The sequence below is a fragment of the Atheta coriaria genome, unplaced genomic scaffold, assembly GCF_025399875.1.
Source record: "Atheta coriaria isolate IRGN ID8LTWV9N9 unplaced genomic scaffold, Caltech_Dcor_3.1 hic_scaffold_9_pilon, whole genome shotgun sequence".
Classification (NCBI taxonomy): domain Eukaryota; kingdom Metazoa; phylum Arthropoda; class Insecta; order Coleoptera; family Staphylinidae; genus Dalotia; species Dalotia coriaria.
The window spans coordinates 1,244,665-1,356,552 of record NW_027045451.1 but is presented as its reverse complement, the minus strand read 5'-3'; the positions used below and the strand labels follow the sequence as shown (position 1 = coordinate 1,356,552).

General features: G+C 39.1%; 24 protein-coding genes, 1 long non-coding RNA gene and 2 other non-coding genes across 59 annotated transcripts; 11 read left to right on the top strand and 16 right to left on the bottom strand.

The window, feature by feature from the left end:
- Nucleotides 1–8,677: 8,677 nt before the first annotated feature.
- tou (bromodomain adjacent to zinc finger domain 2B toutatis) lies at nucleotides 8,678–42,848 on the bottom strand. 19 transcript variants are annotated; one of them, XM_065310581.1, is made up of 24 exons: nucleotides 42,718–42,848; nucleotides 37,913–37,961; nucleotides 28,296–28,372; nucleotides 21,738–21,802; nucleotides 20,324–20,449; nucleotides 20,001–20,249; nucleotides 18,779–19,358; nucleotides 18,591–18,611; nucleotides 18,217–18,427; nucleotides 17,856–18,135; nucleotides 17,427–17,711; nucleotides 16,789–17,362; nucleotides 16,533–16,731; nucleotides 16,120–16,365; nucleotides 15,389–15,454; nucleotides 15,279–15,323; nucleotides 14,855–14,908; nucleotides 11,873–14,452; nucleotides 11,636–11,814; nucleotides 11,312–11,579; nucleotides 10,688–10,809; nucleotides 10,345–10,611; nucleotides 9,802–10,248; nucleotides 8,678–9,735 (listed from the first exon to the last, which is right to left on the bottom strand). In XM_065310581.1, exons 5-24 carry the CDS (start codon nucleotides 20,427–20,429, stop codon nucleotides 9,573–9,575), a joined length of 6,942 nt encoding a protein of 2,313 aa, XP_065166653.1. In that variant the 5' UTR covers nucleotides 20,430–20,449; nucleotides 21,738–21,802; nucleotides 28,296–28,372; nucleotides 37,913–37,961; nucleotides 42,718–42,848; the 3' UTR covers nucleotides 8,678–9,572. The 19 variants fall into 19 exon arrangements, with proteins under 19 accessions (XP_065166653.1, XP_065166662.1, XP_065166660.1 ...); XM_065310590.1 differs by having other exon boundaries at nucleotides 11,372–11,579; XM_065310588.1 differs by having other exon boundaries at nucleotides 16,789–17,338.
- On the top strand, nucleotides 33,788–42,591 carry LOC135797962 (WD repeat, SAM and U-box domain-containing protein 1-like). 3 transcript variants are annotated; one of them, XM_065310601.1, is made up of 12 exons: nucleotides 33,788–34,255; nucleotides 37,740–37,867; nucleotides 38,988–39,218; nucleotides 39,311–39,618; nucleotides 39,682–40,011; nucleotides 40,180–40,414; nucleotides 40,470–40,641; nucleotides 40,701–40,843; nucleotides 40,893–41,172; nucleotides 41,232–41,525; nucleotides 41,585–41,780; nucleotides 41,836–42,591. In XM_065310601.1, exons 1-12 carry the CDS (start codon nucleotides 34,205–34,207, stop codon nucleotides 42,153–42,155), a joined length of 2,688 nt encoding a protein of 895 aa, XP_065166673.1. In that variant the 5' UTR covers nucleotides 33,788–34,204; the 3' UTR covers nucleotides 42,156–42,591. The 3 variants fall into 3 exon arrangements, with proteins under 3 accessions (XP_065166673.1, XP_065166674.1, XP_065166675.1); XM_065310602.1 differs by having other exon boundaries at nucleotides 33,789–34,255; nucleotides 40,189–40,414; XM_065310603.1 differs by lacking the exon at nucleotides 33,788–34,255 and adding an exon at nucleotides 35,465–35,657.
- Nucleotides 42,849–43,042: 194 nt separating the features above from the next.
- Nucleotides 43,043–46,524, bottom strand: LOC135799530 (uncharacterized). 3 transcript variants are annotated; one of them, XM_065312658.1, is made up of 9 exons: nucleotides 46,259–46,524; nucleotides 46,059–46,190; nucleotides 45,902–46,005; nucleotides 45,606–45,848; nucleotides 45,064–45,549; nucleotides 44,860–45,012; nucleotides 44,590–44,800; nucleotides 43,448–44,528; nucleotides 43,043–43,393 (listed from the first exon to the last, which is right to left on the bottom strand). In XM_065312658.1, exons 1-9 carry the CDS (start codon nucleotides 46,298–46,300, stop codon nucleotides 43,275–43,277), a joined length of 2,571 nt encoding a protein of 856 aa, XP_065168730.1. In that variant the 5' UTR covers nucleotides 46,301–46,524; the 3' UTR covers nucleotides 43,043–43,274. The 3 variants fall into 3 exon arrangements, with proteins under 3 accessions (XP_065168730.1, XP_065168732.1, XP_065168731.1); XM_065312660.1 differs by having other exon boundaries at nucleotides 46,059–46,128; XM_065312659.1 differs by lacking the exon at nucleotides 46,259–46,524 and having other exon boundaries at nucleotides 46,059–46,250.
- A 153-nt stretch (nucleotides 46,525–46,677) lies between these two features.
- Nucleotides 46,678–47,358, top strand: LOC135799547 (uncharacterized). The gene is made up of 2 exons (XM_065312676.1): nucleotides 46,678–47,037; nucleotides 47,113–47,358. Exons 1-2 carry the CDS (start codon nucleotides 46,830–46,832, stop codon nucleotides 47,283–47,285), a joined length of 381 nt encoding a protein of 126 aa, XP_065168748.1. The 5' UTR covers nucleotides 46,678–46,829; the 3' UTR covers nucleotides 47,286–47,358.
- Nucleotides 47,049–49,422, bottom strand: sav (scaffold protein salvador). Its single transcript, XM_065312665.1, has 6 exons — nucleotides 49,281–49,422; nucleotides 48,758–49,133; nucleotides 48,141–48,704; nucleotides 47,803–47,984; nucleotides 47,603–47,735; nucleotides 47,049–47,543 (listed from the first exon to the last, which is right to left on the bottom strand). The coding sequence occupies exons 1-6, from the start codon at nucleotides 49,366–49,368 to the stop codon at nucleotides 47,468–47,470; spliced, it is 1,419 nt and encodes a 472-aa protein (XP_065168737.1). The 5' UTR covers nucleotides 49,369–49,422; the 3' UTR covers nucleotides 47,049–47,467.
- On the top strand, nucleotides 49,335–50,735 carry LOC135799541 (solute carrier family 25 member 45-like). Its single transcript, XM_065312671.1, has 3 exons — nucleotides 49,335–49,475; nucleotides 49,803–50,081; nucleotides 50,143–50,735. The coding sequence occupies exons 1-3, from the start codon at nucleotides 49,433–49,435 to the stop codon at nucleotides 50,706–50,708; spliced, it is 888 nt and encodes a 295-aa protein (XP_065168743.1). The 5' UTR covers nucleotides 49,335–49,432; the 3' UTR covers nucleotides 50,709–50,735.
- On the bottom strand, nucleotides 50,405–52,564 carry LOC135799538 (uncharacterized). Its single transcript, XM_065312667.1, has 3 exons — nucleotides 52,412–52,564; nucleotides 51,178–52,353; nucleotides 50,405–51,113 (listed from the first exon to the last, which is right to left on the bottom strand). The coding sequence occupies exons 2-3, from the start codon at nucleotides 52,330–52,332 to the stop codon at nucleotides 50,886–50,888; spliced, it is 1,383 nt and encodes a 460-aa protein (XP_065168739.1). The 5' UTR covers nucleotides 52,333–52,353; nucleotides 52,412–52,564; the 3' UTR covers nucleotides 50,405–50,885.
- Nucleotides 52,565–52,594: 30 nt separating this feature from the next.
- On the top strand, nucleotides 52,595–53,702 carry MED8 (mediator complex subunit 8). Its single transcript, XM_065312674.1, has 3 exons — nucleotides 52,595–52,877; nucleotides 52,935–53,351; nucleotides 53,420–53,702. Exons 1-3 carry the CDS (start codon nucleotides 52,710–52,712, stop codon nucleotides 53,585–53,587), a joined length of 753 nt encoding a protein of 250 aa, XP_065168746.1. The 5' UTR covers nucleotides 52,595–52,709; the 3' UTR covers nucleotides 53,588–53,702.
- LOC135799534 (CTD small phosphatase-like protein 2) lies at nucleotides 53,628–57,909 on the bottom strand. Its single transcript, XM_065312664.1, has 4 exons — nucleotides 57,762–57,909; nucleotides 55,690–56,992; nucleotides 55,539–55,634; nucleotides 53,628–55,355 (listed from the first exon to the last, which is right to left on the bottom strand). Exons 2-4 carry the CDS (start codon nucleotides 56,971–56,973, stop codon nucleotides 55,290–55,292), a joined length of 1,446 nt encoding a protein of 481 aa, XP_065168736.1. The 5' UTR covers nucleotides 56,974–56,992; nucleotides 57,762–57,909; the 3' UTR covers nucleotides 53,628–55,289.
- A 65-nt stretch (nucleotides 57,910–57,974) lies between these two features.
- On the bottom strand, nucleotides 57,975–60,190 carry AMPKalpha (AMP-activated protein kinase alpha subunit). Its single transcript, XM_065312663.1, has 3 exons — nucleotides 59,377–60,190; nucleotides 58,491–59,321; nucleotides 57,975–58,428 (listed from the first exon to the last, which is right to left on the bottom strand). Exons 1-3 carry the CDS (start codon nucleotides 59,929–59,931, stop codon nucleotides 58,225–58,227), a joined length of 1,590 nt encoding a protein of 529 aa, XP_065168735.1. The 5' UTR covers nucleotides 59,932–60,190; the 3' UTR covers nucleotides 57,975–58,224.
- A 51-nt stretch (nucleotides 60,191–60,241) lies between these two features.
- On the top strand, nucleotides 60,242–61,423 carry LOC135799543 (non-structural maintenance of chromosomes element 1 homolog). The gene is made up of 3 exons (XM_065312673.1): nucleotides 60,242–60,590; nucleotides 60,643–61,094; nucleotides 61,145–61,423. Exons 1-3 carry the CDS (start codon nucleotides 60,452–60,454, stop codon nucleotides 61,385–61,387), a joined length of 834 nt encoding a protein of 277 aa, XP_065168745.1. The 5' UTR covers nucleotides 60,242–60,451; the 3' UTR covers nucleotides 61,388–61,423.
- A 683-nt stretch (nucleotides 61,424–62,106) lies between these two features.
- On the bottom strand, nucleotides 62,107–75,299 carry wdb (serine/threonine-protein phosphatase regulatory subunit widerborst). 2 transcript variants are annotated; one of them, XR_010550018.1, is made up of 7 exons: nucleotides 74,160–75,299; nucleotides 67,340–67,536; nucleotides 66,786–67,280; nucleotides 66,480–66,704; nucleotides 66,184–66,413; nucleotides 65,934–66,104; nucleotides 62,107–62,639 (listed from the first exon to the last, which is right to left on the bottom strand). XR_010550018.1 is itself a non-coding variant. In XM_065312666.1 (6 exons), exons 1-6 carry the CDS (start codon nucleotides 74,293–74,295, stop codon nucleotides 65,990–65,992), a joined length of 1,398 nt encoding a protein of 465 aa, XP_065168738.1. In that variant the 5' UTR covers nucleotides 74,296–75,299; the 3' UTR covers nucleotides 63,818–65,989. The 2 variants fall into 2 exon arrangements, 1 of the variants encoding a protein (XP_065168738.1); XM_065312666.1 differs by lacking the exon at nucleotides 62,107–62,639 and having other exon boundaries at nucleotides 63,818–66,104.
- Nucleotides 75,300–75,525: 226 nt separating this feature from the next.
- On the top strand, nucleotides 75,526–77,218 carry LOC135799540 (JNK1/MAPK8-associated membrane protein). Its single transcript, XM_065312670.1, has 4 exons — nucleotides 75,526–76,017; nucleotides 76,075–76,287; nucleotides 76,340–76,509; nucleotides 76,568–77,218. The coding sequence occupies exons 1-4, from the start codon at nucleotides 75,794–75,796 to the stop codon at nucleotides 76,858–76,860; spliced, it is 900 nt and encodes a 299-aa protein (XP_065168742.1). The 5' UTR covers nucleotides 75,526–75,793; the 3' UTR covers nucleotides 76,861–77,218.
- Nucleotides 76,879–78,345, bottom strand: Wdr92 (WD repeat domain 92). Its single transcript, XM_065312669.1, has 5 exons — nucleotides 78,011–78,345; nucleotides 77,825–77,955; nucleotides 77,550–77,767; nucleotides 77,258–77,490; nucleotides 76,879–77,188 (listed from the first exon to the last, which is right to left on the bottom strand). The coding sequence occupies exons 1-5, from the start codon at nucleotides 78,292–78,294 to the stop codon at nucleotides 76,981–76,983; spliced, it is 1,074 nt and encodes a 357-aa protein (XP_065168741.1). The 5' UTR covers nucleotides 78,295–78,345; the 3' UTR covers nucleotides 76,879–76,980.
- A 115-nt stretch (nucleotides 78,346–78,460) lies between these two features.
- elm (calcineurin like EF-hand protein 1 elm) lies at nucleotides 78,461–79,749 on the bottom strand. The gene is made up of 3 exons (XM_065312675.1): nucleotides 79,456–79,749; nucleotides 79,096–79,359; nucleotides 78,461–78,977 (listed from the first exon to the last, which is right to left on the bottom strand). Exons 1-3 carry the CDS (start codon nucleotides 79,520–79,522, stop codon nucleotides 78,739–78,741), a joined length of 570 nt encoding a protein of 189 aa, XP_065168747.1. The 5' UTR covers nucleotides 79,523–79,749; the 3' UTR covers nucleotides 78,461–78,738.
- A 9-nt stretch (nucleotides 79,750–79,758) lies between these two features.
- On the top strand, nucleotides 79,759–80,496 carry RpL29 (ribosomal protein L29). Its single transcript, XM_065312677.1, has 4 exons — nucleotides 79,759–79,866; nucleotides 80,077–80,130; nucleotides 80,191–80,255; nucleotides 80,328–80,496. Exons 2-4 carry the CDS (start codon nucleotides 80,094–80,096, stop codon nucleotides 80,445–80,447), a joined length of 222 nt encoding a protein of 73 aa, XP_065168749.1. The 5' UTR covers nucleotides 79,759–79,866; nucleotides 80,077–80,093; the 3' UTR covers nucleotides 80,448–80,496.
- A 106-nt stretch (nucleotides 80,497–80,602) lies between these two features.
- Nucleotides 80,603–81,844, bottom strand: LOC135799696 (uncharacterized). The gene is made up of 5 exons (XM_065312889.1): nucleotides 81,833–81,844; nucleotides 81,556–81,764; nucleotides 81,231–81,491; nucleotides 80,911–81,172; nucleotides 80,603–80,851 (listed from the first exon to the last, which is right to left on the bottom strand). The coding sequence occupies exons 1-5, from the start codon at nucleotides 81,842–81,844 to the stop codon at nucleotides 80,603–80,605; spliced, it is 993 nt and encodes a 330-aa protein (XP_065168961.1).
- On the bottom strand, nucleotides 81,831–88,066 carry LOC135799532 (regulation of nuclear pre-mRNA domain-containing protein 2). 2 transcript variants are annotated; one of them, XM_065312662.1, is made up of 7 exons: nucleotides 87,372–88,066; nucleotides 87,184–87,313; nucleotides 86,878–87,053; nucleotides 85,975–86,824; nucleotides 85,816–85,916; nucleotides 85,369–85,753; nucleotides 81,831–81,949 (listed from the first exon to the last, which is right to left on the bottom strand). In XM_065312662.1, the coding sequence occupies exons 1-7, from the start codon at nucleotides 87,804–87,806 to the stop codon at nucleotides 81,942–81,944; spliced, it is 2,085 nt and encodes a 694-aa protein (XP_065168734.1). In that variant the 5' UTR covers nucleotides 87,807–88,066; the 3' UTR covers nucleotides 81,831–81,941. The 2 variants fall into 2 exon arrangements, with proteins under 2 accessions (XP_065168734.1, XP_065168733.1); XM_065312661.1 differs by lacking the exon at nucleotides 81,831–81,949 and having other exon boundaries at nucleotides 82,813–85,753.
- Nucleotides 82,623–82,694, top strand: TRNAQ-CUG (transfer RNA glutamine (anticodon CUG)). The gene has a single exon. It is a non-coding gene; the product is annotated as a tRNA-Gln (tRNA).
- TRNAF-GAA (transfer RNA phenylalanine (anticodon GAA)) lies at nucleotides 82,928–83,000 on the bottom strand. The gene has a single exon. It is a non-coding gene; the product is annotated as a tRNA-Phe (tRNA).
- LOC135799542 (uncharacterized) lies at nucleotides 83,440–84,411 on the top strand. The gene is made up of 2 exons (XM_065312672.1): nucleotides 83,440–83,659; nucleotides 83,711–84,411. Exons 1-2 carry the CDS (start codon nucleotides 83,440–83,442, stop codon nucleotides 84,331–84,333), a joined length of 843 nt encoding a protein of 280 aa, XP_065168744.1. The 3' UTR covers nucleotides 84,334–84,411.
- Nucleotides 88,067–88,297: 231 nt separating the features above from the next.
- On the bottom strand, nucleotides 88,298–100,070 carry gem (transcription factor CP2 like gemini). Of its 3 annotated transcripts, none has more exons than XM_065310988.1 (10): nucleotides 99,776–100,070; nucleotides 93,961–94,078; nucleotides 93,631–93,848; nucleotides 93,370–93,569; nucleotides 93,096–93,308; nucleotides 92,774–93,037; nucleotides 92,650–92,708; nucleotides 89,953–90,058; nucleotides 89,689–89,888; nucleotides 88,298–89,606 (listed from the first exon to the last, which is right to left on the bottom strand). In XM_065310988.1, the coding sequence occupies exons 1-10, from the start codon at nucleotides 100,068–100,070 to the stop codon at nucleotides 89,309–89,311; spliced, it is 1,971 nt and encodes a 656-aa protein (XP_065167060.1). In that variant the 3' UTR covers nucleotides 88,298–89,308. The 3 variants fall into 3 exon arrangements, with proteins under 3 accessions (XP_065167060.1, XP_065167061.1, XP_065167063.1); XM_065310989.1 differs by lacking the exon at nucleotides 99,776–100,070 and adding an exon at nucleotides 95,532–95,565; XM_065310991.1 differs by lacking the exon at nucleotides 99,776–100,070 and adding an exon at nucleotides 94,145–94,259.
- Nucleotides 100,071–100,211: 141 nt separating this feature from the next.
- On the bottom strand, nucleotides 100,212–102,121 carry LOC135798223 (uncharacterized). The gene is made up of 2 exons (XM_065310992.1): nucleotides 101,657–102,121; nucleotides 100,212–101,002 (listed from the first exon to the last, which is right to left on the bottom strand). The coding sequence occupies exon 2, from the start codon at nucleotides 100,347–100,349 to the stop codon at nucleotides 100,212–100,214; it is 138 nt and encodes a 45-aa protein (XP_065167064.1). The 5' UTR covers nucleotides 100,350–101,002; nucleotides 101,657–102,121.
- Nucleotides 102,122–104,588: 2,467 nt separating this feature from the next.
- On the bottom strand, nucleotides 104,589–106,484 carry LOC135798552 (probable inactive tRNA-specific adenosine deaminase-like protein 3). The gene is made up of 2 exons (XM_065311417.1): nucleotides 106,255–106,484; nucleotides 104,589–105,620 (listed from the first exon to the last, which is right to left on the bottom strand). Exon 2 carries the CDS (start codon nucleotides 105,604–105,606, stop codon nucleotides 104,623–104,625), a length of 984 nt encoding a protein of 327 aa, XP_065167489.1. The 5' UTR covers nucleotides 105,607–105,620; nucleotides 106,255–106,484; the 3' UTR covers nucleotides 104,589–104,622.
- A 144-nt stretch (nucleotides 106,485–106,628) lies between these two features.
- Nucleotides 106,629–107,550, bottom strand: LOC135798891 (uncharacterized). Its single transcript, XM_065311874.1, has 3 exons — nucleotides 107,345–107,550; nucleotides 106,907–107,279; nucleotides 106,629–106,839 (listed from the first exon to the last, which is right to left on the bottom strand). Exons 1-3 carry the CDS (start codon nucleotides 107,495–107,497, stop codon nucleotides 106,745–106,747), a joined length of 621 nt encoding a protein of 206 aa, XP_065167946.1. The 5' UTR covers nucleotides 107,498–107,550; the 3' UTR covers nucleotides 106,629–106,744.
- Nucleotides 107,551–108,026: 476 nt separating this feature from the next.
- On the top strand, nucleotides 108,027–108,897 carry LOC135798425 (uncharacterized). Its single transcript, XM_065311275.1, has 3 exons — nucleotides 108,027–108,237; nucleotides 108,290–108,662; nucleotides 108,720–108,897. Exons 1-3 carry the CDS (start codon nucleotides 108,082–108,084, stop codon nucleotides 108,812–108,814), a joined length of 624 nt encoding a protein of 207 aa, XP_065167347.1. The 5' UTR covers nucleotides 108,027–108,081; the 3' UTR covers nucleotides 108,815–108,897.
- A 723-nt stretch (nucleotides 108,898–109,620) lies between these two features.
- On the top strand, nucleotides 109,621–111,241 carry LOC135799153 (uncharacterized). 7 transcript variants are annotated; one of them, XR_010549904.1, is made up of 6 exons: nucleotides 109,621–109,820; nucleotides 109,873–109,999; nucleotides 110,056–110,175; nucleotides 110,225–110,352; nucleotides 110,409–110,529; nucleotides 110,586–111,241. It is a non-coding gene; the product is annotated as an uncharacterized lncRNA (long non-coding RNA). The 7 variants fall into 7 exon arrangements; XR_010549903.1 differs by having other exon boundaries at nucleotides 109,873–110,352; nucleotides 110,586–110,706; nucleotides 110,756–110,812; nucleotides 110,868–111,241; XR_010549902.1 differs by having other exon boundaries at nucleotides 110,056–110,352.
- The last annotated feature ends 647 nt before the right edge of the window (nucleotides 111,242–111,888 follow it).

Here is a 111,888-nt window from a genome sequence, read left to right as displayed (position 1 = left end):
GGAGACGTGCACCTGCTGGCATGCTGGCAGACACGGATCGAATCTCAGGTACAGAAGGCATTTTTCTCAAATATAAAAATGTCAGGTGTAATTTGGGTTGCATATATGAATTGCAACGAAATATAAGAGAAATTGAAATACAAGTGAAGGCAATAAGAGAAGTAAGAAAGTAAGTGGAGAAACGAGAACAGAGAAAATAGAAGTAGGAGTAGTAAAGAATAAGAGAAGATAGAAGGAAGAGAACAGAGAGTAGAGTAGAGAAGAGGAGGAGATAGAAGAAAGAGATATAGGGGTGACAGAATTTTTAAATTTTTTGGCACGTGTCGTTATAAGACAGTCTACGGTCGATCTCCCAGAGCGCCTCCGGCGCTCTGGTCGATCGCCCACTGCTTCGATCCGTCTATTGCTCCCGGCCCATCCTACAGCTACGATGTCTCTGCGCTTCATCCCCGGAATTATCAGACATATCAACAATTTTTATGGTGGGGGATCACCCCCAGGGAGAGGGAACTCCTTATAAGGACATCCTTATAAGGTCTTGTAAAAATATTTCTAAGTTTTAAGTCGCCTCAGGAGAGGTGACACTTAAAAATATTCTTACAAGTTCTGACCTGTTGCTGAAATGAAAGAAGGAGTACACAAATCATACAGGTTACCTTAACAATTTTTATAGAGGGGATCATCCCCTGAGAGAGGGAACTCTCTTAGAGACCTGTTCCTGAAATGATAGAAGGCGACACACAAATCAAAGAAGTCAATATATCTTACTATTTCTTTATATTTCTTTATATTTCTTTAATACAAGTTTATATTTTACAAATCAACAAAATTCATGTCGCCATATTGAAGCAGGACTTACGACCTGCATAGTCGCGCACATGCAAACAAGTACTACTTTGTAAAGTTCTACCGGGATAATGAAATCAACAAATAGCCTATTTTCTATGTGATTGAAAATGAAAGCAAATATACAGGGCGTTACAAAAAGAAAATTTACAATGCAAACAAAAAACTATCACTATCACTACAAACGTCGCTCCTTTTCTCTAGACGATCGGGGAAACTAATATACAGGGTGTTTCAGAAAGAAAATTCAAAGTGCAAAATGGAAAATCCTAAAAACAACAGTTGAAGCAAAATTTTCACGGACACAAAAGAAAACTAATATACAGGGTGTACCAGAAAGAAAATCCCAAGTTCAAAATAATGAACATTCAAAACTCACAAATAAAGACAATCTTCTACGTGCGGTTAGGAAAACTAATATACAGGGTGTACCAGAAAGAAAATCCCAAGTTCAAAACAATGAACATTCAAAACTCACAAATAAAGACAATCTTTTACGTGCGGTTAGGAAAACTAATATACAGGGTTTTACAAAAAGAAAATTTTCGAAACTACAAAGATAATCAATATTCACATCATGACACGGGGAATTTATATGGAAACAACATTATTTTAATATAAATTAAAAGATTTCACCCGAAAATGATCGGGAAATTAAGCAAAAAAGTGCTAGAAAAAAAAAACAATTACATTTTAATATATTGTGAATATATATTTATTAATTAATTAAACCGACGGGTAAAGCATCATCATAAATTGATAGAATATCCGGTGGAAAACATCTAAATCAACAGACGGCAAGCAACGGCGCGTGGCATTACTGTCTTTAAATACGATAAAAATAACTAGGTAATTCTTTGTAAATATTAAGATATACGGAGACTATAAAAACGAAGAACTATTCACCGTACAAGATTTTATTACGTCAACAAGAGACTTCTTAATTTAATGATGCTAACAAGTGCAATTCGATTAAAAACGTTCACGTGTTCCGCGAAAGGATGACCGAGCCGACGGCCGACGGCAAACTGAGCGCGATCGACCACATGAATATTGTTATTTTAATAATCTACAGATTATTTTTAAAACCGTCATGGTAATAATTAAATCATGCATGTTATTTTCGGAAACGGGACTAATAATTCTGATAGGAATAGAACCACGTGTTTGTAATTTGCAAGGTAATACAAGCAAAATTAATATCCCTCAAATGGAATAATCAATTTTAAATACACCGCCTTAAGTTTCCGTGAAAAAAATTTATTACACACGTACCTTTGCATTGATGAGGAAATTCTATATCCTGTAATATATTCTACCAACTAAAAACTCGTGTATGGATTGACAAACACTTATTTCTTAATTAAGAAGATCTTACCGCGACAAATCATTAAACAAAACAGCCGCACATGCCCGTCCCGAATATTTTGATGATGGCCGAAAGAATACACGTCGATTAATCTAATTAAAACCTCAAAACGCGTGGCGATTAGAGGGACACGACTGCGGACCACGCGGTGTAACGACTGCCGTGTGCGCTGCGCGTTGCCAGGTACAAGGCAGGTACGTCGCGATAATACGCATCAGTCAAACAAAAAAAGTTGTTTATAACAAACGTAGTGGTAAACCCGTAGTTGAGAAGACCAAACTAAAATTTCACAATGTTGAAATAACCGACATACACGAGTACAAGTGTACGAGTACGAGTACACAAGTGCGTATACACACAACTATCATTATAACTCGCGTTACGGAATTTTCTCGCAATAAATTTCGATACAGGGAAATAAAGAATTAAATTCCGCATCTGGAAAATTATTCCGAACTAAGTTTGAGACCGCGTTCGCGAGTTATAACAAGAAAACTACAATTCCTAGCGCAACGAGTACCAGTACAAGTGCGTATACACACAACTATCATTATAACTCGCGTTACGGAATTTTCTCGCAATAAATTTTGATACAGGGAAATAAAGAATTAAATTCCGCATCTCGGAAAATTATTCTAAACTAAGTTTGAGACCGCGTTCGCGAGTTATAACCAGAAAACTACAATTCCTAGCGCAACGAGTACCAGTACAAGTGCGTATACACACAACTATCATTATAACTCGCGTTACGGAATTTTCTCGCAATAAATTTCGATACAGGGAAATAAAGAATTAAATTCCGCATCTGGAAAAATTATTCCGCACTAATTTTGAGACCGCGTTCGCGAGTTATAACAAGAAAACTACAATTCCTAGCCCAACGAGTACAAGTGCGTATACACACAACTATCATTATAACTCGCGTTACGGAATTTTCCCGCAATAAATTTCGATACAGGGAAATAAAGAATTAAAATCTGCATCGGTAAAAATTATTCCGAACTAATTTTGAGACCGCGTTCGCGAGTTATAACAAGAAAACAACAATTCCTAGCGCAACGAGTAGAAGTGCGTATACACACAACTATCATCATAACTCGCGTTCTGGAATTTTCTTACAATAAATTTCAATACAAGAAGATACAAAATTAAATTCTGCATCTGTAAAAATTATTCCGAACTTATTGTGACACCGCGTTCGCATGTTACACTAAAAAATCTACAATTTCTAGCGCAACGAGTACTACAGCGCACACACACAACTTTCAATATAACTCGCGTTAGGAATTTTCTGGCAAACTTCTAAATCAACAGACGGCAAGCGACGGCGCGTAGAAACACAGTGGTTAAAGATGATAAAAATAACTATTTCTTTGTAAATATTAAGATATAGTGAGACTGCGAAAATGAAAAACTATTCACCGTTCAAGATTTTATTTCAACAAGAAATTAATTAAAAAAAATTAATGATGCAATTCGATTAAAAATGTTTACGTGATCCTCGAAAACATGACCAAACCGACGGCCGACGGCAAAGTAAGCGTGGTCGACCATATGAATATTGTCATTTTAATAATCCTCAGATAATTTTAAAAACCTTATTAAATAAGCATGTTATTTTCGGAAACTCGACTTAGAAGAATTCTGATACAAATGCCACCACATGTTTGTAATCTACAAAATTAATATCCCTCAAATTGAATAAGTTAAACCGCCTTAACTTTCCGCGAAAAATTTTAATTATCCACCTACCTGTGCATTGATGAGGAGATTTTCTATCCTGTAATATATTATATCAACTGAAAACTCGCGTAGGGATTAACGGACACTTATTTCTCACTTAAGAAGACTCTAACCGCCATAAATCATTAAACAAAACAGGCACACATGCACAATTCAAATAATTTGCCGATGGCCGAAAGAATACACGACGATTAATCCAATTAAAACCTCAAAACGCGTGGCGATTAGAGAGACACGCTCCCGCACCACGCGGTGAAACAACTGCCGTGTGCGCTGCGCGTAGCCGGGTACAAGGTGGGTATGCAGCGATAACACGCGTCAGGCGAACAAAAAAAAGTTGTTTATACACAAACGTACTGATAAACACGTAGTTGGGAAGACGAAACTAAAAATTCAGCATGTTGTAATACACATACACGAAATTTACTTTTACTTTCAATATTTCTCGGCATACGAAAAGAATAAGTAAGTTCAGCTAAGTAAAGTTAAGTAAACACTTACTGTACGCTATACCCTCATAATATCGCCAAAACGATATTTTTACTAAACCATTGCAAGTCAATGCAAGTATTTGTCAAGCCTGATGTGGATAGCTATTTCGACCATTAGAGGTCTCATCAGCACACCTACTGGCTTGACAAATACTGCATGGTCGAAATAGCTATCCACATCAGGCTTGACAAATACTTGCATTGACTTGCAATGGTTTAGTAAAAATATCGTTTTGGCGATATTGTGAGGGTATAGGGTACAGTAAGTGTTTACTTAACTTTACTTAGCTTATACTCACCCTCTCGTACTACCTACCATTGTATTTCAATAAGTAAGTTCAATTGGAAATTTAAGAGATGAAATTTTAATTCTTAAGAAAAAATTGTCAAGTACCCTGCATAATTTTTATCTTAAACTAAAAGAGATAGCAACCTACAAATTGCTGATTATGAAAGACTGGAAAATTCTCTATCAGATAAAAATATAAAATAATTATATTTCCTACAGTAAAAGGTAGAAAAGCGTGACTAAAAGTGCTAAAAAGTGACAGTTATCAATTTTTGCCCATTTTATTCAATCGCGAATATCTCGTAAACTAAAAGAGATAAATAAGATCTGATCGCAGCGTCTTAATCTACGGACTATTTTCTATCAGATAGGATAGTTAAAAGGGAAATATGAGAGACAAAATTTTAAGTCTTAAGAAAAAAATTGCCAAGGGGGTGCTTGATACTTTTTTTCGACGATTTTTGATAATTAATATCCCTTAAACTAAAAGAGATAGCAACCCACGAATTGTTGATTATGAAAGATTGGAAAATTGTCTATCAGATAAAAATATAAAATAATTATATTTCTCACAGTAAAAGGTCGAAAAACGCGACTAAAAGTGCTAAAAAGTGACATTTCTCAATTTTTGCCCATTTTATTCAATCGCAAATATCTCGTAAACTAAAAGAGATAAATAAGATCTGATCTCAGCGTCTTAATCTACGGACTATTCTCTATCAGATAGGATAGTTAAAACGGAAATCTGTGAGACAAAATTTTAATTCTTAAGAAAAAAATTGCCAAGGGGGGGGTGTTGATACTTTTTTTCGACGATTTTCAAAAATTAATATCCCTTAAACTAAAAGAGATAGCAACCCACAATTGTTGATTATGAAAGATTGGAAAATTGTCTATCAGATAAAAATATAAAATAATTATATTTCTCACAGTAAAAGGTCGAAAAACGCGACTAAAAGTGCTAAAAAGTGACATTTCTCAATTTTTGCCCATTTTATTCAATCGCAAATATCTCGTAAACTAAAAGAGATAAATAAGATCTGATCGCAGCGTCTTAATCTACGAACTATTCTCTATCAGATAGGATAGTTAAAACGGAAATCTGAGAGATAAAATTTTAATTCTTAAGAAAAAAATTGCCAAGGGGGGGGTGTTGATACTTTTTTTCGACGATTTTCAAAAATTAATATCTCTTAAACTAAAAGAGATAGCTACCAACGAATTGTTGATTATGAAAGATTGGAAAATTCTCTATCAGATAAAAATATAAAATAATTATATTTCTCACAGTAAAAGGTCGAAAAACGCGACTAAAAGTGCTAAAAAGTGACATTTCTCAATTTTTGCCCATTTTATTCAATCGCAAATATCTCGTAAACTAAAAGAGATAAATAAGATCTGATCTCAGCGTCTTAATCTACGGACTATTCTCTATCAGATAGGATAGTTAAAACGGAAATCTGTGAGACAAAATTTTAATTCTTAAGAAAAAAATTGCCAAGGGGGGGGTGTTGATACTTTTTTTCGACGATTTTCAAAAATTAATATCTCTTAAACTAAAAGAGATAGCTACCAACGAATTGTTGATTATGAAAGATTGGAAAATTCTCTATCAGATAAAAATATAAAATAATTATATTTCTCACAGTAAAAGGTCGAAAAACGCGACTAAAAGTGCTAAAAAGTGACATTTCTCAATTTATTCAATCCATTTTATTCAATCGCAAATATCTCGTAAACTAAAAGAGATAAATAAGATCTGATCTCAGCGTTTTAATCTACGGACTATTCTCTATCAGGTAGGATAGTTAAAACGGAAATCTGTGAGACAAAATTTTAATTCTTAAGAAAAAAATTACCAAGGGGGGGGTGTTGATACTTTTTTTCGACGATTTTCAAAAATTAATATCTCTTAAACTAAAAGAGATAGCTACCAACGAATTGTTGATTATAAAAGATTGGAAAATTCTCTATCAGATAAAAATATAAAATAATTATATTTCCTACAGTAAAAGGTCGAAAAACGCGACTAAAAGTGCTAAAAAGTGACATTTATCAATTTTTGCCCATTTTATTCAATCGCGAATATCTCGTAAACTAAAAGAGATAAATAAGATCTGATCGCAGCGTCTTAATCTACGGACTATTCTCTATCAGATAGGATAGTTAAAACGGAAATCTCAGAGATGAAAATTTTCATTCATAAGAAAAAATTGCCAAGGGGGGGTGCTTGATACTTTTTTTCGACGATTTTCAAAAATTAATATCTCTTAAACTAAAAGAGATAGCTACCAACGAATTGTTGATTATGAAAGATTGGAAAATTCTCTATCAGATAAAAATATAAAATAATTATATTTCCTACAGTAAAAGGTCGAAAAACGCGACTAAAAGTGCTAAAAAGTGACATTTCTCAATTTTTGCCCATTTTATTCAATCGCAAATATCTCGTAAACTAAAAGAGATAAATAAGATCTGATCTCAGCGTTTTAATCTACGGACTATTCTCTATCAGGTAGGATAGTTAAAACGGAAATCTGTGAGACAAAATTTTAATTCTTAAGAAAAAAATTACCAAGGGGGGGGTGTTGATACTTTTTTTCGACGATTTTCAAAAATTAATATCTCTTAAACTAAAAGAGATAGCTACCAACGAATTGTTGATTATGAAAGATTGGAAAATTGTCTATCAGATAAAAATATAAAATAATTATATTTCTCACAGTAAAAGGTCGAAAAACGCGACTAAAAGTGCTAAAAAGTGACATTTCTCAATTTTTGCCCATTTTATTCAATCGCAAATATCTCGTAAACTAAAAGAGATAAATAAGATCTGATCTCAGCGTCTTAATCTACGGACTATTCTCTATCAGATAGGATAGTTAAAACGGAAATCTGTGAGACAAAATTTTAATTCTTAAGAAAAAAATTGCCAAGGGGGGGGTGTTGATACTTTTTTTCGACGATTTTCAAAAATTAATATCTCTTAAACTAAAAGAGATAGCTACCAACGAATAGTTGATTATGAAAGATTGGAAAATTCTTGACAGTTATCAATTTTTGCCTATTTTATTCAATCGCGAATATCTCGTAAACTAAAAGAGATATATAAGATCTGATCGCAGCGTCTTATCATTTATATCGACGATTTTAGATAATTAATATCTCTGAAAATAAAACAGCAACCAATAAATGGCTGATTATAAAAGACTGGAAAAGTCTCTATCAGATAAAAATATAAAATAATTATATTTCCAACAGTAAAATATACTGAAATATACCTACTTCAAGTTAGAAACATGTACGAATATTAAAATACGAGTATACGCGCGAGTGGTAAACACCTCAAAGAGACATCTAAATAGTGCAAGAGTTGAATGCGACAAAAACAGTTGTTTACAAACTAACACTGATAAAAGCGGTGAGAAGATTACGGTGACACATCGGGGTACCCGAGGTAAGGAAGCATTAAATAAAATGCCACTAAAAGCTTATACAATACCGCGGACGTTACAAAGATTGAATGTTAAAATACAAATATAAATTCAATTATTTACTTACAAGTGAAAATCTATAGCGAAGATGAAATGATATTCCACAGGATCCGTAGCAGCTACACGCGGTCGTTGAAGGATCGAATAATAATAAACCCAGAGCCAAACGCCACGTTTGATTAAAATGTTTCGATTATTATTACACTACCACGATTAACCGAATCAAACTAATATGATATAAGATGGCGGATCGCGAGGAACGCGTGCGGAGAAACTCGCGACTTCGGGCAACGCGGCTCAACTAAAGTCGCGTGCGCCGAAAGTACCTGTGCCGTGCGCGGAGCGTGCGCATGGACTGTAATACTATCACAAGGCCAATAGAACCACAGCGCAACCACCCGGCATTTATTTACAACGCATATACCTCATTTTAAAATTCACTCAATTATTAATATTTACATTTATATTTAAATAATATAAATATCTTACACTCGATTACACAACTACATTTCTAGCCAATCGCGAAGTCGGCCACGATCAGAACTAGTGCTACAAAAACACATTCATATCGTCAAATACAATTTGAAGTCAGAACTATGTTCAGCAAAGTGGAACCAAAATTGAGAGAATTTTTAATTAAATATTAGGGGCGTAGACTTCTTTTAAGTCGTCAATAATATACAATTTATACAAGTCTTTATCAGCCTGATAGAGAACTTAAATGCAAACCTGCAAATACATTGTAAAAGATGCGCGCCTTTGTCGATCGCCAGCATCGGTGTCCACCTTGGAATGATTACGTTCATTCTTGTTGTAAATTTAAAACTTAAGCACATTGGACGTTGTACATAACTAATTAATAAATAAGATTTAAGCCGAACGAGCTCTATAAATAAGCCGAGAAAGCTAAGATTATTACAATAAATTATTCCGAAGCATATAAAAAATACAAATATCAAAAATATAAACACAAGTCATGACGCAAAAACGTTTGTTCTTCCATTTGTCAGAAAACATTTGTTCGATTTTTATCAGCTATGTATACAATTTTCTTTTTGTTTCATTCATTTTTTTGTTATAAAATTGTAGTTTTTCTCCTCAGTTTCAGTGTTATTAAGTCATGCACGTTAAGTTTCGATGCAACATATGAGTCAACTTTTAGTCTCCAATAGTATCTCAAAGCTTAGTATACATTTAATTAAGTTCTTTGATTATCACACACTTCAAAATACTTGTCGTCGAAGAAATCACTTCCGGTGCTCGTCTACACAATCGCCTATGGCAAACCCATCAGGCGGGCGCGCCCTGCGCACATATGGGCGCTTGGGCAAAAGCAAACCTCAACTGTGCGGATGCGACAGGCACAACTCGTTCCAACGCGCCTCAAAGAACTGGCGCATGCAATGGCCCGCCTTCCCTACGGGAGAATCGTCCTCGTTGAACGTCTCGCAATTGTTGAAGATTTGACGAACGTCGATGCAAAACTCTTCCTTGGACTTGTATCTGCAAATCCGAAATGTTGCGTTATTTAATTAATTAACAATCCTAAAGAATAAAAAGGGTACTTACGTTAAGTCAAGTAAGCGCTTCCTGATCGTGCTCAGATCCATAGGACTTTTGATAATCTTCTTGTAGGTGGGAAATTGTTTAGTGTTGACAGGAAGAAGGAAAGGCCAGGCATCGTCGTGTACCTCAAGATCATCCAAGATGGCCTTACAAGGCGCCAGCTCCTTGGCCAGCTTCCTGGCGAGCTTTTCTTTGCGCGCGGCGCTGGTGCTCTGCGCCGCTGGCGGCGTCGTCGGCATCGCCGCGTGCACGTGCGGCGGCGGCGGCGATTGCGGCGCCGAGTCGCACGCACTCGTCGCTGCGGGCGCGGCCTGCGTCGGCATCGGAGGCGCCGCGACGACGGCTGCACTCGCGGCCGGTGCGTGGTTGACCGCCGCTAGCGCATGATTAGCCGCCGCAAGCGCACCTATCTCTTCGTTGGTTGTTGCCGAGCTGTGCGATGCTGCTGGACTAAGAAAAGAGGACTTATATATTGCGCAGTCGGGGGGCGATTTGTGTGTGGCGAGAGACAGAGAGATGGCATTTGTTTGGTGTGTCGGCTAATACCTTAGAGGGGGATGCTCGGAGGATTCACTATCCCGATTAGGCTTCGGTTTCTTTACGGCCTTTTTCTGGGGTTTCTTTGAAATGCAATTGGCGCAATACCATTTGCCGCGCGGCGCCTTGCTCATCGGCGGGTTCATGCAGTCGATGTGGTAGCCGCGCGGGCATACTTCGCACGTGATCAGGCGCGTGTTGGTCGCCGACTGCTTTTTACCGCACACGATGCAATTTTTCTCGCCCGTTGCCTTATTCATGCATTCATGACAATACCTGGAACCAACCCAATAACACAATGTATCCAATAGCAAACGCAGCACTGAAAGTTTGAAGTTAAAATGAAACTTACCAGTCTCCGTCCGGAATCGTATCCAACTTTGGCCTGAAGCAGTACGTATGATAGCCTTTATCGCAACTATCACAAAGCAGCAGTTTATCTTCATTGTCGCCGCTGTTGCAGAACTGACAATTCTGCAAAACAAAGCAAAAACATAAAACCTTCCACCGCCAACAATCGCTCCTAATTAATAACTGTTAATAAGTGCACAATATTAAACTATCTAGAACCTTGCAATGCAACATACTGATGTATAAAGGAAACGAGTTAAACAAAAAGTACAACATTGAACAATAAGCATGCTTCGTTCGCAAACGCCCTTTTTGTAAGTGTGGGTTTGTGAAAGAAAGACAGAGCGTCTAAAACCTGTATGACCTTAATAAATCAGCTAGTGATTGCAATATGACCGTCAAAAATTAGTAATTAAATTCAAACGTGTTCAAAACCCAAATGTCATCGAAAAAGAGTGAAATATCGTGCAAATAATAAGTTAATGAAATGCAATGAGACGCAGCGCGCGGTGTTAGACTGATATATCCGTGTAATTGGCGATAGGTTAATTATGGTATGCGAACAAATGATGCGTCGCGACGCCCCATTGCAGTGTTAAACTAAAAAAGAAGCACAAGCACCCACACTCAGCTTGCTGTTATATTTTCGGGCTCTCTGTTTATTAAAGACAGGAGAGGGGCTCACAGCTTTCATGATACTCTTGTCCCAAGCGATGGACGCCTCCAACGTGTACAGGCACATCGCCAGCTGCGCAGATGTCCCCGATCGGTTCACCGCCTCGCGCCACACGGCCAGACCTTTTGGAATCTCGTCGGGTGCCGGGATTGGTTGTGCGGGTAATGCTGCCCCTCCTGCTTCCTGAGCAATTGCTGCCAGATTTGGATCACCAGTACTATAAAAAATTTAAATTTAATAACTCAAATATTTATGAATAAGTAGCAAACATACTTGACACCTAACGGCGGTTTCAAGTAGCGTCTTTCGATTGCCGCCTCCAAACTCGCCAATCTCTCCTTGGCCATTGCAACAGATTGCCACGCATCCGCATCTGTACACTCCCTGACTGGTACCTTCCAACCTTTCTGCTGCATACTCGCATTTGCCACTTTGTCTTCAAGCGCTTCCACCTAGATTAAATTGAATTAAATTAAAATATACTTCACAATTTCTTTAAATATAAAATACCTGCTCAAGCAAAGCGATGTCAACTCTTTGCGCAACAACTTCATTCCATTCTCCCCGCTCATCTGGCCGCGGTGCTCCGGATTCCCCAAAGTCAACCTCTTCGTAATCATCATCCAGAATCAGTTCAGTCGCATCAGTATTTCCCTCTTCAATAAACATTTTCCCTGGCTGTTCGTATAAAGTTTGCATTGTTGTAAGCAATGTCCGCTTAAACTCTTTTTCGCGTGCACCGCGCGCATGCAGACTATCGACAACCGCATACAACTGCTCCACATCCGTAATCCTCCACCAGCCATATCTTTTATCCTCGCTAACAATTTTTCTTTCGCACGGCTTTGGCAAACCATGTTTCTTAATATATTCCAGCTGAGCGCTCTCCTCTGGAGTAATCTGTAGAGGCGCTGGACTGTCGCAACTATTGCTACAGTAGGAAGCGTTCGAGTTAGGCGGGGGGAAGACGGGAATCTTCAGTTCGGTGATGTTGTCGCGAGTGCATGCACCAACACCATTATCCCAGCGATTGCCTGAAGTCATGTGAATGCCTTCACAACTACTGCCGTCCTTGGCCAAAATGCTAAACCACTTCTGCTCGCTTTCGATCAAAGGCTTCTCCTCGTCATTTTCAGTCTTTATTTCGCGAGCTGGAACCGGAACCTCGGCAACTGCATCGGTAGCAACTTCGGTTTTAAGCTCGTTGAGAATTTCCTGCTTCAGCTCCTCTTTGACTTCCTGTTTGACGCTCACATCGTTAGTGTGCTCGCGTTCCATGCACTCGCCGAGTTTTTCAAAAAGATTAAACTTTTTATCGGTGTCAGGTTCCAGCTTGATGGTCGGTGTGATGCAGTTTTCCGTCTTGTTGACTTCGATCTCCTTGTTTTCCTTATTGTTGTCTTTGGCATCAACCTGATCGGTTTTCTCAATGTCGTTCACCATCTTGTCTACGCTCTTCTTGAGCTCGTCCAAGTTGTGTTCGACTTTGTCGTAAACCTCGCCGTTCTCCATATGTTTAGGCGGCTTCAGCGGCTCGTTAGCATTGTTATCTATTTGTTTATCAACGTCCACGTCTTCGATGATTTCATTGGCAGTATCTTCCTTGTCGACCGTTTCATCTTGTTTGGATACAATTTCACTAACTTCCATATCAGCTTCAGTATTATCCTCCTCCTCGTCGTCCACATCCTTCATCACATTCTTGAGATCCTCAATATTTCTGAGACCCATTTCGGCGTAGCGCTTATCAGCCGCGATAATGTCCTCCAACGCTTCCGGTTCGGCAGCTTCCATAGCCTCCACAAAGATGCCACCCGCTGTCGGCAAAGTCCAATAACGGCGAAAGAATCGATCTTGACCAAAACACGTCGCTCTCAACTGATGCGACGCATTGTTGATCAACTGCAGCTGCGCCTCTGAGTGCTTCAATACTTTCTCTAACTTTTTACCCAATTCCTCGCCTGATAATTTCGAGTCTTCTTCCTCCTCAGGTTGTGTACAGAGACTCTCATTTTCGCTCATTTCGTTGTCCTCCTCGTCCAAACCAAGCTCGTCTTTGCTATTCAAGGCAGGAGAATCCATTACACCTGATTCATTTGCACCAGCTTCACCCTCAGGTTTCAATCCGCATCGAACTTCCTTTTCAATCGCTTCCGTACGCACTTTACGATTGTGCAACATGCGCAACTTCCGCACCTTGGCGTCAATCACCCATTTATCTTTTCTGCCCTGCGCCACAGTCTCCATGGACGTTTCAATTTGGCGAATCACAGCCTTGTTCTGCAGCAGTTCATTGCAAATGAACGCAAGAATTGCAGCCTTGTCAGTAGGCGACAGCGCCAGGAAAGGTTTATCCTTTAGCATGTCAGACATCTTCCACGTAGGATTATCGTGCAGCTGCTCGTAGTAATGCGAATTTTTCCCCGCCACAGTTTGCTGCATCTCGCAAACATTCTGATGATGATCCGCCACGCGCTTCTCACGATCACGCTCGAACGCAACCCCGGTCAATGCCTTCACTTCACCTGTTGCATTAGCATACAGGTAAATCCTGAGAATCTCCGACAGGTTTGCGTGAGTAATGTCGGCTTGCCTGAGACTCTGCCCCAATATAGTAGTATGCCTGGCAGGATTAGGAATACCTGGATCTTCAATCGCGCAAATAATAAGATGTGACATCACCGAAAGCATCTCTTCCTCGGCATCCTGTGACCCTTCACCGCTAAGAAGCGCGGTTTGGAGCGAATCCAACGTCGGCAGCGACTCCATATCAAACCCAAGCGTCTCGCCGAAATTGTGTAGGAATTCAAACACCATCAGTGCATCACCAAACGCTTTACCACACAGTTTAAGTCCTGTAATGCGCGGAAACTCCGGCATCGGCACCTGATCAACAAGTTCCAAATCCTCGCATGGCTTACGCAATTCTGCAAGAATCTCTAGTTCAATGCGACGCTGTTCCATTTTCTTCTCCTTGTTGGCTTGCTTCTCAGCTAACGCTTGCTGCTTCTTTCGTTCGCGCTCCTCCAACTTCCTGCGACTTTCCAAACTCTTGATCAGGGTCATGTGCTGCCTTCTGCGTTCGCGCTCCTATAAAGAAATCCACATTTCAGACACATGCAGAGATCGCGCAACAGCGACGCACAATGAAAAAAGCATTAATAGATAAATTGCAACATGCTCCCTTAGGTAAATCGGTAAATTAATGAAGTATGTGGTGTATGTGTGCGTGTATCGCAAAAAACTGGCAGGTAAAAATCGTTTTAGCCCAGCACCATTAGTGTTTTGGTTAGAGAATATATCACGAAACTAAAACGCATAGCAGCAGAAGTTGATTAATATAATTGATTAATATATCAATTTTGAAAAATTGGCATGGTAGGCAGGTAATGAATCAATATATATGAAAAAAATAGCACAGATGCATATATGTGGTACATATCTGTAGCGTGCAAATTAACGATTGTTCTCATTAAAATGTGTGAGCCATACCAGTTCGACAGTGTAGAGCAACTCTCGCTGTTTACTGATTTCCTGTATGTACATCTATGGGAGAAAAACAGTATAACAGTATGTACACAAGCATGACACAACATTTGTTACGTTCTCGAGTCGTCTCACACACCTAATTCGTAACTGAACATTAATCCAAAAGAAACAATTCAAAAAATAACTGAATGTGTGACTAAGTATTCGTCAATTAAATTTCTAGACAATTTTGTGCGTTTATAAATTTTGCCATCGTCGAAATTAGAAAATCGTGAACAAAACAGTACGAAAAAATATGGCCAATCCAATTATAGATGCGAATTAAAAACGAATGATCAAGCACTATGATGTGATGAATATATAGAGATCAACTACCATCAAAATCAAACGCATGTGTGAGCCATAACTCAACCAACAATTCCATTACCTGTTCTTTCAGCAGCGCGGCCTGTTGTCGCTTCAATTCTCGCTCCTGAAAGGTTTGCAATCATTTAACTTAAATGTGTATAACAAAATGGCGGAAATGGCGGTAATTACCTGTTGCTTGCGCTGTTGTTCTTCCTGTTTCATCTTCTCCTGCTCCTCCTGGCGCTTTCGCTTTGCCTGTACACATCCAGAAATTTTAACACAACGCACAGAATGAATGCTTCGAATTAGTCAGCCTACGATCATCCACACTCGACTCGAACGTGTGGACGCAACAATTAAATTGATTAAATCATGCGCGCAAAGCGTTATTCCTCACATTTAATAATAATCGCAGCGTACGCAAGTCAACAAAACAAAAAGGGTAACGCATGCACAACTTTTACTCATGGCGACAATGTGTGATGATTATGATCGCAAAAATATTTCAGCTTCTCTGTGTTAATCAGTACGACAAAGTATACGCTAATGCATGATGGGAGGAGACATAATCTACAAACAACAACAACGCAGCGGTCTAGGGTGAATAAAGGTGTGGAGACAGGAGCGATACTAATCAACATGAATGAGTGTGCGGCTGGCATTTCTCTGGGCTGCTGATGTTTGGCGTAAAAGCGTTGGTTTTGCGTTAGTAGGTTTTAAAAAACCTGACACCCCATCCAAATCGGTTTTAGGCACAAGTACAAGAATACTCATCAACAACCAGACGCTGTTGTCTGGCAGAGACGCATACTCTTATAACTTATAACCCGGGTTATATTCGTTTTAAGAACAAAAAACAACAAAATGATAGATTAATGTGAGAAAGTAAAAAAATGCTTGCGGTAAAAATGGCTGCCTACCGGGTGAACGCAATCAGACATCGTGAGGTCCGCCTTTGCAAATTTGTCAAAATAATTGGGGCTGTCACGGCCGAAATATTCGGTACCGTACGCGCTGATAATATTGTCGCGGTTCTTCCAAATCGTGGCGACCGTTGAGCTCGCCAAGCCGAGCTCTCGAGAGACGTCTGATTTCGACTTGCCGCCCTCAATTTCAGATATTATCTGTACCTTCTGCTCTAAAGTGAACGCTAGTCGCTTGCGGCCCTAGCACAAACACACGATGTGAGCGCCAACAAGCACACGCAACATCAACAACAACATGGACAACAACGACAACATCAAGATTCACACAAATAACTTCATGATTAGACAAATAATAATAAAAACAACGACAATAATACGAGAATGATGGACAGCTAATGAGGACTTACCTCCAATAGTTGTTGCGTTCGGGCTTCCTTGTCTCTTCTGGCAGCTTCCTGTCGCTCAGAGCGTTCAATTTCTCTTTGGATTCGCGCTTGTTCGCGGTCCATTCGTGCGGCCGCACGGGCAGCTTGTTGTCTACGTGCTACTTCAATTCTTTGTTCGACTGGTAGGCTTGTTCGCATCGCGGCTTTCAATTCCTCTAATCTAAAAGTAACAAACAATAATAAAACATAAGCCCAATGAATTTTATCATATTATTACCTCTTTGAAACATCCTCCTCGGACATTCGAATAAACTCCCCATCACCTCCAAACTCCGGAGGCATCGCTTGCAAATAATCGCCGAGGATAACACGACAACTAAACGTAAAGTTTTCCTTGGTGAGATCAGTGGCCTTCTGATATTCGAGATACTGCGTGACGTCCGACATCTGTTTGAACTTATTGCTCGATTCGGGCGCAACATACGTCACATCACCCTTGATTCCACCGCTCTTTGTGATACCTCTGATGATCGTCTCACGTTTCCAGCCCTTCTCCAGCGGAATCTTCAGCATGCGTTCGTCATACTGCTTCTGCCGCTTTGTAATAAAGTCCGCTTCCATTTCAGAGTCGGTCTGATTCGAGTCGGTGAGATTATCGGAATCAGACGCCTCCACTGTACTGGAGTCGCTCAGCGCACCGCGAAACTTCTCCTGGAGGAATTTGTTGAGCGTCTTTTCGTCCCCGCCCACCTCGGCAATGTATTGCTGGGCGGCGAGAATGTTCGACTTGAGAAGCGACATTTGTTGCGACATGGATGCGTTCGGATCTAAAATTGGCATTGGTTTAATTCCTAAAACAAGTGAACAAGTCGATTAATATCAACTCAAACACATTTCTCAGGATTGCTTGCTTACCCAATGCGCGACTTTGTGCCAACAACGAAGCGACCGTGTTCTTCTTGGGTTTGCTGACACCACGACCGAGATTCCTCGGCCGCGCGTCTTTATGATTCACCGGCGCAGGTAACGCACTGATTGTAGTGCCGCCAGTTGTCGTCAGCGGTGTATCAGCGTCGGAGCGACTAGAGGGTCGCGGCACGTCGGCGCTCGCAAAGAGCTGCACCAGGGACGCGCTAGGTGCGCCCGGAGGCAGTGATGGCTGTAGGACTTTACGCGGCTTAGGTCCTGGCTTTCTACGCGCTAAAAACAAATCCATCCACAATATAAGACAAACTACGCAACAATAACACCAAAAAACAAACAAAAATCAAGGAATATAAACAGATTGAATTAGGGGTGAAGTGAGAAAGTGTAAAATAAAAAACATCTAAAAACATGACATACATATACGATCCAGGCCGATATTTGCAGACATGTTGCTTAGCGAATTAAGAGAGGAGGACGTACTGCTATTGTGGTTGCTCGTCGTCGGCTTGAGCGAGAGATTCAGCGGCGCTTCACCACCACCGCCGCCGCCGCCCCCGTCGTAGCTGTGATTGTACGCACCGCCGCCACTACCCGCCGTCGATGGACTGCCGTTGGTCGCCGGCAGCTTTATCACTTCTACCCTGTCGTTGATTCCCGAATTCGACGTCGTACTATTGTGATCTGATCCGGAAGAATCCTAAACACACACACACGCGCGCAAAAGAAAATTGATCGTTCAGTCAATTCAACTTATCGCATAAATCTTAAATGCACAAACCAGTCTTTGTCTTTTTGCGCTCCGCTCGATCAACATGCCGGTGCTGGAGTGCGTGGGATGAACGCTGACGTGCGGCGGGTCCAACGAGATCGTCTTCTTGCGACCCCTGTTCGTCGTGCCCGGAATTTTCGGTCCAACGATCGACGACGTGTATTTAATTATTTCAGTATCGGGTGGAAGACGCACACCACCGAGAATAGAATTAGGATCACTATAAAATACAGAATTCCAAGAAACAAATGTAAATTAAAATATTTAAGAACGTAAACCCCGGAAAGGAACGGAACGAGCAGAAAAGTGCGCTTGCAATGATGCAATGGTTGTTTTTATTCTTATTTTTTTTGTGGCTAGTGCTGCAAGGTGACGAAACTTACCCGTTGCCCTCTAATGCAGCACTAATGTGTGAACAAATAATAAGTGTGTTAGTAATTAATAATTAATTCAACGTTCAAACAATTATAAATCAAATAAATGAAGAACGCAAATAAATTCAAATTATTTTGCTGGTTAATTTTGGATTAATCACAATTAGTTGATTTGTTGGATTGTTGTTGGTACAAACCTGAGAATACTGGGCGGTAGGCTGGGGGTGGTGGCGCTGAGGCTTTGCGTCGTCGACGTGCTGGACGAGTTGGTGCTGTTGTGTCGGTCGGCCTCCGAAACGGCGGCGCTGGCCAGACTGAGCGGACTAGTGAAAATACTGGAGGTGGCCGTGCGCGGCGGCACCAAACTCTTCAGACTATTGGCGCTATTATTACTCTTGTGCGAGTTGTTGCGGCGCTTCTCGTGCGAACCGCCCACGTTGTTCGCCATCATCGTCGACGCGCTCGACGTGGGGTGGATGGTGAGGCCGGAGGCGGTCGAGTACTTCGCGTTGCTCGCCTTGCTATTCGAGTTGTTCTTGGCGGCGTCGTGCTTTGAGTTCGAGTTGGAGTGCGACGAGTTCTTATCCTTTGAATTCTTCGGCAGTGATTTCGACTTCGACGACTTGTGATGCCCACCAGCGCCGGGGAGCGACGGTAAACCGAGCGCCGCGTACGGGTCGGCAGGATTGAGGCCGGGGAAGTTCAGGCCGGAGGCCTGTAGCCTCGCGAGGTAGTCCTGCGCCGCCAACTGTGACGCCATCGACCACCAAGCAGCACCTACAAAATAAAAACATCAATTACTCCCCGAAATAACGCATGATACAGACAATACCGATAAAATCAGAACAGACAGAGAATCTGCCGCCCCCGCGCGCGCAAACAAATTTCCAGGTTAGGATCGCATGCGGTCCGAAAAACAAAGCGAATACTTTCGAACTAATTGACGAATCCGTCCACGTGGAAACCGCTGGTAACGCATGCACGCGCAAGTAAGAGTGGCAAGTGCGATCGCGTCCCTCCCCCCGCTGGCCGCGCAATTAATATTAATCGCATAATGATGGCGCGCGTTTTCCGCGCGCTCTCGAGTCGTCAGGCGGCGGTGGCGCGTTCTTTGTGCCCGCGTGCCCCTTCTGCCTGGATGTTCGCGGCGTTCGGCCGGCCGCCGCGCGGCCCAGCAAAGGAGGGAGGAAACTAGATCAATAAATGAATTACATTTACCGTAGTAATACTTGGGCTCCTCGCGCGCTTCTCGCACATCCCAGATGAGCCGGCTGCCATTACGCGCGGCAATAAATCATAATGCATAAATGGCAGCCGAGCAGACAGCCGGATGGATTTAGGGGGAGGGTGGCGGATGAGAGAAAGAAACCCGGCGCATTCACACATGATATTATTTTTTTTGTGGAACAAATCACTTACTTGCAGCAGGTATGCCTAAACTGGCTGCCTGGCTGGCGGCCACCGAGAGCGTATTCGTGTAGGCGTTGTTGTAGGCGGCCGCGGCACTGGACGCCACCGACGCCGGGGGATAGGCGGGCACACCGCCGCGTCCCGATGTCGGGGGCAGCATCGAAAACGGCATGCCGCCATGCGGGCCCAAACCGTACCCGCCGGCCGCCGCCGCCGCGAAAAGATTTGCCGTGTTTGCATCTCCTCGGGGCCAATAAGCTATAAACAACAATCAAAAAACAAACAATTAATCCCAAACTCAATAGTTCAACATTGGAATTTCGAAAACTTACCGCCAAATAAACTCGCCGCGTCCAAAAGTGCTGCTGGATCTGCTGGATTGGATAGTTTGCTGGAACCGGAACTACCTTCGCTGCCCTTCCCATTTTCCTTATCCATTGCACCGCACTCTCAATGCACTGCAACAACCGAGAATGAGGGAATTGGAATTGTTACACATACCGGCGATTTCGAATTGCGGTTGGCGAACACAGCGCAATGCAAAGCAACCACCCCACAACATTCTATGCGAATGTCTGATTTCGAAACTTTGCATTCGCTATCAGAGGTAAACCTGCACCACTACCTAATTGCCTTCGTAAGCTCACACACAGCCGGCGAATTCCGGGACGAAATGCGATGACAAAAAAATATTTACTGTCAAAAACCAGAACAAAATGCGCGTGTCGAATTGAGGTTGCTGATGAAAATTTGAAATAAATTTATTTCCGTGTGAAAAGTTTCAAATTTAGTTCAAAAACGCAATTTTTACATCCGAAAAAAAACAGTTGGCGATGAAGACATCACCATAGAGATAAAATATAACCATGAAAATCTCATTATAGATTATTAAAATATAAGAATAATAAATAAAATCATCCGCAGCGCAAAATTTAATCTCTCGCGTTGGGTTTTCGACTGGAATCGAAGCGAAAAGCAAGCCATGGCCGTGTCTAGAGCTCTCTTTAATTTACGAGCACAATATAAGCGACGACGCAACGTCGAACTCATGGAGGGCACACGCCCTGATTATTACCGCTCGCGTTCATCCCGATCTTTCGCACCACGGCCAACAAATTAAAGAATGAAAACGCGACATGTAGCAATTTCCAACGCACCAGCAGCGGCGTTGTCCTGCGTTTTGTGTATACGTAATGCGGTGCTGCTAGTAGCGCGCCCCGCTTGCTGTGCTGCCGGCCCCGTCGTCGTCCTCGTCGTCGTTGTGGGTGTGCGACACGAAATTTTGTTTTGTAATAAATGTATCGATCGCTAGGCAGCAGAGCAACACGCGCCAGGCAGGCAGCCATCGCCGTGCGATTCGCGGTGCGGCGAGCCGAAAGGCATTGTGTGCTGCTCGCTGTGTGTGCGTCGCCCTCTCGGCGAAAAGCGAGCCGCGCGCGCGGATACATCGTGCATCGCGCTCGAGTTGGAAAACGTTGTCGGACAGCGATACGGAATTGCGGAGCGATTGCAAAATGAAGAACGAACGTACACACCAGCAGCGACGAGCGCGCGCGGACGTCAGCGTAACTGGCAACGAGAACGGTTCGTGCGCTAGTAACTGCTGCTACATGCAGCTAAACGATTGCCGCGACAAAGAGAAAAATTCTACATTCGCAAACGAGTATTTTCAATAACATTAAGAGTATCACCATTATACACGCGATAATCAATTCAAAACATATAGATATTTAATTAAATTCTTACCAGATTTAGCTGTATGCTTTCTTTGTGAAAACATTCCACGAATTCAACCCATCATGTGGCACGACCTGTAAAATAACAAAAGAAAAACATAATTACTTAAGAGTCGAAAGTTTCACATTTAAAATTTCACTACAAACAAAATTTCTTTCACCTGAAGAAGTTAATTTTTATTTTGTTTTAGTTTTATTTGCGTTAATCTAAAATCGTCTACTTTTCGCAAACACACAATAAAAACCCATCCAAGAGCAGCGCACAGCACATTGATTACCTAATCGACGCATAACAAGCAATAAATATAACGCGCGCGTCGGATAAAATCAATAAACGTCATCCAGCGCAACACGCGGACCGCGAGGCGAAATTTAATTCGCGCCAACGAATGAATGAATGAACAAATTTACTTTTTACGACTGGACTGCAGCATGCATTAATAATATCGATATTACGACACGTATTTATACAATAATAAATAGTAATCTATATTTTACATTGTAAATATAGTTTTTAATATTTATACACAAAGTAATTAATTAATTAATTAATGTAGTGTAAAGTGATACGAATGCAATTCGCTTAATTACTTAAATGAAGCGCATTAAGCGCCGCATGAATCGCGTGTTTAATTTCGAATGGCGGCGTTAATCTTATCGGTAATCACGTACTTAATTAAATAGTAAATTCGTACATTTGTTAGAAAATGTTTAGATCGAAATTTTTATATTTATAAACAACATGTGAGTTCATTAAGTTGCGAGATGTAGAATGCAAAAAATTGCGGCTCGAAGAGACGCGAGCAAAATAAGCTGTGAAACAAGATAAAAATAAAACCAAAACGTAAAGATGCAGCAAAAAGCAAGAATGAAACAACACAAAGCGACTTTTAACGATCAAGGTGATTCAATCCAGTTCTCACTCATTCTGGGTATCATTTTAACGCTTTGCTTGTTTTATCCATGCGAGTTAAGTGGGTAGAAAACTCAAAAGTAAAAACGATTTAATGAATTAACGCAAATTATTTGCTGATAGAAAAACCTGCAAACTTCCGGTCAATTAATACATCTTTCCGGTAAAATAAACACTTTTAATTTTAATTAAATAAACTAACGAAAAAGTAAAAATTAAATATTTTCAAACAAAAATGAAAAAAATGCAATTTAACAAACATTAATCAAATTATTAGTAAGATTAATAGGATTATGTGTCAGAGAAATTTATGAAGCATCCGTATATCGTGTTTATCTTAATGAGGTGCGATACGAAACAATTTAACATCTATTAGCATCCGCTCGGCGATAAGACGCCGCACACTTACAGATATCTCAACGCGCCGCAAATAACGCATGAAATTTTTATTTCCTTGTGTTTACTGTTTAAATTTACCCAACACACACACACACGCACTGATAAACATGTCACGCATCATAAATATTAATATTTATTTAATATCGGCGCGAAAATAATTTGTAACCCGACACCGCACCAATAAATCTATGATAAATACGATAATGCATAATTATAATCCCATTATCCAGACAATTAAGCACGTTTTACAACATAATCACGTCGTATAAAAATAAAATTCCACTTTTTCTTTCATTCAATGTTTACCATAATTATATTAATAAAAAAATAATCAATTTTATACCGTAACGAAAGCGAAAGCGGCAGTGGCGCGCACTATTTATTCAAATTAAGCTCACTTTAAACTTGAGGCCGTATGGTGTGTGTGGTATCAAGGTCAAGGCCGAACGATGCGTTGGGATAGTGCGATGCGATTGTCCTCCACCTCCGCACACCACCCCCCACGCCGAACCCCTCGGCTGGTTCACCGCCGCCCGATATACAGCGCGATGCAGAAATTGAGAGAGAGAAATAATATCACGAGTGGGAAGTGTGAGAGAGACGCAGCGTTCAGCACCGGTTCGACACACCGGCGCGAACTTGACCTAGAGACGCGAACGAGTTAGACGACCCGCAATGCACCACATACACAAATACACACATTTACACACACTGTATGTACATAAGTATATATTTATAGTGTGTGTTGGTGTGCGCGTGTATCGGGAAGCAAACATTTTTAGTTGTGTGTCGTTGTAGAGTAGGAGAATGTGTGTAAATTGTAAATAAACGCCCACGCATACGAGTAATCTGAAAATTTATCAATGACTGGGATCTTTTAAGCGATTCTGTGAAAGTTTATGCATGTGATTTTAAATTTTATAGAGTTTCTTGAACTTATTTGTAGGAAGTGTGTTAGTGTTGGTGCTGCACTTGACCCAAATAAGTTCAGGAAAGTTTTTATGGGAAAAATTAATTTGTCTCCGCTCTGTTCGTGTTAAATATTAATTATTTTACTTTGTTTTCACTTTCGAAGATAATTAAATATTAAAATTCACAAATCACCACTAGAAATTTTGAAAATTCAATAAAATAATTATTTTAAAAGAGAAAAAATGTGTACAACTATTTTTACCGGTATTTTTACAAAAGCAATTGAGTTTATAACCAGCTTACAATGGATTAAACAGACGACGATCAGCATAAAATCCCAATACTTGGTAATTTTTTGTTCCTCGATGTAAAATTTCGTCAAATAAACTTTTAAAAGGCAAAATATGAACTTATATCAATGAAATCACCTCAAGACAACGCAACAAACCTAAAAATGACCAAAAACTACCATAATACACGAAAAAAACAATAAAAAATAATTTCTTCCACAAATCCACGTGTAATTCCCATTCTTACGCCTACAAAACATTAAAACCATCCACCTATTGACAAATTCCAACTCAATTCCACCTGAAAGCTCACATATTCATCTGTTCCTGCCAACGCCGCTTAACAGCAACCGAAAACGAAGAAGACACACGCACCAAACTCTCCTCTCTGCGCCACCATCGCACCGGGCGCACCAAATGGTAATCGCACTCGCATTTACCTGCGCAACGGCCTCGTCGTCATCGTCGCCGGTTGCGCTGCTGCTCGCTCGCTTTTATTCCCAATTCCGTCCATCAGCACATACATACACACACACACTTCTCTACTCTTACAACCGGCTGGCTCCCCGGCTCTTTACTGCGCGTTCCGCCATCGTCGTGTCGTCCATCGACCGGTTGCTACGAACGCGCCGCGCCATTTGTACACATGTAAAGCGAGCGCTGTGCGCTGCCACAACGAGCCGAAAGAAGTAAAAGCGTTAATTGAGTAACGCGACCCAACAATAACTACCTACAACGTACAAACTCAATATGCATGTGTGAGTATAATACCCAACAATCAAAGCAAAATAAAAACACTTGGAGAAATATTCGGCGGCGCTGCACATTGGGAAATGTAGCACACAATATGTACGCGCATGCAAATTACGAGCAATTATTTATACACATTATGTGTATTGGTGTGTGAGGATATGATTGGCGATGCTTTCGCATTCGGCAAACCGACGTCGTCGTCGTTGTTGGAAAGAAAGCGCCTGCACAATGGCGCACAATGTGCCATCTTGCATGCCGACGTGAAATAATGGCACTCGGCGTGCGCGCGCGAGCGGCAATAACACAATAACGTGTAACGAACGAGAGACGCGCGGAATGGCGAACGAGGAAAATGAAGAATTTATTCCGTGAACTCTGTGCGCGCCGCGCGGAGAGTACATGCGTGTTTACTCGCAGGCGGCCTGGCCTGGGCTGCGGTCGAGTTCGTCGTTTCGTTATATTCGTTATTCCAGCGGCGTACACACAACTGCCCGGCCCGAACGAGTGCGGTTATTGCAAATCGCTTCGGTTATTGTTCTACAGATTGCAATACCGACTACTGTCTGCGGGCGAATCACAGACAAGAACTGCCCGAGAATACAACAAAACACTACACATAACAACACAGTAACAAGTATTATATTCTATACCTGTGTTTAGTTTAAATCCGAGCGTGTTAATCCAATAATAATAACATTCGCACAACACACAAAATTTCGATGCTGCTCGAGCAACAAATCGCGTGACACGGCGCGCGTCGTCGAAGACGTTACCTTTGCGACTGTGGTCGGCAAAGCGGCTGACTCTCGCAGAGTCTCTTCTCGTACGCCCCGCGCCCGTGTTATGAATATGCTCGACTGTCTCGGACCGCGGAGCGCGGCATTTGTTCACATGTTGTGCACAACGCGCAGCGCTAACGAACGCGGATGCTGGGCTGCTCCGCCGCCAGCCGAGTGAAGAAAGAAGAGAAATAAACGCAATGCGAAAGGTGCAGAGGCGCAGCGCACGTTGCACACGGAGCGGAAGGCGAATAATACACTCGATGGGAGGGCGAGAAATTGACAATTCTGGTCAACCAGGTAGTCAAATACCTGAAAAACATCCCAGCCGACGCAAAGCAGCGCGTGTAAATCTCGAAAATGTCGAAGCATCTTGATATCTAGATCACCCTCGGCTCTAATAGTTCATCATCCCGTGAATACGCGCGCCCGAGCTTAACCGGATTCGGGGCCTCTGAAAGTAATGATTATTATCGACTGAAGTTCCTCCCACGGCTTTCATTAGACTTTCCTCGCGGCGAAAGACACGAAACTAATCCCCGCGCCCAACACACGAACGCACAAAATCATTACTCGCACTTGGAGAGAGAGTGTCGGAGTCGGGTCTATTCCCGTCCACCGGGTGTCATATTCGGCGGACAAAAATAAACAGGTTTACCACACATTTACTAGCGCGGGCGCGACAACGACGCCGACAAAATTGCAATTCATAACAACCCAACTTTTTGTGTATTGCGGTCTCCACACGCGCGCTAAAAATACGCGCAACGCGTGATAAATGATTAATTTCCTTCGGTTCGGGGTGTGCGCGGCGACAAAGTCGTAATAATATGTACACGTAATACGCATTGTTTCCCCTCGCATGAAAAACGTAATCAAGAACACAAAACAGCATGAAATATGTGCGCACATTCAACGCAGAGGAGTTGATTCACGCTCATAAACTCACATCTCGCATTGCTGTTGCATTGAAGTTTCTCCAGTATAACACACACAGAGAACAGAAAACAAGGCGCTCGAGTGGCGCGCGCGGATGAATTTCGTACGAGGCGACACACCGATCGAACCGGCCGACCGAGCCGGAGGGTTTTTGTGCGGCGTCACTCACCCCTAATTTCGAAGCGACGCGCGAGATCCGGAACACCCGCCCGGTAGCAGCAGCAGCTAGGCGAGAAAGCATACGGAACACACAAACACACACACACGACACATTTATGTATTTACATATCGAACTGTAGCGCGCGCGGTGGTGCGCTCGATATGCGCGCGAATGCGCGGATACACTTCGATAAACATTCGAAGGGAGACATCCTGCCCACACCTGAGGAAATGGAAAATGATTCATCAGCGCCGGCCGCCACACGCAATTACAATCAAAATACAGATAAATAAAGTGGAATTAATTTTTATTCCATCCAAAGATCAAAGAGCTAAAATTTTATCGTGGAATAAATCCACCTATAAACAAAAATATATAAAACATATCTCATTACCATTTCAATTGAATCACATACACATGTAGGAGAAGAGCGAGGCACACAGCTGTTCGCCGCCCCTCTACTTCACAAACCGGCATGTAATCGGATTTTCCTTCCATCTCGACAATGCCTCCATTTCCTACTAAAAATTAATGACTTATTGTGGCGCTCTGCACTTTCATGCGCGCAATTCGAAAACTTGACTCCTCCGCGCCAAAGTTTCAGCACAAATTTTTCCTACCGCGGCTGCAAATCGATTACGGCGGTGGCGTTTTTCCCGTACAAAGTTTTTAGTCATCGACAGAAGGCGCGCACAAAAACGAGCCGCGGCGCGCTTGGGTCGTGTGCAGCAACGACCGACGACTTCAACGACGCCCGGCGTTGTGTATTGTACAGATAGAAAATCAATAGGAAATATACGAACGCAGAGGAGGATGTGATGTGCGGATTGTCGACCGGGGCACCACATCGAGAGAGTGTAGTTGGTGTATTCAAAGCGTTTCGTAATGGACGAACGAAACACACGCATAAAATGCGAAATGCACACACGACTATTGTTCCTGTTCCTGCTAGAGCCAGCGGACTCGCGGCTCTCGCTCGGGTGATGACTGTAATGGCCGAGAGGCGCAGCGCCATGTCTCATCTCTCGCTAATAATAATGCCCGCCTTTTATGTGCGACGCGCGCGATGGCGTCGCTTGCGAAGAATCTCTCCGCTCGCCCGGGACGCTCGGTTCGTTCGTGTGGGTCTTTTTTGCGCGGTCTAGCGTGTGTGCATTCAAGCAAAGCATCCAAAGTGAGAAATAGACATGACAAACGCAAAACTCACAAGATTCAAATTTGCCAAAGTAGAATTTTTGGAGAAAAATGCGATTTTCAAAGGTTTCTAGGCTTCGAAAAATTATTTTAAAATTCTGGGACACTTTTTGAAGTGTCTACTATATGTACCAACAGTTTCCAAAGTCAAAAGTTTGAAACTTTTGTTAATAAACATTAAAAACAGTCAAAAAGTTAAAAAAATGTTTTTCTTCAAAGATCCACTTACATTACATTAACGATAGTATCCGTAACTGCAGCACTGCTCCTATTGTTATCACAGGTAGTGTATGTTGACCAAAAACACTAAAACAAAACAAAAATCATCATTAAAATACACTGCTAAGGTCAATTACCTAAAAATTACACATAATTCAACGATAACCATAAAAAAATCAACAAAAATCACCAAAGATTATTTTGTTTTAAACACCTTACGCCTCCTAATCACAAATTATTCAATACCACTCATGCTTATCACAATAATCACAATTTCTCGAACGCATGTATATTGATTATGATAAAATATCTCAATCGGTATTACGTATTACAATTGCTCACATTACAACCAACTATTATGAAAACAAAGCCTCCTGTTATTAAACTAGCGCCGCAGGCGCTATAACCCCATACAAAGTAATGTGGTAAAGGAAGTCGAATTGCTCGCGTCGATAACAATCTCGAATACTTCACTAATAAATACGCGACTATAGTAAGCCAAATAAAAAAAATCGTGTGTACGTGCGTGCGGCGCGCATTCCCGTTCGATAATTGGCTCGAATGTTTGACATTCCAAGCATTTGCATGTTTTATTGAGGTGCACACCGCAGACAAATGAATATGAGCCATCATAATCTGATACGAGATTATATTACACAAACGTCGATGAAAAAAAGATCACATCTGCTTGGTAAATATTATCATCTACGTAAGCGTTTGCCAAAAATCTATTTTCGGCTTGAAATGTTAAAATAAACACACGCAAGAGAAAAAAAAGCGCCGTACGAAAACGAAAGTAGCAACACTCGATGAGATGATATCGATGATAGTCATCTTCGAAATCCCTCCCGATTCATTGGATTCCAAATAAATACGAAAATAAGATGGATACATATTAAAATAACAAGAAACCGAAGCGATGGGATGAGAATGATGAGAGAGGAAGAGGAAATGAGAAGCGCAGCGAAATGTCAGAGTAAAACGGGAAAGAATCGCAATAACACGTTTTACTTTCGCTGCACACACACACACACACACACCGGTTTTTCCTTTCCTTTTCTTTCGGGTTGCTTGTGTTTTCATTTTTATTTCGGCATCTCCCCATCGCGCCTCTTTCTCTAGTTAATACTTTATAAGAATATTGAATTCGTCCCTTTGCCCTTTTTATTATATTCTCTCGGTCCATTCGCTCCGGTTACGTGGCTGTGTTTGCTTTATGTCCAGCATGCAGCTTGCCAAACAGACAAAAATAAAAAGTGAACAACTATAATCAGATTAAAATAAAAAATGTCGATTTTACATTTAAAAAAAAATGAATTGTCCCCAATTGAATGCACAAATTTTAATGGTGACGATGAACGCCACACATACATCAAATTAGCATTCATCGCGAAAGCCTAGCTGCAATGGCATACCGTTAATTGTTTATAAAACAGAAAGTCCGCAACGCCCAAACAGCAAACACACAAACACAAACGCATAACACACGAGCTGCTGAAACTATCGCATTCAAGTCGTGCCGCATTAACAATACATATCGCCAACAATTACGAGTTATGAGTTGGATTGTTAAACAAACCATTGACCGTACTCACGAGACGGCGAGAAGCAATATCATTTATTGTATAACAAGCTAAAACTGTGCACGTGGGCGGCGCAAAAATGCGAAATATATTTCAATACACACAAAACAAACGAAACTAAACACAATTAAATCAATTTGGTTGTGATTTAAGCATAGTATAACACAACCGTCTTATAATTATGATTTTTATTTTTTTAGCTTACCATAGACACTTAAAATTTTATTATATTCCTAGTACAACGGCGTCATTTTCTAATGGCGGACTTGTGGTGGCATCACCGCGAACGCACGAACTGGAATCGAAACATCTGCCTGCCGAGCAGCGAGCACGAGTAGCGAACACCGACTAAACATAGTCAATCAACATCCCGTGCCATACAACGCCGACACAACACTACTCATGACTAACATAATGCGCGCGTACGTGTACGTACCGCATACGGAGGAAAGGACCCAACTGGAACAGGGTTCGGGTTCATATCGCATCATATGTTGTGCTGCGTTTGTGCGCGCGTATGCAACGCGCTCCTCCAGCAATAAAAAATATTGTATTGTACACGGTCTCGCATACGGTCGATAAGTTGCAACGCACACCGCGGCACGAATCTGATGGATCACGAGAACCCAAGAGATGAAAACGAGGAGAGGTTTTAAATTCAATATGGTGGTTGCAAGAGGAGGAAACGTTTAGAGAGGGATGACTAATAACTTTACAAGCCCTCAAATCGGGAAAAATGATGAAGAATTGACTGTAAATTCACAATTTTTAGAGAAAAAAGTAAAAAAAGTTTTATTTTACTTTAAAAGACTTTTCTAAGTAAATAACTCATTGTTTTCTACTGATAGACCTTAATTATTAATGAAAACTAATAACAAAGCTGTTTTACAAGACCTAAAATAATTTTTCTTTTAGAAAAATCATAAATTATAAATAAATTCACGATTTTCTCAAAGAAAAAAGTAAAAAAAAAAGTTTTATTTTACTTCTGTAAGCTAACAACTTGTTGTTTTCTACTGTTCGACATTAATTATTTATTAAATAGAGTCCTACTTGTTGTGTATAATCAATAAACAGATAGTAATCAATTTCCTCAACTATCTACTTGTCACTATTTGCCTACTAATTTCGATAATACGTACACATAATTTTGATGTAATATTCTCGCGTTGTGATTCCGCTGACATTTATATTTTACGATGTTCTAAACATATTAAGACGCGTTAATTAATGCACAACAAATTCGCTAAACAACAAAGCTTTATGCGCGCATTCTCACCAAATAAAAGTTTGTGGTGCGTCGAACGGCAATAACGGGATTACCACCGAGCAAAGTCGTCGTAGTCGTTGTTATAATCTGCGTCTTCACCGGCGTGTATTACGGTAAACTGCGATTGTTCACTCCATACGGTTTCGTTTCTAATTATTTTCCAAATGTCAGAAAAGAAAGAAAAACTCATTATTGAATTAAAATCGAATGCACACGCCGGTGTAAGGCCGGCATTGGGGTGCGCGCGGCGCGCACAGAAGCAACAAGAAGAGTCGCGTAATAAATTTAAGCGTCCTCTCCTCAAATAAAGAATCGATACAAATGGTCGGCGGGCGCGCACCGACACGGGCACCGCTACGCGCGCCGCACCGCGCCGCTTTTTCTTCCTTTTCGCCCCGACCGACGCCATCGCCGCTTCCAAATCCACATCATCCACGCAAGCAGCAACCCACTGCAGGCGCAGGGTCGCCTGCAGCACTAATATACTAATACTAATGCAAGCAAAAGCAGAAGCAGCAGAAAGCAGCGCATCGGGGCACATTCAGGATTTAGCTCGTTACGGCCGCCGCGCGCTGCGACGACGACTCGAAGCGGTCGCGGGCGACGCGTTTGCCTTGCACAAAGCGTAAAGCGATCGGGAGGAACGAGAGGAAGCACACACTCGCATCGCGCGGACGCCATTGAGACCAGCAACAACGAGAGACAGCCGAGATACATCAACATCATCACAAACCAAACGCGAATTAAAAAAACACCTAAATCTCAGCGCTTTTCAGCAGGGAAAACTGACCTGCTTTTTAATATAATTGACACAGATTAAAGTTTAAATCGCGTTGAAAAGTCCATAGCTGTACAATCGTACAAGTCGGTGAGCAAAGCGCGACACAAAGCGAGGGAGCACCACTTCTTGTACACGCCGAGGCGATTGAACTCTGTGCGCGGCGACAAAAGGAAAAATAATTTTAACCAAATTACTACAGCGGATACATCGAGGGGAGCAACACCTTCAAACCCTTTTACTTTGAACCAAATTCAGCGCCAACAAAGAAATTTGTCTATTTCTTCGTTTACGTGTGCAATCGCCTTGCAGGAAACTCATTACATAACTGTAATCGTTAATTACTTACGAGCACACACACATATACATACAAAAAACCCAGCAGCGTGGTTTGCGCGACCAACAATCGCTTTGCCCTGACATATTATGCACGGCAAGCAAGCAGCAAGCAACTCGAGTGTAATTGCTATTCGTGCGGCGCGCGGTTTTTCCTTCTTCGCCATGCCATGCGCGGCCGAATATCGACGTGTTTTTGTCGCAAGTCACCACAGCGCGCACCGACACGCAAGCGGCGGTGATAATAAAACGCAAAATGTTTGATGATTAATTAACGCCGCGGAATTTCAATGCGAAATTGTAATAATGGCCGCAGTACTCACATACATATAGATACTCATCATCATCATCTCGTACTGCAAGAGTAGGAAGGCGCGCTCGCTGGTTTCTCGAGTGAAATATTTTTAGGACGTGCGGCTGTATGCATGCGAACGTTGAATTACGAGCGGCAGCGCGGAGGAATAATGTGCGTCAACGACAGATGTTTTTCTACCGGAGGAGAGCGCCGCGCGCGCCGGCGAGCAACTTTTTCTCTACCGCGCGCGTCCGTCCGCTCCAAGCCCCCGAGACGCGTCGCACAGCCAGCAAGAGAGGCAAAGCGCGCCCGCTTTATTAACAATGCCTGCATATTTATGAATCGAAAACGGATCAATGATACACACACCCACACATTTATACCCAGGCGATGTATACTTACAATTCACTCAGAAACAACATGAAATTGAAACGTTTGATTGCTGTGACAGTGACAGTTTGTGAAAAACTTACTGAAATGATTAAATCCGGCGAGCAGACCGCTCGAAATCCGCGCGCAGCGATCATTTATTGCGGCATGATCTGGACGACTTGGACTTATTCGCCGCGACCACCGCACTAATGGCTCGTATATCACTCAACTTGAACCGGACACTGCTGGGGCTGGCCGTGCTTCGTTTTCTTCTCCTCCGCTGCTCGCGCGCGTCGTTTCGCAGGTAAGAGTGCTGCGCGGATGGAACTAATAATAAACACAACGCGATCGCAGCCGAAGGGTATCCACAGAGAGCACAGACAGAGCACAAGTGCAGGTAGTACCTACTACACCGGGCGCAAGAAGAAAGAACTCAACGCACACACACACTCGGTTCTCTTGTTGGATATATTGCTGGAACTCACTTGGCTTGCATTTATTTGTTTATTTGTTTCGTCATTGATGACTAATGCGGTGTGGCTATGTATGCGATCACTGGAGAGTCGATTTCCGCACGTGATTTTCGATGATTGATGTAAGAAAAGGTCCACAAAGCGCGTCCGCGTCCGTCTCGTCAGACAGAGGTGGTTGGTCGCGAGCGGCGACAACGCTCGCTCGCTAATTAGCGGAGGGTGGCGAGATCGGAAGGGCGAGACGACGCGAGAGATGGACGTCGCGCGGCGTTCCACGGACAACAGCGGTGCGAGCGTCTCGCCGCGCACAAAATGGCTGAACGAGTGCGCTCTCGCCTCCCACCCGCCCCGCGCCGAGTACGAACGATGAAGGTAGGCGACCAGCGACGGCGACACGCACGGCGCACTTTATTCGCCGATACAAAGCGTTCGTCGTGCCCGGTGTGAGTGTGAGGAAAATATCGCGCTGAACGTCGCCGTCGTCGTGTGCCCTCTTCGGCGCGCGCGGGCACCCCGCCGCCGATGGCCGATTTCAACTTCGGTTTGTGAATGTGCTGCGCGGCGCGGTTTGTGTTGTATTTTCGCGTTACTGCCCGCGCGCCGACATATTTTTCGCACCATGCGTGCCAAGTGCCAGCGCCCTGCGCGCTTTTGCCAAATAAACGATAATAATATTTACCGCACATTCAATTCGAAACTCATTTACATACAAGCAATATTTTTATTGCATCAACTTTGAACTTGAAAACAAAAAAAAAACACAAAAAGTGAACGTGAATGAACGCAAAACATAAAAAATCAAATATATAATAATGGAAAGCGAGAAAGTAACTGCGTCGATGATGCTGCTGCGAGTGTCGCAAGTAATTGCCTGTTGTTTAACATTTAAATATTTAATGCTCGTATTTAATTAGTTCCCGTTGCATTCCATCGCGCCATTCCGCTTACATTTACATAACATTATCATATATTCATAACTAAACACAACTATGTGTTGAGCAAACTTGTATAACCAATGAAAACAAACAAAAAACTCTTTGCATGTGTGTGTGTGTGTGTGTGTGTGTGTGGGTTTATCACTCAATTATTTTAAATACTCCTGCAAATCAGGAGATGCCTGAATCGGGGGGATGTTCCGGTGTGGTGGTTGCGAATGAATCGAGAGTCCTTCCGCTCGCATCACACGACGAACGACGAGCGGAAACGACATTTCGGCCGAGGCCGCGGCCGGACGAGCGAACACACATCTAATCGATACCTTTAACCTGCTTTAACAGTTTTAGCAAAGCACGAGAGCGCAATTTCGCGCTGCCGGGGGGTGAACGGGGCCGTCAACCGCCGCCACCTCCACCATGCAAGCGCGGGAGACACATTAAAACCGGGGCCGGTGAAAAACTGCCAGCGGGATTTACAATAGAAAACGCCGGAATCACAACGCGATGAAAAATGAGTGATATTCGCGAAGATAAACGGGAAATATATGAATTTTACGAGATGACAAACAGGAAAATACATTAAGAAGATTATAAAAACAACCACGGCAGTCTAGACTAATTTATTATCTGTCTAATGAAAGGGTAGAATTAAAAGTGACGGAAAATAAATCAAAGAAACGCAAAAGTGGAGTCTTACGGTAGACTACCATGCGTACACCTTAGCGCTATGTATTGCCTACCTTAATTGTCATACAGCAACCGATAATGCGATACAAACAAACTGTTTTCAAATGTTTTCAATCAGCGATTATATTTAATGAAATGTGTATTATATTAACATTGTTCTGCTTCCAAAAATATATAAATGTATCCAAAGTGAATTTTTGTGTAATTTTTTGTTAGAAACATCCGAATATTATATTTTTATCCCGAATAAATTAATAATTATTAATATTTTATAAATAAAATATCAATAATAAAATTTTAATATTTTTTATCATCTAAGTTTATATACTAAATAAAATATTACAATGTCGTGTTGGTAATGATATTCTCGCACGTTGACATTGTTCTAGTCCTAGCCGCCGGTGGGGGGCGGCGGACAATCGTAAGTAAAGCGTACGCGCCGGCCGCGATTGAGTTAGTTGTGCGGCAAAGCTCAACTCGTCAGCAGTCAGTCAATTTCTACCGGAAACAAATCCACAGAAATAAATATGTTGTGCATTATTGTTAAAGTGCCTTAACGAGTTTTAAATATCGCACAGTTCAAAACAACATCAAACTAATCTAGTGCGGTGTGGAAAATTCCAGACAAAAACTTACTAAAAGCGTATGTACTTGCTTCATAACAACAATATTTTAGCTTTAGTTACTTACTTAAAGAAAATCAATGAAACGGAAAATAATAATAAAGCGATTAACGCGCACTTGGCTTTTTTTCGTCGATTGAATACGAATTGCGAATTGACATCTACACGCGCCTGTCATTTGCATTTCGGTGCATGATTTATTTGCGTTCGCGGAAATTTTCAATCGCAAAATATGCAGAATCGATGAGAAAATGCCGGATGTTCTTTCGAGGGGGCGGCGGATGGAGAATATTCGCACGCCAACCTGTTGCACCACACTAAACTACCCCTTTCGCAAAAAATTAAATTTTGGGAATATCAATAAGTAAAAATTAATTAAATCTTCAATTGATTTTTCATTAAGTATTTCAAGCAGTGAAATTTCGTAAATAATTGATTTACTGACGAAAATGAATTAAAAACTCATTATTTCCTTGTAAATACTAAATTTCCCACCCATTTATCTGTGTTTATTCTATAATTACACCTTTATCTTAATGAAAATCACCACTTTAGGGTAAATAAATTATTTCCTATTACCACAGAAGTGTACCGCGACTATAGATATATAAAATATATCATATTGCGACGAAACAAGCAGGAATGTAGTTAAATGAAACAATAACGACGCCATTATCCTGCGTGATGCATTCAGGCAATTGTTTCACTCAACCATTCTGACATTTAACAAACTAATCAGTAATCACGAACGATATCCCGCCGCCCGGTAATAACTCCAATATCAATTTTTGTCTTCTAAAAATACCTTAAATAACGATCTGTATTTATTTTTCAATGCATTTGTGATCAAAGCAATAAACGTCCGGATTTGTAGCGTGCGTTTTGTTGCTGTTGTTGATGATGAAAGGTAATTTCATTTTCCAATAATGTGGCTAAACAAAGGGCCGGCGCGTTTTTTTGTGTTTATTCGATCGATTTACGCTTTTATTTGACGTCATCGAACACGTGAAATATGGAGGAAAATGCGTGAAAGCATTAAAAGCGAAAATCCTCACACATTAAACCAGAAACAACAGACGTAAAAATTACACATTTTACGCACAAAAATTGAATATTTTTTGTTTTGTATATAGAAAATACATTTACCGCGTAATTTATTAGCATTTTACGAGTTTTCACGACTTTTCTTTTATTTTCTATCTTAATCTTCAATTTTCATCACATTTTTATGCATGCGTCAGCGCCATCTACCTTTTTCGTTGCATAAACATAAAAACTATTTTGCACACTCTTCAAGTTAAATTTTAGCGACAAAAAGTAGTCTATGTTCTTATCCTAGGTCCAAACTATCCCTACACCAAAATTTATCAATATTAATTCAGTGGGTTTTGCGTAAAAGCGTAACAAACAAACATAAAAATACCGTTACACTCGCGTTTATACCATTAGTTAAAGATTATTGACAATGCGCATAAGAAATGCCTGATTATAGCTTACGCTTATTTAAAAACATAAAATAATAATAATAAAAAAGCTACGTTGATTAATCGATTGGCTTCGTCGCTTTTGCAAATTACAATAACGCACACGTGCGCCGCAACTTGTATCATTCATTATTGAATCTGTAATAATAGTAATGCCACAATCACCAGCCGCCATCAATTTATTATTGAACGCCGACTGGAATCGACTAACCATTACAGATAGCCATAACTACAAAAAAAAATCATTTAAAGATTCAATAATAACTCAAAAAAACCAAATGGAAGAAAAATGATACGGTTAATTTTTAAATAATTAATAACCTGATAATTATTGTTCATTACTACTTCCTTAACTTCTCCGATTGTCCTACTTATAATCCCACAAAATCTAATTAAGTAATTATTCATATTAAACCGTATAAAGTCACAAAAAAAATTAAAAACTCAATGATAACGAAATTGACACAAAACTTTGTCGGGTAGAATTGGAAGCAAGGCCAAGGACAATAAGTACATTAAAACAGCCTGTAGTGGTTTATTATGCATGAAGCACGGCTTTTAATTGAACGTTAAACCGATGCCGAGCGTTAATATGTAATGCGCTTTCTTTTGGGGCAGTTTCAGACCGACGCCGATATGAGCATCACCAGAGAGACCGCCGAGCGTCTCCAGACCCTCACCGGGCACACGAGTGACGTCACATCTTGTGACTTTGCACCCAACTTTAATTTAATAACCGCATCCAGGTATAAATATAAATAATTTTTCACTTTGCGTGTGGGTAAACTCACCGTGTTGGCGACAAACATTAGAAAAGACTGGGGGAAAGTCCGAACAACCCTGAAACAAACACGTATGAATTAAAATCGATAAAAATATTCTCCATAAATTATTTAATGACTATAAATTATTCTGACAAAATTGAGAAATACACGTGTTATTATTCTATTTGTACGCATGCGTTTTTTTTTTTCACGTATTTTGTTATTTGTTCACTTTTGTGATATTGTTTTATATTTCTGACATGCAATGTTTAGCCATATTATATCAAAAGTTATTTTACTGTCGGTGAAAGCGAATAAACCCGGAAAAAGAATAACAGCAGACGATAAAACAAAAGCACTTTAGTAATCGAAGTAATTTTAGTCACATTGTTGAACTTTTATCGCCCCGGAGCTTTAACGAAGGTTGTTTCTTTTTTATTTATAGCAACAAAGGGAAAATAAAAATAATTGAACTAGTACACAAACACGTCGAAAATCCAGTTATTATTTAATTTATGCAGACTGGTAATGCGTAAATAATTTATCGAACTGTGCACACGTGTAAAAGTGTTTCGTTTCGGTGTTAATAAAACAAAACAACAATTATTCCAAGAAAAAATAGCGCGATATAATTACGGTAATTGCAAATAATTGTGTAACGTGTGACAAAAACAGGCGCAATATTTATGCAGACACCTGACGGCGCCTCCACCATTGCCACGCTTGCATAAATGTACACAACATGCAAACGAACAATGTTTTCATTACGAATCGATTAGAATTTAAACTGCAGTTGTGTTTACCTGCCATGGTTCGATATATAGGCATATACAGAATGTTACGTAATTGCAGATATGACGTCAAAAGCAACTAATATCTATTATAATATATTTTTAAACTGACGGAGACTAAAAATATAAAAATTGAATGACTCAAGTCTCAAAGCAAATAAAACCATGTCAAAGAATTCAGAGTTGATAAAAAGTGGAGGGGGGTATTTCTATGTGAGTCTACAGCGACAGCAACGGCTAGAAAAGAAAAAAACCCGCGGAAAAGGAAGTGAAACTCAACATAAAAAGGTAATTTTCTATGTTTTTGTTAGTGATAAAACCATCAGAATATGGGAATGGATCCCAGGCACTGGTTTCACCGAAACCTCAAACTCGCCCCTGCGCGGACACAAATATGGCGTGACCTGCGTGCGTGTATCACCCCAGGGTTCAATGTTTGCCAGCGCGTCCATCGATGGCACCGCAGTGTTATGGAACCTGCAGGCCGCTACCAAAATATACACAATGGTGCAAGTAAATGGGGACGCAATACGCGTGTGCAGGTACCAACATTAACCATAAACTACCAACTAAATTTAACTAGATTTACCTAAATTAAACAATTTTTATCACCTTTATACTAATTTTTCGGTAGATTTGCACCGGATAGTTCAGTTTTGATCACAGAGGGCGACAACGGCGCAATATGCATATGGGATCTAGTCCATCGGAATCTAATCCGGACGATATTCGTCCATGAGGGTACCACCCAAGGCCTGGCTTTTACACCAGACTCGCAATATTTTGTCAGTGGATGTTCACTGGAGATTATCATCGTTTGGCATCTACAGGATTGTTTGGATACTACTAATGATGGTCCTGTTTCACCTGCATGTGAAGTGGACAATGCGCATGATTTAGGGATACTTGGAATGGACATATCGAATAATTTTAGAATTGATGGTTAGTAATCTACTTATTAAAAAAATTGCTCCCAAATTGCTATGAAATTTAAATTTAATTTAGACGAGGACCCGTTTACGAAATACTACACCCTAGCAGTTTGTGGTAATAGCGACGAGATCAGCATTTGGACAATCAAGGCAACCACAGTTCCCAAACACAGAAACTCCGAGAATTTCGTATCTATTGAACCTACCGGGACGTTTTCCGGTCACACTTCAGCTGTAACCTGTGTTAAATTCAGCGGAAGTGGATTAAACCTTCTTTCCTGCAGTTTGGACAAACTAATCAAAGTATGGGATATGAATGGGGCAACACTTTTTACTCTACAGGGTCATCAACGTTATGTAAACTGTGTAGCATTCTCGCGTGATATGTCCCTAATTATTTCAGGTAAGCAATAAAATAATCGCGTGCTTATTAGATTTTTCAAGATGTCGGTAAATGTAAATGTCTCTAGATACAATTTAGAATGTGTTTAGGGCCTAGTTGTCTCCATAGAGAGCGTTTGAGAGACACCCACCACGAATTCCACCTTTAATCAAGCGTGATAATTTGAAGGTTCCACAGGTTCCAATGATAAGAGCGTCATCATTTGGGACATGACCAGCGCGTTAACCCTAGAATCCGAATTGAAGACCCATGCGATGGCTAGGGCCGAAGGAGTGCAAGAAGAAATGGTTATGAATGCTGATGCGCAGGATACTGTTGAACTCGTGGAGAAAATTGAAGATCTTTTTGAAGGAGCCATCAACTCCTGTAGTATATTTAATACTCTGGTAGCAACTGGTTCCAGGTAACAAAATTAAAAGAAGTTTAGAAGAAAACAGAAGAAAAGTTATTTTTTATAGTGATAAAATGATAAGGCTGTTCAACATATCAGAAGACAACACCTTGGAAGAATCTACACTCTCCCCAATTGAAGGACATTCATATTCCGTGAACCATGTAGAGTTTAATTCTGAAGGGACCATGTTAGCTACTTGCTCGCTTGATGGTTGGACTAATATTTGGAACCCTTCAGTAAATACAACCCTCGGATTAATAATTATTGAAGTTTTAACTAATTTTTGATTTTCTAGAATGGTGATAAGATAAATTGTATCCCAGAAAACAAATTAAGCGTAAAAGTGTGCAGTTTCTCGCCGGATGGTAAATACCTCATCACAGCTGGTGATGATGAAGTAGCAAACATCTGGGAAGTTGAAACAATGGAACTAATTTGGTTAGTAATAAAATTTTTGAAGATTTAGCATCTAAATAATCATTTCTAGTAATTTGGAAGGACATTCCGATGCAATAACCTCAGCCCGTTTTTCTCCCGATAACGCCATCATAGTAACAATCTGTGCAAACTCAGATTTCCGCTTGTGGGTAATGGACAATAACTTTTTCATTCGTGATGATGCACATGACTTGGGTATTTTGGACTGTGATTTCTCACCTAATTTGGAACCAATTCCCAATTCGCATTTAATTGAAGTGCAGAATTATTTATTGGTTACAAGTGGGAATGATGGGTTTGTCAAATTATGGACAATTACACTACCAAAAGTTAGTGATTCAAAAAATCCAAAAACATGGAAAACAAAAACTTTAAAAAATATTTTCAGGGTGAAGATGATGAAGTCCTATTTGAACACGTAGAAGTAAAACTATGGAGGAACCTTCAAGGACACGGTGGTAACGTATATTGCGTGCGATTCTCCCCTGGAGCTGGAGAACTTGTCTGTTCAACATCAACTGATAGACAAGCACGTATCTGGTCAGTGTACAGCGCAAGCTGCCTCCACGTTTTAGACCATGATAGCATCGTCACAAGCTGCGCATTCAGTCAAAACTGCGAGATATTAATCACAGGGTGTTTGGATAAAACACTATGGGTGTGGAAATTACCTCAACAATTAGTAAGAACTTGAAAAACCTCATAAAAACAAAATAATTAATTTTAAAATATTTTTGAAAGGTTTTTCAGACTGTAGTTGCAGCAAAATTAAAATCCCGAGTTAAAATCCTTGCAGATTGGTCTGTCCACGAAGTCCTCAAGTGGATAACCGACGTGGGCCTTACAGAAATCCGCGAAAACGTCCTCAATACTTGCTTAGACGGCGAGAAAATTATAAGATACAGTGAAGAAGAACTTGCATCCGGATTAGAAATTGGTAATAAATAAAAATAAATCAAAATTATCAAACCTAATCATTTTATGTTATGTAGAAGATGAAGAACTCCTAGAAAAAGTCCTCAATGAACTCCGCTGGTTGAAACAAGACGAACACTACTTCAACTCAACCTATTGGACAAAAGTGGAAGAAATACCCGATGAATACATCTGTCCAATCACCCAAGAGATCATGCGTGAACCGGTCACCATTAGCGACGGTTTCACTTATGAGAAACAAGCAATCACCGAATGGTTCATGTCCGGAAAGTACACCAGCCCGATGACTAACCTCACGCTAGAAAACACCGACTACCAACTCAACAGAGACCTCCGCGACGAGATACACAAGTATTTATACAATACAGATGAATAGGATTGCAATGATTAGCATTACGAGTATTTGCGCACGCCATAGAACACCAAATCAAGTAAAAATAACTATAACTACGTAACTAACAAAGACTGTACAATGCCTTTCAAACAAGCGACAAACTTGTGACTTAATCCGTAATTCAGCAATTATTACAAACTCAAATAATCAATTAATAATATATGGAAATGTTGTTTTCGAGCGAGATTTTGATAATTACACCAAATCAAAAGCGTAATGTGATGTAAAACCCTAAGTTTGTACGCACCTATTAGATATTTATTCGATTATTCTAGAAAAACTGTTAATGTTGACGTTATTTTCGGTCTGAAGTTGTTTGAAATCAAAAACATGCACTTATGTATCGATATTGTGATATATTTACTATGTATTTCGCGTTTACAAACAATAAAAACCAACTATCAAATCTGATAAACAAGATTGCGACCGGTGCGAAAAGATAAGACGCGCATAGTTTACAACACAAATCAAGCGAAAAACACAGCATTAACCCCACAATACAGCGATTTTCATGCAAAATACGAATTTTAAACGGTCGACTCACCATTATTTCGATGCGGAGCATCCTAATCCCTCGACATGGCACACTTTCCCAATGAATCACATACTGGACACACAATTATCACCGATTAAAAATCAAGCCGCGTACATAAAGAACCGGCACGGCCAACCGACGCACATGTAATGGCCTCCAGCGTCTATGCGTGCATCAACTGTGCGGCGAAATTCTTACAATCGTACATGCAGCGCCCTCTGCATTTGAGCGCACGAACTAAATTATTAAATTGAATTTCTGTCAAACCAGCTTTACCTTGAATATTGAGTTATTTTTTTAACGTTTTATGTCAAAATAAACAGCGTGGAAAAAATTATATTTCAAATTAAAAGTTATATTTCAAATCTCGCGTATAAAAATATGTCAGATAATCCTAAATCATGCTTGAGATAAAATTTTTCTTGCTAACTTAACACACATTTAAAGTCAGATCTATGAAACTTAATACTTATACAAATCAATGCTCACAATAACATTGAACTAACTTCTGTAGGGAAACAAAATGGCATCACTTACTTTAATAGAACAAAATAATATGTTTTGGCTTAGTCTTCATCAACCGCACGTATCAACCGAATCAAATAACAATCCTCTTGCTTATTTTGAATAATTGCTTTGAAAATGGTATACTCAAGATCTTCATACTCCCCATAATGCAAAGAATCTACACATAAATATGATTAAAAACAATTTCTTACAGTTATTCATAATTCCTTACCTTGCGTTAATTTGCCTCTTAACACCAACGGCGGAGAATTCATCATTTCATCTGGTATCGCCTTAATCTGATTCACATTGAAAGTGGTGACCTTTCCAGCATCAATAAAACGCACCTTCGCTTTATTGCCATTCACCTCAAGTGCCTCCACACGAGTCCATTCATCTTCATACCATACAATACCCAACTGTCCGGGAACTAAATCCTCTAAGTCCTGCACATGTTTGATCTCCGCACATATTTCCAACAACGCTACAGAATCATTCATAGTGCTTGGGCAGAAATAAATGTCTCCATCATCAGCGACATGAAACACCACCATGGAAAACTCCTCGTTTAATTTAGCAGTCATCTTCGGCAAATCTTGAATAGTTTTTATCTTTACAGCGTCTAAATCCAGCAATACTTCAGAGAGGCATCCTGAATTGGTTTGCAAATCAACAACGTCATCCTGTACATAAACCACGTCGAATTTCTTCGTGATGCAATTAGTAATATATTGCAACGCGTTCGGTGAGTAATCTTTGTCTTCAAAGTATCTCAAACGTGCTTTGATCAATGTAGGGCCAAAAATGGCCACCGGTGAGAAATTAAACAAAAGATTTAATGAATTTGTTGGAATTAGAGTAGTCATACCAAAATAGTCTACATGTTCGATGGAAAATCCGTGCGGAGAAACTTTTTTGACAATGGAACGACGATATTCTTTGTCTACTTTATGAAAAACATACTGTCCGACAATAGGAGGCTTCTCTAAAGCATCAACGCCGGTCTGTGCTAATTTCTCGTTCATTTTTGTAATCAACATGTGTAAATCTCTGCTACGAAGGTAGAGAATCCCCGCATTGAAAGCAACAAATAATATCTTAGAGTTGATTTGTACAGATGGCATTGTTGTAGGCAGAGGAACTGTGTAGATCTTTTGCGGGACTTTTTCAATAACTTCAATTTGTTCTGATTTAGATGAAGCTGTAGATAATGGTAACCAGCGTGTGCATTTGATGAGAGTTTTGCTATCATTATCAATAAGCAAGTTCTTGCCGCTGACAGTTTGAATAAGACCATCATCAACGGAAATATTCTGTAAAATTTCCAGAAATATAAAAAAACCCACAAAAAATGAATAAATATTGATAACTAACCGCGACAAATGTGGCCGGCGCTTCACAAACACATAAAAATTCGTCATATCCAAGCAATTCATCAGGAACTTCAAAAACTGCATCCACATCAACGACTTGCCCATATTCTAGAGCTGCAACTTTGAATTTACCTTCGTCTAACAGTTCTAGGATATAAGCACGGCTTATTTTCTCATCGTCAAGTTTTACAATCACCAATTCTCCAATAGATCTAAAAATATACATTTTATCAAGAAAAACATCACTCAATACAAAAATTAAAACACTTACGGCGTTAACAATTCATGTTTTAATTTTGCTTGAGTAAGTAGTTCATCAAATGTTACATTTATCATTATGTACCCAATATAAGTTGTTTCCGAAGTTTTCCGAAGCACTTGCACCAATATTTCATCATTGACATTCATTTTATCAACATAAACACTAAAAAATCATGTTTTGATCAACAATATTGTGTATTATTAGTTTACTTACACTCCTTTTGGATAATCAATCAATTTTTTTGTTTTCATGGGAGTAGACTTGCGTGGAATACATTTTGGTGAAACAGTTTCAGGTGTGGTGGTGTTTTGAATTGGTTTAGAATCACCATTCGGCTTCTTATTCAATTTTAGAAGTAATTGACGCGGTGTCAATGGATTTTTAATACCTTGTTTCTTATTGGTTGTATTGCCATTCATAATAGGGTTAGTTTTTGACTTGGCAGAAGTCACTTTATCAGAAGATGAATTATTAAACTTTACTGGTGTATTATTATTCATGTTATTGCCATTGTGAGAATTCTTACTGTTGGACACACTTTTAATCGATCCAGCAGGAGAAGGCGATGTTAAAGATTTCATGTTAGCAAATTTTACGTCGATGCACACATTATTTTGTATCTTTTGATCAACATTTCGGATTTTCATATAGATAGCAGCGTGTACTTTTAGAAAGTCGCGCAATTCATCAAGTAACGCACTAGAAGTTATATATTTAAATAGTGGTAATATTTATATATCAATAAGAGGTCTTACGTTTGTGATTCTTCCGCAGAATATAAAATGGCGCCGCATCGCTGTGCATCTGAAACTGATATAAACATTTCTGAAGAATTGTTCTTCAAGAGACCAACTGGTTTTCCATTAACGTCAGTCATTACTTCGGTAATGACTGTATTGAAGCCTGCAGGCGTCTTCAAGTCAGAAGGCATAATTTCATCAAATTTTATGGAATAGATATTGTTCCTTTTGACTTTATCAATTAATAATTTAACAGCCCTACAAATTATCATGTTATATTGGGGTTATCAATGTATTCCGTGTTTTCTTACTCAATGTCTTTATAGTAAATTTTGCCAAAAGATTCAAGATAATTGAGATATAATTTTGTACACTTTACTTGCATTAAACTCTGAAAGTACTGATGGAACTCTTGCTACAAATAAATTATGTGTTGTTAGATGCCCAAGAAGTAAATGAATAACTTACGTATGCTGTCCGATCATCAAATGTGGGTATTTTGGGTGAATAGAACTTCACATAACAAGAATTGTCAGGACTGTGGAAAGTGAAACATGTGCAGGTTACAATTTTAAAAATGGACGATAACTGGTATAGGACCTGTCCACAACACATACACACATTCAACATGCAAATTGTTCGAATGAAATAAAAATGTGTTTGTATACCTGGCCATTGCAATGGATTTCTTTGTGCTGCACAAATAACATAAACAAACAAAAAACGTGATGCGTGCCTCAAGGAAGGCAGACGGCAACTGAACACGCACAACTGCACAGATCAACCAAACCTAATTTCTAACCTTACAAAACAATATTTTTACCCGAAAGTTTAAATTGTTTTCTTTAGATTATAAACCGCGTTATCACCGAAAATGTAGTATGCTATGGCTGGTGAAGATAAAAACTCGTGTGAAAAAAGATTCAAAGCACAAAACCCAGATCAAATTACAAGCATGCGCAGCAAACGTTTGGTTTCTGTTATTGTAATGTGTTAAACTGTTGTTTTGTGAAAAATAAAAATATGAACAGAAACTAATATTTAGCAATGCATTTATTTCTAGGACGTATTCCAACTGTAGATCATTTGCAAATATTCAAAAGAACAAATTTTAAGTACGCTCAGACAACCATATGACTATGTTTTGACCTTGCGATTACGATTACATCCTAAATATTAACCTCACTTTGCCGATTCATGAATTTCAGTTCAAAATAAATTCCTGATTGGTAAAGCAGAATGTTTCAAATGCAATGGCTGCGGAGACTTGTCCGCAGACATACGTATCCAATGACTCCAGAATACGCCGGCGAGTGGAAGCAGAAACTCTCATACTTATACATGTTTCTTGCCTGGAATGCCTTTGGAATTGTAGGCTACAACATGGCCACAGGAAAAGCCAATTGGGCCACATTCCATGGCCTCCCAAAAGAAGAGGGAACAGCTGGTAAAACATCATTATTTAAAAATTAATTCTATAATACATAAGGTAAACATTTGCAATAATTCAATATTTTTACAGCTCAACAATGGACTAAATCACTAGGCATAAAGCAAGCAACAGTGTTCAAAATTTCAGGCACACATGTGGAGAGATACGAAGTGAACAATGAATTTGATGATGTAAAGAAAGTAGCTATCAAGTCTGTAATCACAAAACCCGAAAATACTGTCACTCAAGAACTTACAAAGTAATTGATGAAAATGTTAAATTATTAGCTAAATAAATGTAGCACAGTTGTAAAATATACACAACATATTATCAAAATGTTGTCGGCGCGGTGGCAATGTTTGATAAATCGATAAAATAGGAACAAAACTTTGCAATGATAAAATCGTATGTTTTAAAAAAATGATAATATTCGCGTAAAAAATACTCAATGATGTCCGGTCACAGCCCTCGAATCTTTTCGTTGCATCTTACACTTTTCCATTTCAACAAATAATGCTGACCTGGAGATAAAACACATTAAGTAAATCATAAAAACAAAAAATAGATAAAAATTACACACCTGTAACTTTCATATCTCATAACAATCATTTGCAACTCCTGCTTGTAGAGTCTTGTTAACATCGCGTTGAAACAATCCAGATCTGTTAATTGGAACATGTCCCAACGCAATTTGTGATCTAACTCCACACGCGCTACAATAAAAATACGGAAAATTTTATTTTTTCATAGCAAATTTTATGGTTTGGAAGATAAACGAACCTTGAAAGTAAATTTTCAACCACGGCGGAATTTCCTCCAATAAATACGGATTAGCTGGTACTAAGACACTGTGTGGCTGATAATGTGTATGCCCCGGCGGACTTAAGTACCTCACATCCGCCTGGTAGTTGAAACAAGGCACCAAACATGGATGTTCATACTGAGCAGTCCTCGTAATGTGACTGTTAACAATAAAAACAATCAGTTATTGTAAATCACTTTCTATTTCTAACGACGATCAAGAAAAACATTAATCTGTGTAATCTTTTGTAAGTTGTACAACAATATTGTATAAATATAGGCTACACTATATTAATATTAATATTATTATCACTTACTTGAAATAATAAACACCATAATGCGGTGAATGTATGCATTGCCACCCAGTTGGCAATCCTTCCCTCTCCAGCGGATGCGACCAATGCGTCGTCTTCGTGTTGTGATCAACATAATACTTCCTGCCCTTGAGTGTATAATCCACTGACCATCCAGGCGGCAATGGCAGCTCTTCCGAGCTCTCCGGTTTTTGTAACCCGTCAGTGCGCTCAATACTATGCCGCAAATGATGCGCAAGACTCTCACCGTAAGTCATACCCTGAGTCTGCCGAAACCTATCGCTTGTATTGCTATAGATCGGCGTGGTGTCCAAGTGACCATGCGCATGAGCAGCGTTCTCGCCGGTATTCTGATAAATCGGGGAATGCGTGCGGTAATTCGATTCGTAATTCTCTGTGAGTGGATAAATCTGATCAATCTCGACGTAGTTGGCGTTACTCGCCGAAGAATTGTCAATATACGAACTGCCGATTTGATTCACGTAAATCGGCTGCGGTGGAGGCGGCGGTTGAGAGTTGATTGTAACTAAACTTTGATTCACATCATTTATGGACAGATTAGTAAGTCTAAAATAAATAAATCAAAAAAAAATTCTTAAAAAATCCGCCATTTTGAATACCTTGGAGATAAATTTGATGCAGATGATGATGGAGTGTACTTTCCTTCATGTGCCCCAAGGCCAACATCACTGATGGTGGTCTTTTGATTACCAAACTTTTGCACAATTGAAGTTGTAGAACTCCTAGCTGATTGAGGATTGTCTGGTGTGGTAAGAGATGGAATGGAAGGTGTGTATTTACCCTCATGTGCCCCCAGACCAACATCACTAATGGTAGTCTTCTGGTTACCAAACTTTTGAACAGTTGTACCAGCTGCACCAGCAGTATGCCAGTTGGATGTTGATGCAGAAGTAGATGCACCACCTTGAGGAGGCAATGATGACCTGTTTAGACCACTCGTCCGCTTTTTCGGCTCAGTCGTCCAGACGTTTATAACTATGACAAACAATTTATAAATACATACATCAAATTAACACCAAGGAGGGTTATGTAATTGCAACAATAAAAGTCGCAACAATTAGCGACTTGGCAGTCTACAGGTTTGAGTAGAACGTCGTTAGATGAAGGCGTGAGCACACTTACTGGAGATTCCAGGCGGGGTGTCCTTCTTAACGTACTTGCCAACGACACCCTCCTTGATGTTGCGCGGATCCTTGCGTCTGGAGAGCATCGCGCTGTCGCGGATGGAATTATTCGTGGATTAGACACCTGGTGGATTGGCGAGGTGGGATGCGATGCTCATCGGCGTTCAGGACTTCATCGCCGGATGGATCGCAGGTAGGTGGCTGTTGGGAGGTAGCTCGGGCGTCTCGGTCAACCCCATTTGTGTTGCGACACTGCACGGAACTGCGCTCGTGTGTAACGGAATTTACGCGCAAACGGTTTATTCGAGACGATGGATCGGATTCGATTGTTGCTACAAATCCAACTCGTTTGAGTTGCTCTTGCTCAGCTGCGTGCGCATGCCTTTTGTGCGCTTACTAATCTTACAAAAATGTACACTACCGGATGGCATTGTTTACGCGCTGGAGATTCATGTGTATTGTTGGTTGCCTATTGTATTACATTCAGATTAAATTAATATTTAATGTTTTATTAATTTAGGAACCACAGCTTTGGCCATTGGGCACCCCTTCGATACAATTAAAGTCCGCCAACAAGTCCTCCACACGCGATTGTTCAAAGCTGTTAAATTCACATTTAAACATGAAGGCATTCCTGGTTTCTACAAGGGATTCGTCCTTCCTGCTCTTATGATAGGTCCATCCAATGCGATATTCTTCGGTTTTTATGGCGGTACAATGCGTTTCATCGGCAAAGAAGGACAGGAAGGCCGTGTGGATCTAACAGATCCAAATTGGGAACGTAATGTGTTTCTAGCAGGTTTGCTAAACAAATTAGCAACCCACCTTGCACTATGTTAACAAAATAATTTAATTTAAAGGAACATTTGCTGGTTTTTGGCAGGTAATATTCACATGTCCAGCAGAGTTGGTAAAAACTCTACTACAAATGCAAACACAGAACAAAAACGTCTGGAAATCACGGTACGAAACAGACGCAAAAGGAATCATAGATTGCCTAATAAAAATATGGCGTGGACCGGGTTTTAAATGGTATTTCAGAGGAATCACACCGATGATGTACAGAGACTGCCCAACAAGTGGCATATACACATTAGTTTACGAATGGTTAGTCAACTGTGATTATGGCTACAATATACTCAATCACAAAGTGGTGAAACAATCATTCGCCGGTGGTACAGCAGGTTTACTCTCGTGGATATTCGTCGTGCCTTTGGATGTGATAAAATCCCGAATGCAAGGTGATAATATGTACAACCCGCAGTTTCGTAGCATGAGACATTGCGTCATGAGCACGTATCACGAACACGGCTGGCAGTACTTCTTCCAAGGTACATGGCCGGTTTTAGTGCGCTCATTCCCATTCAACGTCGCCATCTTTGTAACTTACGAGTTTGTTATGGACATGTTTAAATTGTACACATAATATTAAAAATTGTAGTTTTTTGACTGACGATTAGTGTAGTATATTTTAAAAAATTATCTCTGTATGAACCTACAGAGAAACTTAACTAATTATAAATTGATAATGCGTAAACTTGAAAATTCGAATCATGTAACAAGATTATCGTAATCTTTAAAGGTAATTATCAAGTTTTTCCTCTTACTCTGCTTGACCTGCAGCAGCTTTCTTGCGTCGCGCGCTTCTTTTTTGCGAATCCTTCGTGCTACCAGCCAACAAACCTTGTTTTTTCATTCCTTTTAACTTCATGTCTTTAACTCGGGGTACGTTTCTTTTGCTGCCAGTCAGGGCTTTTTGATTTTGGCCATCGGAGACAATCACGTTGATTTGTCGTTTGTTAAGTTGGGTATGATGCAAGGAAAGTCCCCTCTTTAAAATTAAAACAAATATGCATTAATATACAGAAGATATGTGACAATTTAATGTTTATTACCTGGTATGCTTCTTCAGTACCGAATTCAATATGCGCGAAACCTCTTGATTGCTCTGTACCTTTATGTTTTCCTAGGTGCACCCTGGTTACATTACCGGTCTTCTGGAAATGTTCTTTAATATCTTCCTCGGTTGTTCCATAACTCAGATTACCAACGAAAAGAACATATCGTGTCTTTTTAGGTGACTTAGGTTGACCCTTGTTCTCTTCAGCTTTCTTTACAACTGAGAGTTTCTTTCCCTGTTTGGGTTTTGGTGCATCTTCATCATCGTCACTTTCTTCAGCTTCCTCTTCTTCATTGTCTCCTTCTTCTTCCTCTACCTCATCATCATCTTCTTCTTCATCATCACTTCCAGCTTTTTCAAGTTTATCTTGCCAAGTCTCACCATCATCATCTTCTTCTTTTTCTTTTTTCAGTTTCAAACCTTTGGGTACTTTAGGTTGATTCTTCTGTTTTGGTGCCTTGGGAGGTTTTTCAGCCTTTTCAAAGTTTCCAGTCTCAATCTTCTTCACATAAGCCTCCAGAATTCGTACCTTCCTCTTTGATGAAATAGTTTCCTTCTTGTCCTTTGCAGCCTGAATGTGATCTTTGATTTTGGGCAGCAGTGCCTTTAGTTTAGTGAATTCTTTCTGTTGCACCAACTGGCCAAGTGTAATAACCAAACCTATTCTCTTCCTTCCCTTCTTGTTCTCTTTCTTTATTTTCTTGGCTGGTTCAGCCTGATCTTCTTCAGCAGGTGCTGAAGTTGGAGGAGTTTTATTCTTAACAGCTTTTTTCACTGGTTTTTTCTCATCCAAAGCAGCAGTGCCAGCAAATTTAGGAATATTAACATTGCTAGGTGAGTCCGAATCTCCACTATCATCACTAGCTTCATTCATGACTGGCACCTTGTTCAACTTCTCCTTTTTGTTGCTATTTTGTACTTTACCAACAAATTTACCATTTTGTGATTTGGGGGTCTTAGGGGCACCACCATTTTGTTGTTTAGGGGTCTTAGGGCCACCTGCGTTTTGTTGTTTAGGAGACTTTGGAGTACCGTTGGTTTTCTGAGGCGAGGCTTGTTTAACGACATCCTTGGCTTTCTTGAAGGGAGACTTTGGCTTCCCTGGCGACTTTTTTGCAGCAATAGCTTTGACTGGCGACGCGGTCTTCATGATTATTTATTTTGGTGCAAACTATATGTATACAGAGTAAGTCTAACATCAAAATATTATTGTGGATAGTTTAACTTACTTTATTTCGAAATTTTTGTCGAGCGGAACTTGAAAACACGTGCTTGCGAGAAAACGTGTTCGAGAAGAAGACGGCGCGGTTATGTTTGTAACTAGTGCGGCGTTTACCCGCTTACCCCCACTAGTTATACATAAGCACAGCCAACCAATCAGATTCAAAATAAAAATATCGAAGGCTATGTATTGCCTACATCAGCCTACATAACATACATTACATACACACATACATACATTACCTCTGTTATTATTAACCTTACTAATATAAAATCAGAGACTAAACTTAAATAAAACCAGCAAAAATGCAAGCCAGGGAAGAAAAACAACTTGAAGCTGCATTAGATACAATAATCCAACGTGTAAACGACTTAAAATCATCCACAGCGGCTATGATTTACAAGGTCGAGAACGAATATGAAACGCTCAACTGGCCAACATTCTTAGACAATTATGCCTTATTATCAGGCCATGTAAGTACCCAAAACATCATAAATTCACAATTTTAAAACAAATATTCTTCATATTAGCTGACATCGTTATCGAAAATATTAAGCCACGACAAATGCCCGCTCCTCCGCAATCTCACAGTACTACCACTAATGCTCTCACCTGAAAGAGATGAAGCCCTAGCCCAGATGACAGAAGGAAGAGTATGCACATTCGCTCACGATCTCGTCCCTGACTACCTCCGCACCAAGTTGGAACCCATGGCAGAGTCAAAAATGCTGCAACTGGAACACAAAGCAGCCACACTGGCATTTGACAACTCACAGAAGCAAATTACTGCTTACCAGAAAGTAGTCTCACATGTGTGGGACATTGTGAGCAAAGCCAGAGAAGAATGGGAGGTTGAAGCATCAGCCAGGGGTGGTGCACAGCAGAATTCAAGCATGGCAGATACCAATCTACTGGTTGCAGCTGTAGGCATGGGCAAAGGACTTAAAGTAAACAAAATAATCAATATAAATCATTATCAACAAAAAAATCATTGTTTTTCCTGTTTTACTTGCAGATGATGGGTAATCCTCCACAACCAGGTGTAATGGTTGCTCCTCCAGGTCGTCCTGGAAGCGGTCCAGGTCCAGCCATGTCCCCAGCCGGTCAACCGATGAATAAAGCTCCTTCAGGAATCAAAACTAATATTAAAAGCGCTGTACAAGTCCATCCATACACTCGATAAATATTTACAATTTTGTACAATATTAATTTTATATAATATATTCTAACTTGTATTATTTGTATTTTAATAAAATGCAATGTACATTGTAATCAACAAAGTGTACAATATGATTAAACGTTTCTTTTGAAAATAAAATTCATTTGAAGTCAATTCAAACAAACAAATAATAAACACCTAACTAGTGCAAGAGTTATGCATACAACTAAACATTACACAACAAATATAGTACAAATTAGATATTATATATTTATAATTTTATATATTGCGATATTTTCTTTTCATTTTTTTTTTACTTTTTATAGAGTAAATTGTATCTTTATCTTGTTAATGCCTCACATTTTGTTATGCTGAACTGCGTTTGGTAGAAAAATGTTAAGTACATTCATTCCATTCATATGTGTATGCAACTGGTAGCAGCCATTTTGTTTTGTTTTGTGCAACAAGATAAATATAGTGATAAAGATGTGACAGTGTGTGGGTCTCAATTATTTACAGCCGTTGTAAAGCTACGAAACATCAAACATTTTTCGCCCGCGCTGTGTGGTTAATATGTAAACATATATAAACTTTGATATTTTAACAAAAACAACAAATAATAGTTAGTAGAATATCTTACATGAATGTCACACGGAAATTCAGCAGTTTTGTGCTCGTATTGCAACTGTTTCAAGTAATTTTTTTAAGTTTACATTTTAATTTTAAGTTTGCTTTTGCGTTTAGTTTATACATAGACACTATTTTCAAACGATCTAGTGTTATTTTATCTTAATTTGTTAATTTCTTGTATTAAGAAATGGCAAGTTTAGAAATGTTGCTAGAATCTCGTCAGCTTTGCGTTTAGATTTGAATTGTTTTTTGTATGTGTGTGACGTGTGTGTATATAATTTTGTTATATAGATATTAAATTTTACGTTACATTTAAATCATTGATCCCTATTGCATACAATATTCTTATGTTCATTATTTGTGTGATAACAATTTGTAATTTGTACTCATTGCCAACTGACCAACATTTACACAAACCATTATTATGTTTTTTTTTCTCATCTTCTTTCAAATTTAAAGCTTAATTGTTAATGTAATATCACAATCAATGTATTGCAATCAACAGTAAATCAAAACGTGAACTTTTCTGCTTCAATCTCGCATGTTGTGGGTTTATAATGCAAAAGGCACTTTCCAACTTCACAATATTAATATTAAACTAACAAAATATAAACTTTCCCTTCCAATTTCCAAACAGTTTATAATTTAAGGACGGATTTTTACTTCGTGCGACTCGTCGAATATGCCCATTGTTTCTTTAATTTAAAATCTCTACTAACCTTTAAGTACACGCGTACGATACTAACCATATTTTATGTTTATTTATAGAATATCTATACCTCTAACTTTGTGCGATCCATGAACACACCGAGTCGCTCTTTTGTTTTGGAAACTTCTCTCTTAGAAATACGATTTTTTTTTAGACTTTTCACAAGCAAAATAATGTTGTTTTTAGTTCAATAAAAGGCGTCGTGCAAATGTTGGTCAGGGCGATGAGCATGCACAACCGTTTTTCTCTTACAAATCACTTATGTTTACGCAAAGTGTTTGTTTGCTTGCTCGAATTACGAAGAACGCTTACATGCCTACGACTTAAGGGCCTTAATTTACAAATACACATACGATGATTGTCTATGAAGTCGCTAGGGTGGTGGTATTAATCCGGAGGCAAGTAGCTGAAGAGTTTGAACTTGTTTCTGATATGCGGACGTACGTCTTCTTGCTATTAACATTAAAAAAACATAATAACATAAAATTCCAACATTCAGGGCATAAAAATATTAAAAATTAGAAGATTATTAGAGATTTTGCAGTTTTTCTGTGAATTTTCGCTCAAAAACGTGAATTTAAGTACAAAAATCAAAGTTTTTGATTGAAAAACATGATTTTTTTAAATATTACATACCAATTGAACGAGATCTTCAAGAAATGGTAATAGTTTCATCAATTCTGAATCAGTCCGATCAACAAACCAACTTTCAATCGGAATTCCATTATTCAACTAGAAAAAACATTAAATTACACATCAAGAATACAAAATCAAGCAGATTCATTACCTGATAACCAAATGCTTGTGGTGAATTATCAATGATAATGGTTTTACTGAGATCCCTGCCTAGAATGGACAAATCCTTAATGTAATTCCCATTCACGCAGACGCAGTGCTCCCTGAACAGCCGATACTTGATCCATTTACGCTCCGGATCCAACAAATTCAACAACTTGTCCGCGTATACTCTCTTACTAGCCGTGAACAAAATAACTTCAAACATCCCCGCGACGCGCTCCATGAATTCCCGAAAAAACGGACGCGTGCGCACGTATACAGTGTACGAACACTCTTGAAACAACACCGGGAAGTGAAAACTTGCGTCTGACAACTCCTGCAAACTACAATGTACAAGCGTCTCGTCCAAATCCAGAACAAGACTGAATTCTGGACTGGAGCGCGTTTTCAACGGCAGTGCCGGACATTTGGAACGCATTTCAAACGTAAGCGGAGGTAAATGTTTGATGAAAAAATAAGGATCGAAAGCATCCCAGCCTTCATCGACTTCAGCGTGCTCAACCTGATGTTCCTTTTGTTGTTCCTGCGGCTGTTGCAAGGGAACAACACTTGTAATCATATTCTCTTCATGTGGATTGGTTGAATACATTGTGGAGTAGTCATAGTTAATGTTCATGATATCGCCGTTTCGCGACATTTCTTCATCTAGCAGCGAAGAAAAGTCCTGCGTATTCACTCCGCTCAAATCAATCTGTAGATCTTGATAGTCGTTCTTCATGGTGTAATCATAATAAACGCTATCGCAGATTTTATCAGCGTATACGGATGAATACTGATACTTTTCATCGGAGTAAATGTCGCGATGTTCGCCGACAACTTGCATCGTCTCCGTGCAATTCAGGTGTAAATTGTTGTCGATGTCTATCTTGGAATACTCGATCTCTTTGGGCAAGTTTAGATTCGGCAGGTCAATGCTGCCGAGATTCGAGACTTCCAACATCTCTGTGGCGGTGTTGTTTGTGTGCTGTTCGACTGGCGGTACGACTGATGGCTGCTCGTGGTTGGAGAGCTCTTCGTGTGGTTTTGGTGCGATTTGCATGGACTTGGCGACGTTGGCGTCGACTATAACGTCGTGATGGCATAGGTTCTCTTTGCCGTCGGCGTGCATTTGCAGTGGGACCTTCTTGGCGACGAAAATGGCGGCGCGCCTCGCATGCTGAGCGGACTTTTTGCGCGGCGGTGGCGGCGCACGGTGTTTCTTACTCTTTTTCTTCGGGTAGAGGCTCAAACGCTTCGACAGCTTGCCGCTCGACTTGTCGCTCCTTAGCCACATATTGTGCTATACATATTGACTGCAATCATAATTATATTATCTAGTTTAATCGTTGTTAAGTGATATTAAGCGATACGATTTTAAATTTGGCGGCCATTTTGAACGGCGTTTATCTTTTGTTTATTCAATGACTGAGGAAAAACAAATAATGTCGCGAATTAATTACGTTCGTACATAGCTCGGAAGCGGCATAGTGTTACATTACAACAAGATTATGTGGTTTTTATTAAATTAATAAACATACGCATACCGATTTTACAAAGAAAGTGTTGGTAACCAGTGCTATGCAACCTGTATAGCTGTACGTGTGTATACTGAAACGTTTTATGTTGAACAGAAAAAAACATTTAATATATTTCTAATTGCAATTTTTATCTGATTTAATTTTATTTTCCACGCAAACGAGTATATTAACATTCGTGTTGGTGTGTTTGTGTATGCTGCGCTTTCGACCGCATATAGGAAAGTGGGCGTCCCTAAAACGGCGCGCGTTCCCGCGTTGTCACAAAAATATAAACAAATGCATCCCGACGCCGAAAATTTACAACTACTCATCTCCCAATGTAATATTTCTTTACCCGACGAACGAATGAGATTTGTTGATGCAGGAACAAATGCCGCGCGACGTTTTTCAAACAACATTCGGCGTATAGCACATAGCGTATGTACTTGAATGAAACTAAACTATGAATTGTTGCGCTCGCCGATTGTTGCATGCCGTGAAAATACTACCCGCACGTGTAACACAGCATTGTCAATGAATACAAATAAGTATAAGAATGTATTACCTCTCAGAAGTGTCCAGGACGATTTTTCAAACACCGACGCACATATTCGCTCGCACCTTCCGCTCCCGACGCCACAGCGAAACCAGCATAAATCAAAATGGCGGCACACGCTCGCTATTATAATTTATGGATCCGCGCATGCGCCCACCACGCGCACCTCCATTGAGTGATTCTGACGCGCTTATATGGTTGCATACAGTCAGACACAACAAGTTTAAAGTTATCACGGTTTTATGACACCATTTGTGTGTTTTGATAATCATATTATAATATAAGTTTCCTTTATAATTCTAGACTGCTAGACCTTTCTATTTCCACACAGCGCGCTGAGCAGCGCTGCATTTTCAATCCAATCCAAATCTAGAATAAACAGCGCCCCGAATCCTTGAATTAATTGATACTCAAGCGTGTTTGTACCTTTTGTTATCGCGTCTACTAAGTAGCAAATATAAAACACAAAAAATTAACGCGCGAGTTGAATGATCAGCGCAGCGCACATCTCGAAGAATTCCATAGTGTGGTGACCCACGGCCGAGTTAGGCGTTAGATTTCCAGCGGAAATAATCGGTGTAGGCACCGATGTGCCCATTAAGGCAGCACCGGTGTTCTCCGAGCTTTCATCATTCGACAAACTCTTAAAATCTAACAAATAGCTTTTGTAGTCCACCTGGAAACATAAAAAATATACAAATTTAGTATACAATCAACTATAAAGTGAATTTTTGTTACTTGATAGAGTTGCAGGGACATTTTGACGAATTTGTCGTGCATCTTGCTGCGTTCACGAACACGAACATGATACGGATTGATGACTTTCCATTCGTAACCCAGCGCTTTCATAGCGCGATAAACCTCCATCATAATATCATTCGGCCGACTTTGAGAGCGAATACCAAGATGCCACTTGGCGCGCTTCACCGGTGTACCACGTTCACCAGACGCGGCATGATTCGAGGCAATAACACGATCGCGCAGTGGTGCAATACGTTCCGGATGCGGTTTCAATGGACTGGTACCAAAATCAGCCGGGCTAGGACTCATATTCACCACGGGCGGCGGACTCCCAGCGACGAAAAACTCTTTCAACTCAGCTTTCGCCGCCTCATCCGCAATGCGCTTATTATCAATAATCAAATGATACGCAATCGCAAGCTGATCATGCGCATCACCGCTCAATAAAGCCGTGTGTACCTCATTGTCTTTTACGCCGAATTTATCACAAACCTCATAAACAGCATCAGTGTCAATAACAGAAGAATCCTGTTCGACTGGAGAAGGAAATAGATATGCTGGGCAATCCTTTTGGAACCATTCGTGTTTCTTTATGTCGTCGATAGTGGCGCGTTTCATTGGATCTGTTTGCAACATGTGGCAGAGGAGACTAACCACACTCTTGTTGAGATACTCAGGAATCGGGAAAATGCCGGATTTGATTTTCTTGAATAAAGTTGACACTGCATCATCGTCAAATGGCAATGTTCCACATAATAAGGCATAAAGAATGACACCACATGACCAAATATCTACTTCTGGGCCAGCGTATAATTTTCCAGAAATAACCTAAACACAAATATAGATTTAATAAGTTTATTATTGAAATATATGTGTAATATACCTCTGGAGCTGCATAATTTGGTGATCCACAACTGGTTCTCAAGAATTCCCCATCCATCATCATGTTGCTCAAGCCAAAATCCGCAATTTTCACATGCATATTATGATCCAACAACAAATTCTCTGGTTTCAGATCCCTGTGCACTATCATATGTCTATGACAATAGTCCACACCAGAAATAATCTGTTGAAAGAATCTCCTGGCTTCATGCTCTTGAAGTTTACCATTATTGACAATGTATTCAAACAATTCTCCTCCTGACACATACTCCATGATCATGAAGATGTCAGTAGGAGTACTGATGACCTGGTAGAGTTTAATAATGTGCGGATGTCGAAACAGTTTCAGATTCTGAATTTCGCGACGAATTTTGCCCACGACATCAAGACTCTTGATGCGTTGACGGTTGAGGATTTTCACCGCGACTTTGTGCTTTGTGAGCTGATGCTCGCCGATTTTTACCTTGCCGAATGTTCCTACACCGAGGGTTTTGCCCAAGGTGTAGTGGCCGATCTTCACCAGCGGTTGGATGTCTTGTCCCTCTGGCTTCTCCATTTTATGTTGTTGATTAGGTTTGGTTTTGTTTGGATGTAGTTACCCGACACTTATGTAATTTATGCTGAGCAAACAGCTATTGATGCACATTGGAGGCGATGGGTGGACGTGGACGACGTAGAAGTACTTTAGAATTGATGTGGATCGACTGGTAGGTTTTGATGGAGCAAGGAAATACGTTTTATTTTAGGTGGAATCGAGCAGCTGGTGGACATAAATGTCATCTAATGTCACTTGTCAGTTTATCACCTGATTGTACATGTTGCGATTTTTTTGTAGCACATAGCTTACTAAAAACAAATAAATAGTTTATTTATTGACATTTTTTAATATTAAATTAAAATAAATGTATTTAATTGTATTTTAATACTTTGAATCACATTTTTAAAACTAGAATTTAACTTGGGGATTTTTTGTCCTTCAATAACCTCCAAAGAAAATTCGTTAAATATACAACCAGTAAACCAAGTTTGTTTTCAATTTCTATCCTTAGAAACCGCGTAAACTAAAAAATATAAACATGTTATCAGTAGAAAAACAAATCTTCATACAGCAAATGTTTGCCAGAGGTTACATACTCTTCGCAGATGCTATTCTACTGATAAATAAAATATTAACTGAGCTAAACAAGCTAACAAATGATCCATGCCCCAAAATAGGTAAATTATCACAACTAAATTACTTTTAAAGTTAATTATTATCTAATTTTAGGCGTTAGAGATTTAAAATCTATCATTAAAGAGATAAACACTGCAATCAAACCTGAAGAAATCCAATTAACCATCACAACTTGTGAGGTAACAGGCAACAAACACCTAACACTTCACAGCATAGGACACAATGATATAACTGAACTACAAACCACATACAATCCTCTAGAACTGGCTTACTGGCTACCACTGATGGAGGAAATCATTAAATCTGATACCAAGTCAATGAATAGAATTGACTGTTTGAATTTAATCACCAAATATCAACTGCAGATCAAAATGGAAGATGCTGAGAAGTTTCTGAACAAATGTGTGACAAGAGGATATCTGGCACTGAGCAATGGGTTGTATTATCTTGGTAGTAAAGCCATTTGTGAATTCAATAAAGATTTAAGAACAACTTATGAAGATTACACTCAGATATGTGAACTGTGCTCTGAACTATGCTGCTATGTAAGTTATTTTGCTAATTTACAAACAAATCTTAACTGAATTATTTCTAGGGAAAGTCTTGTATTAATTGTAATAAATTAATGCATGATTATTGCTTGCAAGCTGCTTTGAGTACTAATCAGGAGTGTCCATTGTGTCATGTTCAATGGGGACAGTTTGATTTCGAGCAAGTACAAGAACAACAAGAAGAAGAAATGGAAACATGTGAAAATAGTATTGACAGTGATGAAGAAGTCGGAAGAAGGCAGAAATCACGGTCTACAAGAAGCTCTCAACGCAAGAGGGTTCATTAATGTTATCATTTATGTGAAATAAATATTTTTATAATACTTTTGACTAACCTTGCTGGTTTAACACATCTTTCCTGATCCAATTCGAAGAAAGCAGAGAGGGAGAGAAGAGGAACCTAGAGAACTGCGACTGGACTGCTGGACGATTTAGACCCGACTGAGCCGTGTGTTCACTTTGGACTGGGTCTAACAGCTGCGGTGATCCGCAAAAAAGAGTGGGGGTACGGTGCACGGAATGAGAGTTACTTGTGCATTCAGGGCTCTGTACAAGGGTAGCGGTAGACTCGTGTTCAGAGCACCGTACGAAGCCAGCTGTAGAAGTGACTGTATTCAGGGCACCGTACGAGGCTAGCGGTCGAAGTATTCTGGGCACCGTACAAGGGCAGCGGTAGAAGTGACTGTATTCAGGGCACCGTACGCAGAAAGTGGCGGAGGAAGTTGCATTAGCGATTCCCGCCCTTAATGACTAGGTACTCGCAGTGCGCGACTAATCGGGTACCTGCGCGCCTACCCCCACCACTTTTTGCGGGTCACCCGCTGGAATAAAACGCAAGCCCCCAAGGCGCTTCGCGCTCAGGCGTGCCTGAGTAATCCAGTAGTCCACTCGCAGTCTTTCAGCTTCTCCTTTCTTTGGGTCCTCCAGAGGTTGTCCATTCCGCAATATTGTAAATGTTATCATGACCCACAACACAACAATACTTGTCCGTGTTTATTTTTGCACATTTCATGTTCGTATAATTTTTATTATACCTTAAATGTGTTTCATTTATAATCATTTAATTTTCTTACAAGTTTTGCATGTGGTTCACTTAATTACATGTTTGTATTAGCTTAATTGTTATAATTAAATCGTAAGTGCATTCGCTAAACATTAAACCCCTCATTATCATAATCATACAAATCAGTTACATATTGCATTCTCTCTCAACAATGTAACTGTTAGCACATGTAATGCGTCGTGTCGCGCGTTGTTATAATTCTCGTATCGGTGAAAAATTATTCTATAGCATCAAGTTAACTTACGTCTGCTCATCAACTGCAAGTCAACGTTTACGTGCGTGTGTCTGGTTGTCTTTTGAGTAGAAACATGAAGGACATCGAAACATGTCAATACTTTTTCTTTGTGTTTAGTCATTTATAGTTATAATTTTATTACTAAATTCATTTATTATTTACGTTTTTGTTTCTCTCTCTGTTTGTTTGTGTCTGCTTCATGCGGTAATACAAGTGTGGCACTCTTCGTTTTCTTTAAAGTCTAAAACACATTAATAATATTCATATATTAATGCAATATCTTTACAAATCAGAGTCAGAGTAACACAATGAATGAAAATTCACGTTTGGCTGTATAAGATGTCGGAAATGAAACATGGTTGATTGTCTACAGTTTCACAAATGGAGTATTCTTCAATAACAAACACAAATCGAAACAGTTCAACACGTCTTAGTACAAGTTTAAGCAATAAGCAACATTCCTACCTATCAATTAATAATAATTTACATAGTTTCATCAACACATATAAATAGTTTAGTCACCACGCGTTCAAAGTATTTTGGCAATCATGAGCTGTGAGCACAATTAAGTTTAGATATCTCTAGTGAAACTTAAAGTGTAAAACAGAAAACGCACACACAATATAAATACAAATTGCTATCGGTATAGAGAGAAGGATACACATATTATACAGCCAGATAGATTTTCATCATTCACACAACGATAAAATATAATTGCCTAACTATTTAGAGCTCTTTAGGTTTAAGATTAGGTATTTACGTACTGGTTTCGCCTAGTTTTTGTCTCCTATACCGTAATAATAATCATAAGTTGTTTGGTATTCAATTAAAACCACAATTTCATTAGTTATATTCAGAACCATTTGCAATATGCATATCGGTTGCCTATTCACATCAATATGATTGACGATTTCTTGTTATCCATCAATATGTACAGATTGGATAAAAATAAGTGAAGCAATCGCGCGATTTCTTCTCCTAAATGACGCATTTTGTGATTTCATTTAATTAGTTGTTAAACAATAAAATGACAGTAAAAGTCTGTTTGTTGTTGATGTTTCAGTGACAAAAATGCGCAAAACAATAACTTTACACATTTAAAGTTGCCACAAACGTTAAAATTTACACACTATCGTAGAAACAGTGTCTTTATAGTGTAAATATACTCAAAATCTCCAAAAATAGTTCAATGAAAGACGCCATCTTGAATTGTTTTAGCTTAATATGTATAGTGTGCTGGTTTTGTGTGTTCGAGTTGAATTTCGTGTCATTTAACAGGATATTAATGGAAATAGAGAAGGAATGAAAATTACAGGTTCGCATGCATTGCTCATTCAACTTTCAATCATGACTAGAAGTTTGCAAGTTGCAAAAAATCCAAAGTTGAACGAGCACTGATGAAAAAACGTACGCATAACATTTCAATTTTCATTCCTACTTTATTTTTATTTATCATGTTCTCATGTTTTTTTTTGTTTTGTTTTTTGTTATCATAGTTTTGTATCTTTGTTTATCAATAATAATCCGCCGATCCAAACAGTCACAAGTCGCACATTATTCAAACAGAATTTCGAATAAAATCAAATAAAAAAAAAACGAACCGAAAGAAAACTAGAGAGTTGATAAAAATCAAAAGAAAACAACGCCCACATAAGAGAATATAAAGTGTGTGTGTGTTTTTGCTTGCCTTAAAATTAACTCTATGATTAGCTTAATTATGTTATAGATTTGTATATATAATAAAAGGTAAATAAATTTAATTACAAAGTTAAAGTTAAAAACAGCCACAAAGTAATAATATTTTTTCCTTCTTTCCATCAATTTAAGAGTGATTACTTGCGCCCATAGAAAGAAAATCAATCCAGAGCAAAATGTACAAATGTAACGAAAGATTGATATCAAATCATCGCAAACGTAAAAGTATTTTTTTGAAGTGTGTATGTGTGTGTGTTGTGTCCAACATTTCGCCGTGTGTGTGTGTCATGTATCGAGTGCGCACAACACAAAAAGCAATAAATTAGTATTTTTCCTCCGATACACAATTAACAACTGATTGCGCGCGCTGCGTGAACTCAAAATGGCTGAGTTGTTGGCCCGCACAAGAAACGAAACTCAACCCGAACACAAAACATGCAACACGTAAGTGTTTTTTTTTTTCATTTGTTTGTTTGTCGAGTCCATCAAAAACATAACCACCACAACAATATTTCTAACAAGGTATGCACCACGTTTTGTTTCTTTATCTCGTTTGCTTTACTTACAATTATTATTCATCTCGTGTGTCTAGTAAATTTAAAATCTTCCGCGCCATCTGTCCGGCCTGTCAAATGTCATAATTGCTCCGACAGATCGTCATCCATGTTTATCTCATTTGTTTTTCTTTTTATAAGTAATAATAATTATATGTATAGTCGTAATGATAATAATAGATATAGTTAATATTTAGATTCCTATATACAGATGACCAATTAACTATATAGCACATTCTTCATTAATTAGTTATTTTAGTGTATAATATAACATAGTCGGTTTTTGCTCTTTTGTTTCGTCATCAACACATCCAAACGCAGGCGCATGCGCAGCTACACTTGTTGCACGTCAATACACCACCCCCATCTTGCTTTTTCTCCCCCCCCCCCTCCTCATCATCACTGCATACAGACACAACTTTCTCATTAGTTTTACATAAATTGCGAAAACGTGATAAACTTAATATGTTACGACGACATACGACACTGTTGTATTTGTTTGTTTCATGTTTCATTGCTAGCAAATTCGTACAAAAGTACTCGCAACAGAAAGAAAGACACACATTTTTCGCACACATGTCTCGCCGAGTGCGTGCGCATCAACTAGCTTACTTATTACACCATGTGACAAGAGTGGCTCTTACGTTTAAATGTTTCAAAGGGGCTATCAAAAAGTGTTTGTGTTGTATCAGTGTGTGTGTTGTGTGTGAGCGTGTGTGTTGTCAGTTTTGGCTTGGTTGCAACATGCAAGACTCTCGTAAATATCATCATCCTACCCCCCACTCCGCACACACGAAAACTTAAACTCGCTTTTGCACAACACACGTTAGAAAACCTGTTAAATTCCTATGAGTTTTGTGTGTTATATATTCTGTTATATATATTTATATATTTTTTTATGTAAATTTAATACATGGGAGCGCAAGGTGTACCCCCCGAGCCGCCATGCCGGCACGTGCAGGTAGATCACGCTCCGCTTCGTCGTCGGCGTATCATGCGCACCTGCTGTTTTGCTGGTGATGGTGGCGCGTTAAGTCTTGTAATATTTAGTATGCTAACACACACATGCACACACAGATACACGAGTTTCTTGCGCTGCCGCTCGTTTGTGTTGGTAAATATTTGTGATTGCTGATTGGTTGATGTGGTTGTTGTTGTTGTAGTCGGTCGGTCGGTCGGTGGCTGGTGGTTGTTGGTGGTGGTGGGTAGGTCGCTCGGTTGCTTCGCAGATCGCTGCTCCCGCGCGCATCTCGTTTATTTGGTTGATTGCGGTAAATATTACTTACACGATTACTGCAGCTGCTTGTTGTTGGCGAGGATGGGGTGCGCGATTGGAGGGATATCACTTCTTTAATGGCGGACAACTGTTTTGCGCTATCATCTTCTTGTTGTGAGTGATTTCCAGCTCGCCGAGGCGCTTCCACAGTTCGTCTCGCTCTTTTTCCCGCTTCTTTTCTCTGCAACGCAAACGGAACGCAAGAAATTACAAAACACTGCAAATAAGACGTGTGCATATTCTCATTTATTTACACATACTTTTGTCGTTCGGCTTTATAACTGGCCGTCAGCTCATCGAAGAGCTTCGAGTTCATCTCCATGAACGTCTTGAGCACGTTGTAGACGAGCGCGACGATCGTGGGATTCCAGTGCTCCTTCGAGATGCGGTACAACGCCGGGAACATGATCGGCATTATCACGTGATTGTTCTCCTCCATCAGCGACATGATGTATTCGTTATTCCAGAAATACAACGCACGTTCAGCGACCTAAAATTAAAATTTTATTTAATACATTGAAAGTATAGTTATGTTGAGGATAAAATGAATGCCTACTTGAAAATGTGGACTCGAAACACAGCGAGCAATCTGCCTAAAGAGCGGCTCCTGAATACGCGTAAACTGCGACGGCTCAATGACGTCGAGCACCTCCTCGATCTCGCCGAGGAACATCACCTCCTTTTGGCTACACGTCTTCGGCCAGAATCTGAGCAAGCCGCGCACCACTGGCTCCGTTAACGTGGGATCCTTTTCGAGGAATTGCACCACGCAATAAGCCAACTGAAACGAGAAAAGCGTAATTTTTTAAACAAATTCATTCTTTTGTCTTTGCCATAATTTCAAAATGTTTTTAATGCTTACCTGCGCATGATATAACGATAGGCACTTCACCTTGTGCAAGGGAATGAGCACCTTGACGAGGAACTGCTTGTGCTCGGCCTTCAGCGGCAGCGCAAAGCCGTTGATAATCGAGCCGAGTATCTCGAGCAGCTCGCCGACGCCGTTAAAGTGCTCCGTCTCGTAGACGAACCGCAGGAAGATGTTGTTGATCTGCTTGCGGATAAAGGCGCGCAGCCCGAGGAACTTGCCGTAGATGCGATGCAGCACCGTCTTGAGGAAGTCGCGCTCGCGCGGATCCTCCGAGTCGAAGAGCTCCAGCAGCTGCAGCACAAACTTCTGGTCAATCACGCGCTTGCCGATCGTCGGCTGAAAGTCGCTGCTCTCGAGGAAGCGCAGGAAGAACTCGTACACCAGATTCAGGTGCGGCCAGCTCGCCTCCAGGGTCGGGTCGTCCTCCTCCGGGTCAAAGTCGGGATTCTCGCTCGGCGGCAGTGTCCGGAACAAATTTGCCGATATCTACAACGCAAAAATCATAATTTTCTACTTTTTAATAAATAAAAATAGCAATTATTTACCATTTTAATAATTTCTGGATAGACTGCTTCGGTGAGTACACCTCGGCCGCCAGTGATGTAGTCGACAAGCTCATTGAGCGTACAACGCTTGACCTCTTTGCCTTTGAGGTCGGCCACCGGGTCCATAAAATCAAACGGCACGCAGCATTGCCGCAGCTTGCGGATAAAGAGGTCCTCCTGCTCTGACGTCGATACATCTACAAAGAAACAAACAAGACTCAATTAAACAAAATTCTCCGCTACTAAAATGGCCGCCAATCACCTGACAAATCAAACAAATCATCGCAATCATAACTAATCATGTTTATTCCCTAATCACGCATCAAAATATCAATCAGAGAAGCCACCAAGCTACTCTACGGCATCTACGTGTCAAAACACATGTGAATAGCAACAGTGACGACATGCTGTGCCCTCCAAACACGAATTTAAACCTAGTTCCTAATCGTTTTAATCGATTTCGATAACGAAATTGAAACCGAAACCCAGCGCGCGCTGGAAGGAAATTGAAAAATTCGCGTGATTTACGTTCGCGCTCGCGCTCACGCCAGATCAAACTGCGATCGGAGATGCGCCGCCGCCGTCTGCCGCCATCGCAGCAGCGTGTATCGATCACGACAATATTTTATGTGATTAATTTATAATTGATTGCGACATCGGTATAATAATAGTGGGCTCTCTGGCCGAGTGTGTGTTTGCTGCGTTCTACACCGAGGGGGACGCATGCCAATGAAACAATTCCAATCGATTTAATCGACGTGTAAACAATCACAATCGAATTCGTTTGCTGGTTCACTATTAAAAATCTATAAAAACTTACATTTTAAACCGTAAATTAACAGCCTAATAATTCAAGTAAAATATTAATTGTTTTCTTTGTGTAGACACTCTGTATGTTGACAGATTGTTGAGCGCACTTCTTAAATTGTTAACGAACAATGTGCCGACAATGACGATGTGCTCACTGCACATTTATTTATATAATTTAGCGTCGTGTCGATGTAATCTACATCTGGTCCACAAAACAAACCATAAAACTTCAATTAACGCCTAAACTAAACTAAACTCAACTCAATATACACACGCTGCATGCACATGAAAGTTCCAGTGATAAATAAATAAATAAATAAATAAATAAATGTGACATCCGCTTTTTTCGGAAGTCTTGTCTCCGCTTCACCACGTGCCGGATTTTATCTTTCTGCACTTGGTGATTATTTGGCTGGCAATCATCTTTATCCTCTTGTTGTTAACAGGTTATCATCGCTTTGTCGGTTTAATTCAATTGGCTGTAAGTGTGGCACACGAAATTGGCGAATAATTCGAGCGAAAGTCACGCCGAAATTGACCTTGTCAGCCATTCGGTGTTATCTCAAAGGCAAGCAAGCACCAATCATCACCATACGAACATTTTACTTGTATTTGTGTGTGTGTTAACAACAAAAGAAAGAAACAACAACCGCCCGAATATGAATTTTATTCATCGAATTTGTAATTCAAATTCGTAAATTTAGAAAATCATGTTTTATACATGAAAATTCATGAGATGGTAATGAAAGCGCAAAACAACACACAACACTTTTATCGGAAATTGATAAAAGCATAACTAAATCATTCTATTTTTCAATGTCACCGAATAAAAAATAAAAGCCGTAATTAATTAAAAATATAAAAAAATATTGAAAATTTTTCATTATGGGTAATAAATTTAAAGGGCTTTAGGGACAACGCTGTCATATTTTTTTTTCTTGTTATTTTAAGCGTGATATACGTAGTCCGTTCAATGTATCGCATTTATAAATAAATAAACCCGACGTTACGCAATCACGCACGTTGGTCCGGTCGTTGTTTGGCGGCGCTACATCGACAACAAAACGCACACGACGACGACGTCTCGGCTCAATCACTCGCTCCTGTGGTCCAAGATCTCGCCAACAACACGAAATTGCGGCCGGTAATTAACAGCGCCATTTGTATTTTACTGCACTACGTCCATGATTGGTGGCTGCTCGCATGCGAAAAGCAATAATAAGCAAGTTAATGTATCAATTAATGCTTGATTAACGCTTTACGATGTGTTATTCAAGTTTTACTTCCACAAAATGAACAAATATCTATGAAAATATTAAAATTTCAACACAAAAAACAATTTTTCAACATCAAAAATGAATCATTTGTTTTTGGGCATTCTCTAAACATCCATTCAAGTGATGTGAAATCTTGTCATCTTCCTTCTTTCATACATTGTGTTATTGTGTACTTAATGCGAGCGCTAACACGATTCCGAACGGAATAAGATTTCGCCCGTGCGCGGTGTGTCGGTGTGTTTGCGCTCGTTACTCATTTGAGGTCGTCGAGTGGGCGAAACGGCGTTTGGGACGCGCGCCGGCCCGGCCAGATGCGAGCGCGATTGCCGCCGCGCGGGCGGCTGAAAAAGAGACAGGATGCAGCACGCCGCTCGAGAGGCGGCCACCGGCACGCAAACATTCACACCACGCCGCCGCGTGTGTACAAACCCTACTCAACTCGTACGCATATACACACACTCGACGTAGGTACGTACACTTTTGTTGGGCACAAAAAATTTGTGCAAAAACTTCTCATTTGCCAAATTTTTCGTATTCTTATCGCTGAAAGACAAATCTTTGCTAATTAACAAAACTATTTTTAGTAATTTTACGCGTTAACAAAGACGAAAAAATAACAATTTACGCAATTTTATAATAATTCCAACGAAAATTTTCTAAACATTCCAAACCTACTATCTTCTAGTTGAGTATGTAACTATCCTGTGTATGCTAGGCATTAATGTGTGAGCATAGCGTGTGCGTCGCCGTCGTAGCGAAAATTCATGAATGAAAACGTTCTAATATGGTTAGGAGTCGGTCGTTTGTGGCTTGCGGCCACGCTGTTCTCTGTATATGAGTTGGTGTCGGTCTGTGTGTGTGTGGTGGAGGTTCGATCGGGGCCGGCTGCTACTCTGTAACCAACGCCAACGAACAACAGAAAATGCAACCAACCGACGACGATGACGACGGCGGCCACGGCGTGAAACACACGCGAGAAGACATCAACCACGAACGGCGCTCAATGGGCGGAGGAGGCAATTACAATTAGAAATATTCTACAATGTGTACAAGCGCGTATTTAGTCATTAATTAATTAATAATTTCTCGCTATGAAAATGAAAATGAATGAAAATTATGTGAAAACATCCAATTTATCGACGTGATCGGGTGAGCAGTGTCTCGAAACGTGAAATAAATCAATTCCTGCTACCGGTTGCGCGCTGTTCCACCACCCACACCATCCTGCGGACCCCTCCCAATCCATCCATCCAGCCAGCCATCCTATCCTTCCTCAATGAGCATACATACGAAATTCAACCAGGTGTACAGAATTAACGCCGCGCAGGATTTCAGTATCTCCGCATCGTGATTTCCCAGATTTCCTCTTTAAATCTCGGCACTTCCTTCCACCGGTCGGAATTCCTTCAGCGCTAAGTTTTAACAGGAGCAACCGCACCTGTTGCTATGGATACAATTTACAATTATCTCGAACAACAACTACAACAATGCGCGATCAGTGGCAGCTGTTTCGACACGATTTGTTTATGCGGCGTGCGCGCGTTTGGGAGTTTTGTGAATCAGACAATTACAATGCGTGTGCATCATCATAACAAATGTAATACAAAACCGTTCGCACACGTACGCAGTGTAAAAATTTATACAACTTGGTTGGGTTGTATTAATTTCCTGGGTGTAACTATGAAAAATATTTTAATTTCAAGCAATTATGAGCTAGAATATTTTTTAAAGACATGACATCGATGGTAACAATTGAAATATTGTTGTAATTATGATCCCAACATCCCGGAAAATTGCAATGCAAATTTCTATAACTTAAGCACGATTTTTCAGCTATTTTGTTGGGGTACACGTTATGTTACAACAAAATCATTTAAACAAAACACAAGTGAATACAACTGAGCACGTCGCTCATATTTAGACTTCAGGAAATATTTACCGGCATTTTTACTACAGTAATTCAGTTTTTAACCAGTTACAAATGATTAATCTGATGCCAATCCACGTAAAATCCCAATATTTGATCATTTTTGTTCCTGGATGTAACGACACTTTGTTATAAGGTAAAATATTTGATGAAGAAACTAGTATATTATATAATCTAACGTGTTTTGTACGAAATTAAGCGAATAATAAAGTTGATGCATGCTGTAAATTCACGTTCGCGCTTAACATAATTGCACATGAATCATATGCGCCCATTTTTCACGTTTTCCGCCAAGAAAACACACACGGCCGGCGCGCACGCACGCGTCCCTCCCGAAAATTATGACATCGATTATTCAAAGTTATATATAAGTCGCTAATATTCTCATCGCGGTATTTTTGCGTGCCGAATGTCTGAGAATAAAATGCAATCGGAAGGAATTTTCGAATTTTACGCATGTCCACACTCACCACGACCGACACAGTCTCTGCACGTTTTATTTTTATATATTTTATCTATAAATATCAGAAAAATGTTAGGTTTCAACGGGAAATTCAACTATTCACAAAAAAAAAATTCAAACAAAAAGTTTCGGTTGCGTTCGGGGTTTCGAATCTCTGAATATTTTAAGAACATTCAGTCACAGTGACACATCATACTCAGTGTGAGTATAACTAACACAAAAATTAAACTATCTACATACACACACACACACACAGCCAGGAATTAAAAATAATAATAATACATGATTGCAACATTTTTAATTGAAAGTGAAGTGTAAATGGTCTCTGGCTGTTATTTGCGACGTGTCCAGTTGAAATAATTGTCTGTGAGCATTGTGTGAACATTTGTAAAAGCACATTCATGATTCACCTCCAATTCACGCCACATGATGCTATATTATTTAACGAAAAATCAATACCAAGTGAAGAGCGCGGAAGAATTGAAAAACAAAAATAATAAACCAAGCACCGAGCAGCGAACAGCAAACTCCGGCTGACTGACTGCGCACTTTTCCGAAAAACGCCGGCAAACTTTGCACAATTCACCTGACAGCTTTCAAGCAGCGCAAAAATACCATCAAACTTCACCATCGTTAATTACAGACAATTTACTAATTTAATGTATGCAAAAATATGAGATGACACAGATTGCTAGAAATCATATGACGTTCGAGAGATTTCTTATTTCTCATTTTACGCCTCCGACATTAATTCCAACGTTTTACAGCTTGTAACTTGTAACTCGTATTTATTAACATTCAGCGATTGATTTCGTTTCAATGCCTAAAGGAAGAGGAAGTAGAAAGTCACACCTGTGCACCAACGACGAGGGCGATAAATATTTATAATTAATGAATCCAGAGTGTTTCTAGTCAGGTTAATAAATATTTAATCGTTGTGGAGGAAAATATCTCAAAATTTAGTTAGAAATCAATCAAATTATTAATAATAAGTGGGTATAAACACATTCAGACTGTTTACATGAAAATTACTTCTTGTAGGATCATTATTATTGATAACATGCGTAAAATAAGCACTTTAGGCACTCTTAGAAGTAAAAATGATCGAAAAATTGAATTTTTTGTTCAAATTTATCAAAAATTAACGAAAATATAGCAAAAATATTTTATAAAGTGCAAAAAACTAGGAAACTTTTATCCCAAGTGCGTAAAATAAAGAATTTTGGCTTCCTACTATAAAAATATGTATTTTATTGCTTAAAACAAGTACTTTGGGTACTCATAGGTGTGAAACATATTGAATAACTGTATTTTGCATCAAATGTATCAAAAAATTAAATAAATTTAATACTAAAGTATCAAAACCTATTTAATTTTAAACACTAGCGCGTAAAATACGCATTTTTCACATTCAATTCTAAAAATATGTATTTTAGAAGTGAGAATTGTTGTAAAACCCCATTTTATTCCCAATTAATCAAAAATATAAATAAACATAACATTAAAGCATTAAAAACTCCTTATTTTTTAAGTACGAGTGCGAAAAAAGAGACATTTTCCGCTCCCTATTGTAAAAATGTGTATTTTATGCCATGTATGAATGATGTAACAAACATAACATCCCTTCACGCATCATTCGCATGGTGGAGACGGCATGTCTACGTGCACCCACACTCGCGACAACGGCGGCGGCGGCTACGGTGGCGGCGAGCGAGCGCGTGCGTATTAAAAGACGGAAGAAATTGATTTCAATCAAACCGTTTGCGCGCTCTGCTCCGGCTACGTGTCTCGTCTGCTCGCTGCCGACGTACGCAACACACTCTATGCTATCACGAATCAGCTGATTTATTAGATTGCTTTCCATTTGCATATTAACATGTCCTTCAATATTAGCTTTACAAAGTTAATATCATATCATATCACACACAAACCTACACTTTTTTTCTTAAATTTTCTAAATTTCCAGCGTGTTAATGACCGTAACACAAATTATTGCAGCTGGTTGAGTGGTAATGAGACGAATTAGAAGCTTCATCATCATTAAGCGGGCATTTTTCCAGCCACAGGTTAAATGTCAAAAAAGTTGACAGAGTTTTTAAAGTGGAAATGCGTGTTTGTCACACAACTGGGGCACAAATTTACTCGGCGGTTGGAAAAGTTTTCGGAAAAAAACTGACTCCAGCGATTAGATAATGTGTAAATGTGGAAAGTGGGGCAAAAAATTGCAGTGTTTACAGTCGAGGGCAGGAAAGGTCACGTCTAATTCGTCTAATGCCCCCGTCTGGCGAGATAAATATACGAAAACAAAAAACAATCGCATAAGAAATGGATGGATGTGTTTACCTTTGAAGGGCGGCAGCGGCTGCAGCTCGACATCCTGCGAGTTCCGGTACCGCGAGCTGCCCTGCGACTTCTTCGTCTTCTTCTTGAGCGATCGCTTGGCGAACGGATCGATGCGGTCGACGAACGTCGTCGACATGGTCCACGCACGCTGTTATCCACCCGGCACAAAGTTAGTCACGACGACTGATCCGACCCTGCACGCAGGCGTTCGCACGCGAGTGGGCGTTCGCTGTGCTGGAAATAATAAAACGTCGACGACGACGGCGGCGGCGGCGTAGACGTAAAAACGTGAGGTCGTGTTGTTGTTTTGGTTTTGGTGATAAGCGCGATGCAGCCGTGAGCCGCCGCTCGGTAGTTTCGGTGGTGGCGGGCGGACGGGCAGCGCTTGTTTTTGTTTACAGATTGCACAATGGGCGCGGGGGTCAGATCGGCATCCTGGACGTGGTGCACGCCCAGAGGAAACCCGCACGAAGACGATGCACACACGTCGCGCGCGCACACTCAACGCACGTAGAGGACGACTAGGCGGGGGCCGGGGCTCAAGCTGGCGACGGCTGGCGCACCGCACCGCACAATTTCTCGGCCGCCATCAGCTGGTCACAAGCCGCCATCTAGCCGGACACCATTACCGCGCGCGTGCGGCCCGCAGCCGGGGGAGCGTCTCGGCGGTTGGTTGCTACTGCGGTGCGGCGTGACCCCCCTTGTCGCTTGTCTCTTCTTTCTCGTTGTGGTGGCTGTGGCTGGTGGTCACCGCGCTGCTCCTTTCCTCGGCACGACGCGCAAACCACTCGACACGGGCTGGACACACGGCCTCCTCGCACACTTTCGGCACTCGCAGCCAGAGATTTCGCACGACGCGCACGCTATTCCGCTCCGCTCTCCGTGGTGTGCGCCGTGATGCCGTAAGTACCTAGGGCTGAAAATAGATGGGGGGGCCACCGCGCTGATCAATACACGCCACACCACTCGAGGCGGCCGATGGCGACTGGCGCACGCAGAGCGGACGACGCCGCGCACACACCTTGGCGGCTGGGCTGACGGCGCGTTTCTCGGACGCCCAGGGAGGATTGAACGGCGGCGACGACGGCGTCGCGGCTCGCTGGAATTTTCACGTCGTTGACGAGCACGATTGTAAAACGGCGATCGCGCCACCCGAAAAAAAACACTCAAAACTAGGGACGCTCAATTGTCTCACGCGGTGCAATCAAATTTCAATATCGTCGCCGGTCGGACCAATCGCGAGCCGAGTTGCGTCTCGTGCGTAGTTTACCATTGAACAAAACACGACCGCAGCGCTGCCGGTCACTGCTAAAACCAGTGCTGCCAACCGCTTACAACTTCTCACCTTTACCGGCATTCGAAATAATTTGACATCAAAAAGATTAAAAACCAAGAAAATACAACTCAAAACAATAAATATAATTATTACTATGTAGAAATTTAATACTTTGCACAAAAATTATAATTTTAAAACGCAAAATAAATATTTACTTGCACCGAGGCAAAAAACGGCAAAAATACGAACTAAACACCCAAATAAACAAAACGTCAAACCTAACCTCCAACAAATGTCACCCCAAAATAACCCAGTTTACCTTATTCAATGTACTAAGTTTAAAAGAAATAATTAAACAATGGCATGCCCCGGCCTATACTGTGGCCGACAACTCTTACCTTCTGAAATCTACAGCGATTGCGGCGCGTGTCCGCGAGGATTTCGACGGAATGACACAACTTTCATATGTGAACCATGTCAAGACTCACCAATATTCTATGATTGGCTTTACTTAGGATTTATGGTCATACTAGTGCTTGTATTGCATTGGTTCTTCATAGATATGGTCGTAATGAAACGCAGGTACATTTAAAACCTTTGTCATTCAAAAAATTGTTAAAAAAATCAATATTTTTACAGTTTTTCAAAAGACATTCTAATTCTACACTTCACTGCACTTGTTGAAGTCATCCTAGCATCACTATTTACTCTTCTAAGTACATTTCCTTATGGTACATTAGAGATAACAAGCTGTCAAGTAAAAGGACTCTCAGATTGGTATACATTACTGCATAATCCTGCTCCAAATTATGAAAAAGTTGTTCATTGCACACAGGAAGCAGTATATCCACTGTAAGTTTTTAAATTTTGCAAGAAAACTCAATATAAATCAATATTTTTATAGATACACAGTGGTTTTTGTATTCTATGGCTTTGCTCTGCTCTTAATGTTATTAATCAGGCCATGGATCTGCAAAAAGTTTATTCCAAGGCAAAGTAAAATGTCTATTTATGCAGCCATGTACTTTATTCCAATTCTGGCTGTTATTCATGCATTAATCGGCGGTTTACTATGTAAGTTCACATTAATCATTAATTCTGATCTCAATTAAAACATTTTTCAAACTTTCAGATTATGCTTTTCCATATCTAATAGTAATACTATCAGTAATCTCAAGTGCTGCACATTTCGCAGCGAAAATCGATCAATCAGTGACGAAACTCATCACTTCAACGCTGAAAAACAAGCGTAACATCGTCATCCTCCTGGGACATTGGTGTTTGCACGCGTACGGCATAATTTCCATCACACAATTAACAAATCCAACAATGCACGCGTTAATGATTCTGTTTGTGCCATTACCCGCGTTATTCTACATCCTAACCGCGCGTTTCACGGATCCTAACAAACTGACAGTCATCTAGCATCCGTACGCCCGTTGCCGCGGGTATTAATACATATTTATTGTAAAAAACGTACACAAACAACTCAAATATTCAATTTATCCCAACCATAACTGAATATTTTTCGTACTACCTACCAGTCTAGTATAAGTTGAGTTTTGTTGTGATCAGAACACGGATTGTCTGATCGAAAGAACAACAAACAGCGAGGCCGATTTTATCCTTGCACCAATCGAAGCCGCAGAGTGGTTGACCTGATACGGTGCTGTTTTGTATCATTTGTAACTCACCAATCACGCCGATTGGTACACCGTCGCCATCTTTGTCTACTCTTTTGTCTGGATACACGCTAAACAAACAAATAAATGTTTACACTGTTTTTGTGTGTGATTTGTTTACAAAATTGCGATTTACTTACTATTTCCAGAGGCACATTGAACCTGCTCCACCTGTAGTCATGCATATCTCGCGATTTTGTGGCAAATGTTTCACTTGCCAGACGGTAGACTCGTGCGCTTTCTCTGACAAGTGCGGAAAACCACGTGTTGGGTGTTGTGTACGCACATCAAAGAGAATTATTTTAGATTCCAGAGTAGTTGCGACTAATTTGTTCATTTGGATATCTTTTCGGTCAAATTGCAGTGAAACAACCTGAATATTAAGTTGAAAATTAATTAAATCATGTTTTTGAGTTAAAGTTTTGTACTTACGCCATTTTTAACACATTTAGACCATTGTTCTTTCATTGTGCGCAAGTTAAACATTTTTATGTCGCCGTTATCATACCCAGCTGCTACAATTCTCTCTTCTGAGTTGTATGAGTTACCAAAGGCAACAGTCCAGCAATCTCGTGATTGTCCTTCTTTGGCTGCTTTGAATATGGCGACAGGATCATCTTTTTGTCGTACATCCCAAACCATTACAGTTCCTGAAGTTATTTTTATATAAAAGTGAAGTTTTATAAATAAATTTGTGTTTTCATTACCATCTTTTGATCCTGTGACAATTTCCGGTGCGCCACATCCTATGCTAGTCCCTGCAATACCGTCAATTGCATTAATAATACCTTTATGCTTAGAAGAAGCATAAACAGGGACTAGATTATTCTCCAGATCCCTAAAAATTTAATTTTTAGATATTTTTACATTGAAATATTTTAAAATTTTTGTACCAAACTTGTAATCTTCCTTGAAAATCACCAGTGGCTAAATGTCTATTCCTCAATGATGAAGCATCGAATGTTCCACACTTAAAATGTTCTTTCTTGCCGAATTCACTGAGTTTTTCAGCGCCTTGATTGTTCAATTCGTACGTTTCTATTACCCCTGCGCCGTTAGACTTGCCGCCAATGGCTACAAACTTGGCAGAAGCCGGTATCCACTTAACATCGTGAATTGTATAGTTTAAAACTTTCTCAATGTGGCAAATAATTTGTGGTTTCGCTAAAGTTTCCATGTTGAACGCCTTTTCTTCACGTTTTGATGGAAATAAAGTGATCTTATTGACATGGTTGCTATGGTTTCATAATAAACACCATGATTCTTATGACTATACAATGATAATTCGATTAGCGAATGATAAAACATGAATAATTCGATAAAATATTGATAGAACAATCATATGTTTTCTTTTTTAATGTGTAACACATACTTTTTGGTTTCCATTCTGTTTGTAGTTTGTACCATACAAAATTATCTAATTTTATCTAAGGTTATCGATCAAATATATTAAATACTGAATATTGCACCGCGTTTAGATCGTCCATCATGCGTAATCTAATTGTTTCTTATCACATCAATAACAATTAAGCAGTATTAGCCAGCTACCACAAATGCATATAGATAAATACTTTAATTTGTTTGATTTTTGTTTGGTTTGCGCTGCTTTCGCAAGATGGAGTTAATTCAAGAAGCGAATGCTCATCTTTTGCTCGACGTCGGTGCGTTGAAGAGCTTTGCAGAACTCTTCGAAAGAGATCTTTTGATCGCCGTCCTCGTCAGCTTCCAGGATAGTACGTTCGGCGATGCTTGTGAGTTGATCTTCGCTGATGTTAGCGCCGACCATCATGTGCAAAATGGCGAGAAGCTCGTCTTTTGAGATCATGTTATCACTGTCTAAGTCGTACATGTTAAATGCAACTAAAAAAACAAGAAATATTTTAATAATTTTTGATTTACTAACAAAAATCACCAAAAACAACTTTAATGTTGTTAAAATGGTTTGATTATATATTAAAATAATATTTTTGATACTCACATCGCAATTTATGATCTCTGGCGTTGTTCTTATTCTCTTTGTTCTTTTTAGTAGGTCGGAATTGTGATAAAACTTGCAGAAACTGCCGGAAATTGACGCGATCGCTGACCTCGCCTTGGAAAAACGAGTTTACGATGCGTTCCCCGAGTGGATTGATGGCAATCTCGGGAATTCTGAGAAAATCATCCCGACTTAGCGTGCCACAATCGCCACGGTCCAGAGATGTGAAACGCGAGTACAAACGCTCAATTTGATTTGGAGTAACTGTAAAACACAAAACAATACAATTTAATAGAAGTTTCTAGATATAAATGTGTATTACATAAATTCTTATTTACTTAGCTTAATACTAAAACTTACATCCAGTATCCTGTTGTAGTTGCGCAATTTCTTCCTCGCGAAGTAAAAGAGACGAGCGGTTACCCATGGTGATACAGAAAACAACTTTTGTTTTTCTGTTATTTAAACACAAGGAATGATGTTATAGCGAGATGTCTTGCAGCGCGCTTTTCGCTGTTGGTATGCGAATCGCGTGCGAGAAAGCGATGCGGGTTCGCCTGCCGATAGCACAAACTAATTAGGATTAATACGATGTAATTGCGATGTTATGTTGCTGCATGATTCTCACTCGTTTCAATGTCGTTAGTGTCAAAGTGACCAGCTGATAATAAAGTTACCAGCGCTGCCAACTGCTATGTTTCTCTCTTTCTACTACGTCGATCACCCGACATCTCTTTCTATTTCAAGCCGTTAACGGATAACTTGCTTGAGGTAATCTCTCCGTCGAAAATCTTAAATTATTTAAACAATCATCACGTTAATTTAACAAATTTCACTGGAAAATTTAACGCGACATTGTGTGTTATCAGTTTGTGTGAATATTACGCGAAAATAGTGAATATTCCAGTGAAATTTTGAAGTTTATCACAACTAACCTCCAATTGTAGTCTACCAAGGCATAAACAAATTGTTTGTTTGCAGATTTGTTGTAATACAAAATGGCCAAGTCAAAGAATCACACAGCGCATAACCAGAGTAAGTTTCGCATAAATATTTAAAAGAATGTATAATTAAACTGTTATTTATCACGTTTAGACCGCAAGGATCACAGGAATGGCATCAAGAAGCCAAAGATCCCCAGGCATGAAGCCACTTTGGGTGTAAGTAATCACTTTTAACTCATTAAAGCTTATAAAACACAACAGAAAACTAAACAAATTAAATTGTGACAGATGGATGCCAAATTCTTGAAGAACCAGAAGTTCTCCAAGAAGCACAACCTGAAGCCTGCAGCACAATTGAAGGTCGCGGCTGAGAGGAAGGCCAAGCGCGAGTCTAAATCCAAGAAATAGACTCCCAATTTAAAACTAAATAAAACTTATTTTTAAGTTAACTAAACAAGTATTCTTTGATAAATTAGCACCCCCTACACTTATACAATTATTCAGTCCTGCCAATTGCAGTAAAATAGTCTTATTATTTGTAATATCAAAAGATAGCTACAGTTTTACTGTGCCTTCTTTGCGTTTCTGGGCGAGAGCCGTCTCAACTTGCGTGTAGAAGTGGTAGACATCGAAGATTTTGCTCTCTTTACACCCTTACCAATCATAGGTGTGCCTGATGCGCTGGATTTTGCTGTATTTCTGGTTGCGGATTCCGGAGATGTTGAATCGGGTGAAACATCGCTCAAAATAACGATTGGATCCATAGATTTTGATGGGCGTTGTGGTGAGTCCACTTCATACACCATCACATCCTAAATTATAAAAATAAATATAAATTATTTAAATAATTATTAGAATCATTGCAACTTACACTATAATCCAGTACTGAAGTGGAACCTGAAGTTCTGGTGCAGTTTGGCGTAGAACCACCACTGCTGCGCCTGCGCATTTGATTAATTTTCCCTGTCAAATAATTAATCTCCGATGTGCAGTTTCCACATGATCCAGGCTCCATAAGTTGGCAGCGACTTCGTAGTTTAGCTGTAATACTGTTTGTATGCAACATTTCCTTCCCGATGCGATAGATTTGCGAGGACATGTCTTTATTCTTCTGTTTTGTTGCTTCTAGTTGACTAAAACACATTTAAATTTAAATAAAACTAAAGAAAAACGTTATATAATTAAAATTACCTTTTTAATGTACCAGATAAAATTGCTAGTGAGTTTGCATCATTGTTTTGATTCAATATTAAATTGCTTTGTTGGTCACAATTGGTGAGCATGGTTTTGAGATGATCCATGCTGTCAATTTGCTTCTTAAGTTGTTCTATTTCTACAACTAGTTTATCTTTATCCCTTGCTCTTTCCTGGTAACTCTTCAATTGTGTTTGGAGGGCAAGCATGTTAGTTTCATGAGTTCTTTGTTCTTGTTCCATTTCAACAATTGATTCTCTAAAGAAAAAAAATCAAATTTTTAAATTTAAAAGTATAATTTTCGTAATTTAAAGATTATTACTTTAACATAACACATTTTGCCTTGCATCGTTTGTACTTTGATGCATAATCCATGAGATTCTGCTCCTTGACAGAAATCTCAAACTTGACAGTGTCCAATCTAGCCTGTAGTGTGGCCACATCTTCAGCAATTCCTTCAGAAGAAGCAATATTCAAATAGATTCTATGGATTGTAGTCGGTGTCTCTTTATGCCGACATTGCGGACATGACTTGGACCTTGATTTACATCATAATTAATTTATAAATTGTGTTTTTGTTAATATTTTCTTAGTTTTACCTGTTCAGCCATTGTTTCAAGCAGGTTTCATGGAAGAGATGCCCACATTGAGTTGAAAAAATCTCAGCTCTTGCTGTAAATGTATCTGAGCAGATGATGCAGCTTGCGTTCATATTCCTATAATAAGAAAATGTTATTAATTCTTAGTGAATTGCAGTTTTATCGCAGAGAGATAATATTCACCTCAATAAATAATAAATCTAAAAAATATATTGTGTAATGTGCCGTGTGTGACAGTTATGAAACTAGTACGTTTCTACTTTTGTTATTATTTATCACAATTAATATTAATATTGTTGCAATGTGATGTGTTGAGAAAACAGCAGAGAATCAGAATCAACTGAAGTAAACGAATTTAAAGGTTATGTCATAAATTTACCGCTAAAACTTTTATATCAAAAGTTTTCCGTTATTGCAATAACAAATCTCATTCAAAACTATTCGTTGTTTAGTAAAATAATGTTTATAATCCAATAGTAACTTAATTTGCTTTATATTCCTACTTATTTTTTATATACTATAAAGTTTTCATTGCCAGTTAAATTAATGTGCAATAAACAATAAAATTTCGATTTATAAACAAACTGCAAGCATAAATTTTATATCTCTTCAAGGATATGACAAATAATTCAATCAATAACTCTAAGATTTCACATTGAATGCATCCGTAAACATCAATATCCTTCGTTTTAACTTTGCGCAACTTTTTGCTTTATTTTTGCATATGGAGCGTGCGCAGAAATTCCGGAACAGGTTGAAAACACCCCGAATTAAACTACCCCTCACGAAGGGTCCCATGGTGTAATGGTTAGCACTCTGGACTCTGAATCCAGCGATCCGAGTTCAAATCTCGGTGGGACCTGCTGTTTTGACCATTTGGTCCAAATTTTAATCCTGCTAATCTGACTAAACCCTTCTTTACCTGTTTAACAAAATACCTTGGGGTTTTTATTCGTCTCCGAGAGTTATTTGCATCAATATACAAGAAATACTTCTTATTTACTTAAAACTTTCAGGTCTTGCATAATTTGTTTATAAAACTAGTTTAGATATCACAGATTAACTTGAGAAATATGTCTGGTTAACAAAAACGATTGCCGAAACCAGGGATCGAACCAGGGACCTTTAGATCTTCAGTCTAACGCTCTCCCAACTGAGCTATTTCGGCTGATGATACAAATCCTGCGGCGTTTTCTTATAAAATCCTGCCAGTATTATCTCCTTAAAATTATTAACCACACTACTTAAAATTTGTATTTTTAGAGGTTTAAAACTCAATCAGACGTTTTGTTATGTACTATAGTACGTACTATAGCAGAATCATCTCATAATAGTAGCGTTTTACACATTTCATACAAAGTTGGCGGCCATATTGCACATATCGATTCAGTCAACACAGGACCGCACTTACAACAATACGAAAACCCTTGGTATAAATCTAGTTAACATATAAATGTCCAAATCGTAAAATGTCAATTTAATTGTTATAAAAATTAATTCGGAAATTCAGTTATACATTTCAATCGCGGAATATTTAATTATTTCAAAAGAATGCGGTTTTGCGCCTGGTGGAAATCATAAAACATGGTAATTTAACTCGTCGCAGCATGTACACGTGGCAGGCGGATTTGCTGAAGTTCTTAGGGTCAACCTATACAATATCCTATACTTCGCGCTGGAATTGCATGCTTGAGAATCTAATAGGTCTGCTTGTCGTCGCCATTTTGTTGTATTTAATGGTTAATGGTGTGCCGATCAACAAAACACCGCAAATCCACACATGTCCCAGACCTTCTCATTATCACAAATCAATACATATCATCAAAGGTGAGAATTTACTTCAAATTCAAAATGGCCGACTAAAAATACTCGTTTTAGGCAATTTCGCTGGCGCAAAGAAACGAAGCAACGTCGTACACTGCGAATACTTGTCTCGGCAAGGCTGGTGTCGTCGTACACTCCCAACAATGAGATTCCTGACCCGAAATTGTAACCGCAACAAATTCGCAAATCTCATCGGTGGTGGTAATATGGAGTTACCGAAAGACTTCGCACGTAATGGCCGCTTCATTGACAAACTAACAGCGCTCACTCCTGCGGAATTCGTGCGCCTGGACAAAGAGCAACAGATGCGTAGCTTGCAGACAACTCGTTGTATTCGCTCACTGACGTCCATTTTCAACAACGTTGTTCATAAGCGTTTCGATGAACCGCAGCGCCGTGGTGCCAAAAAAGAGTACTGCTCATGCATGCCCAGTACGCAGGTGCTGATGCAATTCCTCGACTCGGAGCGTGCGACGGATAGTCTCATCCATGTACTCAATGATATTATCGAAGATACCAACGCTGAGAATCCGCTGCCATTCAGCGGCGAGCTCACAGCGTTGGTGTGTGACATAGGCAATAATCACAGGGAGCGCGGGAATGCCTTTCTTGATTATCCCAATTCAACGCCATCGTCCACCACCACAACTGTCTCCGAAGTTGGGTATGCCACGTGAAACAATCCAATCAATATGCGTTTAACTGTCGCCTTTATCAAATCTCATGTAGCAATAAATTCAATAATTTAAAATGAATATGTGTACGGTCCTGTCTTAGCCGAGTTCCAAACCATCCCCACTCTTATGCAATGGCTGGGATTTTCAAATTTCCAAGATGGCCGCAGCGCATCGGTGGAAATTTTTATCATTATTTTACTGCTACATTCGAAATACGCAAAGGATCGAGTCGAAACCAACATGTTAAATGCAGAATGAGTGAATATTTCATACAGAACGATTATTACAATAATGTGTGCAGCGGTTGCTTAGATAATTCATCTTTTCACTCCGTTTGCGTCTAATATAATGTATGTATGCATTTTTTTTTTTGGTTGGATTAAGTAAGTTGTTGTAATATGGTATTAATAAATCTAAGAGAAATTCTTCTTGCTTACACGCTAAAGTTCTAAAGATATATACAAAGGGTTTTCATATTCTTATAAGTATACGTCTTCATGTGTTGTGAATCGTGCGCATCGATTTCATAAGCAACTGAGGCGGCCCTTTAACAAAAGAAAATCATTCCAAGACGCCATCTTGGAAGTGCTTAACCTAAACAATATGTTCACGCTACACGCTCGTTGGAGATCACTCAAAACCGGCTTACAACTAGTTCGGAGTACGGACTTTTGTCTGTGTGCGTCCGTGTTCAGTACTTTTTAACAATTTTTATACATATTTGTGTTTCGAGACAGAAATCCTGCTAGATTCCTTCGTCATTCGCCTACGTTAAACTCACGTATTACCTTGCAATTCACTTACAACAGTGTTCTGCCTGCATTTCTTAAGATATTAAGATAATTCAAGGATAAACCGGTAGAATTCAGTATCGAAACCGATTGAAACCACGGCCACCGCGTGACCCACGCATCGGCGCCATCGCCGGCTGTCCCCAACCGGCACCACCACGTCCACCAAATTTCGCGCTGGGGCCTTGCGGGCGAAAACGTCCGCGACCATTGTCTCTGAAATCGCCCCGATTATTAAACTCACCGCGGCCGCCGTTTGCGTGCAAGCGTTTCGTAGTCTGATGGAGGTGAGCTCGACGTGGCGCACCGCCTCCGCGCATCATGGCCCCTTCCGCCAGTGTCATTGGTGTGCCTAGCAGTGAGGCACCAGGGGGCGCTGCGGACCCACCTGCCCAACGGGCTTCACTTGCAACAGACGGGGTTTGACGTTGCCACATCTCATCATCAATGCCATCCTGATCATACGCGTCCAAATCAATTGGGAATGGCGGTGGAGGTAATAAACCTTTCTTAGGTTGTTGATCATGCATGTGTGTATGCTCGCCGGTGTCATCATCGCTGAGATCCATGTCGATAGACTCGTTATTATCGCGCGATGGGCGAAAATCTTTATTTCTACGAGAGAAAGCCTAAAATTTGATGGATTATAACATAACCTAGATCGCAATAACCTAAAATCAACAATAATTACATGTTCATGCCATTCAGGTTCTGGATTTTCGTCTTTATTGTGTGTATCCTTCGGGGATCCAGTCAAACTGATCAAATTTCTATGATCAATGTCTGTATTATCTAAATTTAAACAAAAAAAAAATAAATATTTTGCAGTAGAAATTGAATTTTTTAATACCTGTATTATTATTCATGCCTAACATGATCCGATGATCAACATCTACAGCTCCAGGAATGCTTTGTCCTTCGTGATACTCAATCGGAGCAATAAAAGCCTCTTTACTCAATGGAGGTGGACTTGCAGGCGTGTCTACAGTCGTCGGTGGTCCATCCCACTCGTTATTCTCCCATGTTTCCACTTCTTCCTCCGGATTGTACTCATCTACTTTATACGGCGCATGACTTACACTTGTAGGCGTATTATAATCAGATACTCCTCCATCATAACCCGAATTATTGTAATAAGGATCCGATTCATTGTATGAACCATTACCGTAGCTGTTGCCGTAATCATTGTACACTTCATTTGTGAATGGTGGTAAAGGTGGCGGAGCTAGTGGCATATTATTACTATAGTTATAGTTTGGCGCAGATGGCGCTGGCACCGGGACTGGAGCAGGTGGAGGTGGGGGATTTGCAATGGCCGGAAACAAACTTGTGAGCGCATTCGCCGCTTTGGGATCGACATTTGTCTGCCCAGAGTTTAAACTGAACGTCATGCCTGTACCGATGAAACTACTGAAGCTGTTGTTCATGTTATTCATAAAACTCGCGGATGTGTCGGTGGTAGGCTGCGCTTGATTGTAGAAACCTGCATTCGGGTAGGTGCTGTCATTTTGTGTGGGCATACCAGTGGTGCCTGATGCTGTTGAGAACGGTGCGCTGTTATCGGGTAAGTCGAGATCGGAGTCTGGGCTTGGTGATGGCGCATTCACGTCGGGGGAGGGTATCGGGCTGTTGAGAGTTGCGCGTTTTTCATCGAGTTTTTTCCGGAGAGATTTCACACGCGTTGCAAACGATTTATATGCCTAAAATACATTGAATTTTAATTTATAGATAAATGAGAATGTTTTGAACATACCGTTGCAACCACTTTAACATCCTTTCGATCCTTTTCTAATTGTGTATCAGCGGTTATAAGAAGATTGATTAGACTATTTCGAGCTTTGATTTCGGTTTTGAGGGCTTCAATGTAGTTCTCCATGTGGTTAACGTATTCATTCATTTCTTTTTCTACATCATCAACGTGTGCCCTATCTAAAAGTCACATTATTCTATTAAAAACAATTTAAAATTCACAAAAACACATTTTTATGTAAGAAACACACCCAAAAACAATGTTTTTATGCATAAAACAGGCAAAAATAAGTTAAAAAATCGTTGTTACCTTTGAGAGAATTCATCAATGCTTCACCATCTTGCATTTTAGGATTGTGCTGCTTAAATGATTGCAGTTTCTTATCGGTTTCCGCCTCCAGCTTGGCACAAACTCGAATTTTCCCAACCAAATGTGCTGACTGCAAATATAAACACTCATAAATTAACAATCCTCTAAAAATATTCAACAAAACTCACTTGAAACTCATGACTCTCATCAACTTTCTTCGTAGAAGGACTAACACTGATCAAACCTGATAAATCACTAATAAATTCCTCTCCATAGACGCCCCTCTGCTCCCAAATCTTGAATATCCTGAGAATTTTATTCTTCACCTTGGCATCCCTCACAAGTGTTGTAGCCTTCTGCAGAGCAGTGCCCCAGCTCTCAACGAAATCATAGTTCTTCCGCTTGGAATACTGTATCACATCATTGGCGAGATAGAATAACGTGAGGCGCTGCTCCACTTTTACCCGTTTCAGCACGCTGAGCCAAGTGGCGACGATTTTCTTGTGATATTGCTTATGGTCCAGACACCAGATGCAGGCGGCGTTAATGCTGTCCTGGGAATCCTTAAGGCCTGAGAGCTTCTTCTCGAAGTGTATACTGTTGAATTCCACCTCAGCCCCCATCGCAAGGCACAAACTATGTATTCACAACTCGCAATCGCAATGTTTATCGTGTTTGTGTCGTAAACGCATTATTGTTGATTACATTTTCAATTCATGGATGTCATACACTCTTGTATTATACCCGACAACAAACGATGCACTCATAAATTGGTTGTTTAATTAATTAGTTATAGGTTTCCAGTTGATTGTCGCCAAAGATTCAATGTGGAAGATTTTTTGGCATGAAACAAACGTTGTTGACACACTGCTAACGGGACGCCATATTGTGCGTTTTAATGTGTGCGAAGTGTAATGTGGGTTGCCTATAATAAATCATCAATATTATTATTGTTTAAAATTACTCAATAAATTGTTGTGATTTTGAATTGTTTATTACAAACAATCTATTTATTGCAGTTAGTTTTACGTATTTCTTTCTAATAACAGAACTATCTTGCAATAACTTGACCCATTTAACCTGTAAAACAAACCGCGTGTCAAAAATACGAAACTTGATGAAATTATTTTATAATTAATTAATAACAAAGTAAATATACATAATACAAATGAATGGCACCACCATATCAATACAAATCGCACCCATTGCATTGTCTCTTAAGTTAATCTCTTTAAATTCCCGGAGATCTATTTATAAACTTTAACACGTTATAAAATATTTAAAGATTTTAACTCAATCTGCAGCTAAAAACGTTTGCTGTACAAAATCTCCTCAAAACAATATTAAAATTATCTTAGGTACAAAATAATAGCACTAATTCTTGAGTGGGCTTAAACTTAAAACATTGTTAACATAGCACACTAATAAAGCGAATCAAAAACAATTTTGTTAGCAGCTTACAAGTATATAAAATAAAATTGCATCAAACGACGCTAGTTTAAAGATATGCATGAATTCTTGCCTCACAACTCTCTAGAATGCTAAATAAAACGTAAAACCAACGAAAATCATCTACAAAGCTATATAAAACTTAACTTTCCTTTAGCTGATTGCGCAATCATCGCGACAATCATTTTAAATGCATGGTATTGCAGTCGTAATCATCTTAAAATATACAATTATACTTAATATTCACTTTAAACCTAAAATATTGTTTAATATTAATTACACCTCCGTAAAAATTAGCATAAAGTAAAATTAAACTTGGAAAGTTAAAATAAAAGACAATCAATTTGAATCACTTGATAAAACCTCTCGAAACTAGTTAAAAGTACAGATGTAACCAGTTTTAATTCAAACGAGTAAACAAAAAACATTTACAACAATCAAATATCATAGATAACCTAGCAACAAGTAAATATTATTATAGAGATAAGATAATGTTCTCATAATCCATCATTTCATGCACAATTTAACAAGTAATTAACGTATATTAAGTTAGGTGAGTTTAAGTGCTTTGGTCTTCCGCCATTTTGTAATCATTTTATATATGGCTGTCATTTTTCTGACATTTCTAATACGTTTAAGCTCTAATTATGTATTTCTGTATGTATGGTTGCATACATTAGTTCTTATTGATGGGTTTCAATAAGATAACAAACTTCCCATCGGAGTTGCTGTTGATAATCTCAACGTTGAACATTGTTTCATCTTTAAGATGTTGCATCATCTCAGAATTAAGCTGCACGTGGATCATCTGCGGGCCATGCACGTAGATGTCTTTGACGTTATCTGCTTGGACGTTCAACAACGCTGATAATTTCTGGATGAGTTCGTGATTGCTCAAGCGTTGGAGAAAAATTGCGTTGAAAACTGTTGAGTTTTCTTTGCACATGTAGAGTGTTAATTTGGGTGCTACTGTCCTGTAAAATACAAAAAATTCAAAATAAAATAAAGTTTAGGGGTTAGAAATTTGTAAAGATTAATTGTGTATTGTGTGCTTACTTAGAATGCAACCCATTATACAGCCGAATGCCTTCGGCGTGTCCACAGATCTGAATCAAGTCATCGCGGCTCATGCGCAGCATATCGGCGCCGGAAAAGTTTGTAAAAGTTGACACAAACTTCTCGAAGCGATTGGTATTCAACCAAGTGACGGTTTGTTGAGGATTAGAAGCTGGAAGTAAGCTATCCACAACTATTCCCTATGAAAATACATAAAATTATAGATTGCAGTTGAGATTTAAGGTTATGTTGTGTTTTACTTACAGTTTCAACCTCCGGTTGCTTCTCGCTGTGGTGGGACGACGCAGGCGATAGAGAAACCATCGCTTCATCTATCTGCACATTTTGAAACGCTGGCGCTTGATTACCACTAAAATTAAAAGAAGTAAGGTTATAATCTGATTAAAATAGATTAGTTATTTAAGGTTTGGTTATGATTGTGTGCCTGTATTCATACATTTTAATAGCTCTCAAGTGATGCCTAACATTCCCCTTGCTCGCCTTCATGAGCGACTTGAGATTGGGGCACGCCGTGCGCATTTGCAGACGCTGCAGGTGCGCCTTGACGCGACTGCCGCCATTACACGCGGTATTCAACCGCAGCCGCATACGGCGCGCAATCACACCGCATCGGACGCCATTTTGCGCGCACGCCGCACCATCTGGCACGGTGTGCACGAACTGCGCCTGCAGCACGTAGTCATATTCGGTGATCGTCATCGTGTGTATCAGCAGATACATTTCGGACACGCTGGGGAGCCGCGCATGCGCAGCAGCAACGTTCGTATAAAACTTTCTCGGGCACACGGCACACCAGCACACTTGGGGGTGGATGCGCGGCGTTCAACCGATCGTCATCTGCTTAGCGCGCGCAGCAATCCTCCGGCTCTAGCGCGAGCACCAGCAGCGGCCGGAAGTACATGAAGTAACGCCGGCGGTCGGCGGACGTGCTCAGCGTATTGAGGATATGGCGCAGCGATGAGTTCCTGCGCAACCATTCCTGATCCGAACGAAAGACGCTGCTCTTGTGCCAGCACTTGTTGCGCGTCGTGCGCTGGTGATGTTGCTGCTGCTGTTGCTGCTGCTGATGCTTACTGTATCCGCTGCGGAACGCGCGCCACCTGCGTACGTACATTAGCGCCGGCTCATCCAGGTACAAAAGGTACGTAAGCACAAACCCCGATTCGCACACAACGCTAGTTCGGCAACATATTAATGCGCAAACTACATCAAAATGGCGCCGTACCAAGCACGAAACGTTTTCGCTTGAAACTCTTGACGTTAAACGTTTTAATAAAAACCAACTTGTACTTGTATTTCTCTTGAGCTAGTTGCGCAGCTACAGCTCGACTAGCACACGCGAGTAGGCGAGTATTATTAACTCAGCGGACGACGGAGTATGCGCGTCGAAGGCGGCGATGAGCGCGCGCGCCGGTTCGAACCAGTTCAGCCAGGAATGAGCGGTTTAATTCGGTGCGAGCGCTGCGCAGCAGTGGCGCGCGCGCTGCGTGTTCAAGCAGTGTGAGCGCGAAATTGCGAATGCGGAGTGCGCGCGCTGTTGGTCACGTGCGTACGCCACTGGCGCGCGCCGCAAACCAAGCGACTATTTTTATACGAGCCGAGAGCTATTTATAGAACGCTGTTTATTTATTAATCGCACAAACACACACCGCGCGCGCACTCGGTAAATATTACACACATATTCAGCTATGTGACTTTTAAGTCACTCGCAGTTGTAAAAATTTAAAAAGTGACTTTTACTTCTTCAAAAGTTGCGAAAAACAAACGATTTTGAGTTGGAAACAACGTTTTCGCAGGTTTTACTTTCAATCAGCTGATTTAATTAATTATTTATTGGTTTTCCGACGTTAATTATCATTTTTATTAGGTTTTTATTGAAATTAATGAAAGAATCGCACTTTTTTCTAAATGGCCACCGTATGGCAACAGTTTTAATGAATAAAAATGAAAATTCTTTAAAAAAACATTAAAAAACTCATTTTATTATTTTCAAATTAAAAAACTCATAAAAAAATTAGCAAAATAAATTTTCCCGTCAAAATATTTCAATTTCTATTGTTTTTCTTGTCAGTTTTAACCAGTTGGGACATTTTTGTCGGTTTTAAGTATAATTTTTTTTTGCGTCGACAATCGCGACGTAACGATAATGATAAAGCTCGTGGTTTATGCGCGGCGTTCGCGTTTGGTTCAAACTAGATTAAGTGCGGTTTTTCTCTTTCGTGTGTTCCGCGATTGTATGCGTCGCACTCGACGACCGCGCGCTAGCTGCGTGTGAGTGTGCATGTTTGGCCACGGTTTCGCCCGGTCTTAACCGGAATTTCGTTCGATTCCACATTAAATCATAAAATCAAACGAGCTTCGTGACGAAACGCGCCGAAAAAATACGTCGCACGTTGCTTTACGTGACGTCCGCGCGCAAAAAACAAACATTTCAATAATAATGAATTATTTAATATAGGCAACCATGTATGCACGTACACAGCAGCCATTATTGAATATTAATTTAGTTGTTTTGATTCCTGATTGATTTCCTCCTCAATATCATTGACATTATTGATTGAGTTATTTCCATTGCTGGTGAGATCAAAAGGCAAACATGCACAACGAGCGCAAGTTCGTTCAGACCGGACTGGGGCGGTTCTTACTATTTGATTTAAAATCGAATCGAACCGGCGAAGAGCGGCGCAACCACGTGAGACGCACTCCCCACGCACGCGTGATATCCTTCCATCTTTCAACTCGCAACAAATCACACAGCGCTTGTTTGTAATATTAATTTATCCCATCACTCCATTTTGTTTCGTTTGCGCGTGACTCTTGCTTCGCCATCACATGATGCAAGAAAATAAGGTCTTAATTGATTTCGAATTTGTTCCGCATCGCCATTTTGTGTTTAACACTTGTGTGAATGTGAATGTGTAAGAAAAACAATTTATTTACCTGTCTGGTGAGTATGGTGCGACAATAGGCGGAGTTGAAGGCAATAAATCGTTCGGTATCTGCAACCAACATTACATTTCACTATAACATCAATATCCAACGCAAAATTTATGGTTAATCTTACATCGTTCAAAACGGTACATTCATAACTCGGTTGGTACGTCTCCTGTTCAGTGAGACTCCTCTTGAGGATCTTCTCCCTGTCCTGTTTGTGTTTGCGATCTGCGCCTTTCAGTTTAAAGACTTTGATTTGGCACGCAGCGGCGTGGAGACGTTTCGGGGAGTCAAAAGCGTCCCCGGCTTGGTAAGTCTCCACCTGGATGCGGAAAGGTACGCCTTTCTCGCCGCCATGTTTCTTTTGTGTGAATTCAGTGGAAATACAATTAACCTGATGCAAACAAACTTAATTAACTTACATTTGAGGCAATGACTTAAGTATATAGTACCTTTATGTAGGCACCAACTTCTTTAGTTGGGTCCCAACTGAATTGCACTGTGTTTAGTGCATTGTTGGGTTGCTGAACGTTACACAAGCCGTAGGAAAGTGGCACGTCCACTTCGAGGATGCGATCGCCGGGTCGTGACTGCTGCCAGGACGTCATCTGTTCCTTTTCCATGTATTGCAGGCGTCGTTCGTGGAAACAAATTTTAATAACGCTCTAGATGTGAAAGTAATACATTTATAGCTATTGTTGAATAAGTGTATGTTTGGTTGCCTACCCTAAGCAGCTTTCCTCTATACATGGACAAATCTCCTAACTTCTTTAACTTGATTTCATAACTTTGTCCTTGGTTCAGGTAAGTTAAAGTGTCTTCATTGAGTTTTGTTGCGATGCTGGTGGCGGCAGCAAGGACATATTGGAATCTGCAGTCTTCCGCAAATCCATACGAGTCCTGATTGGATGCGTTTAATGCATGTCCTTAAAATGACATAAATCAATTTATTTCACTCTTTGTTTTAATGGTTTGTTCATAAATTACCTTCAATTGCATTGGGAGTCGAATTAAATCCACTGTGCGATAATAACTGTTGAATGGTGGCATTCAACATGGCGTTCGTCCCCTGATCGCCATTGCTGTTCTCTTGATTCATCGAATGCTGGTTATTTGGGCTGTGTGCCTGCTGGCGATAATCATTGGGTGGTGAAGGAGCCTCCTGTTTAAGAACTGCCATGTTGGACAATGATAAAATAGCCTCACTGCAAAAATAACACAAAAACAATCCCAATGTAAATATGTGTTTATTTGGTTGCATACGATGATGACGAATATTGGTTATATTATGCGCGCCGAATAAAAAATGTCACATACCTCATATTGAATGAATTATTAGAGTGATCGCCGCTGGTGAGGCCGTTGAAAGAGCCTTCGATATCGGCGTTCAGGTCGGTTATGTCGTCGACTTGCCATTGCGGCATTCTGGACGTGCCTGAAAACAAAAGAACATCTGTAATTACGCCGATAAACACTCGTAGCGAACAATTGATTGCTGTGCCTGAGATTTGTTGAACGGTTCTTCATCGAACATATTTACTGAATTTTATTTGATTTCCGATCATCCGCTTGGCAGTTAAGTCATTTTCGGTTAGTTTATTTGATTGCAAACACGTTTACGCATGTTGAGTGCCTAATAACATATGACCAAAGTCGATTCACGCATCGATTCGCAGCTTATCAGCACAGCTCGTGGATAAAAAAATTACAAATCACATATCCTACAGAATATTAGAGATTATTTGATCATATAAATGAAATCGACGGCGTCCTTGAACTAGATTCGCATTCGACGTTTAAAGTACTCTTTTCGCTGATCATTTATAAATGAATTTTATTACGGTATTAACGTTGAAAATATTTGCTAATCTTGCAGGTTGCAAGTTCAGTTAGGTACCGTGTTAGTGTTGTCATCGGGGGACATTTGCATTGCTAATCGATTGCGAATTTGCTAAATTGCTCATTGCCGACATAAATTTCATTCTAAACATGTTAATATTCACCTTTCTATGTTTCTATGTTTAGAATCAAGTGGAGATAAAACAATACTGTGATATTTATGATACCACGTTTGATACTGTCTAGATTTTGACGAGTTTATTATCTCCAGGGGTAGATATTACAGAAATGTGTGGAATTTCCATTGTTATATAATGTTTTGACATCATTTAAAAAGAATATGTCGCCGGAAAGACTAAAAGTATGAAATTCATGTATTTGTCTACTTTTGATGTAACGTGGGTTGCCTACAACTGACGCACAACTCCTCGCAAATTCTATGTTTGGCTGCATAAATTACGCATGGTGTATTTTCAATCTAGGTTATCGTCCCAACCGTCTAGCTTCCTAATGGGTGCGTAATGGATATTGCTAGCCAAAAACAGATTTATTTATCAAACACTACATTTTTCAGACATGCAGAGTTATTGGGTAAAATGTTGGCATATAAATTTAAAAGTGAATTTGGCACACCAAACAAAAATAAAAAATCAAATAGTTTCCGGACGTTAAACTCGCGAATAGTTTCTTTTTTCTGCGCGGGAAGTACGTCAACGCTGTCTTCAAATGCGTCACGAGTGAAATTTCAAGGTCAAAAGTAATTAAGAAGAGTAAAATTTACAAAAATGTCAATATTTCGAATATATAATTGTTTAAGTAACGTGCAAAACGCGCATCTACCAATTTGCTAAATTTAGCGAACTTAATTTACACCTGAAGTGCGCAAACTCATTCTTTTCATTCCTTTTTATTATCAGGAATGTCATAACTAGCGATATTTTATTTAAAAAATGTTAATTTTATAAATCAATGTATGAGTTACGGTATAAGTGCAGAACGCAATTATTATGCAACCAGTTATGCATCTTTAACCAAAAAATACCACGTACACTTTATCAAATATTCCATAATTCAACCGGAATCGATTTTGCAGCCACCAGAAACAATTTAAACATTTAAAACTTCACAAAAGTCTTTTTTGTAGAAATTTTCAGTCGACGACAGCGCCACGGATAAAATCCCCACACAACACAAAAAATCGCAAATCACACGGTCCATTATACTCAATTAAAACGCAATTGTTGTAATTGATAGTAATTAATAAATTATTAGTGATCAATTCGTAGGCGCACTCGAATTCAACTGAAAACGTGCTCGGAGCAACGGCGGACGGAATAAATTAACGATAAAATTGTGCCTTGCGCCGCGTTGTTTATGCACACACTTTATAATCGTACTTAATACTTCACATACATGCGTACTTCATGTACTTGTTAACTTGCTAGATATTTATTTTCTAATTGCTCGCTGCTAGTGTCACAGTGCCGTTGACATGGACTCGGGACCCGAGACACAACACTCGACTATCTGCTATCGACAGATACGCCTGTGCCAGTTGAATATTTTCATTTTCGAGCTCATTACCAGCCGCCGCGCTTATATTTGACCAAGTGAACAGTGGCGTTATTTGTTTGACACGACTTGACCGTTTATATCAAATTGTGTTGTTTGCACTCACATTTATTCATTTAGTATCGATGTAACCTAACTTTACTACCCATAATCTACAGCTATATTTCTATAGATGGCGCAGTAGTATAAAAAAATTAAATTTTGAAGAAAATCTTTATTTAAACGTTAAATAAACAATGTTTAAATGATTTCTTGGACTTTTTGAACATTTAGTAACTTTATAACCTAATAATTCTAACCACAAGACTAAAAAAGTTGTAAATTTTGCTCGTAGATGGCGCAGTATATGAAAAATGATGTAATTTTCAAGAAACCGCAATAAAATCCAATGAATTATCGATTTAAATGCTAAATAAACAATATATGCACGTGTCGGGCGCCATTCGCATCGTGTCCTCGTCATTCTACGTTAGTTTTATTAATTTATTAATGAATGCCGACGATGGAAGTGTTTGCAAAACGTGAACTCGCAGACGTTAACATTTAGCATTTATTGCGGTTTGCTTGTTTATCACAGAAGAAAATAAAGTAATAAAACAAAATATAAACACAATAACAAGTCATTTTTATCTAACACTCCATAAAAATCTTCCTAGATGGCAGTATGAGTCAAATAACGCGAATTTTTGGCTTAAAATCAAAGTTGCGTCGCAATTGACTCATTTTACGTCAATAAATATGCAAATATCAATGCAAATCTATTCCTGGAAAAGTCACACAATTCCCAACAACTTCTAGTATTCAATTGCAAACTGGTTAGGCGAGTAATCATTCTATCATAATGCAACAAAATCAAATGATTGTTAGTGAGGAATGAAAAAGTTATAAATTCAATTCTTACGTTTAGCGCTTGTGCGGTACGAATGTAATGCGTTGATTCTATGGCGGTAATCGAAAAGTGATAGCCTTTCGACATGTGCTGCGTTAACTGCTGTTATCACACGCCGATTTGTTTACATTCGAGCTGCTGCGCACTCTGAGAAATGTTTTTATGGCGGTGATATCAATTTACGACAGCAGCACGCCAAAGTTTTATGGGATTGTTTTAATTAAAAATCATTCATATAAAAATTTCAAACCGAAAATTTCCTTGACATTAATCTAATTCAAATATTTTGTTACTTAACTTAAGTTACAAATTAAGTTAATCATAGATATTTTAAAATTTTGTTATTTTTCAGAGCAAATTTCAATGAATAGGTATTACAATCGATAGATTACGATATCAATACATAGATAATTAATAATTATGATTAGAGATTGCAAAATTTGTTTTGATAAGTGATATTTTAAAGAATATGTTACTATGTGATCGTTATCAGCAAAAACACACAATAAAATTGCGTTTATTTTTATTACTATCGACGTGGACGTTAAAACATTGTGTGTATCACATCCGGAAATTATTATTAATATAATATTAACATGATTTGCATCAAAATCCCATGAAATACTTGATTTCTACAGAAAATAAGCAAATATTTACGTGAATACAACACAATCTTCAATTTCCAACTGCAAATCACAGTTTAAATATCATTATCAATATTTATTCGATGATTACAGCTTGTGATAGTTAAGAAAATAGTTTAATTTCATACAGTTGTGTCAAGGGTGCCAACATAACCTTAAAATAATGCAAAATGTTGGTTATATTGTATCATAACCTAAATTAACCTATAAAAGTACTAAATGTCTATTTGTTTTGGAATATTGTTCCAAGTTCATTGTATACTTGTGCTAATGTCTATTACTTTACGACTGTAAGCTAATACGTAATAGTTTTCGAAGTCATATTCATTTGTGTGACTTAACTTAAGGCACTAAAGCCGAGCTCATAAAGCTTGTATCGCGCATAGTAAGCAACATTAATAATTAAGAAATCCTCGAACATCGTGTGCGTGTTCATTAGAAGCATTGCGTTAACATTTAAACGCGTTAACAATGTCGAATGTATAAAATATAAAAGTCTACACATTGCTTAACTTAACTCACTTTTCGGCGACCACGGAATACAGAAATATTGTATTGTGTGTTGCATAACCTCAATTCGCGGTGTAATAATTTTCTTATAAAAAATCTTCTGAGTTTATTTGATGTTGAAAATAATGTTTTAGTTGTTTATGCGTACGTTATAAATAAAACAATTTCGATTTAAACCTGGACGCGCTTCGTTTGACTTCAACGCGCCGTTGTAATGTTTATCTACCGAAGGCCACCACGCAACAAAAGCACAGAAAACTAAAGACTCAACCAACACGCGTGTGTGTTGCTCATGGAAACATTTCTCGAGGTGTCGTTGAGACAAATTGTAAATTCAACCTTTTTGCGCTTAATTGTGCTGTAATCTCGCGCGTCCATCGTTCCAGGAAATAAAAGTTATATAAAACATAATAATATAAACATATAGGCCTCGAGAATTTAAAAGTACATTAGTAATACATTTATTTTTGTTACAAAAAGTAAAAAATGTTTTATTTGCATTGAATTTTGTTCAAATCTGGTTTGATATTCTCCACAAACAAGATGTCGCAAGACCAATAAATTACGCCGCGTTGGTAAAAGAATAACAAGTAAAGGAAAATCCCCAGCTGCTTAAAATTTCCGAACCGTTCTCTTCCTACACTCGCACGCTAAAGAGACACGCGCGATATAAATACGCCCGTTTAGAAAAGTTAAATTTAAAGAAAATAAAAAAATCTAACTCGGCCAATATGCAAGTGCGTAAGCGCGGTGATATTTTTACGTGCGGTGACGCCCGTGCGCTCCTCTTGAAGTTCACGAACCTGATAATGATAATAATTCGTTGCGAGCGTGTAATCGGCGTAATTATGTTGATTTTTCGTCGTTTTACCGTTTTACACGCGCATACTGCATGTGCACGATGCTCGAAACGCTGAATATTGAGCTGAGCTTGAAATTCGATTCAAAACGGAGGCGCGCACGCACTGCGATCACAAATATGTTGTTATTGCCTAACGCACAGTCTCTCTCCGGCTGGCTGGCAGTTTAATTTAGTGTTATGCGAGTCAGCTGATGTTTACTTAGCGTCTAATCAAGATAATGTCTTGCTGGGACGCCGAACGAGTAAAATTTTCGACCTGTTAATTTCGTTTACTTCGGTTTAGAAAACCCTAGCGAGGAAGAAACGAGTTTTACTGTTACGCTATGCACTCATAGAATGTCAGTATAACTTTCTCCAGGTTTACCGGATGAAATCCAAGCGTTTATTTTAATTAAATCGCTTTTAAATATCTGATTAATTCGTTTTAGATTAGGTGACGTCAAAAAAATGTGATGCTATAACTTTGTGGCCATTTTGTAAACAAACTAATTAAAACAACTCATGTAAACAAGTGGCAATTGACAGGTCAATTAATCTTCTTTCAGCTGGTGTATAAATTTTTCCGTTTGGAGCGATAGAAACAAAATGGCGAATGAAAAACTAAAATGATTTCATTTCTCCGGAAAAATTTGTAGTTGTAACTTTAATTTAATATTACCAATAAACTAATAAAGATATTAATTCTGAATAAGAACCATTTTGAAGATGAATTAATTATCTTTCGAATGCTTTTTTAATTTTTAAAATCAAATGATAAGTGACAAAGTTACAAGGAAAAAATGAAAGAAATGCTGAAAAAAGTCATCTTACACCTACCGTTAACATTGACATTCTGCGTGTTGACGTTCGTGCCGTTGGTGGCGCTGTTGTTCGGCTGGCCATGCCCGTTGGTGAGCTTCCGCTCGTCGGCGCCATGCTTGTCGTCGCCATTTTTGCGCAGCTTGTGCGCCTCCTCGTTGTCACCGGCGTAATCAGCGCACTTGCGCTTCTTCAGCTTGCCGGTATGCGCGCCCTCGTCGATCTTGATCGCATTCGTCCAGTTGAAGTACTCATCCATGCCGATGTTGTTATGATTGTCAACAATGTTACAGTCGTAGATTTGGAGTTCCATGACTGCCCGCGCTGGCGCAATTTAGAGTTTAAAAAAACGAGCAAAGAAATGAACTTTCTGGAGGATGAGAGTTAGAGAGAGTGTGAAGAGAAAAAAATGTCGAGAATGAAGTTCGCGCCGCTGGTTTTGGAGTCGCGCTAGTTAGAACATCACGAAGAACGAGTTGTACAGCTTCTTGATGCCGGTGGTCTCCCGTTGCCGATGATTCTGGAGGAACGTGCGCGTGTTGTCAATTGTCAGCATCTTACTAATCATGAAGCGACATTCGCCAACATCCATTTATCTCGAACGATGTGCGTCTGGCGGTGTTCTCCTGTTGTGTGCGTGTGTGGATTTTAGTCACAGTTGTCGCGGCGGGCCTTTTGCGAAGGCGATGATTCGAGCTCGGGCGCAATTGCGACGCGTGTGGCGTTAACGACGAGCCGTCTTGGCGAACTTTTGACGCGCACTGGATTTTTTACTACTTCGAGCAATGTATCAACCAGAGGTATCCTATTCCGCACTCAAAGTCTCAGCAACACATTTGTTACGCGCGCACGGTAACAATTTTTATAATATCGTTAAGTCACTTTGTTTTATTATTTGATTAGTATGTAGTTTTATTTCGGTCGGGAATCTATTTGTTGCTATGTTCATAGAAGCACGAGCGTGCACGAACTGAATGTGTGAGCTTAGTCGGCGATATGCGATGGCGCTTTTGAGTTAAGTGGCGGATGCGCGCGCACCTAGCGCTTACACGTTTCTCACAGCGCCGCCTTCGGTCACGCCGGCGCAGCGCGCTTGTTTTAATTTAGCTTTCGGCAGAGTGTCGTCGCTGGGGACTGCTCGCACTCTAATTAAAATCCGGCTTTAGCAATTTATAGACGCGCAAGCATCACATCCATAAAGTCCAGTTTTAGGCAAAATGTTATTATTTTACCAAAATTAGGAACCTGAAAATAGATATGATATTAGTTGGGGGCAATTGGAACGATGGAAATTAAGTAAGAAATTTTTGTTTGGTTTTTTGTAAATATCTTTAAAAGTTTTTGTGATAGAATTATAATTTTTTCGGTAATATGTCAAGAATTAAATTCTTCATCTAACGGCAAAATATTTTATTGTTTAAACAATTAATTCAAAAGTTATAAATAAAAAACTTAAAAAATTAAAAAAAAATCTGAAAAATTTTACAATTATGTTAATAACTTTTGATAAAAATTACAAAAAAATTAAATTTTTACAAAATTAGATTCAGAATTTAATATTAAACAAATCTCAAAAGAAAAAACTAAAATAACTTAAGTCATTTTCGAGTTATTCATTAATAACTAGATTAAGTAAACTTGTTACGAATACATTCATCCTCAATATATAAAATAAAATTCTATATCGATGTTCTATTAAGATTTGATGTATTTGTATAACCAATTTAATGAGGACAAATCAACAAGCACGAAATAAAAAACCGCGCAAACGTCACAATTGAGGATAACAACGAATTTGAGATAAGAACAAAACGCGACGCGTCGCGGAGATAATTTTGTTTTCGCTCCTAAAACACAGTAGCCAATGTAAATAATCACATTATTCCGCCAAAAACTTACATGTTCTTTTTAATATTCCTAAGCAACTTGCGCTTGACTTTGTACTTGTACTTAACATTCATTATTATCACACAAATAAAATCATACACAACGCACGAAACTATCCTTATCACAAATCACTACTTATTCGATATCACATGTTATCATTCCATCGGTCACTTATTGCCTTAATATCCGAGTGATTTAAATACTGCGGTGACTTAAGTGAATTGTGCACGCGCGAACTTAGCGAGCGCTTCCGCTCATTACTCGTATTAACAAATAACTGCGCGTGGCCCGCCGTCGACGGCGCGAATATACCGGCTCCCGTGGTGGTTGGCGTGTGTGCGGGTGTCGAATTCGCCAGGCCGGGACCCACCCGCCGGCGCAAGTTACTCAGTCACACTGAGTGTTGGGTACCCATCGGGGGTCCAACGCTAAATGTTAATGTTAATATTCTCAGAGTCGCAGCGAACGCACACTGCGGCCACTGCGAGGTTTTACATAAAGTTATAAACTTGACTTAACTTGAGTAACGTTGATTTATCGACACATTAACAAATAATCACTATCATTACGAATCCTAGGCGATATTAGAGATGGATTTAGAGTGTTTTACAATATATTTAATAAAATATTTTGTTTTGGTAATTTTTTTATGTTTTTATGATTATTTTAACCTAAAAAATAATAATTTTATGTAAATATGTAATTAATACGGCTCTGTATACAATTATTTAATTAATTTTTGTAGACTCGTACAGTCTGAGGTGTTTTATTGCAGTTTTTTCACTAAATCAGCAGTTGATGACAATTAACACCTCACAAAACAATAATTTACAAAATTAAAGATTCGAATGTTATATATTAAGATGGATAATATACTGTGAAGTACAAAAGAATCAAGTATTATGAGTTATTAAGGAAACCTTGGCGCGCAATTTGAAGTGGCTAGTAATTAGGCGGCGTGTTATAATGACGACATTGAAATTCGAGCGATTAAAAATCGTATATTAAAAATGAATGCCGAATAAATGAAACAAAATTTATATCAAGCAACATAATTTTCATAATTTTTAGATTATTACTGCGCATGCGCGAGTTAAAATCATAAATTGCGATAACACGGACGCCGAGTGATTGATTTGTAGTAAACCGTTTTGTTTTACAATGTTGCAAGCCATTAAAAGTTCAAGTATTGTCCCGAGTGTCGTAATCCTATTCATGCTATTCATATTACGAGTAGATTTGATTTACTGACGTGCAATTAACTTGAAAACTACATTAATATAGTTGTGAATAGCGCAATGATAAAATAGTTGCATTATTGCTATCTACGGAAATCAAACTGTTTGTAGTTTGTGCATGCCGTTGATGTTTTTATTGACTGTGGAAAATCCGCACTTGAATTTGAATTACAAATCACAAATTGAATGAACTCAAATTTATTGCAATGCGCAACATGTCGTCATTATTTTTTAGGTTATGTTGTGTTTCTGTGAATTTTAGATAAGGTTAAGTGGGTTTCTATTAAATTTATTTCTTATTTACTTCCTCATATGCAAACTATTATAAATTTATTATGGGAAATACCAAAGTACTAATAAAAATTAATATAAAACTTTTTTTTAAGTTGTAATTTCATTTCGTATATTGAATAGTATAATGATTTCCAAGAAGTGATCAATTTCCATATATTAATGAAACTGGTTGTGGAGCTCGCAGGTTGATTGAATGATTAAAGGTATGAAATATTTTCGTCTTTCTGTGGTTTTGATTTATATTCATATAAAAATTATTTGATTATGCAAGCATGCAGGAGTCAGTTGTGAACACAATACGTTCGGAGGCACTTGATTTAATTGATCCGTTGAGGTCCGACGCATTAGCATTGACACATGCTAATGCAACACTCACATTCGTACGGACAAGAATATGAATAACTCGTTGGCTTTGTCGAGGCGAATGGATTTCGTTAATTAGCAGTCGGGCGTGTAATTTGTGGTCGATTCTAGAAAATGCACTTATGAACAAATACATAGAGAGAAATCAATCATACAATCAAGAAAACTGGTTGAATTTCATAAATTATGCAATTATTAGACCCCGAGGTATAAGTAATCATATTTTAAATATAAAATTCAGATTTAGAGATGTGACTAAAGTTTTAATATTAATTAAACAAAGAAAAAATAATTTTTTGGTTACGCCACTGATGTTAAAAGTAAAATTTTGGTCAAAATAATTTTTTGTCACAATTTTTTCACAGTTTCAAAACAGGAAAAGTGACACTGACGGCCAAGGTCGTGACTAAAGTACTCATAAAGTGTCATTTAGCGCACTTGATATTAAATATATTATTTTAGTCACGCCACTGATTTTAAATGTAAAAATTTGGTCGAAATAATTTTTTAATGTCAATTAACTTGAACTTGTCGCAATATTTTCCACTTCCCTCCTTTCCAACACCCAGAAAACACTCCGAAAAATGTCATTTTAATTAAAAATAGCAATATCCTAGTTGCCACAATTGAAATTTATCTCCTGCGACCAAATACTGCTAAACAATCGCGCAAATAAATCCCAATTACGGTTCTATTTTTAAATTTTCGCAACTTACTAGCTACTACCATCCAGCAACTACGCATCTATGAATTTTAATAAGAAAATATTATCATTAGTAATTTATGCTGGTCCATAGTGTAGAATTCGATGTTCCACCAGCTTTAAAGTCTTGTTTAAAACGCGCGCTAATCAATTGCGCAAAGACGCGTTTTGGGCGAAGAGCAAAAAAAAAAACGGCATAAATCAAAGGCAGTATTTAAAGAAATGAGAGGCGCGTCGAAATATGCCGCGCTCGCGATGATAACAAGCGATAATTGCTCGCGTACACTTTGCGCAACTTATAAACATTTAATTGTTACCGCCGAGTGAAACACGAACACGCAACGCATCAAACATCAAACTTTATTTTATTTTATTTTATTTTATTCACATTGGAAATAATCTATATCTTCTGCTGCAACTTTAAACACTTCATAATGATGATTGAGATCTTTCACTGCGTGAATTTTACACGTTGTACCCAATGCGCCATTTTGACTTGGATAAATATAGAATATTCTTTTAGCTCGACTGTGGATCAACCCCATCGCACACATCGTACACGGCTCATTAGTCATGTAAATATTGTAATTCGTACATAAATATTCACTTTCATCGATTTCATAAACATTGTTTACTTTCTCTTTGACAGCAACGCCTTTAAAGTCACCTTGAAGAAGATTCTCCCAGTCAATATCGATTGGGTACTCATTGTATGCTCCGCCATTTTGTGTTCTCGCAACGCCATCTATCGCAACCATCGCAGCGTGTAGAATTGGATTTTTCTCAGCCATACTGTATCCGCCTGATAAAATAAGGTCATTTCTTTGAGGATCTGTCACAATCACGCCGCATTTATTTCCGTTTGATTTTTTTCGAATTTCCATCGCTAATCGGAGGAATTTCGTGTGTGTTTCTAGTTCTTCGGATGAAAATATTGTGTTTTCTACGAGTTGCTCCAGATATTTGTTGCTGTGAAAGTTGCACGGCCATAATTGATTGATGACTGTGTACTGACTTTTAGTTTTCGGTGGAATTGCAGCTACAGAGACTGTTTTTATATCTTCTATGTTTAAATATTGTATAGAGATGTTTTTTGTTTGTAAAAAATTTCTAACTTCTTCGTTTGTGGAATTATCTATCCATGCAACAGGAAAAAGTAAAATGTTCCTAGATTTCATTCGTTTTAAATGTTGCAAGTCTGGAATTGGTAGCAGCTGGTTTATTTCAAGTATTACTTTGGAGATATTCTTTGGATCGATGACCGTCGCTGTGAAAACATTGATTAATGGAGTGTTTTCGATGAGTTCATCAGGCAGGACAGATTCCAGTCGAATTTGTGATAGTTTTCGACGTTTTTCTTCCATTTTCTCGCGGATTTCTAAGAAAACAATAAAATTTCTATGTTTTATTGAAAATACTTTATTTGTATGCTTAAAAGTGTAAGTTGCAAAAGCTGTGCGCAGCGCTGATGAGATTGTTTTGTCCTCGAAACAATCAGAATCGTTTAACCCCTTTTAATCGGCGGCGGCGCGGCGCGACTTTTCGCTTTCGGGGCACCGACGAACCGAAAGACGTCAGGACAGCGTGTCAATTAAATCATTAACGAGACGAGTCGCGGACGAAAGTCGTAAATTAGAATGACGAACGCGTCCAGCGCAAGCATGCATCTTTTACAAGTTGAAATAATTATTTAAGCGTGGAAAATGTTCAAATTAATAATGTAAAAATTGTTTTACGCGTTGTATGAGTAAACAGATAAGTTGTTTGCATAGCAACAAGTAAAACAAGCGAAAGCGCACGAATTTCACGCGGTTTTGGAACAAGTTATCTTCTGGAAAGCAATGGTGGTATTTGCGCACGGTTTAATGATTATGTTAGATTAATAAATGTTTAATTACGACAAATACTGCATTAAATTTGTAACATTTCGTAAGATATAACATTACAAAGCAGAAAAAATATTTGATTTGGGAATAATTAATAGTATCAATAAAATAACTTCAAAAAATTACCTTGGCGCCAATTTTTGTATTTGTGGAATTGTTGTCGATTATAACCTATAACTATATAGTCATTAAAACGTAATTTTAACAGAAATTAGCTGGTAAAGTCACATTTATTTTTATTCGAACACAAAGATTAATAAGTGCTTTTTTAAATTTGAATTTATTTAAGTTGTAGAATATCGCGTGAATTGTTGAGACGTCAGAGAAGCCGAGCACGTTTTTATGTTGTATTCTACAGCAAGAGTCTAATATGTACTTATTATCTTTATATACAGATGTCGCTCAATGTCTTAAATGAATTTATCATATGAATATTATAAATTTTGCGGTTTATTTTCACGTTTTTTAACCGGAAAACACATGAAAACAATAAACAATGGTTGATGCTCTATTCTAAATCTATTTATTTATCTAATAAATTTAACTTGCAATGCCTTTGCAATAATAACAAACGTAACAATAACTAAAATGTTTATAACAATCTTGTAGGAATAATTTAAACAATAGCAACGTCTGCGCATGATCTGAATGTTTCCTGAGGTCCACAACCCAATTTTCCTGAACCGTCAGGGCATCTTCCCCAATTGTTGCCTGGAACAACCATAAAAATAGTTAAAATATTTTAAAGTCAAAACACAGATGAAAACAATAAACTTACCGGCAGTGTAAGTCCATCTCAGGACACAATGGTTGCATTTAAGACCTTTAGGCAGCTGAACTTTGCTCTTCACAACTCTATGTGTTGATTTAATGATTAATTTATCACTACCATCAGCAAATGGCAACAGTTTAAAACATTCTTCACCCGACTCCGGAAGGTTTGAATTTGTGATCTTGCAAATGTGGTATTGAATGTTACCCAGATGATTAGCTGTGATGACTGCTTCTACATCAATAAGTTGTCCGGATGAATAGGTTTTGACAATCTTTCCACCGCCGTATTTCCCAGTGTTTTCATTTGGTTGTGGATGAGGGAGGCCATATTTGTCCCCGCATACTCCACACTTCCCTTTGTAGGTGCCATGTTGAGCCTGTGTAATAATATTAACAAAACAATTAAAATTAGAAAGATTCAAATGAAACTTTTAATAATAACCCAGGAACCACCACAGTTTAGACCATTATCGTCATAATTAGCAGGAGCAGAACGGTCTACACGCCAAAGAGAACTACGATTGATTGGATCAGTCATGCTTCCATGACCGGAAACAAAAGCAATCATGCTAACAAGAGTTATTAATTTGAACATTTTGATTTCGTTTACAATGTTTTTTTGGTGATAATTTGGAAAAAATCAAGAGTTTTTATACAAAAACATTTGGTAATGAATTAATCCCTTATAATCTCTAAGAAAAGTGTTAATTAATTGTTAATTACCAAAAACCCTTTTTTCAGAGAAAAAAATCACATTTTATTGCATACAAATTGCGTATAATTCAGCAAACAATCAACATGAGAGATTTTATTATCAAAGATTTCATGTGAATGAACTTTTTAGCAGAAATTATCTTTATAGCAACAATTTACGATCAAAATAACAATAAACATGACGCAAATATGATACCAAAGCTTGAATATGTCTTACAATAGTTGTTGTCATGCTAATTTTTTCTAGATAAGCACAATAATTAAACACTTAAACGACTAATTGCACAGAAAAATAGATTAAGTCATAAAATCTAATACGGTGAATACATGGTTGCGTTTTGGAGTGTTTACAGAATTTAATAGGTGCTAAAATTCTTTTTATAATTGTCTATATATGTGCAAGCAGAATGTCATTTCCCAGAATTATCAATTCTGCATCAAAACTGCATTATTTCAGAGAGAATCATGTTAAAAATTTGCGTATTGGTGCTTAGTGCTGTGGCATTAGTTTCCGGCCATGGCATGTTGCTAGATCCGCCAAATCGTAGTTCACTTTGGCGTTTTGATAAAACTGCCCTTGTGAACTATCAAGATAGTGCGAATTTTTGCGGTGGTGCTTGGGTAATTCATTAAAAAATGTTCAAGTGTTTTTATTCAATTAGTTGATGTTTAGACACATCATGGCGTGAATGGTGGAAACTGTGGTCTCTGCGGTGACAATTACCGTGATCCACAACCCCGCATGAACGAAAATACGGGTATCTATGGCAGTGGTAAGATTGTAGCTGTTTACAATTCAGGAGACGTCATCGAAGTTGAGGCTCTTATTACTGCTAATCATCTGGGAAACATTCAATACCATATATGCAAGATACTGGACTCTTCAAAGCCTGAAAGTGGAGAGGACTGCTTTATACCGGTGCCATTTGAAGATGGGTCTGCTAAATTCCAAATTTTAAGCATTCACAAAGTCGTTAGAAGCAAGCTACGCCTTCCACAGGGTCTTAAATGTGAACATTGCTCGTTGAGATGGACCTATACTGCAGGTATGTATATTATATTCTTTTTAGGGGCTTGTTTTTAAAATTTGATATCAAATTTAGGTAATAGTTGGGGTGTGTGTGAAGATGGGACCGGTGCCATGGGTTGCGGCAATCAAGAGACTTTCCGTTCTTGTTCCGATGTTAAAATCGTCTAAAGCTAACGTTTAATGTTGAGAAAATGTAAAAATTAATTCTTTTTGCGCATTGTACATGGTTAATAAATATATTGCAATCCTTATTTAATTTTTGTCATTGTCATTGATAAATCGGTGTAGTGCATTCAGTGTGTGATGCCCTCCACACCAAATGGTGCTGGTATCGCAATTTAGGATTCCTGCTGGAAAATGTTTTGTACTTTTGCAACTAGAGGGCGCTAGGGTGCTGAGTTAGTTATCAAATTTCTTTCTTTTTAGTCGCACTTCTAAGCATAGCTTCTCAGTACGTTGCGCGGCGTTGTTGAGTGCACGTGTTATTTCAACATTTCATTCGATCTTTACAATAACCTATCTCGTTTCTAATATTTTGAATTTGTATTTACAATATATTCGGTCGGGGCTTTAAGATGTGGATGGTGCTTTGTTAATTATTATTTGTGAATGGTAACAAGAATTACATATTTGTATTCTTCAATGCGACGTGTGCATTAAACCGCGTTCAACATGTTCCTCACATATTTGGTACGTTATAATTTGATAACAATAATCTTGTGGTTTTTTGATTCAATTTCTTATCTGTTTTCTACAGATTGCAGAGGAAGAGTTTATTGCGTAAATAAACTTTGTTTCTGGAAAACCATAGTGGATAATCGTTTGCATCTCGCGTTTTCCCGGTTTGATTTCAATTCTGTTTTCTTCAGTTTGTAGCGGAAGAGTGGTTTAATCCAGTGGACTGTTCTTCCACAGCCTGAATTGTCGGGAAATGCCCTTAAATCGGTCTCCAATTTCATAAATTTTGGCCATTTTTGAAAAGTTATGGTGGAAAACTTTATGTATCTCGTGTTTCCCTGACTCGATTTTAATTCTGTTTTCTTTAGATTATAGAGGAAGAGCGGTTTAATCGATTGGACTATTAATCCATACCGTTCAGTGCCGAGAAGTGCTCTTAAATTGGTCTCCAATTTCATCAGTTTTGGTCATTATTGAAAAGTTATGGTGGAAAACGGTCTGTATCTCGCGTTTCATTGACTCGATTTTAATTCTGTTTTTTTTTTCAGATTATAGAGGAAAAGTGTTTAATCGATTGAACTATTAACGCACACCCTAAATTGCCGAGAAGTGTACTTAAATCGATCTCCAATTTCATCAGTTTTGGTCATTATTGAAAAGTTATGGTGGAAAACGGTCTGTATCTCGCATTTCATTGTCTCGATTTTAATTCTGTTTTCTTAAGATTATAGAGGAAGAGTGTTTTAATTGATTGGATTATTAATGCACATCCTGAAGTGCCGGAAGTGCCCTAAAATTGGTCTCCAATTTTATCAATTTTGGTCATTTGTAAAAAGTTATGGTGGAAAACGGTCTGTATCTCGCGTTTCCCTGACTCGATTTTAATTTTGTTTTCTTTAGGGTATAGAGGAAGAGCGGTTTAATCGATTGGACTGTTAATCCACCCCGCAAAGTGCCGGGAAGTGCCCTTGAATCTACCTCCAATTTCATCAGTTTTGGTCATTTTTGAAAAGTTATGGTGGAAAACGGTCTGTATCTCGCGTTTCTGTGGCCCGATTTTAATTTTGTTTTCTTCATATTATAGAGGAAGTGCGGTTTAATCGATTGGATTATTAATCCACACCGTAAAGTACCGAGAAGTGCCTTTAAATCGTCCTCCAGTTTCATCAATTTTGGTCATTTTTGAAAAGTTATGGTGGAAAACGGTCTGTATCTTGCGTTTCTCTGACTCGATTTTAATTCTGTTTTGTTCGAATTATAGAGAAAGAGTGTTTTAATCGATTGGATTTTTAATGCACACCGTATAGTACCGGGAAGTGCCCTAAAATTGGTCTCCAATTTCATCAATTTTGGTCATTTTTGAAACGTTATGGTGGAAAACGGTTTGTATCTCGTGTTTCCGTGGCCCGATTTTAATTCTGTTTTCTTCAGTTTATGGAGGAAGAGTGTTTTTATCGATTGAATTGTTATCTCAACTTTCAAGTTTCGGTAAGTGCTCTTAAATTGGTCTGAACTTTTATTAATTTTGGTCATTATTAAAAAGTTTGGTAGAAAATGGGTCTAGAAATTAATGATTTTCAGTAGGAGCATTGTAGAATTTTGGCCGAGTATGTTAGTAGTACCAAAACTGGCGCTGCTTTCATAGTTTAGGTTTGCGCGATGTTTGTATGTAAACATTTTTTACGTGTTCAGCCAGCGTATCGCAATACTGATAGCGACCGCGTGTTGCCAACGTACGTTTGCCGTGAGCAGTTTCATTCCGGCCATCGAATGAATTGCGCGTGTTCATCGCTACTAGTTTTGCCAGAACATTTTTAAGTAATCACATAATATTTATTAAACAAAAGGCGGCATGTACTGATATCGGGCGTCGTCGAGGTTTCACAAGTGTAATACACGCGTTGAGTGTTTATCATTTACGAATTTATTTTTGGTTCATCTTTGCGTGTATGTGTGTGTGGTTTCACCGGCTGACGGTTATCCTTTTGCTCCTAAAAATAACTTAGATTTAATATTAATACTTTCACGCAAGTATACAACATTGGTGCATAGGGAAGAAGTTTGTGAGTATCCGAACTATGGAGTTCACAATATAACGGTAGTGTTGGAGCTGCGCGTATTTTAAGGCAACTGATACGGGATTTGAGTCATCGATTTATTAAAAAAGAATAAATGGATTGTTAAATATAATTAATAAAATTTATAATTTAAAATTACAATCTCATTCATATTTTATTATGATATCCTTTTTGTGATTTTCAGGATAAGCGTCTTAAATCATATTGCCTATGAATCTTGTGTGCGTGAAACGTGTACAACGTAGCTAAGGCTTGTGTTGTTGTTTTTAAAAAGTTGAATAAAGTAGAAACATAAATAGAAGAATCAAATAATAATGATAAGAACACTCGGTGGTCGAGCGGAGACGTGCACCTGCTGGCATGCTAGCAGACACGGATCGAATCTCAGGTATAGAAGGCATTTTTCTCAAATATAAAAATATCAGGTGTAATTTGGGTTGCATATATGAATTGCAACGAAATATAAGAGAAAATGAAATACAAGTG

Excerpts from the sequence above, each read along its gene's own strand:
- tou (XM_065310581.1), bottom strand. The coding sequence starts at position 20,429 with ATGGATAAGGAAAATGGGAAGGGCAGCGAAGGTAGTTCCGGTTCCAGC. Across the intron at positions 17,712-17,855 it reads TATCGGCCTGGATCGTATAT|CGCGTAGAAAGCCAGGACCT; the intron begins GTATGTCATGTT and ends ATTTGTTTTTAG. Across the intron at positions 14,453-14,854 it reads TGCTCTACACTGTCGAACTG|GAGCGCGAACGCAGAAGGCA; the intron begins GTATGGCTCACA and ends ATTTCTTTATAG.
- LOC135797962 (XM_065310601.1), top strand. The coding sequence starts at position 34,205 with ATGGAAAGCGAGAAAGTAACTGCGTCGATGATGCTGCTGCGAGTGTCG. Across the intron at positions 37,868-38,987 it reads AATTTAATAACCGCATCCAG|TGATAAAACCATCAGAATAT; the intron begins GTATAAATATAA and ends TGTTTTTGTTAG. Across the intron at positions 39,219-39,310 it reads GACGCAATACGCGTGTGCAG|ATTTGCACCGGATAGTTCAG; the intron begins GTACCAACATTA and ends ATTTTTCGGTAG.
- LOC135799530 (XM_065312658.1), bottom strand. The coding sequence starts at position 46,300 with ATGTTATTTGTGCAGCACAAAGAAATCCATTGCAATGGCCAG. Across the intron at positions 44,801-44,859 it reads AAACATGAATTGTTAACGCC|ATCTATTGGAGAATTGGTGA; the intron begins GTAAGTGTTTTA and ends GTATATTTTTAG. Across the intron at positions 43,394-43,447 it reads AAGAGGCAAATTAACGCAAG|ATTCTTTGCATTATGGGGAG; the intron begins GTAAGGAATTAT and ends ATTTATGTGTAG.
- LOC135799547 (XM_065312676.1), top strand. The coding sequence starts at position 46,830 with ATGTTTCAAATGCAATGGCTGCGGAGACTTGTCCGCAGACATACGTAT. Across the intron at positions 47,038-47,112 it reads AAAAGAAGAGGGAACAGCTG|CTCAACAATGGACTAAATCA; the intron begins GTAAAACATCAT and ends ATATTTTTACAG.
- sav (XM_065312665.1), bottom strand. The coding sequence starts at position 49,368 with ATGCTCTCCAGACGCAAGGATCCGCGCAACATCAAGGAGGGTGTCGTT. Across the intron at positions 47,985-48,140 it reads TATGGTGTTTATTATTTCAA|TCACATTACGAGGACTGCTC; the intron begins GTAAGTGATAAT and ends TATTGTTAACAG. Across the intron at positions 47,736-47,802 it reads GTTGAAAATTTACTTTCAAG|CGCGTGTGGAGTTAGATCAC; the intron begins GTTCGTTTATCT and ends TTTTTATTGTAG.
- LOC135799541 (XM_065312671.1), top strand. The coding sequence starts at position 49,433 with ATGCTCATCGGCGTTCAGGACTTCATCGCCGGATGGATCGCAG. Across the intron at positions 49,476-49,802 it reads CATCGCCGGATGGATCGCAG|GAACCACAGCTTTGGCCATT; the intron begins GTAGGTGGCTGT and ends TTATTAATTTAG. Across the intron at positions 50,082-50,142 it reads ACGTAATGTGTTTCTAGCAG|GAACATTTGCTGGTTTTTGG; the intron begins GTTTGCTAAACA and ends TTTAATTTAAAG.
- LOC135799538 (XM_065312667.1), bottom strand. The coding sequence starts at position 52,332 with ATGAAGACCGCGTCGCCAGTCAAAGCTATTGCTGCAAAAAAGTCGCCA. Across the intron at positions 51,114-51,177 it reads GTACTGAAGAAGCATACCAG|AGGGGACTTTCCTTGCATCA; the intron begins GTAATAAACATT and ends TTAATTTTAAAG.
- MED8 (XM_065312674.1), top strand. The coding sequence starts at position 52,710 with ATGCAAGCCAGGGAAGAAAAACAACTTGAAGCTGCATTAGATACAATA. Across the intron at positions 52,878-52,934 it reads ATGCCTTATTATCAGGCCAT|CTGACATCGTTATCGAAAAT; the intron begins GTAAGTACCCAA and ends TCTTCATATTAG. Across the intron at positions 53,352-53,419 it reads GCATGGGCAAAGGACTTAAA|ATGATGGGTAATCCTCCACA; the intron begins GTAAACAAAATA and ends TTTTACTTGCAG.
- LOC135799534 (XM_065312664.1), bottom strand. The coding sequence starts at position 56,973 with ATGTGGCTAAGGAGCGACAAGTCGAGCGGCAAGCTGTCGAAGCGTTTG. Across the intron at positions 55,635-55,689 it reads CACAAGCATTTGGTTATCAG|TTGAATAATGGAATTCCGAT; the intron begins GTAATGAATCTG and ends TGTTTTTTCTAG. Across the intron at positions 55,356-55,538 it reads TTGAAGATCTCGTTCAATTG|CAAGAAGACGTACGTCCGCA; the intron begins GTATGTAATATT and ends TAATGTTAATAG.
- AMPKalpha (XM_065312663.1), bottom strand. The coding sequence starts at position 59,931 with ATGGAGAAGCCAGAGGGACAAGACATCCAACCGCTGGTGAAGATCGGC. Across the intron at positions 59,322-59,376 it reads CAAATTATGCAGCTCCAGAG|GTTATTTCTGGAAAATTATA; the intron begins GTATATTACACA and ends ATTTGTGTTTAG. Across the intron at positions 58,429-58,490 it reads TGTCCCTGCAACTCTATCAA|GTGGACTACAAAAGCTATTT; the intron begins GTAACAAAAATT and ends TTATGTTTCCAG.
- LOC135799543 (XM_065312673.1), top strand. The coding sequence starts at position 60,452 with ATGTTATCAGTAGAAAAACAAATCTTCATACAGCAAATGTTTGCCAGA. Across the intron at positions 60,591-60,642 it reads TGATCCATGCCCCAAAATAG|GCGTTAGAGATTTAAAATCT; the intron begins GTAAATTATCAC and ends ATCTAATTTTAG. Across the intron at positions 61,095-61,144 it reads GCTCTGAACTATGCTGCTAT|GGAAAGTCTTGTATTAATTG; the intron begins GTAAGTTATTTT and ends AATTATTTCTAG.
- wdb (XM_065312666.1), bottom strand. The coding sequence starts at position 74,295 with ATGTCGACGACGTTCGTCGACCGCATCGATCCGTTCGCCAAGCGATCG. Across the intron at positions 67,537-74,159 it reads GCCGCTGCCGCCCTTCAAAG|ATGTATCGACGTCAGAGCAG; the intron begins GTAAACACATCC and ends GTTTCTTTGTAG. Across the intron at positions 67,281-67,339 it reads ATCCAGAAATTATTAAAATG|ATATCGGCAAATTTGTTCCG; the intron begins GTAAATAATTGC and ends TTTGCGTTGTAG.
- LOC135799540 (XM_065312670.1), top strand. The coding sequence starts at position 75,794 with ATGGCATGCCCCGGCCTATACTGTGGCCGACAACTCTTACCTTCTGAA. Across the intron at positions 76,018-76,074 it reads ATGGTCGTAATGAAACGCAG|TTTTTCAAAAGACATTCTAA; the intron begins GTACATTTAAAA and ends ATATTTTTACAG. Across the intron at positions 76,510-76,567 it reads ATTAATCGGCGGTTTACTAT|ATTATGCTTTTCCATATCTA; the intron begins GTAAGTTCACAT and ends TCAAACTTTCAG.
- Wdr92 (XM_065312669.1), bottom strand. The coding sequence starts at position 78,294 with ATGGAAACTTTAGCGAAACCACAAATTATTTGCCACATTGAGAAAGTT. Across the intron at positions 77,491-77,549 it reads CTAAATGTGTTAAAAATGGC|GTTGTTTCACTGCAATTTGA; the intron begins GTAAGTACAAAA and ends CTTAATATTCAG. Across the intron at positions 77,189-77,257 it reads TCAATGTGCCTCTGGAAATA|CGTGTATCCAGACAAAAGAG; the intron begins GTAAGTAAATCG and ends TTGTTTGTTTAG.
- elm (XM_065312675.1), bottom strand. The coding sequence starts at position 79,522 with ATGGGTAACCGCTCGTCTCTTTTACTTCGCGAGGAAGAAATTGCGCAA. Across the intron at positions 79,360-79,455 it reads ACTACAACAGGATACTGGAT|TTACTCCAAATCAAATTGAG; the intron begins GTAAGTTTTAGT and ends TGTGTTTTACAG. Across the intron at positions 78,978-79,095 it reads CAGAGATCATAAATTGCGAT|TTGCATTTAACATGTACGAC; the intron begins GTGAGTATCAAA and ends TTGTTTTTTTAG.
- RpL29 (XM_065312677.1), top strand. The coding sequence starts at position 80,094 with ATGGCCAAGTCAAAGAATCACACAGCGCATAACCAGA. Across the intron at positions 80,131-80,190 it reads TCACACAGCGCATAACCAGA|ACCGCAAGGATCACAGGAAT; the intron begins GTAAGTTTCGCA and ends TATCACGTTTAG. Across the intron at positions 80,256-80,327 it reads GGCATGAAGCCACTTTGGGT|ATGGATGCCAAATTCTTGAA; the intron begins GTAAGTAATCAC and ends AAATTGTGACAG.
- LOC135799696 (XM_065312889.1), bottom strand. Across the intron at positions 81,173-81,230 it reads TTATCTGGTACATTAAAAAG|TCAACTAGAAGCAACAAAAC; the intron begins GTAATTTTAATT and ends AATGTGTTTTAG. Across the intron at positions 80,852-80,910 it reads CTTCAGTACTGGATTATAGT|GATGTGATGGTGTATGAAGT; the intron begins GTAAGTTGCAAT and ends TTTATAATTTAG.
- LOC135799542 (XM_065312672.1), top strand. The coding sequence starts at position 83,440 with ATGTACACGTGGCAGGCGGATTTGCTGAAGTTCTTAGGGTCAACCTAT. Across the intron at positions 83,660-83,710 it reads ATCAATACATATCATCAAAG|GCAATTTCGCTGGCGCAAAG; the intron begins GTGAGAATTTAC and ends TACTCGTTTTAG.
- LOC135799532 (XM_065312661.1), bottom strand. The coding sequence starts at position 87,806 with ATGGGGGCTGAGGTGGAATTCAACAGTATACACTTCGAGAAGAAGCTC. Across the intron at positions 87,314-87,371 it reads ATGAGAGTCATGAGTTTCAA|TCAGCACATTTGGTTGGGAA; the intron begins GTGAGTTTTGTT and ends TTATATTTGCAG. Across the intron at positions 87,054-87,183 it reads ATTGATGAATTCTCTCAAAG|ATAGGGCACACGTTGATGAT; the intron begins GTAACAACGATT and ends TGTGACTTTTAG.
- gem (XM_065310988.1), bottom strand. The coding sequence starts at position 100,070 with ATGGAACTCCAAATCTACGACTGTAACATTGTTGACAATCATAACAAC. Across the intron at positions 93,570-93,630 it reads GACTCCCAATGCAATTGAAG|GACATGCATTAAACGCATCC; the intron begins GTAATTTATGAA and ends TGTCATTTTAAG. Across the intron at positions 89,607-89,688 it reads TATAATGGGTTGCATTCTAA|GACAGTAGCACCCAAATTAA; the intron begins GTAAGCACACAA and ends TGTATTTTACAG.
- LOC135798223 (XM_065310992.1), bottom strand. The coding sequence starts at position 100,349 with ATGGATGTTGGCGAATGTCGCTTCATGATTAGTAAGATGCTGACAATT.
- LOC135798552 (XM_065311417.1), bottom strand. The coding sequence starts at position 105,606 with ATGGAAGAAAAACGTCGAAAACTATCACAAATTCGACTGGAATCTGTC.
- LOC135798891 (XM_065311874.1), bottom strand. The coding sequence starts at position 107,497 with ATGTTCAAATTAATAACTCTTGTTAGCATGATTGCTTTTGTTTCCGGT. Across the intron at positions 107,280-107,344 it reads TAAACTGTGGTGGTTCCTGG|GCTCAACATGGCACCTACAA; the intron begins GTTATTATTAAA and ends ATTATTACACAG. Across the intron at positions 106,840-106,906 it reads GAGATGGACTTACACTGCCG|GCAACAATTGGGGAAGATGC; the intron begins GTAAGTTTATTG and ends TGGTTGTTCCAG.
- LOC135798425 (XM_065311275.1), top strand. The coding sequence starts at position 108,082 with ATGTTAAAAATTTGCGTATTGGTGCTTAGTGCTGTGGCATTAGTTTCC. Across the intron at positions 108,238-108,289 it reads ATTTTTGCGGTGGTGCTTGG|ACACATCATGGCGTGAATGG; the intron begins GTAATTCATTAA and ends GTTGATGTTTAG. Across the intron at positions 108,663-108,719 it reads GAGATGGACCTATACTGCAG|GTAATAGTTGGGGTGTGTGT; the intron begins GTATGTATATTA and ends TATCAAATTTAG.